The sequence below is a fragment of the Erithacus rubecula genome (genome assembly GCF_903797595.1).
Source record: "Erithacus rubecula genome assembly, chromosome: 11".
NCBI lineage: Eukaryota > Metazoa > Chordata > Aves > Passeriformes > Muscicapidae > Erithacus > Erithacus rubecula.
This window is the reverse complement of record NC_136663.1, coordinates 20548780-20660738: the sequence shown is the minus strand read 5'-3', so window position 1 is coordinate 20660738 and position 111959 is coordinate 20548780. Positions and strand designations below refer to the sequence as shown.

General features: G+C 51.2%; 4 protein-coding genes across 6 annotated transcripts; 2 read left to right on the top strand and 2 right to left on the bottom strand.

Annotated features, from left to right (window-relative positions):
* Positions 1-12419: 12419 nt before the first annotated feature.
* Positions 12420-33220, top strand: BOK (BCL2 family apoptosis regulator BOK). The gene is made up of 5 exons (XM_079315532.1): positions 12420-12707; positions 13570-13948; positions 17649-17777; positions 27197-27360; positions 32101-33220. The coding sequence occupies exons 2-5, from the start codon at positions 13726-13728 to the stop codon at positions 32224-32226; spliced, it is 642 nt and encodes a 213-aa protein (XP_079171658.1). The 5' UTR covers positions 12420-12707; positions 13570-13725; the 3' UTR covers positions 32227-33220.
* An 18024-nt stretch (positions 33221-51244) lies between these two features.
* ETV5 (ETS variant transcription factor 5) lies at positions 51245-64127 on the bottom strand. 2 transcript variants are annotated; one of them, XM_079315677.1, is made up of 13 exons: positions 63986-64127; positions 63371-63507; positions 63106-63193; positions 62910-62957; positions 62757-62807; positions 57605-57734; positions 57252-57509; positions 55539-55798; positions 54896-54955; positions 54462-54530; positions 53957-54126; positions 53175-53276; positions 51245-53027 (listed from the first exon to the last, which is right to left on the bottom strand). In XM_079315677.1, the coding sequence occupies exons 2-13, from the start codon at positions 63413-63415 to the stop codon at positions 52806-52808; spliced, it is 1503 nt and encodes a 500-aa protein (XP_079171803.1). In that variant the 5' UTR covers positions 63416-63507; positions 63986-64127; the 3' UTR covers positions 51245-52805. The 2 variants fall into 2 exon arrangements, with proteins under 2 accessions (XP_079171803.1, XP_079171802.1); XM_079315676.1 differs by lacking the exon at positions 63986-64127 and adding an exon at positions 63769-63839.
* A 4453-nt stretch (positions 64128-68580) lies between these two features.
* Positions 68581-89258, bottom strand: LOC306806555 (diacylglycerol kinase beta-like). 2 transcript variants are annotated; one of them, XM_079315400.1, is made up of 25 exons: positions 88993-89258; positions 84145-84379; positions 82054-82130; positions 81002-81167; positions 80147-80386; positions 79361-79531; positions 79039-79088; positions 78410-78484; positions 78214-78333; positions 77261-77378; positions 76948-77036; positions 76476-76592; positions 76268-76366; positions 76005-76118; positions 75854-75927; positions 75664-75738; positions 75493-75578; positions 75284-75373; positions 74830-74990; positions 73891-73955; positions 72964-73054; positions 70401-70602; positions 69236-69356; positions 69088-69148; positions 68581-68698 (listed from the first exon to the last, which is right to left on the bottom strand). In XM_079315400.1, the coding sequence occupies exons 2-25, from the start codon at positions 84209-84211 to the stop codon at positions 68600-68602; spliced, it is 2628 nt and encodes an 875-aa protein (XP_079171526.1). In that variant the 5' UTR covers positions 84212-84379; positions 88993-89258; the 3' UTR covers positions 68581-68599. The 2 variants fall into 2 exon arrangements, with proteins under 2 accessions (XP_079171526.1, XP_079171527.1); XM_079315401.1 differs by having other exon boundaries at positions 81071-81167; positions 88993-89189.
* Positions 89259-101422: 12164 nt separating this feature from the next.
* On the top strand, positions 101423-110512 carry PTTG1IP (PTTG1 interacting protein). The gene is made up of 7 exons (XM_079314812.1): positions 101423-101587; positions 103991-104043; positions 104967-105075; positions 107598-107703; positions 107810-107875; positions 108233-108279; positions 109737-110512. Exons 1-7 carry the CDS (start codon positions 101509-101511, stop codon positions 109778-109780), a joined length of 504 nt encoding a protein of 167 aa, XP_079170938.1. The 5' UTR covers positions 101423-101508; the 3' UTR covers positions 109781-110512.
* The last annotated feature ends 1447 nt before the right edge of the window (positions 110513-111959 follow it).

Sequence of the window (111959 nt, the reverse complement as noted above, 5' to 3'; positions counted from 1 at the left end):
GGAGCCAAAGTCTTGCTCCCTGGTTTTCAGTCAGTTCTAGTTCATAGCAGGCTAGTTCTCTCTCTCTCCCCCTTGTTGTTCTTCATTTATTTTAATATTAACAATTGTAATTACAGAACAATCATACTACAAGTTGTAGTGTGTATAGTTATAATTTGTACTTCAGTACTCAGAAGTTACCTGTGCATTGCACCATCTACCTCCACTGAAATAAACCCAGTCCCTGCCTCCAGGAGATCTCTGTTTGGAAAAAGTCAGCTAAACAAGTGCAAAAGAGAAAATATTTCAGCTAGAGGAAAGCACCTGAGAATTAATTACATGCTGGAGTGCCCAAGCCTGCAAGACTTCAGTTGCTGAGTGTTCAGAGTTACAGCTTTCACCTGGGAAACAGGGCTGTGGGAAAGGGAAGTTTGGGCATCTCTTGTATGGGGTTTCTTCTATTGTTAGAGTTTCTTACTGCTTTTTAAAAGTGATGTCTTCTCTATTGTATGATTTTCAAGAGGATAAGATAGTTAATTTTTCTTTTCTTCTTTCTATTTCTTTCTGTTAAAGCAAAGGGATAAACCTCCTGAAAAAATATATAACAAATGGTTAAAAGCTGATAACATAAAAATATAGTATTTAAAAAATTCTTCTACTCAACACTCAGCCTCTAAACCCCATGTCAATTATGGAAGCTACTAATAACTAAGCTGTGCTGTAGTCCTCATTCCCTTGGCAAGTTTTGTGTGCCCATGGACTCTGCTTTTTTCCTGTCCACAGAACTGTTGCCTTTGTCAAAGATGTACCAGTCAAAATTGGTAAATATTCTCTCTGTAAAAAGGCAATTATTTAAAAAAAAGAGATGTTTTCTGCTGACAGTGTGGAATAAACACTGCTTGTGATAACCCTTGTAATTCTCACATAAAAGAGGAATCTTGACCCAGGTATTTACAGTTTTGCTCAATGAGCTGACACACCTGGCTCTGTTTCTGTTAAGTCCAGAGTAGAGTGTGAATAGTTACAAGAAGCTTTGACTGATATGTTCTTAAATGTCCCATTAAGTAACTCAGCTTTTCCTTTTTGCTATGGAGTGTTAGTGAATCTCCAGAGAAACTCTAACCCTCTCTCCTGATGCTCCCTACCCTCTACCTATGCTTCTGAGAACAAGGAACTTTCCCTAAATATTCAATCTAAACCTCTCCTGGCACAACTTGTGGCTGTTTCCTCTTGTCCTGTCCCTTGTTCCTTGGGAACAGAGCTCCCACCTGGCTACACCCTCCTGCCAGGGAGCTGTACAGGGGGAAATCTCCCTTGAGCTCACTTGCAGGCTGAGCCCCCACCAGCTCCTTCAGCTGCTCCTCATCAGATTGTGCTCCAGAGCCTTCCCCAGCTCCACAGCTCCTCTCAGGGAAGGTTGGTCTGGAGCCCCATGTACTGCTGCTGGTCAGTAGACAGTGTCTAGTACCACTGCAGGTTCACTCTAGCTATTAATTGCCAAAGCAAACCGTGAGGAAAGGACCTCAGAGCCAGTGCTCTACATCCTGCCTGCTCCAGACTGTGACATATTCATGGTTGCTTCAAGCACTGATAGATTTTTCTGTATCAATTATTCAAAATACCTGGATTTACATTGTTCTGTTCCTCTTGAGAAGCTCATCATGACACTGCTGTCGGAGAGGCAGTGCAGGTATTCTTGGGAGAGCTGGGCAGAGCAGCGTGGTGTGAAATGTCCTTGGGGCATGGGGCAGCTGCTCTGTGTTTGAGATGAGGATACGACCCTTCCGTTCTGTTCCCCACTTCCCCACATTTGTGGCAGATCTGGAGAGCCCCTCTAGCACCCTCGCCGAGCACTGATGGCTCTGGGGCAGATAAGAGTTTTTGGAAGCCAACCTGGTTTGCTGTGTGTTGGTGCCAGCAGGTGGCAACAGCGCTTTGCAGCCCCGGCTCCTGGCAGCACCGGCAGCCCCACTGGGTCCCTTCAGCAAACGGCTGCACCGCTCCTGCCAAATCCCCGCTGCTCTGGTACTGCTCGTCCCTTTCCTCGGTCGTGCATCCTTTCGTGCCAGTGCATGAAGCGGTGCTCAAAGCCCGGAGCTCAAAGCTGTTCGCTCAGCCTCAGACATCTCTCTTCCAAATGAGGGAGCAGCAGGGTGGGTGGTGGGCTGTGCCTGGATCTCTGTCCTGGGAGAGACTCTGAGCTTTCCTGCTGTGTGAGTGGGGTCAAGTCTGGTTCCGTTTCTTCTGTCTGCCCTGGGTACCACATTAAAAATTCAGGCGCGGTGAGGGGAAACCAACAGAGAGTGAAGTGTATCATGCATGGAGAGTGACAATAACTGTGCAGGAAGATGGGTACAGCCAGCAGGTGACTGGGGAGCTTAGCTTTGGAGTCTGGTAGCTTAGCTTTGGAATCCCTAAGGGACATGGCAGAGGGGGTTGGAACGAGATGAATTTTAAGTCACCTTCCAACCCAACCCATTCTATGATTCTATGATTATTTGCAGCAGCAACTTAGGCATCTTGAGCCTGGAGAGCCCTGAGAAGAGGTAACACTTCCCTAGCATAAACAGAGCTGTGGAGCAGAGTGCTTAGCCTGAGAGCTGGGTGTTAAGAGCTCTCCCTAAAGGTAGAATTACTTAGCAGGATAGATGGGGGTCAAATTTTCCTGTAAAATGTGCTGCAAGAACAACTGTCTTGGTGCTTGTTTCGAGAGGAGCTATTTCTGGCTCCTTTTGAACACCGAGAGGCTGGAGTGGTTTGTGGCTGGTATTGTGGAGAGCAGGGATGTGGAAAAGCACTAGTCCTGCATTATGCAGTCAAGCAGTACCACTATAGGAACAGAAGGCAAGCTATCTTCTTGACAAGAGGATCCTTTTGAATCTGTCGTGTTCCCAGGGCATATGGCTTTGCCCAGTGCAAAGTGGAGCTTTCAAGCCCTAGGAAAGAAAGCACTTGTACAGAAAGAAGCAAGAGTTGGACTCATTGGCAGTTTTACTCTTTGCTGTGGATTATAGTTTTTGTCTGGACTTGGCCCCTGAGCTTCTGTATAACAGATGCTACTCAAGCTCATGCCAAAACATTCTCTGCCTGAGCTTGCAAGCTAACTTGAAAGATTTAAATGGGGATGTTCTCCATAGTCACCTTTCTTTTTTGGTGAAGATTTTGAAGAGCACCAGCACCTTACCTGAATTCAGCAAAGGAAACTAGGAGCAGAGAGCACTCTGAATCTAAATTGCTCCTTCCTTGTGTGTAAGGCATAGGACATTAGTTTATTTGGGTGCGTCACAGCTATTGATAAATATAAAGTGATTGTTTTGTTTTGGCAGTAATGTCCTGCTCCAGTCCTTAAATGGTGCTCATTGTAGAAAGGCAGGGAGAATTCAAAGAGAAATCCATACCTGTCTGAGCTGGTACTGTAGAAATCCACTGGCTCTGATGGTGGCTCTTCAGATCTGTGCTTGTATGGAGCAGACTGTTAAAGCTACATCAGTCTCCTTCCTGCTTTCAGACTGTATCATTACACAATATTGGCTGCACAGGGCTGATTTTCTGCTGATATTGTGGCTCTAAGGCTGTCTTGAGTGTTGAGCAAAGAAAGAGCCTTTATCTCTCAATCTTGCTGGCAGAGTGGAATAATCGAGAGTGATGCTTGCAGCTGTAAAGCTCAGAGTGCTGCTGATGCTCCTGTTGGCTCAGCAGCCCTTTGCTTCCCACAGTGACAAATCCCTAAATTAAATGAAAGTTCTTCTAAGCCAAAAGCGTGGAATTCTTGTTTTTCCAGTGTTTCTGGGTAGTGGTAGCACACAGTTCAAGAGGATTGAGCTGAATTCTGAGTTCTTGCAGGTCTATGTGCTGTGTAGAGGAGGGAATGGAGTGACTCATGTAATTCTGGAGAGACTTTTGCTTTCCTGCTAGTTTCTTCTGGCTGCACTGGAAGCTGAATGCAGATGAGTGGAGAGCCCCCTGTTTAATAGAGCTGTAAGGGATAGCTGCTGGCACATACTTTATCTGAGCAATGCACCTGGCATTCACTGAATACTTCAGGGGTGACTCCTGTCTGGTACAGACTCCTGTCTGATAATGACTATGAAAATTGTTGTAAAGACTCCTTGAAACAGAGGGGAAAATGTTCTGCTGGAACTGATAGCGTGGCATTGTGCTTCAGTGGGTCAGATTTGCTTTCAAACTGGAGCTGCTAAATGTGGTTGAATCCTCTCTGAGTTATGTACCCAGAAAAATAAGGAGAAGACACTAATGTCCAGAATGGCAGGAGAAAATAAGCTTGTTTTGATTGCATGCCTATTGCCTGTGCAGATTGGCCAAACACCTCCTTTTTCACTCTTGTCCCAGTTAGGAACAGGAACACGCAGCTGTAGTTCTGGTAAAACCACAGTGTGGTCACACGTGTGTTTACAAAGATGTCTGCAGATCAAAATGAGCACTTAACTCATTCTAAGGTGATTCTGACTCCTCTGTGTTCCAGCTTTCCCCTGTGAATATTTCATGGGGCTTTCTGTACTTCCACTGCTTTACTGCTGCTTTGTGAGGCCAGCACCAACATGTGTGAGCCATTTGGAGACTCCTGGAAAAGAAACTCAGGGTTTCTATTGTGTGTAGAGAACCATAGTGGAGAAAACCCAGTGTAGTGCTGATCCCTGGGTCTGAGTTCAGCATGCAAGGCTTCATGGACAAAAACCTAGAGAGGACTTAACAGCTGATGTTCCCCTTTCTGACAGCATTTTTTCGTACCAAAACATGTTTTTCAAGCAATTAAATTAAAATATAGCACTAAATAAAAACAACTATTCAGATTAATTTAAAATATAGCACTAAGTAAAACAAATTATTCAGATTCATGTGCTTTAGAGGAAAGAACTGAACTAAACTGAATTGAGTCCGTGCTCCCATTCACTCCCAACACACCTTATGAAAGGGAAAACTAGAAATTAATGAAAGACTCCTCTTTTATTTCATATTATAGTTTGAGTTGAGCATGACCTTTTAAAGGTCATCTAGTTGATCTCTCCTGCAAGTGCAGAGACATCTTCAAATAGATTTCTCCAGAAACATTTCAGACCAGGAAGATGCAGTTACCTGGCTAATACTTGTTTGAATTAGAATTCTGAAGAGTTTTCTTTCTGTCTTCTTGTAAAGCAAGGAGGAGCAAGGTTACCTGCTCTTTTAGGCCTCTTTGTGTTGAGGGACTTAACATCAAACTTCTGTTCATTATTGAACACTTCCTTGGCCTCTGCTGTCTGGGCCATTGGCAGCTCTATCCCCTGAGGTTCTTCAAGGTTCACTCATAAGTAAATTGCTCCAGGCCACTGCAGTGTGAGACTGATGAACTCATGGCTGCTTCTAGAACTGAAGTCACAAAGATTGTATTTCTCCTAACAAAATACTGTGTGTATGTTAGTGCCATCAAGAAATTGTATCCTGCATTAGCTTCTATCCAGAGAAACTGGTCTGTGATTTCCAGGATATGAGAAATGAGAGACCCTGTGCAGGTCTGCACGGAGCTGGTTTTGCTCTGATAACTCACAGTGACCCTCATCTACATCTTTGGTGTCAAAATTGTCTAATTAATTCCTCATGCTGTACATCTGCCCTGCTTTGAGGCTTCTATTAGGCACCAGTGTAGCTTAAACAACAAACATATGGCAGGAAGTGTACAGGACAGCTCAGTGGCTGCTTGTCTTCCTCACACAGAAGATATTTGGCTGCTTCTAGGTCTTGGTGGCAGTGAAAAGCTACCTGGGAGTGTTTTTCTCATTGCTTGCTCCTATCCAATGCAGCAGTTCTTAAATGTGGGATTTGTGTGTGTGTTATTTCTCACTGGTTTTGCCACATGTAATGATGCTGAACAGCATTGACTGCCCCTTAAACCACTAACATTTCATTTGGAAATACACAAAAAAGTAACTTCACTCTTAAGCTGAGGCTGGTCACTGGAATGTGATGCCTCTCTTCCCCAGAACTGTAGTCTTATGAGTTTCTTCTTCATTCTTTAAAAACACTTCCCCTAATTCTATTTTACTTATTAACTTCCTCCTTGCTACTGAGAGACTTCAGATTTAACCTGGCTGGAGTATTGCTGGTTTCTCCCCCAAATCACTTGTAGGACACTGCACTCATTGATAGTTCAGGCAATGAATTCATTGCTCAGGTGAAATTTGTGAAATACTAAAGAGATCTTTTAATGCAAATTTTCGCTTAGAGTTTATTCATGTAGGTAAGTCAATATTTCATAGAATCATTTAGGTTGGAAAAGACATTTAGGATCATCTAGTCCAATTTAAGCCCTTTTTTGCTGTAAAACAAATATATCAGAGCTGTGAGGATTTGTTGAAATTCTGAAGTGGTGGAAAGCATAGCATAAAATTTGAGTGACTTTCGAAATATAGGCAACCAGCAGTGCTTATGTTGAAGTGGTTTTTCAGACTTTTTGTGAAAAGTAATTAATCATGTCTAATATTTAGTAGGTTTTTTTTACCTCTACCTCTCTGGCTTCTCACAGTCAAAGGACAAACTGAATTAGCTCAGTAAGAAAGACTTCTGAGCTTGAAACATCTCAGAATTCTTGAATTTGTGTCCAGAGAAGGCTTTTGGTCTCCAGCTGCTTATTAATTTCAACAGTTGACTCAGTTCAGTACCTGTATAAGAACAGTTGGTTGTGTTATGGGTTTGATTTTTTTAATTGGTTTTTTTTTTTGGTTTTTTTTTTTTGTTTTGTTTTGAGTGCTGTTCCACATTCCCAACCCCTTTTCAACTTAATGTTTGATAGTTAGTTTGCCACTTGAAGAGATAATTTTGTTTCTGTTTTCCTTACATTTTAAATTGCATTTTTGTAATGTTCAAGGGTGCACAGCAACGGTAGCTAAAATAGCATAAGTAGAAAACTCCATGGACACATTCAGATTTCTGATTGGTATCAGCTGTAAAATTGCTTAAATACAATCAATTTTCTCCTTTTTTGCTGAGAGAGAAACCATAGCAATGACCTGTTGTCAGATACAAAAAACCAGGTGAGTTTGACTTGCCTTCTCTTAGAAACAGATAAAATTAGTGACTTCAAAACCAGATTTCCTGTTTGCTGATTCCTAAAGAAGATTAAGATTGATTTGAACCACTTTGACTAAAGTGGGTCCACCCTGAGCACCTTTGGCAGTATTTTTTTAACATCTGGCCAGATACTTGCTGTTGTCATGTCAGTTCAAAGTGACATACTGGAGGTGTGTCAGGTAACAGAATGTTGCCATCTCTTTTTTTTTTCTCCTTCCTTCAGGTTAAGGTCTCTTTCATCAGAAGCCACAAAAGTTCTAATCTTACAAATGCAGGAAAACCCAGACATGCTGAGCTCACAGGAGGTGAGATATTGAACAATCAAATCAGTTGGTTACCTTCCCTTAGCATTTCCCTGTCTTCTACAGTGGGCTAGGAAACTCCAGATCACCACAGCTGCATTTTTATGTGGACAATCAACACCAATGTGATTGCTTCCTGTGCATTTTTCTCGATGGGAAAGCTGAATTTGTTTCCTTTTACTTGTAACTACCTTGCTTGCACTAATGCATCTCTGCAGATGTGCTCTGAATGGATCACATCCAGATGAAAAATAACCAACCAGCTCCCTGAGCCAGTCCACAGTGCCAGCAACCCCTAAATTATCACAGTGCAATTTGGAAGGATGATTTAGGAATTGGTATGAGCAGCTGGATGTGAAGGTTACTGCAGTTGACCCTGCTGCTGAGGAAAACAGCCCTACACTGCTCCACAGAGTAAGAGGGGTCACTCTTGCTAACCAGGGCAGCCTTGAAGAAAACTTTTGCCAATGTAGAAGTCTAGAGGTGTGTCAAGTGTTTAAAAATGTTTTGCTGCACTCAGAGTGCAACTGCATCCTAATGGAGGTGCTGTAAGGTATAATACTGTGTGTGAAGCAACCATGCACTCTGAATTTGGTCTGTGCAGACTTGAGACATCAGCCTTACCTCCTTGTCTCAGACCTTGAAAAGACAGGTTTGTTAAGGCCATAGCTGCTGCCCTGCCCAGCAGAAGAGACAAAGACTGAAGAGCCTGAAGAGGCTTTCCAAAAGTCACCAAGGGTTTAATTACAAGTAGGGTCACATTCTGAATATGCAAAACATGAGTTTAAATCCCTTGGAGCGTGTTTAGGGCATGAAGATGTGCTCAGGGTAGAGTCCTGCCCAGTGTTATCAGATGCAGCAATCCCTTTGCCTATGTAGGACACGTCTGTGTGCCAGCACACGGCTTGCAGCTGCACAGAAATGCGTCAGAGCTCACAAATGTTGCTGAACCAGTGCAGAAGTGCCTGCACCCACTTCAGCCTCTCTGATTATGGGATCACTGCAGGCAGAGGCACCTGCCTGACTCTACCTGTCCACGTGCATTATCCCATCTGTGAGTGTGACCTGGTTCCCAAGCCTTGTTGGTGGTCAGTTGCTAGAATGAGACAAAGGTTTACCCTTTGCCTTTGTTGATTAGAGCTTGGAAGGAAAGACAACTCTGATCTCTTGGGGACAGTGACCTCATTAGGTGTTTTCTGCCTTTTTTTTTTGGTGGTAAATATTTGTGTTTCAAAACAAAGCTATAGTTGTTGAGCAACCTAAAACTTTTTATTGCTTTGTGTCTGCCACCTTCTTTGCTATGAGGTGATTGATCCATTCAGTAAAATGTGTCACTTTGAAGCAAATTAGGAGACAGGAGACAAATAAAACAGTTACATTTACTGAAGTAGGTTCTGAAGCAGATGATGCAGCCTCATCAAAGTCCTAGATGTGGCTAGAAGCTTCTGTCTTGCAGTGAGCAGTTGATTAACTGCTACCTAAGTAGCAACACTTGATTCAACTCTTCTCAGACAACATTACCAGATTAAGATTTAGGAATATAGGTAGAGATATTCTATGATTCAACTCAAACTGCTACAATTTCCCCTTTGCCCAGTTTGTACATCAGTTCTGGGGTACACCATATCTCTGTTTTGTCTTTGTCAAGACACATGGGTAACAGAGAAGTTGTGTCTACAGTGACAGTGGGCACGGCAGTGGGTTAAGAGATGAAAGCATTGGGTACATTAGAAACCAAAGCAGTGGATTGGTTGTTAAAGTTGATGCATTTAAGTCACTAGATCTGTATCCTCATGAAGGAGAATTCTCTAAAGGCTGTGGAAAATAAATTGACTGACACAGCTTCTTTGGTCTGGTATGTGACACTCCAAGGTGATTCCATAAAGAAGTGATTGAACTCACTGCATGGCTTTGAGAAGGCTTTGAATCAAGGCTTTCAGAAACAAGAAAAAGGTTCAAAAGCTCTGTGTTTAAGCTCTGTGTTTAAGTTCCCATTAAGCTGCTGCTTCCATGTATTGTTTTCCTATTGCAGCTGGCAAAATATTTCTATGTAAAAAGAAGTGTTTTGTCCAACCTTCCTTTCCTCCTGTACAGCTTTGCAGCACAAAGCCTGACATTGTGTTTGCAGAGTTGATAACTTCACAAACACAAACTCTAAGTATTGCTGCAAAAATCACCTAAGATTGTACATCAAAAGTGAATGAGACAGTAAGAGATGGTTCAGGTTTGGTTTGGTAGGAGTTGGTCTGGCTACAGGGCCAGAGTTTTGCTAGAGGATCTTGTCTCTGAAGGGACACTTAGAGCAGGGATAGGTGAGCAGGGTTGGTTCCCTGACTCCCTGAAGATTAGCTGGATGTCTTTGGCAGCCATCTGCTTCTCAAAGTCCTTCTTCTGCAGGTGTTTATAACATGGGATCTCTGTGTGTAGTTTCTTCTGGAATTGTAGGATGTGTGAAGTTGCTGGGATAGGCTCTGCAAGGTGAGGCACAACAACAGCTCCAGTCAGAGCCAGGCTGTGGGAACACAATGTTGAATGACCTCCTTGGCCTTTGGGGCTATTCTCATGCTCTTACAGCATCTATGTCATGCAGAGCCTCTGTAGTGTGCTCACAATTCACTGGCTATTTTGCTTCAACTACAACTGCTGAAAGGCCTTCCCAAGACTTCCTTCTCTAACAATTGAATAGTTTAATATTGAGCAAAGCTGTTCACAATTAAACTATCTCTGTGTTCTTGCTGATGTAGCTTCTCCAGGGTTTGTTCCCATTTGAGATGCATATTAAATATATCTTTGTGCTCTCCTGGTTTTACTAAAGGAGTGCTCTAAACTGTTTTGGTCACTCCACCTGAGACAGGAGCTGTGATGTGGAGCCTGTTCCAGAACACTGTCAGGAACAGCTACACTGGAAACTGTTTTGGGGTGATAAAAACTGCTTTTGCACTGTTTCCTGTCATTCCTTTGCCACAGAGGTTTTCCCATTATAGATCCAGTCCCCTGGCATGAACATTCTGTGGGAAAAAGGGCTCTGATTACACCAACACAACCTTGGATTGTAACACCACTTATTTTCTGGTCAGCTGAGCACTGTATGCTGTTATTTCCTCTGTTTTTACTTATAGAGACCATTCAGTGTGAAACTTTATGTTTAATACAAAGGTATAAATAATATAGGTAGAAAACCATGCTGTTGGGTGGGGATTTTGTAATACAAAATTTGATTTTTTTAATACACAACCCCCTCATGGTTCTTGTTTCTGTGTCTTTGCTGCAGGGTGGTAGTTGAGGGGGTGCTGCATGCTGTGACAGTTGGGCAGGGAACACATGTGGGATGAGATTGGCACTCACAGGGAGCTGGGAAGCACTGTGGCACTTGCATATTTGCCATATTTCTGGGAAAAATTATCATTAGTTAAGCAATGCTGATATTTAAGCATTCATTTTCATTTCATAGCCCTACTGAACAGGAACAGTTTAGATATGGCTCCTGTGTCAAGCTGTCATTGTCAGCTGCTACAGGAAGCTAAGACATAAGTTTTAATAATTTTTCAGCCCTCAAGGTGGTAAAGGCAAAAATACAATTTTCCAAGACACTATCAGGCCCACTCTGCAGGGAATAGGTGAGTTAAGGGTAGGCAGTAGCACAGAATCTCTGGAGTCTTGATTTCAGCTTCTGTGGACAGGCCTGTATATGAAATTCTGAGTAAGGCTATTGGATAAAAAGAAATTTCTGAGAGAATCTTGGAGCAAACACATCTGGTGCTGGAGATGCACAGTCACTATTGCCATCTTACCCTGATCACACTGAGCTCAGCATGCATGTTCCTCCCCTTAACCCTGCTCCTTTCCCTGAAAAAAGCCAGCTCAGCAGCTCAGAAAGGTCTGTTGCTGAAGGGTGTGAGGTACCTCAGCCCTTTCCCAAGACAGCAATGCAGTTAATGGCAGCCAACATGCTTTGTGTTAATCTGTGCTCGAGCTGTGTGTTGGATGCTGGCCAGAATGTTCAGTACGTCACATAAGAAGGTTTTTAAAATGTTCATTTGTTCCTTTTTATCCCTTGATTTAGAGATCAGCATTGGTGCACGTTGTACTGGAGGGATTTATGTGACCCATACCTTGGAGAGGTGGTGTTCTGTCTTTTCTTGAAGGCAACAAGATGACAGCAATTACCTCTCACTTCTGACCTCCTTTCAGAAAGATTGTGTTACAAACATGTGAGACACCCAATTGCTAATATACAAACTATTAGTGGGGAGAATTTGTGTTTGGTCTGGTAGAATTTCTTGGCTGCAGGAAACTTCTATTATTAAAGCTTCTTTTGTTTCAAATCATAACACAGCAAGCCAACATTTGTATGTGGTTTAATGAGATGAAATGGTGTAACGTGCACGTGGAAGAAAGCTGAACATTGTGACATTAATATGATAATGTTACAACAAGAAGTTGAAGTTGAAATTAATTTATAAATCTATTGGAATTCATTGATATGTTTTTCATAGCACATTGAGATAAAGTGGGCAAGTTCCTGCAATACACTTCATTCTGGATAAACTATTTCCTATCAACAAAGCCACTTGATTTTTTTTAACCAGACTACTCGTAGTTCAGGGGGAGTTGTAAGTTCTGCTTGCCTTAGTCCTGAGCTGTGTTAATCATAAAATCATAATAGGATTACAGAATGATTTGAGTTGGAAGGAATCTTAAAGATCATCTATTTCCAGCCCCCTTCATGGGCAGGGACATAGTCCAAAATGATGGAGGTGATTGAATTGGTAGGACTCACAAATGAATATGAATGTCTAATTCCCCCACTTGGCACTGGATGAAAATGAAAGACCAACATCAACTCTGTCAAAGCAGCTGTGGGAATCCAGCAGGAATTATTCCTGTTTCAGCAGTGCATTCACCATCTGTTACATGGGTTAACCTGGTCCAGAAATGATGCTCTCACCCTCACCCTGAAGCCGAATCCTTGAACGAAGCCCAGCGAAGAACAACAGAGAGCCTCCTTAAGAGAGAAGAAAGGGGAGGAGAAAGCGTCTCTCTCTGGGCATAGCAACCCCACCTCCCGGTTATTTCATCTTCCTTACAAGGCTTAAGCCAGAAGCTTTCCTCTGTGCCTGGTCCCTTAAAAGCAGGAGAGCAAAGCCCAAGGATCCCGGCGGAGCGCAGCCGGCATGTGCGGCTGATGGAGATGGGGAAGGAGGAGCTGGCATGAGCCCTGTGGGAAGCACGGAGAGGCTGATGCTCTCCAGAGAAGTGTGACAGTAACCTGTGAATCCTAAACCAGTGATGCAGATCTTCTAAAGAGACATGAAACCAAACCCAAAAAGAGATTACTGAGGGGGAAAAAGTGCAACATGAGAGGTAAATATATTTTTCCTTGGGCAAACTGAAATAACTGGCTGTGTTTTGTTTGAAAATCGTCGTTGTAAGCAGGTGGCTGAAACGGCAGACTGAAAAATGCATATATTAATATCTGAATAAAGACTGGTCTGACTCTGACTTCAAAAGCAGCACTGGGTGAAAAACCCAGAGCAGTAGATGAATCCAGGTACCTCTAAAGAAATTTTGATGTTTCCCTTAAGGCATTCACAGCTTAAACCTTTCCAAAAATCTACTTTTCTGTTTTGCTTTCTCTGCTGTTGCTAGATGTTTTCAAGTAGTAGTATGCATGTTTTTTTGGGGGAAAAGCGTGGCACAACCAAAACCTAAACTGAGAATGTATCTCAGAAAACTGTCTCCATCAAGACATTTCAAATGCTCCCATACCTTTGTTCTTGCAATAGTGCCATTTCTTCAGAAAGATCCATGACCTACTGAGCTGGAATGTCTGTTGACATCTGGTTGAGGTTACTGGAACTAGTATTTGGGGTTCTTTTTTTTTTTTTTTTCAGTTTAATTGAAACAAGCTGAGATTGTCTGCACATTCTGTGAAGTGTTTCCATGCTCTGTCTAGTCTCTGTGATGGGTAATTCTAGAACTGCTAAATCTGAACGGGAAAAGAGGAAACACCTCAAGAGTTTCAAAACTGCAGCCCTTCTGTGGACCATGCTGCCAGGGATACTCAGTGGCTCAAAAATGCAAGACTTTGACCCCCATCTGTAAGATGGACCAAGGCAAATGTTTTGCAAATGTGATACTACTGACTTCAGCATAACTGTGTTCTTGAACTTCTGATTTACATCTTTGCAATGCTAGAGGACTTACAGATGCTTTTATTTACCAGCTAAAATGAAAACCTGGGCTGTGGAGAAGAGCTGCTGGAAGCTCTGACAGACCTTGAGGACAGAGGATTACTAGACAACTCCTGCAGATTCTCATCAAAGGCTTTGGCTCAGCCTTCCAGTCAGTGCGTGCAGAGCTGTGGGTTCAGCACTCGAGGATGGAGGTGCTACGCCGTTCCTCAGTCTTTGCTGCAGAGGTGATGGAGGTTTTTGACAGGTCTCCCACTGACAAAGAGCTTGTGTCCCAAGCCAAGGCTCTCTGCAGAGACTACATAAACTCGAGGCTGATTCAGGCAGGTGTCAGCTGGAGCAAACCCGAGTACAATGCCCCAGTGCCTGGGGGCAAGCTGGCCGAGGTGTCCACCATCCTGCTGAGACTTGGTGAGTCCTGCTGGGATGGGGAGCTCAGATTGGATGGAGTGATCAGACTTCTGGAAGAGACTTTTCATGTGATGATATACAGAGGTTTTTCTTCTCTGCTTCTGGCATTGAGTTTTAGTTTTGGTGATCTTCCCTAAACAGCTCCTTTGCTTGAGTTTCCTCAGTCTCTTGGAGCACTGCTCAGCACAGGGTTTCTGCAAAATTGCCTTTTTCTGAGGACTTGCAGCAGCTCAAAATCACAAAGCAGTCTAGGAAAGCCCAGCAGCAAACTGATTCTGTGTGCACAGGTCTCCAGCTGTGTAACAGCTCTCACAGTACTTAGAGCAGTCTGTCTCAGCTGGGCATTTTAGCAGTGTTTTCTCCAGTGAGTGCCTTGATTACCACAATGCATCTGGCATCTTCTAGGGCACTGCTACTGCTGGACCTGGGCTTCACCCAGCTTTAATTTAGGGATAGTTGCTTAGAAAATGTGCTGTGGGAGATTTTATAAAAGCTGCTTTTAAAATTTCCTTTGCCTACCTTAGTTATTCAGCAAGACCTGAGTTTTCCTTTTTTTTGCTGAAGCAAGGAGTTGTTTAGTGTTGTCTGGCATACTCTGCCAATCAGTGCCACCTTCACAGTACAGTAACTATGGGGGCTTCAGGGAGACCCATTTGAAGGTCATGCCTGGAGGCTGTGACATGAAGATATGCTTTAGAGCTTCTACCAGGTGCACCCTCTAAATGTTGACAGTTGCCTGTGTTTTGGGTTGAGTAGCATCCTGTGTGCTCAAGTCTAGCTCTTTGTCATTACTCTTGGGAGTTGCTTCCAACATCCCTCTTTGCCTGCAGGCTGGTATATTAGTTCACATCTGTGGGAGCTACCACCAGCATTTGCATCTGATTTAATTACATCAGACAGGTCTGGTGAAGTAAGCATTAGCTGGGCATAAAAAAAGTCAAGATCAGGGCTGGTCTCCCCCCTTTCTCCCCTTTCTACCAGTTTGATACTATCCTAAGCTCCTTTTTAAGGCAAAGCTCTGTTTCTCACAACTGACTTTAAAAAAAAATTCATTATTTTTCTCTTCTATGCTGATTTTACCTCTGCTTTTGTTTCCAGTGGTTGTTTGGTCTTTGGGGGGAATTTTTCTGTTCTTCTGTCAATCTCACTGTGTATTTGTACTCACTTTCTTCTCTGCCTGCATTGGGGGTTGAGGTTTATATACTTTCAACCCAATTTTCTGTGGGTGGCCAGGAACATGTTAAAGGGCAAGCAGGTGGCTCACTGGATCTGAAGGCGTCTCCTGGATTGTCCAGATGGAAAGATTTGGCTGACAATCCCAGGAACTTGGTGCCTTCTCTGAGCAAATCTGTTTGGAGAGCACCATGTGGTACCCATGCAACCAGAAAGGTGAGCAGTCCTCCTCATTAAGATGAAGAATAGTTTTTGTCCTGTTTTTTTAGAAACTCCACTTGTCACATGGCCCATTCCTTTCTTTTCCCCTTTGCTGCTCTAACCAGCACAATGCCTGCTGGTATCCAGTCACCTGCCAGGAATGGTAATCCTTAGCCACTTCCTAAGCAGTGCAAACAAGCAAACAGTTTTTTCCTTCATGATAGTTCTGAGAAGCCTGTGGAGATGGGAAGTTGGAGTGTTTCCTAGCCACTTGCACACAGAGACTGATGAGGAGTCTGGTGGGTCAGCAGAATTCCTGGGCACAGACAATGCTGTTGGAGGTCATAGGGAGGGAGGCTCCATCAGCTCAGTGAGGCTTAGCAGCTAATTATGGCAATTAATGAGTCAGGCATGGTGAAACCTAATGGTATGGCCAAATGAGGCACCCCAGACCAACCTGCTGTGACTGTCATGGGCTTGGTTTACCTGAACTTTGACCTTTGACCACTGCAATGAGCTTCTGCACATGGGAACTGTCACTGCTACCCTGCTAATTCCTCCACAATCACTGGAGGAAGGAGGAGAAATCCCCAGATTTCTCTAAATGTTGCACAGCTGGGTATCAGAACAAGGACACTGGAGATCAGCACCAGGGTATCATGCCACAGAAGAGGTCCTGGGGCTGCTGGGGCAGGGAGGCTCTCTGAGCATGGGAATGCTTTCCTTCCCCAAATGCTCCTCCCTGCCGTGTGCCTTGCTGCAGAACAGGCCATATGTGCCTCCAACCAAACCCTGATCTCATCTGGGGCCTCCAGGCACTGCTTGTTAGAAGCTGTAGCAGTGGCAGACTACCAAGTGCTGATCCCAGCCTCCTGTGCCTCCCTCTCAGCTTACCAGGGCTATCCCCATTTCCTTGTATTTACCAGGAAGCCTGTGTGCTGCCTGTGAGGAGAAAAGGCTGCTCAGTAGTCTAAGTTAGGTTTCCTCTTATCAGGGCTGACCATGTGTTGGCAGGTTTCCTCTTGCTGTCAAACAGGGACAATCCCATGCTCAGAAAGGGCTGGGAGAGCTCAGCTGTGGAATTCTGTAGGGCTGGGTATTGCCTGTGCTGAGTGCCAGATAAATGAATTAAGGATCAGTAGCTAGTGGCTCCATAACAAGATCCTGATTGCAGTGACATGGTTTTTTTTACCTCTCGTATAAATGAAATTTTGAGGAAGATCAGTTGCCTTCTGGCTGGGCCAAGTCACCTGAGTTTTGCAGTGGGATATAAAGCTGTTGGGATAACTCTTCCTCTTCCCACAGCACCCTTGTGCAGGAAAAGAGCACAGTGTGTCCTAAATCTAAGCCAAAAAGGGCTTTCCATGCACAAAGGGCCTTGGTCCCATGTGGTGTTTGCATTCTGTCATGCTCCTACAGCAGCTGTGCTACTTTCATTAAATATCCATGAACCTCTATAGGGAGAGAAATCCCTTGGAGATTGGGATTTATTAATTCTACTACTCGAAAACTGTGGGTTTTTTCCTACAAAGGAAAACCTTTACTGTTGTTTCCCAAGCTCCATAGCTCAGTCCTTTTGGAGGAGATTCTCTGCTTGTCCTGGGTATTTTTGTCTTGATCTTTAAGCTGGCCTAACACCTTCTGCCATTTCCCAGCTGGGCAGAAAGACCTCTGGAGGTGAAAGCACATGTCTGTGTGTGTCAGGTATCTTGCTGCTGAGAAATCAGCCATGCAAATTAACATCTCTTTAATAATTTTTAACCCAGATTGGCTCTCTCTTTATGTGTGAGCATAAAATAGCTGAGAGCCTCTTTGTTTAATTAATGTTGTGCAGCTCTGGGTGGATCCTTGGTTTTCATCAGCCTTCAGCATTCTTGAGTTTCTCAAGATTCTCTCTCTTGCACTTCAGGCATTTTTGTACAAGCCTGATGGGTGCTGAGTTAGGGCGTATCTCACAAAAGCTTACATGGATGTACATGCCTCCTTCTCACTTCTGAAATAAAATGACATGGCTTTGCTTATCTGAGACCTGTCTCCTGTGCTGGAGGACAGGCAGGCAGCCAGCTTGGGAACAGCATTTATATCAGGGATTGCTGCAGCCACACCACTGCTGCAGGGCCACTGCTCCTTTTTAGGAATCCTAGGCTGCAGATGGTAGGGAATTGCATCTAAATCACCCTAAGCACTCTGCCTGCCTAAACCCAGGTGGAGCTGGGCTTCAGCCTCTTAGGCTGAGGGCATCCCTGGGGTGCTCCCAGCTGTAATTCCTCCATGGAGAGAGCAGGGCTTGGTGCTGTGTGTGCTGACTGTGGCTGTTTGTTTGCAGGGGATGAGCTGGAGTACATTCGCCCCAACGTCTACAGGAACATCGCCCGCCAGCTGAACATCTCTCTGCACTCTGAGACTGTGGTGTCTGATGCCTTCCTGGCAGTGGCTGCACAGATTTTCACTGCAGGTACAGTGCCCAGACAGACACACAGACAGGGCTGGGTGGGAAGGAACAGGATGGAGCCACCTCTCTCGGAGAAGCCTGCAAGGTGGGGCCTGCTTTCTGAAAGGGCTCTGGGCAGTTTGGCAGTGTGCCCTGCTTTAATGGTTTAATGAGAGCTCCTCTCTGCTGCCTTCTGGCAGGGAAATGTCCTGCATTGTAATATCCTCCCAGTAGGTTCTGTCTCATTCTAGAAGGCACCTTGTGCCCTTCCTCGTTAGGAGGTGGTTGTTACCTCACTGAATAGGGAGGTCACTCATTCCAAACTTCTTTGCTCACCATTGGCAGCTGCAGAAGATTCATTGCATGGGAGTCTCCCTTGTTCCAGCTCACTCTGCTCATGCTGGAAGCCAGAATCAACTCATCACAAGAGAGCTCCTCTCCTCCTGGCTTCCTTTCCCACAGCAACACCCAGAATTGCAATGGGAGCTGCTGCTTTGCCTTTCTCATGTTGGGGAAGTCTTGGTCCTTAAGGCTGTTCCAGATGAGGTGTTGCTTTCAGCTTTCTCCCTGCTTAGATGTGAGTGTTCTGATGCTGCTGTTAGACTGGCTCCAGAGATGATGGTCAGAAGCAAAAACGTGCCTTATGCTGTGTTCAGCTCTTCCTGGAAACAATCCCTGCTCACAACTGGAAAAGCAGCCTGTGGGAATTGAGGGAAGAGAAACCTTTTAGAGGGATTTATGTCAGGCAGGTTCTGACATGGTTATAGGTTTTTCTGCAATGTCTTGTTGTGTTGTCTGTGGAAGGGAAAGATTTGAAACAAAACAAAACAAACAAAAAAAAACCAACAAAGAAGGCAACAACTTGCTAGCAGCATAGCAGTATGAAGCCACTGGAACCAGTGACAATAGCATGGGAAGTGTCACAGGATGCAGGGACTCTTGTCACTTTGGCAATAGTTGCTACAGGATAGAACTCCAGCTGTCAGTTGTGCTTTCAAATAGGCTACCTCACTCAAAACCTTTTAATCCTCACAGTTGATTAACTGTGCTTCTTTATCTGGAACCACTGACACTCTGGAGAAGCCCTGACATGCAGAAGGTCTGAAGATCTGTGTTGGAGAGTACAGATCCTCCCCAGAATCATAACAGATGGTAAAATGGATCTCTGACAGGACTGCTGAAGCAGAGCTTCTGGCAGTTTGAGCAGGGCAGATTTTACTGCCTGGGTTAGGGAAATGGATGGAATTGGACTGTGTGGCTGGTACTGCAGTTTGCCTTTCCACTGGGCTGGCTTGGGAGGGTCTGTGAGCTCAGAAAAAAACAAGTATGGCAGGAATGTCTCAGTGTGGCTGTTTGGCAGGTGCCCTGTCTTGTCACTCAGTGCTGAGCTTTACTGGTGTCAAGGCTTACAGAAAAAAACATGGTCAGGTTGGCAGGCTTAGGTGCAATTTGAATTGAATTTTGAATTTGAATTTTAGATGAGTACAGCTGACTGCATTGGGGCTGGCCCACCTCCAGAACTGAAGTGACACACAGAGCTAAGCCAGGAATGCTGCAGGTGGAGCAGACTGTGATGCTGTGATGCTGCATAACCATGAAAGCTTGCTGCCTCCTGGGAATTCTGCTCTCACTGTGTATTGACAAATCCATGGAGAGATGCACTTTTTGGGTGTTCTTCAACTTCTCAGCTCCTGAGAATGTGTGGGTAGTTTAAAATTAAAGTAGAAATCATATCTCATAGTTCAAAACCTGGATTTTCAGGATATTAAGAATTGAATCTAGATTCAGCCCACTGAGGCTGACAGTGCTGGGGACTTTGGACTCAAGCTCTGTTGGCAGTGCTGCCCCTCCTCTGGAGCCACCCTGCTGCAGAAATAGTAGTGTGCTGGCTGCACAGGGGCTGATTCAAACCTTCTCAGAGCTCTCCATGCTCTGTTCTTAATTCTTTCTCATCTCTGCTGGGAGTTGTGTATTTAATTGCTTTTATCAACTTGTTATTGTAATTTCTCCTAGGTATAATGCTGCTGAGTGGCAATGGGGTAGGAGCTTGCTGATTTTTAACATTCCTGGATCCCACTGCAGTCTCAAAACTCAGTATTTAACAATAAATCCAGCAAACTGGAGTTGACTGTAGCAGTCAGACATTAATTCCTTTTTTTTTTTTTCATAGTTCAGAGGAAAGAGGCTCTTATTGAAAAAAGGAAACCAGACACTCAAGTTCAGTCTGAGTTTTCATGCCACTTACTAAGTTTATTAAGAAAACAGCTACAGTCTGACACTACAGTGCGTAGACAGCTTGGGGAGCCCCACTAGACACTTACAATGCCTTTCCAGCAAGGAAGCAGGGGATATTGAGCCTTTATTGCTGGAGAGGATTTCTCCTTAATCTTTTACATGTCTATTCTTTCACATTGTGGTCTGGTTTTGAGTCTTCACACTGTAGCTCTGTCTGTGCTCACTTCCTGTCCACACTGTCTACAACTTTTGACTAAGCCCAAAACTGCCCTGAGCAGGCCTGTTTCAATGCCTCCTCTTCCAGTGAAGAAATTTTTACTAATACCCAATCTAAACATCACCTGGAACAATTTGGGGCCATTTCCTCTTGCCCCATGGCTTGTCATCTGGGAGAAGACACTTTAGGCTCAAGCTGTATTTTGTTCCCCTGTTCCCAAACAACTCACTAGTTTTTCAGGGTGAGGAGAGCCCATCTGTGTGGAGACAAGTACTGCAGAGCCCTGATCTGCTTTTGATGGCAAAGGATCTGTAATAGCATCATCTCTGTGATGTTGCCATTGGTTTTCATTTGTGGTCCAAAGGTGCTCTGCAGGTAGCAGGAGACTTTCCCCTGACTTGAACAAGCTTTGGTTTGGGACCTGGCTGAGCTGACATTTACCTTAGATTTTAAAACAAATGCAAGAAGGAAGAGGTCACTTGGTGGAAAAACAGAAGTAGAAAAGGGAGAGGCATTTTCCTTTCCTAAAGGAAGCACTTCTGTCCTGTTGGTAAGAGCTGCTAGGCATGAGGGCTTTTTCAAAGCTTCCAGCCTGGTTTTTACTGGGTTTGGTTTTCAATCAAGAGTGCCTGAGCTGAAGTGAGCCCTGTGTAACAGGAATGTAGGGTTAATGCTTTCTGAGGAGAAAGCACTTTCCCTGCAGGAGCAAATGGATGTAGATGACACCAAGCTGACTGGTGCTGTTGACACACTTGAAGGATGGGATGACATCCAGAGGGACCTGGGCAAGCTTGAGAGTGACCCATGGGAATCTCATGAGGTTATACAAGGCCAAGTGCTGATGCTGCATCTATGTTAGGGCAACCACCAGGATCAATCCAGGCTGGGATGAACAGATCAAGAACAACCTTGGGAGAAGGGCTTGGGGGTACTGGTGAGTGAGGGCTGGACATGCCCTGGCCCTGTGTACTGAGACCCAGAAACCAGCCATGTGCTGGGCAGCAGGGGAGGGGGAGACTCTGCCCCTCTGCCCCACTCAGACCTGTCTCCAGCCCTGGGTCCTAGCACAGGAAGGACCTGGAGCTGCTGGAGAGATTCCAGAGGAGGCACCAGGATGATCAGAGGGATGGAGCAGCTTTGCTGAGAGGAAAGGCTGGGAGAGTTTGGGTTGTTCAGCCTGGAGAAGAGAAGCTCCCAGTGACCTAACTGTGACTTCAACTCTCTGAAGGAGCCAACAAGGAAGTTGGAGAGAGAATATTTACAAGGCTGTGGAGTGATAGGATGAAGGGGAATGGTTTCATACTAACAGGTTTTTATTAGTTGTTAAAAAGATATTTTTCCTAGAGAAGATGAGGCCCTGGCACAGGTTACCCATAGAAGCTGTGGCTGCCCCTTCTCTGAAAGTGTTCAAGGCCAAGTTGGATGGGGATTGGAGCAACCTGGGATACTGGAAGGTGTCCCTGACTGTCAGAGACTGGGAAAAGTAATCTGTTTTGAGGCATCTTAGGATGCTTGGAATGCATGGTGGGGAGAGGGTCAGACCTTGCTCGGGTGAGGTGGTGCCCTGGCCCCTGTACCCCCACCCCAGAGTGTCTGTCAGCCATGGCACACTGAAGGCAGCCCCCCAGAGTTACCTGCCCCAGTCCCTGAGTGTCTGAGAAACCACAGGTCCCACCTGGCAGGAAGGTCCAGGATGGGCCCAAGCTTTAACAAGCCTGACCACAAAGCAGCACATCATTGTCCTTTAACCCTACCTTCATTTTGGAGTGTTATATCACTGGAACCCAGGACTTGGTACCTATATGTCTGTTTTGCTGTATCTTTCCTTCTTTCTGTTTTTTTCCTTTCTTCTTCTCTCTTCTCATGTAATGTGACATTGAATGGGTTTAAAGATTCTTTATGTTCAGTAGGCTAAGTCTATGCAATGGTAAGTGATGTTATGTTGCATTTACTCGTTTACCAATGTTCCCTAATTTTCTGTTGTTTTCCAGCAAATTTTCATGTGTTTTTTTGCCTCTTGAGAATATCTGGTTGGGATTTTCTCCTGTGCATCTATCCAAAGCAAAACAACCTTGGTTTTAACCCTGGAATTGGCTGATGTGTAACACTGCCCATGACAGGGGACTGGAATGAGATGAGCTTTGAGTTTCCCTCCAACCCAGACCATTCAGGGTTTCTCTGAAATGCTGTTAGAAATGCATCCTGCTGCTCCCTCAGTGCTTAGGCTTTATGACTTGAGCTTCCTGCCTTGTGCACACCCCTTTCAGCTTTTCTCTCCACCAAAGCCTGTTGTGTCTGGCTGTATTCTCCCAGCTGTTGAAGTGTAGCTGTGGATCATGTTTCTTTAAGGTCTGATTTGTGAGCAGGACTTTGATGCTGAGTGGAGCAGAAGGAAGTTTATTTGAATAACCTCAGGTAGTGTGGTGCCCTGAGACTGCACAGTCATGTCTCATGGTTTCTTCATCTCTCCCCTGGGGCAGACAAGCTCATATGAGCAGGAACACTTTCAAGAGCATTCCTCTCCTGCTAATTCATTTTACCCTGGGCTCAGCAGTGTTTACATACCTTCACTCCATGGCTGGCCTAGAGAGTGCAACTTGTATTTATTTTTTATAGTGCCTTCTAAGCAGCCCTTCACTTTTTCCATATCCTTTTGTTCCATGTCTGTGAGCAGAGCTTTCTCTCTTTTGGCCGTTCCTTTTGGACCAGCTTTCCATTCCCTGTTGTTGTTAGCTCCTGTGCATGTTAATCCACACAGTGGGAAGCTGTGAATGGATTGTCTTGCTTGGTGATGAGTGCCTGTTTTACCCAGTGTGGATGACAGCCAGGCCCTTTGAGGAATTTAGAGCAAGCCAATGTAATTTTGCTTCTCATGTGCACTGGCCAGATGCAATTCCAGCTTGTGCTGAGATGCATCATTCTAGTGTCACTTTGAACCTGGCCTGGATGTCATGGGAGACAAAGGCACTGCCCTCTCAGTAATTGTGCTCCTCTGCCCCTGCCAAGAGAGTCTTTGAGAGAGAAATGGAGCTGGTGTCCTGGGAAAGTGCAGAGGATGGCTGCTGAGGCTTGTTCCCTCTCCTGCCTGGGGCTGGATGGTTGCTGGAGCTCTCCTGGGCAGGGGGCCTGGCCACAAGCATGGCCCAGGTGTTGGAGGTACCTGCTCTTCCCCTGCTTCCTACAATATTAGTGAGAAGAGGAGCATAAGCTGTGCTCTGCTGTTGAGAGTGAGAAGCCCAGCCTGCTGTCTCCATCTTCTGATTCCAGCAGTGGCAAGAGGACTCCAGAAAAATGGAAATCAGGAAGGGATTTCCTCCTCTCCTGCCCCCATGGACTGACTCTGCTAGTAACAGGAAAGGCAGACTGAAGGATTGGTTTGACCCTTAAGGGCATGCTCTGAAAAGAGGATGTGACCCCTGAGCCCTCCACATCCATCACCATTATAAGCATTACCCAAGAACTCGTTCCCCTTCTGTCAAAGAGAGAGGGGTTCTCTCCATGTGCCAGCACTCACCTCCTGCAAGTCCTGCAGCAGTACCACTATGGAACAATCCTGGCAGGGGAGCTGGAGCTGAAGGGCTTCCTCTCCATCCTCTCTGGACTGATGTGCCTTAGAGCAAACTGCTTTCCTGTCTGCTGGGGCAGTCATGGGTCCTCTATCCTTGAGCCCCTATGTTTCACAGGCTGTGGATACACTTTTCTGCAGCCCTGGAGACTGGAGCTCTCTTTCTGTACCAGAGTGACTTCAGTCCTGTCAGTCTGTGTTACTGCCATGTAAATATCTCAGAGCTAATGGACTTGCTTCAGATATTTAAAGAGTGCTGTCAGCAAAAGCTTGGGAATAAGCCAGTGAACTCTTCCCTGGAATTTTGGGTAACTTTTGTTATGTAACTCAAGATGCAAGGAACCATATTTCTGCAGGGATGGAGAACTGCAAAACTGACTTATACTGAAGCTGAATATAAGCCAGCTGAGGCTCTGGTCCTGAACATATCATCAGCAAGGAGTGTTATTACCCCTTAAGGCCTCTTTCATGAGGTAGAACTGTACTGACCTGCACTCAGACAGCCTCTTCCTTGCAGGGAGAACCCCTCTGTCTAGTCTTCTGTGGTTTCATAGCCTCTTCCTGGCTCATTCTGCTGGCTGTCATGGTGACACACAATGTGAGAAAGGCAGATAAATAGTGTGAATGCCAAACAGGCAGTGAACTTCCTGAGTGACAGTGCTGGTGTCAGGGACACAGCAGGGTCTCAGCAAATAAAACCAAAAGAAGAACACTCATTTTAGCTACATTAATAACTTCCTCTGATTTCTGGGATAGTTCTGGGGAAGGAGAGTATCACAGGGGATTTGAGCTAGTGCTGCTACTGTTGCTGCAGAGCCCCACAAAAAGTTCATCTGTAGATTTTTATCTTGCATTAGTCATGAAAAGTGTGGGGTTTTTTGTAACACTGAATGGATTTTCTTCAGTCTAACAAGGTATTACTGTGGCTGACATTTGAAGAGTTCCTCTAAAGTTTAGTTTGGTTTTTTTATTATTATTATTTAAGGAAAAGAAAAGCAAGCAATTCCTGAAAGTGTTAGTGTGAGTGCCCCTTTTGAAGCACCAACTGTAAGAATTGTGGAAATGTTCTGAAATCTGCATGTTTTCTAAAAAAATATAGGACATTCTGCTGCAATGAGAAGAGCTATGAGGAGGATGGAGCTCCATCTCAGGGGTGATTCAGGCTACCTGGGGGTCTGAGAGTGCAATGAAGGAAAGAGGGAGACCCTTCACCCTATTTAAATTGTATTTTTTTCTTGCTGAGCACATCCAATTTTCTAATGGTGTATTTAGCCCCTCCTGATCCATAGATCTGTTATCTGTGTGCATAGATTGCACACATCCTTCCATCCTCTCACCTCTTTTCTTTCTTGTTGCAGCTTTTCAAGAACACTTATGTGTGGTTTTTAAGTATTAGAACTTCACCAGGTTTCTGAATATATTTGGAGGAAACTCTGAACAGATTCAATAGAGACCCAATACTGTAAAACACTTCACAATATGCTTAATAAATATGGCTATTACAGTTAATAAAGTACAAGGGGGATATGCCAGCTGTAGTTCTGCATGGGAGTGAGAGGGTTGTGTTTCCAGGTCACTGATCCTGAGAAAAGCCTGATGAGGAGCAGCTGACTGCAATGTTTGAGCATGAAGGATTTATGACTGCAGTGTTTGAGCATGAAGGATTTATTCTCAGTGGTGCTGGTAAGGCTCAGGGGAGCCCCCGGGAGGCTGGCTGGCACCTAGAGCTGAGCTCCTGTGCTTATCACTAACACCAGCAGGAAGGTGACTGTGCTGGGACAACTTCCCTGTGGAGACAGTGCTGGCAGGAAGGCTGTCTGTGTTCTGGGAGATTAGATAACTGGCTGACTCTCCACCTCTGCACTGTCTTCAGTAGGGTAGCACAGACAATATTAAGTAGGCTGTGGCCAAATCCCTGAAGCTTTTCAGGTGGAGACTGAGCCCTAATCCTTATTGAAGAGGACAGCAGCCCTCATGAGTGCAGGTGGAGGGGTAGGCACTCTGGTGAGCAGCAGAAGGACACAAGGAAATGGCATGAAGCTGTGTCATGGGGGTTAGATTGGATATTAGGAAAGATTCTTCCCCAGAGGGTGGTCAGGCACTGAACAGGCACACCAGTGGATGTCATGGATCCAGGGCTGCCAGAGATCCAGAAGCTTTTGGACAATGCTGTCAGGCACAGGGTGGGATTGTTGGGATGTCCTGTGCAGGGCCAGGAGCTGCTCTCAGTGATCCTTGTTGGTCCATCCAGCTTAGGATTCTATTCCAACAATGATTCTGTGAACTGTCTTGGCCTTGTAACTTTGCCTCCCTTAGCTGCTTTTGTGCCACTGTAAAAGTGAAGATGCTTATCTTGTATGCTTTGAGTGTCACATTGGAACAGTGATTAGAAAAAAAAAGGAATGCTTTGTCTAAGGCTGTTTAAGCTTTATGTTGAAGACAAAAATCCCAGCTTGTTCAAACTATTTGAATTCTATCACCTCCTATGCATCACATGCATGGCTGAGAGCCAGTGGCAATACAGAACATATTTGGTAGTGCACACCTTAGTGCCTTTGGGCTGCTTTTTATCCAAAGCTCTGCAGGCAATGCTGAGAGGCAATCAAACTATACTAAGGTCAGATTATTTCATTCTTCTTCTCTGTGTGGAGGTTTTCCCTGATTCTGGTCTCCTGCTATTTCTTTACCCGCATGTGGAGAGCACACAGAGCCTGCACAGAGGCAACATGGTCACATATAATGAAGCAGAGGATTTCCTTTGATTATTCAAGACTTGTTGGATCCCAGAAACCTGGAATTTTTGAGCTTTCTATGTTTTCTGACACTGACCCCCTGGAGAACACTGCTTTTGACCTTGGAGAAGCCTTCCAAATTTGAGTGATGGAGTTAGAGTGATGGGTGTGCAGTTAAAATAGAGGTGTGTGATTTCATATGGTGAAGGGTTTTAAAATTGGAGTGTTCAGAATATAGTAATAGGTATGGGACAAGATGGAGGATTTTGGGTGCTGTCTCTTTCTGTGTTCTTCCTTCTTCATTATTTCAGACAGTAGTTTCTGGTTAGACAGTTGGTGCTGCACTGTGGGTCACAGGAGTTTGGTTATTGGGTCAAAAGTATAAATAATGTAGGTGTTAATTCTCTATTGGACTGTTTAGCTTTAAAACACCTTGTAACTAGCTGGATTCACCTCCATTTTGCTCACTTTTAGCTGGTAGCTAGAGGTGCTACAGAACTCTCTGTACTTCAGATAAGATTTAATAAACAACCAAGCCCAAACACGAGAATACTCATCTCCTTTGTGTTTTTAATCCTGACTCTGAGTGAAGACAGAAGAAAATGAAGACAAGCCACTAATTAAGTGGTGCAGACACCACCTTTACAAAGACTGAGCAGTGTGTAAATATGACTGGCCTTTTTCCTTTTGGCAGGCATAACGTGGGGCAAGGTGGTGTCTCTGTACGCCGTGGCAGCCGGGCTGGCCGTGGACTGCGTGCGGCACGCGCAGCCAGCCATGGTTCACACCATCGTCGACTGCCTGGGAGAGTTTGTGAGGAAGACCTTGGTGACATGGCTGAAAAGGAGAGGAGGCTGGGTAAGAAGTGCTGTCTCATTGAACTTGTTTCTGTGTGTCCAGACCAGGAAATATCCCAGTTAATGAAAGTGAGGGTGTGGTCTCTGCAGATTTATGCAAAAAAAGGCTTTTTCTTTATGTGAGATTCTCTTTCACAATGCTGTGGCCACCTCTGTCCTACTTACACTTATGCTAGACTTGTGTAACTGTTATCTTCAAAAACATCAGTTATTCTTATCCTCAGCTTGCTGCATAGCTGAGACATAATCATTCAATCCTGACCCACCAGCACCTGTTATCTTCCTGATCTTCTCTAGAGCTAACAGCCAGTCATAGTGGGACACTGTAAGGATCCTTCCTGTGAGGCACAGTCACAGGTTTCCTAGAGAAGCTGTGGTTGCCCCATCCCTGGAAGTGTCCAAGGCTTTGTTGGACGGGGCTTGGAGCAGGCTGATTTTAGAGGAAGGTGTCCCTGCCCATGGCAGGGGTGGGACTGGATGACCTTTAAGTCTCTTCCAACCCAAACCATTCTTTAATTCTGTAAAACTCTTGGCCAGCTGTTTTGGAAACTGGCAGAAAATGAGGCCTGCCAGCTTAATTCTCATTTCACCCCTAAGCACTGGATTTCTTTGGTCTCTCTATTCCCAATGAGACCATTGGTTCCTGTGGGGGATCATTCATAGTAAGAACTTTATTTTGATGCTGTGGCATAGCTGGATACCTTTCCAGTGACCCCCCTCAGCTGACTGGATTGACTGGCTGGCTGTGTTAGTGGCTGGCAGCTGGGTGATGTCTGTGTGTACCAGGTTCCATGTGCCTGTCTAGCAGGGACACAGACAGTCCTTGGATCCTCTAGTGTGCTGCTGGGCAGATGCTACTTGGGACAAAATATTGCCCTATGACACCACTCAGAACAAAAACATCTCAGAACTCATAGAACATCTTGTTCTCAAGGCATGCACTCTTTCCAGACTGAGCCACTGCAGCAAACTCCCTCTTTTCCAAGAGGTGAAATTTATTCCTAAGCTATCAGGAAATGATCAGGCTCCTCACCCATAAAGATCTGGAGAGAGGGGGCTGTCTTTTTCCAGACTGAGTATTGCTCCTTTGTGCTGAGACTCTCCAACTGTCAGTAGCTGGTTCAGTTACCTGATTTCTTCAGGAGTGTGAGGAAGAGCTGGAAAAGTATCATTGTTCTGATTTTGGATGTCTTGAATTTACTAAGTACCAATCCTACCTTAAATCATCCCTGCTCTCTCTAAATCTGTGTCACCTTGAGGCCAGCTGACTCAGAGAACTGTTTGCTTGGGCTGAAAGTAACCTTTGATTTGAATGCCCTGACCTGTTTCATTTTGCATTCCAAAAACTGATTGTGCCAGGCAGGTGAAGAGGATGTCCTGGGATTGAGTAACACTGTTCCTGCCTGTGAATGCCAGTCCCTACCTCAGTATCATTTGAGGCTTACTTTAACTGCACACATGCAGAACTGCTTGAAATGCATTCTCTGAAACATTTTTCCCTAAGATCTAGTTTCATTAAAACAGAAATGTTGCATAGGAACACATCTCTTTCTAGTTTCCAACTATTTTTTCTTTGCTTTGGTAGAACTTGCATGCTCTGCTAAGTTAGCATCTTGTTTTAATTTTTGTATTGCTTCATTAGAGTTCAAAACAGAGTGTTTGGGTAGGTCCAAAAGGATATTTTTGGAAAATTTCTTGCATAGCAAGCGTGCTGCAAAACCCATGTCCAGAGCAGCAGTGGTTCTGTGTGGCTGAGGAGATAAATCCACCACTGGCTCCTTCTGCCAGCCATCCCTCTTTAGCTGGGCAGCACATTCCTCTTGGAGCTGCTGAATCCATGCTGATTGCTCTTGGGATCTGGCCTTAAGGAAGGGAAGCCAACTTCACTGCCCCCACCAAACACAAGGCTGTGAAGGCTGCTGGGTTTTTCTGGTACAGCCCATTTCCAACACCCTTATCAGCAACTCTGGGCTGTGCAAAGGAAGCTCTTTTCCTCTAGAAATGAGGGGTCCTTTCAGTCTGGGGAAAGGCTGCTAATTCCATCTTGTGCTGAGCCTCCTTGAATATTCTTCCTCTTGATCTAGGCACTGCAGCAGGAATTTCCCAGCCTTGCTCACTCACAGACCAGACCAAACCAAGCAGCTCTTTGGTGGAACTTCTCCCCCACTCCCAGGCCTAGCTGGTGTTGGTTTGTCCTGGCATGCCATCCTTGTTCACATGGCCCACATCTCCTGCACATCAGCCTAGGATGAGGCTGCCAAGAGTAACCCCTATGGCCTGAGCTGGTCCAGGAAAGACACCATGGAGACTTTGGAAAGGCATGTGAAATTCTTTATTCAGCAGCAGGTTCCCATGCTGCTTCCATAGGGTGAGAAGACCACAGAACTCAATGCAAACCTCACAGGAAGAGCAAGAAAGAGCCTTTGAGACATCATTTCTTCCTGGGAAGAGTTTGCAGCCTCAGTGGCTTTACAGTAGAATGGAAAGATTTAAACTTTTTTTAGCAGCATTTGCTCTGAAGCAGTGTGTGTGACTTGAATTTGTTTGAATAATTAACACAGAACATCAAACTGACATTGTAACAGTTTATCAGTGCCTGACAAGGCAAAAAGCCTTAAGTAGCTTTGAAGTTTTCAATTCCACTGCCTTATCAGGTAGGCTTGATTTGGATAACAGCAGCTAAAGCAATTGTTAAACAGCTGAGTAATTTTGCTTATCTAAGCAAGCTCTGTACTAAGTGCTTCTGAGTGCAGCTCCTCTTGGTTAGAGCAGTGAGGTCATTGCCTTTGGGTGAACATAGCAGTTCACCTTTTCTCATCTGGCAGTTAACCCTCTACAGCTGTAACCAAGCTGTATGGGCCTTGCACTGGCTCACATGGGGCACTAAAGCCCATCAGAGCTGATGTTTCTCAAGGATCAGGTACCCTACCATGAGTGTTCAGACAGGTAACTGCATGTCATGACTTCTCTCAACTAAAAGGATAGCTTGACACAACTGTGTTTTAAACATGAACTCCATGCAGGTTTCTAGAATCTGAGAGGTTGAATCAGCTCAGACTATTTTCCAATTCAAATAGGGTGAGTGTGCTAAGCCATCTCTGGAAGTGTTCAGGGAGACTCACCTTACTTTCCTCCACAATACAAAGTACCTGTAACCACTGGTACCACATTGCAGCATCTCAGGTAACTGTCTTGGCTCTGCTTGCTGTGTTTGCTTGTGTTTTCTAGCTATAGGCAGCAGTATTTCCACAGCTTGGTGCTGACTCAGCTCTCTCCTCTCATCCTGCACCTTCCCATCATTTCATGCTCTGTATTCCTCCCCTCTGCAGTCTCTACTTGTTAGTTATTCACAGGCTCATCATCTCCTGATGCTCCCAGGTCAGCATTGTGGTGAGGTGCACCATGCCAGCCTTCCAGACATGGTGAACAAGGTGCTGCTGGGACATGTGGGAGCTGCTGGCTCCAGAGCTTTGGTCTGTAGGTGATGATGGGGTTGGGTAGTGTGGCTGTACTCACTAACCAGACTCTGGGATTTATCCCTTCAGCTCCCTTTCCCTTTCTTCTAATGATGACCAAGGTTGGTCAGCAAGGCTCATGCAAGTCTTGAGCCCAAGCAGAAGGAATAGAGGAGGTTATTGGAGCATTCATGGTCTCTCATGTCCTGTTTGGAGAGGAACACCTCAGAATTGAGAATCTCACTTGTCTGTGCTAATGTCAGAAAGTAAATTTGGAGGACTGCTGAGCTGAGCTTGTAAAGAAAAGCTTTTGGGGATATGAACATTTGCCAACCTTGTGATGTGATTATTGTTCCCATTTGCCACCCAAAATCTGTTACTGCAAACCACATGGGGTTGATGTGCTAACAGTGCACCCTCTGTCACACAAATACAGTCCACATCTTCTGCTAGGCTGGAGTTTAACCAGAACTCAGTTATATCATGGGCAAAGCTTTTAATTTTTATTTCTGCACCAGAAAATACGCTTTCCTCTCTACCTCTGTCCTGTTCACTTCACCTTCTCAATATTTGCCATTTTCTCCTTCCCATGCTAGCTGAGAGCCTGTTTCTACCAATTTGACTAGGTTTTTTAGGTTTGTTTTGTTTTGTTTTGTTTTTTGTTTTTTTTTCAATCATTGCAAGCCAGCTTCTTTTTAATACTTGAAACCAGCTGCCCAAGAGATCTTTTGAGACCCACACATCTGGGAGGCATCTCTGCTGGCATATATATTTCCACAAACAAAGCTCAAAGCTTGCATTGCTTTGGATTTAAATTGGGGGATGACTTGCTTGAATGTCTTCCAAAGAAAACATTAAATCAAGAGAAAATGTACAAGCAACTTGAGCTGATATTAAACAGGACAACCTCTGGGAAGCATCTGGCTTTACAGAAAAGGATGGGAATGCTGATACTGCTAAGGCTTCCTAGACCTTTTGAACAGAGAAAGAAAGTTGTATTTAGCTATCCAAAATGAGAAGTGCTGGATAATCTTCCTGTAGCATTTCTTTCCCTAGGGGTAACTGAAGAGGGGGACACTTTGCCTCTTTGGTGGGGAATTAGGAAAGTGTATTTTGCAGGGCTTTTGAGCCTGATTTAATGACTTTCAGTGTGTGGAATTGTCAGAGCCAACATCTGGTGCTGCAGCAGCTTTGGTGTGACACCATGGGTTGTGGGGCTGGGACAGCCTGCAGAAGTGGCTGATGTGGGCACCTCTCTCTGATGATCTCTCTTCCCTCCTCATTAGGCAGACATCACCAAATGTGTGGTGAACACTGACCCCAGCCTTCGCTCCCACTGGCTCGTGGCTGCTGTTTGCAGTTTTGGTCATTTCCTCAAGGCCATCTTCTTTGTCCTGCTGCCTGAGAGATGAGTCTGACTTGCCAAGCACAACCCCCTCGCCCCATCTTCTCTCCCACTCCAGAAGCAACAAGAAGTAACTGGAGAAGTAATTCCAGACTGGCAATGGCAATCTCTGAAGAGGAGGAAGAGAAGAACTGGGACACAAAAAAGGCTTGTTCTCTTCTCCCATCAAGCAGGAGCAGATGATCAACCATAGTCTCCTATTTGCAACCACATCACATTAATCCTTCTAAGAATTGTGTTTCCCTGGGTGACTTGCATGTGTGGCCTGGGTGTAGCTGGTCCCTGGGCATGCTGGTGGCAGCTGTGTGCAGCATGGGACTGTCAGATGGCTGCTCCTTACTGCTGTGTTGCATGTTTATGCTAGCACCAGGCAGAGGGGAGGAGGAAGGGTATATTATATGAAATGGGATAAAAAAATAGGAGAGGGGGAGAGTCCCTTCTTCAGTCCATGTGATTTCCCTTTCAGTCCTCAGACTTACCTTGTGTTGATTCTTATTGTTACATTTGTGCTTAAACTTCATCTCCTCCTTTATCCCTAACTCACTTGCTGGGCTCTGCCCCAGCACAGCATGGTGAGTTTTTAACAAGATAAAACCAAATAATCTGTCAACAGATGCTTCTCCCTGACAAATCCTGGAGATTGATCTGAGTAGCTGTGTGAGGGGCAGGATGAGAGGGCAATGTGTCTTTTGTTGACCCCTCTTGCTGCACTCATCTCAGTCAAACAGGAGAGCAAAGGGCAATGCCTTCAAGCAACAACCTGGGATGGAATTTCATCATGAAGAAAAATGTATTCTCCTCTGTGATTCTGTCAGAGCTAAGCATGTAAGTAGGAAAGGGTGGGGGGCATGGGCAGAAATAGGGAAGTTGCAAGTGGCATTATAAAAGCAGTGAGCTGTGCTGAAAGTGGCTGATGGGTGTTTCTCCTTTAATCTCTTTAAAGTACAACTCATAGTCTTCTTTGTGGCAAACAATAAAAGAAAATAAGTGGTATTTCACTACTGCATAGGCTATTGTATTTGTTTCCAGACCAGAGTTAGCAATTCCAAAAAAGGCCAGAACAGTGCAGAGACAAACACTCCAGGCATGCTAAAAATACTTCAGCTTTTCCCCTGGTAGAGCATGTTAACATGTTAAAACTCCCTTGCCTGGTTCATGCCTGGAATTTAACCCATGTTGTTGCCATGTCAGAAACATGCTGTTTCCACCAACAGATGCAGGGCCTCCCTGATATCAGCAGGGAAAAGCTGTGGGGCCTCTTCTCTGCCAAAGCTTTCTGGAGCCTCCCTGCTCAGTGCCCTGCTCCCAAAAGTGTGGCACTGGACACAGAAAAAAAAACCCCATGGATTAAGAACATCTGGTGCTATAGGAGGTTTTGCTTGTTTTTTTCCCCTGATTTCCCTCCCAAACATTTAGAGGGGCCCTGACCAGCACAAACCCTAGCAGAGGGTGTGTAGGAGTTAAATCCTTGCACATTCCTACTTTTTCTGCTCTTTGCACTTTGGCTGATGCCTTGGCATGAAGGTGCCAGGCCCAGCTGCATCCCTAGTGCTACACCCCCAGTGAAGAGTGTTTGCTCTACAAGTACATTTTCAAATTCCTGTGGATCAAAGCCCATCAAGGGTAAGGTTCCCCACTCCCAGTCTTTCAACAGAAACACTCACTGAGAAGGAGAGAGGCTCTCATTCCACATCAGAGCTGTGTGCTGCCTTGGGCAGTGGCTGTGGAGACTTTGGGCTGGGTTATACTGATGAAGTTGCCAGTGTAGCTGCTGATGGTGCCATGAAGTTGGGGCTGTAAAGCTTGCAGCAGTTGCCCAGATAAAACCAAATTGCCAGAGGAATATTTAATTCTTTTTTAAAATTTCCTGACATAATGGCATCAGGGTTTTTACTGGCATCACTTACAGTTAGGATTTCCTTCCTTAGATTCTTGGCAGATCTAGCTATGGAAATTTAGGGCAGGTACAGAACACATGGGGAATTACACTGATCACCTTTGGGCAGCAGAGTGAGGATCCCTTCCAGTCTGCAAACAGAGGCACTAAAAGCTTTATAGTCCATAGCAAGAGCAGATTTGTTGTCCTAAAGAAGCATGTGGAAAAGCAGACTTTGGATTTCTGGAAATACCCTGGCTGTGTGAAGACTTTGACTTGGACAGCTTCACAGCTCATCAAGTCCAGCTTGCCTTGTGTCTCATGGAGTGAATGGGAGTTCTGGAGCAGCACAGTTGGTCACTGGGACTGGCAAGACCTGTCTCAATTTAGATACTGTTTTGAAATGTAATCCTTAAGGCTATGGGGTTTTTTCACAGTAAACAAGCGATATCAGAGGATCTATTAAGGAACACAAAGAGTTAAATGCACCAATTAAGTGGATTTAACAAGAAGATAATGACAAGCCAAATAAAGCAGCATTGCTGGAAAGGAATGTGTGTGGGTGGGAAGGGGGTTACAAGTGTCAGACAAAGGCTCAGCCTGGAAACTGCTGATAACAAAGAGATGGTGGAGCTCTCTTCCAACAGGTCTCAGACTTCCCTGGCTTCTGTCTGTCTTCTTGCTTTTTCTGCTCCCTGCAAAATACATACCAGAGTTGATCAGTGTGCTGCTCACCTTGCACTTGCTGCTAAAGGGGGTTCCTTCAACCCTTCTCACTGCAGTAATCACATCACTACCAGCCTCATCACCAAAACAAACAACAAAGCAAAAAGGATTGCACACACCACTGTGCATTTAGGAATTAACAGAATTGAGCATGATACAGACAAGTGTTTATGTTGTGTTCAGTCCTATCTGTAATGTTTAGTCATTTTGGAGCACTTCCAGGGGTCCTTTACAATCTCAGCTCTCCTGGGGTTCTGTGATTTTTCTATTCCCTCCTCTCTTTTTGCCAGTCCTACCTGATGGGAGACATCAGGGTTGGTTGTTTATCATCCTAATAAACATTTTCCTTTTAAATGATTGGTGAAGGTCCTAGGAGTAGATCTAGTTCATTTAGTTGTTAAAGAAAACCAACCAAAAAAACAAGTACCAAGGTTAGTACTATTGTGCTCCTCCATACCAAAAATCTGTCTGTTGTTCCTCTTCCAGCATCAAAAACTGGAAATTCCCAAACTAACCACATCATTCTTTTCCCCCAATGTTCCCAACTATCTGCTTGAGAAATCTGGCTGTAGTAGAAGCTGCCTTTGGTTTTTTTAAAGCTGTTTTCCACTCATTGAATGTTCTAAGTGAGAATTACATACAAGCTGCCTTGGGGGGCTGTTCCCTGTCCACAATGACCTTCCAGTCCACTGCCCAGTCTCATCCCCTTTTGCTGAGGGGCAGCAGTCACAGTGGCCAAGGGACCAACCTCCTCTTAGCATGGGGAGACATGGTTACTGCTCACTTGCAGAATCCAGCCAAGCTTTGCTGTTTCCTGCCTTTCTGTCCCACCAGAAAAATTGGGGGCTCAGGGAAAAGATGAGCAAAGGTCAGGTGGCAGCATGGGAGGTGCTTAGGGAGAAGCAGAAGAAGGAAAAAAGGGTTGGATTGAGATGGGAAAATGGCATCTGAAGTATTTTTTGCAGCTGTGGAATGATTTACAGAGGAGAGTTTTGTCTGTGTTTCACAGCAGAGTAGAGCCTAGAGGAGCCTGAGCCTCATCTTGTCTCTGTTCACAGAATTTGATCCATTAAGGATTATCCCATCATCCTCCAACACCAACCTCACTCTCTGTTTCTTTGTAGTGAACCTACAGTACATTCAGTCAACAGAAATATCTTTATCACAAAGGAGGAAAGCAGAAAAGCCCTCTTGGATCGGGAGTTTCAGTGATAAGCATTTGAGAAGTGCTTATCATGTCCTAGACATGGCCTTGCCCCAAACACAGCCTGATTTGTACCTCTCCCATATCAAACACCTACAGCAGGTTCACCTCCTTCAAAGCAACTAGAGAAAGTGATGTCAGTCTCACAGCAGATGTCACCTTTGTTCCTGCACTGCTTTTCCTCCTGGAAATGGAAAGAAAACAGTCTGTGAAGCCTTCAATTTATCAGACTTGCATCTGTATTATAATAAAGTACAGAACAATAGTGACAAGGAGTGAGATTGAGGTCTCCCAGGAAATTGCAACAACAAACTTCCTCATTTTTAGACTCATTTTGTAGACCCAGAGAGAAAACTCTGTTTTTAAAAAAATCTTTTAATGTGCAAAGTCTGCAAGTGGGTTTTATTATGAACAATTGTGAATTGAATATGAAGCAGATTGCAAGTCCCTTAGATGAGTTTCTAAAAAGATCAGACCCTGAAGGCATTCCAAAGGCTTTGCCAAGAGCCTTCATCAATATGTGTGTCCCCTTGAATTTCTTCACTCTTTTTTTTTTTTTAGGCCCACTATTTATAATTTTATAGGCATAAAATTGCCACAGATTAATTATTCTCTTATGGCAATGGGAAAACAATGCATGCTACTAGATTAATGACAAGAAAACAGCAATTTAATGTACTGCTGGCTGAGTCTACAAATTTCTTCTATGCAAATGGTTTGACAGCTGGAGTTTAAATACTCTCTCAGAAAAGCCTGTAACCTCTTTAAACATTTTGGCCCTCTGGGATTATGAGCCCTGAGCACAGCTAAACAGAGCAATCCTCAAGTGAACTTTACATTGTCACCAGGACCTGGAAATGGATTGCATGCTCAAGCAGAGTCTGTGGGAAATGGAGTGCCCCTGGGTCCTTCACATGACATGCAGACCATGTCCAGGCAAGGTCAGATGGAAAAAAAAAGCTTCCCCTCTCACAGAAGGAAAAAACCAAGGAGATGGGAAGGGAATTTCCAGCTTCCTTGCAAGCATGTTTATTTCAGAGCTTTAACTGAGAAGAAATGTCCTCTCAGACAGCATTGGAGTCTTCTCCATCCCTGCAGGAAGACTTGCTTGTACTTCTCTACTGGTGTCAAATACAATCCCCCATTGTTTCAAATTTCCACTTCTGTCCCTATCTCATGACCTTCTCTCTTGCTTTTGTTGAGCTCTGTGTTTAAGCAAGATAAACTTTTATTCCCCATTCCCTGCTGGAGGAAGCACTGGGCTTGCTTTTGAGTCCCTTTCAGCCACCTCAAGGGCAACTGGTTTGGACTTTGGGGGACTCTGGGCAGCACCAAGGACTTTCAGCATCACCACTCTGATGGGAGCTGAGAGCATGAGTTACTTTGTAGGACAGAGACTGGAGACCCTGCACTGGCCCTTGCTATGCAGATCCATTCTCCCAATGCTCTGTGACCCTGTCCAAGGAACATAAAACCACCTGAAAGTTGACCTTGAAGCCCTTTCAACATTGTGGTGTTGCCATTTTCCTCCTGTTGTGGAGGTGTGAGTTGGGGGCTGTGCTGTGGGGACTGGGTACAGTTTGTACCTATTTCCCACCAGAGCTGTGCCAGGATTTTCTGGTGATCTAAGAAGGGGATTTAAAAACCCCCCAAAATAGCCTTTTATTTTGATCTCCTTGTCACTTCAAAAGAACAATTCAGCCACTGCTAAGCTGCTAGAACATACTTTGCTCTCAGCTCCTCAGCCAGAAGTGGCCAGACTGCCCTTTTTAAGCCTGGCAAGCTTCTGCCAGCTAACTCTTGCCTTATGCTGTCAGCTTTCCCTCTCATCTGGCTGGCATTGGTCCTGGGTAAAGCTGTCTGATCCCCATGGGCACCTGGCCCAGCAGGTTGTTTTCTCCAAACAACAACAAATGTTGTTTTCTCCTGTCCAAACCATCTGGGGCTGTGGCAGAGCTGGGTGCTCCCTTGAATGGCATTGTGCCCCATTGCCTGGTGTGTTTTCCCTTTTGTTAGGGCTGGCACAGGGTGTTTCTACAGAGTGAAAAAGGAGAGAGCACAACTGGATTTTGAAAGGGAGCAAACTCCCAGGATTGTGTTCAAAGCCTCTCCTGCTGCCTTCAAGGTTTGGGTACATGCTGCTGGCACCCAGTGAGTGCCTTGAGCTGTAATCTGTGGCTAATGGTAGATTACTTGAAGCTGGGAAAAGGTGCTTGGAATATCTGTGCCCTTGGGTTTTATGGCTTAAGTGGAGGAGGAGAACAGCACTACTAAAAATACCTACGTGTTCAAGCTAGCATTTTGTCTCTGAGGGGGAGTGATGAATTCACAGAGTCAAGCCCAGGCTGTGTATTATTACAAGCAATAAACCTACTGGAGGTTGGAACTAGCTTGAGCTAAATGATGAGGCACCCTTCCCAAACCCTGCAGCACATCAGGGGGAAGACTGGAAAAATTGCACACTGGCTTTGCTTAAATTTAAGCAGTTTAATAAAAATAAAAAAACTGGTAGAATGGCTTGTGTTGGCATTGGATTCAAACTTGAGAGGGTTTCTGTAGGGAGGAAGACTGGATATGTAGGGCAGCTGAGTGGGATGTTCTGCCATCAGATCTGACAGAAAGGTTTTCCTCTCAGTTTCAGGCTTCAGCTCTGGTTTCAGGACTGGAGCTGGAGGAGAAGGAGCACACACATCCAGGGATGGGTGAGGGGACAGCAGCTGGGGGAAGGCAGCCTGGCCCCCACAGCAGGGCTCTGGCCCTTTGGATCACTGCTGCTTCTCATGACAAAAGGTTGTTTCTATTTGCTGTCTCCCACAGCAAGCACAGCTCCAGGGCTGAGCAGAAACAAAGTCCTGAGGACACCAGGAGCCTGAACTGTCTACATGCCCAGGATTAATGTGCAGTGGCTTAAATCAGTTCACTTAGGAGTTCATATAAAGAAAAGCACTTAAGGAAAGGAGAAAGGAAAGCTGTAAGGACAGCAGTGTGGTCCAGGAGTATCCCATGGATTCTCAGTGTACTTTCCAAAACCCAGTTATCTTGTGGAGACAGCTTCCTAGCTAGAAGCATTTGTTGACTGCACATATTTCTGTCTGCAGACATAAAAATTTCACTCAGCCCTGTGTTCAAGGGAAGAAGAGCAGCTGAGAAAACATTTGCCCTTTTTCAAAGAGCTTTATTTACTTTGGGATCAGAGTGATTCAGCATGGAGGCACCAGCCAGGGCTGGAGGCAAAGCTGCACTTCCCTTGAAGAGAGAGTTAAGGATTATATCAAAAGTGGAATTTAATCCTGCTATCTTTCACTTGAAAGATTTAGCAAAGTGCCTCCAATTTACTCCAGAAACTTCTCAAAGTCATGTCCTCAGGATGTGAGGGAGTGAAATACTGCTTGACTTGTCTGAAGGAATTGAAGGAAGCAAGACATGTGCATGGCTCTCCCTGCCCTGTTGTGTAGAGCTGAACATTCCCATGACCAGAAACCAAGGGAAGAAGGAAGAGTGGAGCAACCAAGGGACTGAGCAGGGTGATTTAACACCCTAGACCCATCCCTCAGTTGGCTCCAGCATTTGCAGGGTGTCACTCTCAGGCTGATCCTGTAGAGGGAGGGTCTCCCTTCCCCAGGGGCTTGGTGCTCGTGGTGGTGGCTTTGGGACAGGCTGGCTTTGGGACAGGGGCTCCTGGCAGTGCCAGCTCCACAGGAAGGCAGGCAGGATCCTGAGCTGCTGCAGTGCCACTGCCAGTGCCAAAGTGGGACAACACTGTAAGCACAAGCCATCTACTTTCTGTCTCCCCCAGCCTCAGCAGACTTACAATTTAACTTATGGAACACAATTCTGGTTTTCAATGCTTGGGAAAAAATAGTGAATATCCAGCCCAAGCTCTCAGTGCCAGACTGCACGGGTCCATCTGAGTTTGTATGTCTCTTGGGATGCTGAGATATTGAGATATTGAGATGTTGGGATGCTGGGATGTTGGGATGCTGGAATAGTGGGATATTGGGATGCTGGGATATTGAGATGTTGGGATGCTGGGATGCTGGAGTGGTGTTACAATGGTAGTGGCCACTATCCCAGACTGAAGGGTTGGACCAGGCCTGTGTTGAAGCTGCTCAGAGGAGAATGAGAAGCTGCTGGAGATAGCAAAAGACAGCTCAGTCAGAGCCAGACTAAAACCCCATGGTTGTGCTGTGTGGTGAAAATGAGATGGAGCTGGGGCTGTAGTGAGTCAGTGGCAGGCACAGAGCTGAGCAGGGGAGTCAAGCACACGAGTCTTAAAGTGCATCATTGCTTGTGGTTACAGCAATTCTGTACAAAAACATTAGCACCAAACAGCCTCTCTGATTAATCCCGGGTATGGAGGCCAGGCTGGATGTGGTTTGGAGCAACCTGGTCCAGTGGAAGGTGACCCTGCTCATGGCAGGGGATGTGGAGTGAAGTGTGATTTAAGGTCCATTCTAACCAATCCATGATTCTGTGATTCTGTAAATTGGTGTCAATGTGTGCTGGTTCTTCCATGCTGATTTATCATCCCTGCCCTCTGCAGAAGACAAATCTCCCCTGAGTCCTTTGAGGGAGCTGCTTTCTCCACCACCTATTGCTGTGCAGGGGTGGTGTGGGCTCATGGGAGGGTGGGACATGCTGCAGGGATGTGGCTGTGTTAAACCTCTAGGTGATGCTGAAATCAGAAATTTCAGCAAATCAGTTCTTCTGTCTCACTGCTGTCCAGTGCCCAACACAGGGACTGGGCTTGCCTTGGCTCTCTGAGGTTGGATGGACACTTTGGGAATAGTCACCTATGCAGGTGAACCAACCAAACTCATGTTGGGTGGGGTGAGACCAAACAGCCTCTTCCTCAATGGGAGGGAAATGTTTAGGTTGGATATTAGGAAAAATTTCTTCAGTGGTGTTCAAGCATTGAAACAGGCTGCCCAGGGCAGTGGTGGAGTCACCATTCCTGGAGGGATCTGAGAGGGGAGCAGATACAGCCCTGGGAGACATGGGTTAGTGGTGGCCTTGGCAGTGCTGGGCTATCAGTTGGACTCAATGATCTCAGAGGGCTTTTCCAACCTTAATCATTCCATGATTCTGTGATTAATCCTGTTTTGCATGGCTGATAACTCCTGGAAATGGCCATTGCCAGATCATGAGAGGCAGAGAGAGTAGAGGAGGGTTAACCTGGCCCCTGATGATGTGCAGGTTAAGGGGGCAGGCCTTGGGCTGCTGTAAGAGCCTGGTGTGATAGAGAGCAACAGCCTCTCCTGGGAAGGCTGTGGGCACCCTCCAGTGCTGATTCCCACAGTGTGGAGCTCAGGAAAATCCCAGGGTCATGTCCCTGCAGACCTGTCATGCACATTGTCATCTCAAGGGGCCCCTGGCTTCCAGACAGAGGTGTGTAAATACAGCACAGACAAATGGGATTTACAGGCACCAGCTTCCTGGCCTCACTTTCCAGGAGCAGGAGTGCCAAGAGTGCACAGAAGATTGAGAAAAAACAGCTCTAAAAAGGGAAAAAGCATTTGCAAATGTGCCTGCTCTCCAGGCACTCCTGGGAGAACATAAGGTTTGGAAAAAAGCCTGCCACCTTCATCTCCTCCTTTAGTAACAGTTCAACCTGCTGAAAAGACATTAACTGACTCAAAAACAGTCTGGGAACTTAAACATTACCCTTATCCCTGTAGCTCCAGCCTCTCCCAGCCAGCTCCAATGGCCACAGGCAGGAAAGCCTCCAAGGCAGCAGCGTGATGCTGAGGAGACCCACCACACAGAGAGATGGTCCATTTTCTGCTGAAATGTTTGTAATTAAGAGCTCTGGCTCCCTGGTGATGTGTGTCCTATAAAGTACTAAAAATAAAGCCATTAAATAAAGGGGGCACTGTTGCAACTCTTGAAAAACTAAACAAACTAGGAAAAAAAGGCACTTTAGAAGGAAGCAGAGTTTTGACAGCATTTCCTGGCCTGGGATGATGCTAATGCAGGTACAAACATGGGTTTGTGAATGCAGCTGAAGCCATGGAGTGGAGTTATCCACACAAACCCAAACTCTAAATGAGATCTGGTGTTTGTGCCCTTTGGATGGCAGCCACACTGCTTTCCCAGCCAGCACCATGCTCCAGAAAGCAAAGTGGATGCAAGAACATGTGTCTGTGTTTGATAATTCCCTCTTCAGCTTTTCTTCCTGCTTTTCTCCCTCCACTCAGCCAGCACAGCCTCAAAAGCAGCTGCTGTCCTCCAGCTATGTGCTCCACCTCTGCCCTCTTCCCACCCTGCTGGGGCGCTGGGATATTGAGGTGTTGGGATGCTGGGATGTTGAGATTTGGGGATATTGGGATATTGAGATGCTGGCAGTGGTGTTGCAATGGTAAAAGCCACTGTCCCAGGTAGCTCCAAGCCCTGTCCAACCTGACCTTGGACATTTCCAGGGATGGGGCAGCCACAGTTTCTCTGGACAGCCTGTGTCAGGGCCTCACCACCCTCCTAGTATCAAATCTAAACCCACCCTCTAAATGATCCATTCCCATGCTGTAATCCATGAAATATCTTCTGAAGACTGGTACAGAGAAGGTAAACAAGGATGCTGTGCAATATTTCCTCATGAAGGCAACATAATTAGACCCAAACCTTGGTGTCTGCTGGATCTTAAAGTTCTTTCACTTGCAGTAATATTAAATCCTTACCCTAATTAAAGGTACTACTCCCAGACAGAGGGAGATCCTCCTAGTTTAGAAGACAAAAACCATTCCAGCCTATATTTAATTTTAATTCTTGCTGCACACTAAGTAATTTTTTGGTTTCCAAATTACTTCTGGAAATACTAACCTGTCATTTCAAGAGAGCAGACTCTCCTTGTTTCTCTCACAGGTGGAATTCTGATTTATTGTGGCCAGAGAGCTTCAGAGCCAAATGCTCTGAGCAAAGGTGTACTGCCAGTCCTGGAAAAGTGGGGCTTTGAGTCCACACTTCAGGTGCATTGCTTTACTGGAATCTGGCTGAATGCACAGAATCAGGTTACCAAAAACCACTGTAGTGCTGCAAAAATCCCACAATTCTTGGCCTGGTCTTGTCTCAGGGGAAATGTTCTTTTATTCAAACACATGATCATCCACAGTGCTCAGATAAAGAATGTAAGCTTAAAATAACTGTCTTCATGTCTGGATACTTCAGTGCTTTGACAGCAGGAGAATAATATTTCAAGGCATAAAATGCATAGAAAAAAGGACCCTTTTGGGCACAGCTGGTTCTTGTAGCCAGGTGTGGTTATTGATGTCCATGCTTCAAATACTCCACAGCATCAAGGCTGGCCTTCTTCTTCTGTTGCTTGCTGGAGGCAATAGATTTCTTCCTATCCTCTCAAAACTAAAGGCTTTTGGGTCAAATACACCACTCCCTACCCACCAAGCCCTTACAGCTGTGTGTGTTACCCAGATCATGGTTGGAAAATGTTGCATGTATGTAAAATTGGCATTATAGTGCTACAGTACTGCTGAATCTGCACTGGTCTTCAGTAAAGAGTGAGGGGGCTGGAGACACTTGAATACCTCCATATCCTCCTGGCCTGGGCTTACCCATTACTGCATCCTTATAATTGTTAGGTAATTCAAGAATATTTTTGCTTTTTACCTCATTCCTCTTAATGTTTTCCTCACACCCCAATGGGATAAAAGTGCAACAGACCCCAGAGCTAGACCAAGGGTCTTGTCCAGGTGCTGCCAGCATGGCAAACCAGGAGAAATTATCCATCACTGAAATATTCTGAGCTGAAAAGTGGAAGGAATGGGGTATAATAATCTGTAAAACCAGTGTCTCCCAAAGGCTGAGAGCTCAGGTCTGGCACAGAATGCCTCAGCAAGCAGCTTGTGGGACAAGGTGGGTGAGAGTACAGCACAGAGTCTTGTAAGAAGGAAGTCAGTTGCCTGAAGCTGCTGCCTGGGGGACAAATACCCACATTCCTCCTTCTGTTTGTGTTTGCCTGAACACAGAGGAGGTCTCCTAACCATGGGCTCACAGTTGTACCAGGAGAGGGAAGGAGATGTGCCAGAAGTGTAGGATCCCTGTGCTGGGCAGCACACCCCCCACCAGCTCTGATGCCCAGCATGGGGTTAACATCCATGGGGACTTTTCAACATGTGGTAGTGCCAGGTGTCTGATGGCAGCAGCTCCATGGCTTTGGGAGGAGATGGATTTCCACCTCTACCTGCTTCCCTGATGCTTTTAAGTGTTTCTATTTTGGAGCTGTATCTCCCCCACAAAAGAAAAGGTCTTTCAAAAGAGCCACTGCTCAAAAGCTGGGGGGTGGGGTTTGACACACCAAGAAAGGCTGGGGGAGTTTTGTTTCCTGTGGAAAGCAGGCTGAAGATAAACCCTCTCCAGACTGACACCTCTGTCACCAGGTGGGAATACTGGACATCTCCATGGCCTGATCCATGCAGCAGTCCCATGGGATTCCAGGTCAGTGACCTTCTGAAGGTTGGGTTGGATGATGTTTGCTGCAGCAAGAGCCAAGGCCAACACTGGTTTTGGCACTGAGAAGGTCCAGGTGATGCCTTCAGTGGTGACAATGCATTCCTGGTGATGATGCCCCTGTTGGTGGTGATGCCATTCTGGCAGCTTTGGACCTATAAAATTCCTGTGGTGCCCACAGAGCTCTTCCTTTCCACACCTCTGCTGCTTTTCCCAGACTATTTTCACCTGCAATATTTTTCACCATACCATGCCCCAGGCTTCAAATCGTGATCACTGTGCTGATCCTGCCCACTGATGTCTCTGCCATGGCAAAGCTATGAGTTCATCTTGACAAGCTCAGCTCTGTGGGCATTGCTTTCAGGCTGCCTGCAGGTGTGCTGCCTTGGGCATGTCTCAACAGTGCTGCAAACCAGCAGCAATTTTAAAGGAAAATTAAATAATCAGGCCAGATCTTGTCAAATCATCTCACCTGATGGATGGAATCTGTTTACTTTATTGCTTAAAAAAAAAAAAAAAAAGAGAAGCCAACAAATCTCACTGGAGGCACACCTGCTTCATCCAACAGCTGCTGCCAGCACATCTCTGGACTTGGAAGAAGTTTAGCATGTGCTGCCCCACGTCAGAGATGTTCACTTCTTGCAGGCTTCACTGCAGGGAAAGTTGAAATCCAGGTGCACAGAATCCAGGCTGCATCCCAGGGTTTGTCTGGGGAGTCTTTGCAGAGGTGAGACAAGAATGAAGAAAGAAAATTCAGGGGTCTGTGCTCTGCATCTTTCTCTGAGCTGCCTACAACAGGCTGGAGGTGAACAAGAGGCACCTTAGCAATTTTTGGGGGGGCTATGTCAGCTGTAGACCACAGAATGAGCATGGAAAGGAGCCCTGGCTTAAAATGTACTCTTAGTCCCTCACTAAAACACCAGGGACACTTCCAGTAGACTCATGTCTGCCTCCTTTCTCTGGTAGTGATTTCAGAAGAATATTACCCTTCATACTGGGGAGGAGAAGTCCAAAACCTCAAGGGAAGGGACTAAATTCCAAATTGCATTAAGATAACTGATATTGCAGGCTGGCTTTTCTCAGGCACCAAGAATGCACAATTCTATTTGGCTGAAACATCATCTGAGGGGCGGGGGAAAGGAAGCTGGGCTCTGTGTAGTATAAATCTGGTGGCCCTTGTAAGCTCAAATCTTGGCTTTGAATTTTTTTATGTCTCTCAGCTGGTATGGACACAGCAGTGGATATGGAGATGGTGATGCTGCTCCTTCCTTCCACAGCCTCTGGCCTGGTGCCACCAGGGATGGATGGATGGATGGATGGATGGATGGATGGATGGATGGATGGATGGATGGATGGATGGATGGATGGATGGATGGATGGATGGATGGAAAAGGCTACACTGACTGGCTGAACAGTTTTCTGAATATTTTGAGGAGTTGTGCACACAGCTCCCCAAACAAAGCATGGTCCAAAGCATGGCATCACCAAAATGTTAGCACACCATGCAGAGCTTCACCCAGCAATGGGGTACAAAGGGCTGATGGTCTGAAGAGGTGGGAATAATGCAGGACAATAACGCAGGTGGGAATAATTCTCCAGGCTCTAAATGGAGGCTGGTATACAGGGTGCAGGTGGGTTCAAGCCCAAAGGGAGGAGCAAGCTGTTCTCTGGTGCCATTCAATTTAGAGAAGCAGCCAGGCTGTGTCTGACAGAGTGACAAAGCTCCTTGTTTCATGACTCATTTCAGGAGAACAGCTTTGGTAAGCAACAATTTTTCACTTCTTTGATTTCAGAGGGTGTGAACTTAAAAAAAATCAAAAAGAAAAACGAAAAAATAAAACCCCAAACCCATGAGTTGAGAACAGAGGCCACATGGCTGAGAGCTGAGCTGTGTGCCCTGAGCCAGGACTGGGGCATGCAGCCACCCATGTGCCTCAGGGCAGGCTAACCCAGGCAGAAATGGAGCTGCCTCAGCACAACCCAGCTGGCTCCACAACAGGCAGGCTGCTGGCAAAGCAGGTGGCTGGGAATGCAGGGCAGGAATTCGGTGTAAGGATGTCCTCCTCCCACTCACCTGCTCTGTGACTCATCCCGGTGAGCTCATGCAGGAAAGGGAGGAGGGTGCTGCCAGCCTGCCGGGGTGGGAGTGCCACAGCTGCCCCAGGAGATGCTGAGCTGCCCCTGTGGTGCTGCCAGTGGGGATGGGGAGCCTGAGCTTCACACACTGAGCTGGGGGGGAGCCCTTGTATGGGATGGAAAGCCCTGGCACTCCAATATGTTTTCAAAGAAATTTATTTTCTTTCCACTTCCATCTTGAAAGCAATTTTGAAGCCCAGGAGAGTAGCACTAGCTCACCCCCTGGGTTTTTGCTCTTCACTGCTCCCTCCATACACTGCTTTTCTTTCTCAGCTGTCTCTGAGCAGCCTAGGAGATGAAGAGCTTTGGGAAGGGTAGCTGAGGCTGCAGCCTGGGCTGCTGCTGCCCTCTCCTGGGTCCAAGGTGGCCAAGAAAGCAAGAGATGATTTTTTAAAAGAGATGCCTGTGTTCATGTCACCCTTGGCAGATCCTCTTTCATCCTTGCAGGAAACAGCACTCAGAGGGTGCCAGGCCCAGGGATGCTGCCCAGGCTGGTACAGGACTGGCCTGACTTTGCCATTTGAAGGGCTGTTATCAAATCCTTTCAGGAATCCCAGCAAATTTTATGGCAGGACAATGGATGATCATCTTGGAGTGCAGGGAGCAGCTGTGCTGACCCACTGCTGTGGGAGCTCTGGGTTTCTCACCTCATTTGCTGCCTCTTCTGTCCAGGACTGTTTTATTTCTATTAAACTAAAAAGCCCTCTGAATAAGACTGTGGCTCATTCCTTGTGCTGCAGACAAGTTCCCAGCTCTGCCCCTCACCTTGGCTCCATTGTCAGCTGAAACAAAACCTCACATTGCACATTTTGCCCTGTCTTGCCCATGCATTGGTCCTGTCCAGGACCCTCTTCTGGCTGGAGGGATGTGCACCCAGCCAGATGAGCACCCAGCTCTTTGCAGGAGGGACAACAAAGTGGAGGCACCCTCCTCCCAAACTCTGAGCCTCTGGGGTGCTATTGCTTGTCTCTCTAAAAATCACAGAATGATAGAATGATTTGGGCTGGAAGAGACCTTAAAGATCATGGAGTTCCACCCTCCTGCTGTGGGCAGGGGGTGGGAGAACCTGGTGCCTCAGGTTCTCCAACCAGAAGAACCTATGCAGGAGAGAATTTTTGGGAATAGTTCCATGGTTGGGAATAGTCCATGGACACCTCCAGAACACAGGAGTAACACAGAGCAGTTAGTGCCACAGCTAATAAGAGGATGATGGAGTCTCCCCTGTAGCTCTGAGCCTTTAATTCAGCAATTGGCTCATGGTTTCAGAAGCTACTTAGAGGCTTATTCCAGTGTTAGTGCCTTGTGAGAGGTTGGGAGCTCAGTGCTGGAGGGCTCTGAGGCTCTGGGGTGTTAGTGGAGCCCCAGCTCTGCTCTCAGTGGAGCACAGGAGAAGGTGGGGTCAGTGGTGTCCCTTTTCCTGCAGCCTGCCCAGGAGTGGGAAGCTTGGAGTCAGTAACACAGACCCACATCTCCCAGGAATGGCAGCACAAAGCACAGAGAAGCCCTGGGAAACAAGCTGTGGCTGAACCCTCCCTGCCACAGAGTGTGCATGAACCACATTTGGGCATCAGAGACCTCTGCAGATGTGCTGCCACAAACCCCATGGTGGCCAGCAGCAGCAGATGGACAGATGGACATCCATGAGGTGGTGCCAGACCACCAGTGTGAACAGAGCTGGGTGTCCTGCACACCCCCGGGCTGGAAGTTCCTCACTTTTGCTAACTCACCAGCCCAGATCTTTGCTTGCTTGATTTTTTTTTTTGGTTGTTGTTTTGGTGTGGTTGTTTTTGTTTGTTTTTTTTTTTCCTGGAGTTAACTCATATTGAAGTTGGCTCCACACATGGAGCCACTCCAGGTGTTTAAGAGCCAAATCAACCCAGTTATTGAAAACATGGAGAGTTTGAAGAGCTGCTGTGATGTGACCTCCCTGGTGGAACCAGCTGCCAAGCACAGGCACGAGGCCACCACCATGGGCAGTGGGACATGGGCCAGCTGGGAGCTGTGTCCCACTGCCCAGGGTGGGCCATAAAGCACCTCTGGTCCCAAGTGCTGGGCTTGCCAGTCCTGCCAGTAGAACAAGCTGTGTGGGCAGTAATTCTTCCCCAAAATTCTCTTCCAGGCAGCAATGGAAAACTCTGTCATGGGCTATTAAATATGAAGCCCCTGAGCCACAAATCCTGCCCCAGTCGGAAGTGCCAGACTATTTATACACTCCCATGGAAGAGCCAGAGCAGACCCTTGGCTGTCTCTGCTGCTTTTTGAACATTTTCCAGTCCTGCTATATGCTTCTGAGGCAGGGAGAGAAGAAATGTGCTCCATGAATTATGGATGTGTAAAGGGTTGTAATGATGCTCTCCCTTTTACAGGCTCCTCTTTTCCAAATGGTTTTTAACCTGTGCCTCTCAGACCATCTGGTAACTCCAAACTCTCATTCCAGGGAGGGGGTGACTTGGGACACATAAACACTGTGAAAAGAAGAAAACAGGAAAAACCCCATTTGTCCCCATTCAATACCAGCTGCCATTTTATTGTGCCACAGGTTGTTGTTCACCCTGAGCTGCTGATGGGCTCTTTATCACAATGACCACACAGAGCTGGAATCTGTGAGCTGGAGGGTTGGGCACCAGCACCAAGGTTTTTCCCAGTCTGGACAGCTGAATCCTCCCCAAAGTGGTGCTTCATCATTCACCATCCTCTCTGCTCACTCCTCTTCATCCTCCCCAGTGGCTGGGAGAAAGGCAGGAGGCAAATGGTGCAGGAATCTGGGAGGAGGGACCAAGGCAGTCAGTCCTGGGGATGGGCAGTGGTGGCCTGAGCCATTCCTGGTCCTGGGGCAGGGGTGGCAGTGGCAGCAGTGCTCCCAGCCATGCTCCCTGTGCCACGTCCTAAGAGGGCACATCCCCATTCCTGGAAGCATTTGGTGGGGCAGGAGGTGAGAAGGGAGCACCCATGCTTCCCCACCTGCCTCCCCTCCATCTCCCCAGCTCCTGGCAAATGCCATCCAGCCCCTGCTCTGCCTGGGAGCTCTTGGCCCCATCCCTGGGAGGCTGCAGGCAGGACACTGAACAGCTGTGGCTTGTCCCTTACCCTTGGGCTGGGGACAAGTGGGACCAGGCACCCGAGGCAGCTCCATCCCCTCCGTATGGAGCATGAGGAGAGGGATGGGTGATGCACAGCAGGATCAAATAAGGAGCAAATTCTTGGTGTTCTAAGTGATAAAAGCCAGTGAGGTGTCGAGCCCTTTGGGGCCTGAACCCTTTTGTCCCACACTGACAAGCTGGGATAGAAAAACCTCTTCCTAACCTCTCCCTGCAGTAAGAGCAGATTCCCCAGCCCTGCCCACAGTAAGATTTGCAGGGCCAGGGCTGTGGTGTGACAAGATGCTGGATGAAGGCTTGGAAAGGCTTTGCCTTATCTGCTCACCCTCATCCTCAGCATCCATAACTGGTCCCAAATCTCTGCAGGGGCTGAGCCCCCTCCCCTCGGCCATCTGCCCGCCGGCCCCGCTGCCGGTGGCCCTGGTTTCCCCTTGCTCCATCCTGAGCACCAGGACTCAGCCTCTGAAATCCCCAGGAGGTGGGATTACCAGGCCCTGTGTCTGGGAGATCACCTGGCTTTTGCAGTCTTGGGCAGAGCTTTGTGGAAAACAAAAATGGGATAGGGTTGGGAGTGCATGATGTCTCCTGAGGAGAAACAGCTGATTTACCTCTTTGAAGGCTTCATGGCAGATCAATTGGTTTTGCTGGATGTTTTAGATCCTGCTTTGCCCTGCCTGGGAGACAGCCACACTTCTCCATGCAGCTGAATACTCCAGGCATGATGGAAGAGCAGCTTAAGGACCCATTAGCAATGTGGCTGGCAGCCAGCAGTGGATCCAGGAGAGATGGGGTGTGTGTAAAAAGTGTCGTGGCACACAGGGACCTTTCATCTCTCCACTGCCACATCTAGGGATGGGGTTTGGCTGGGCACTGAAAATAAACTGGAAAAGAACAACTCCAGCATCACACCAAGCCCAGGATGGGCTGGGAGCCTGTGGAGACCATGGCTCAGCCCAGATAAAATTGAGGCCAGTGGGAAGGGGCAGTTCTGGGGTGTTTGAGTTTTTCTCCAGCCTGGCAGGAGAACACAGACCCTTCAGCTGAATCAAGTCCTCACAGAACCACCCTTGCCCTCTACCCTTTTCCTTCATCTTTTTGCAAACTCTGAATTTTTCCCAGCCTAGAAATGAAGACAATGTGGGGACCACTGCCAGTAGCTTGTGGAGGAGCTTGGAGCTTTCCTGAGCTTCAGCCCCTACTTGATGGCAGGTGCTCATGTTTTCTGGGGAGTGGAGGACTCACTGAGAAACCCTGGGAAGGAGCAATATTAAACTGCACCCACGGGGCAGAAGCCACCCCCATTCCAAATGGATCCTCTCATGGGATGTGGCTTTGTGAAAGCCATGGCAGGATCCACACCCAGGAACAACAAAATCCAGAACTGGGGAGAAAGCAGCCCTGGTGACTTGGGCCCAGCTCCAGACAGACCCTCCTGCAGGTCCCAAATATGGGCTGTAGCCTGGAGCACTCCAGCCCCCACAAGCCCAGGCAGCATCCCAAGGCACAGGGAAAGCAGGAGCCCAGGCAGTCAGGGAGGAACAGGAAGCAAGATCCTTTATTGTACACAGTACAGAATGTAATGCAGCTTTGCAGGAGATACATAGCCCTGCTTGAATAAAGATATTTCAAATCAGTCCTCAGATTAACTCCTTCTGCACTGCAGACCTGCCACACAGAGCAGATGGTTAAAAACCTGTCCCCAAGGTGGGGTTCCCAAAAGCAAATGCTCCCCATGGGTACAGGCCACTGCAGCCACCATGGGGAGAGCAACCAAGTCATTGCAGAGTTAATCTTCATACTTCCCAAAAAAAAAAAAAAAAAAAAAAAAAAAAAAAAAAAAAAAAAAAAAAAGAATCAGACCAAAAAAAAAAACCAACAAAAAAAACCCAAACAAAAATTCCAACTGAAGCTAATTAAGGAAGAGAAAAAAATTCCTATACAGCATTTACAACAAAACATGTAGCTGGTGCAGGGGAGGCAGGTATGGATATATGAGTGGTGGAGAAGTTTTAGGAGGTGCAGCAAGGGGTGGGGGGTGGGGGGAGCTGGAGGGAAGCGGGATGTTGAGGAAGGGGGGTGGGGGACCCCCTATCCCTACCCACCTCAGCCTTACAGCCCAGCTCCGAGGCCATGCCGAGCAGGGGGAGCACAACTGAGCCAGTACTGGGATTCAGCCCTGGCTCCCCTGGGAAAGAGGACTGGAGCAGTGAAATGGAGTGGACCAGATCCTTCAGCAGCCATCCCAGGAAGCCATGGGCATGGAGGGCTGCCCCTGCCACTAGGAAATGTCCCCAGGGGCTCCAGGGACAGCAGCCGAGCTGCAAAAAATAGCTTTGCCTTACAATACAAAAAATCTACAAAAATCAGTTTAGAAACCTTTAGTATTTTCCTAAAACATCCCAAAAAAAAAAAAAATAAAAATAAACAAACCAAAGAGGGAGTTAGTGTCAGGGTCTCCTCCTCCCCAAAATGCAACCCCTGGCCTGTAGCCAGAGCTGGGGAGGATTGGGGGCACGGAGAGGATGCAGGAGGTTCTATGGGAACAAGAGGATAATATGGGGAGGGGCGTCAGGAAGAAGGCAGAAGGCTCCTCGGAGTTGGGGTAGGATGCTGTGCACATCAGCCCCGGGGTGCTGGCCCCACATCCCTCCTCTCTCTCTGTGCAAATCAAAGCCCTTTCCACCACACAAGGCAGCTACGCAGGGATTGTGCTCGATGCAAAGCAGATTGTCGTGACAATTGGCTCGGTAGCCACGCAGCCCAGACTTGGGGCACTGCCAGAGCCAGGGCCTGGGGAAGAGGCTGCAACTTTAGGCTCCTGGTGCCCCAAGACATCACACTGATGCACGGCAGGAGGTGCCAGCCACGGGCAGTCCTGTGCACTAGCCCTTGGAAAGGAAGGGTGGGAATTCGGCAGCGACACACGCGGGGCGTTTGAAATTCCTCAAATCTGTGTGTGCACCCATGCTGTTTGTCATTGGGTTTGTTTTGTTTTTTTGTCTCCTTACAGACAGCCAAAAATACTCTTAGAAAACCGTGTCAGCCCCAGGTGGACGCGCTGGTGGCAGTGGCTCTGCCGGCCGGCCGAGTCAGTAGGCGAAGCCCTCCGCGTAGGGAAGGCTGCTGCAGGGATCCATCTCCAGGAGGAAGGCTGGGCTGTCCTCAAAGTGTGTCAGGGGCACCGTCTCCTCCTCTGGCACCGGGCAGTCGGGCTCTGTCTTCAGGAAAGGGCGCTGGTTGTCAGGATAGGCCATGGAGAACAGGGCGTCGGGGTCACAGACGAATTTATAGACGTACCGCTCGCCGGCGACCTGCGGGAGGAGGGAGGGTGTGAGGGGGGACTGAACACCAGCCCTGCCCTGGGGGAGCACCATACACCTCACACGGGATCTAACCCCCCTCCTGCCACACCCTGGGACAGCAGGGGATGGTCACAGCCCGCTCTGGGGGTCACTCACCTTCTGCATGATGCCCTTCTCGTAGTAGTAGCGCAGGGAGCGGCTGAGCTTGTCATAGTTCATGGCTGGTCGGTTCTTCTGGATGCCCCAGCGCCGTGCCACCTGTGGGGACAGAGAGGGGGCAGTCATCAGGGATCCTCAAAGGAAATCACAGCTGAAATGCAGACCAGAGGCTGGTCTGAGAGGGCTAGCTGCAGCCAAGGTGTCACCGTGGTGTGGGAGTGGCTCCCTGCCACCACACAGCCACCGCCGAACCAGGGCCCAAATCAACAGTCATTTCATTAAGGAGAGCCTGCCAAAAAAGCTGCTTCAAAATACCACAATTTCCATGCGTGGTGCAAGAGATATTATGGGTAATTACCCACAATGCGCAGCTCGGTGCTGGCCACAGCTGCTCTCAATTACTCCCCAAACAGCTTCTCCCTCTGTGTCACCCTCCTGTGGAGCAGAGTGGCTCTGGAATCACAGTGTGCCAGCACGGAGCTGCTGCTGCTGCTGGAAACTCAGGGCAGAGGATGGGAGCAGCTTGGGAAGGAGGGAGCAGTGGCAGAGCAGCAGAACTCAGCACAGAGGCAACACCAGCATGGCTGGTGACCAGTGCCACTTGAGGAGCAGCACACGCCACGCTGAGAGGCAGTGGAAGGTACTAAAGGCAAATTTCTCCAGCTGGCTGGAGAGCAGAGAAAGGTGCCTCGCCTCAAGTCAGAAGGTTCTGCTGCATGGGAAGGATCCAGCCCTACACCCCACAGGCACCCCCAGCTCCAGGGCAGGAGCTCTCCTACCTCCTCAGGCTCGATCAGCTTGAACTCCATGCCCCGGCCGGTCCAGGCGATGAAGTGGGCGTTGGCAGGGTCATCCAGGAGGGTGACCAGGAACTGCCACAGCTGCAGGGACCCACGCCGCTGGTAGGGAGGGCCCTCACGGTACAGGGTGGGCTCCTGCTTCACTTTACCTGCTTGCACAAAGACACCTGGGTAAACAGCCTGGCTCTGCCCCTCTCCCAGCTGGAGATACCTACAACAACATGGGCCATCCTGTGCCAAGACACCTGAGCAGGATCACGGGGTGGGAGGGGGAGAGGTGCTGGGGATGGTGCTGCAGGCAGGTAGGTGTCAGGGACAGAGATGGAGCACGGCACTGATGCCAAGCTGCCACGTGGGATGATGCTCAGCAGCTCTAAGGAGCACTGTGCCAGCACTGCTTCGCTTTATAAGGCAGGCACATCAGATCCCAGCATCCCCACACCTTCCTCCACGAGCCTCAGTTCCTCTGGGGTCAGATTCTTACCCTCCAGCCTCTCGGGTACCACGCACGTGTCATCAAAATACAATCGTGTGTCCTTTTCATATGAAAATCCTGTGGGGAAAACACCCTTTGTGAGCACAGGGCCCCTCCACTGCCCTGGCTGGACCCCAAAAAACCCTGCCTTGGCTGAACCCAGAACAGGAGCCCATCCCCAGCTCTGGGAGCAGACCTGTTGCCAGTGATTTCAGTGGCTGAGCTCTGTGCAGCTCTGCCCCCGTCACTGCTCCAAACCCTATTAGCAGCCCTGTCAGATTATCCCCGATTACACGGCGCTGCCGTGCCCTCCCAGCACGCTCACAAGGGCTGCTGCCAGCACATGTGGCTCTCCTGGGGCTTTTCTGGGTGCCCAGGGAGTGCTGCCCACAAGTGAGGGGTGGGATGGGGCCAGGACAGGGGACAGAGGGGGAGTCACTCACCGTCATGGCTGTTGGGGAAGACATTCCCCCGTAGGTACGAGGACTGGCAGTTAGGCACTTCTGAGGGGGAAATAAATGGCATTAAGGTTGCAAACCCCACAGATTTGGGGGTTTGGCAGCATATTCATTATCCCGAGCATGGACTGCAGTGAATCCTCCCTCCCCACACTCCCTGGTCCACTACATCCACCCTCAGCATTGGGGAAAAAATAGCTAGTATGATTTGGGGTGGCACTGGAGTTTAGACTGGAGCTTGAGTTTTCACAGGCCTCACATGAAGAGAGGCACTGCTGCACCTCCCCTACCATCTGCTGGGCTGTGCCACCCTCCATCCCGAGGTTGGGGTATTTTTAGGTCCTAAGGCGATTAGAGGATTTTTCCGTGATGCTGGTAGGGTCCAGCAGCCAGCAATCACAGCTGGCCCCAGGCCAGAGCCAAGGGGGGACCCACCAGGCACTGTGGGGCACCCCAGCCTGTGGCTACAGCACTGACCACACCGCTGGAATGGGGAGAACGCCTCGGAAAAAGAGGAAAGAGGGGAAATAAAAAGGCAAAGTGGCAACCCAGCACCCTGCCCCTGCCGTGCTGATGCTCCCTGGAGTGTCACTGGTGTCACCACACCCAGCCCCTGGCCCACACCCACCTGAGTCAATGCAGTAGTCCCGGGGCTCCTGCTTGATGCCCAAGGGGGGCTGGAAGCTGTGGCCAGGGGGGCCGGGCAGGCCAGGGCCGCCGTGCTCGTAGAGAGGGTCGTGGTACTCCTGCTTGAATCCCTGAGGGGGGCGGGGGGCAGTGGGGCCCAGGGGCTCCGACAGCTGCCGGTGGTAGAGGGGGCGGCCGTCCCCCGGCACCCCGGGCTGCGGCGGGAACGGGGGGCACGGCTCCGACAGCTGCCGCTGGAACCTGCGGGACAAGGGCCTGGTGTCACCACAAACTGCGTGTCCTCGGCCTGGGGCGCACCCACAGCAGGCTGGAACGGCTCCTCAGAACCACAGGGGACCCAGAGGCCCCTCTAAGCGCTGAGGATCCCCAGATGGAACAGCAGGATTACACACGGGCCACCACAGTACAGCACTCTGCCTTCAGGTATCTGTAAAGGAACAGGAAAAGACAAAAAAACCACCCCCCGGCACTCCTCTCTCTGCAGACCACTAAAATGTGTCCCCAGCTGGGGGCAGGGGCCAGGGATGCTGTGCATGGGTGGGCGCTTACGCAAAGCCAAATCCACCCCGCAGCCCCAGCCGGCTGCTAATCCGCCTGCGCAGCTGGGATTAAACCTTGAACCCGACAGCAGGGAGCACTATTTTGGGCTCTGCTGCTGCCACCGCTGCTCTGAGAGCAGGTCTCTGCTGCTGGCCATGGCTGAGGCACCATCTCGAGGGGGTGCTGCCACATCCCCCCGTCCTCCGGCACCTTGAAAGGTGATCTGGGATGTCCGTGCGGGCTCCTCTCAGCCGGCCTTGCACCATTTGCCTTTGTAACCCGAGCCCTCCCAGCTGCCGGGCTGGGATTACTCCATTTCCGAGCCATGTCCCTCTGCCCTTCCTGAACGAAACCCAAGCCCCGTGCTGGCACAGAGATTCCCGAGGGGTCGCAGCCAGCCCCCTGCACAGCCTGAAGGTCACACAGAGCCTGCTTTGCTGGGCAGGGATGCTCGCCTGCTGTGGGAACATTCCAAGGAAACCCTTGGCCCCACTTCGCCAGGCTGCCACATCTTGTCCCATGCTCACAGGGGTGACACCGTGGCTGCCACAGCAAAGGAAATCCAGAAACCACGAGCAGAGCACCCAAAGGAGCAAACCCAGGGTGAGGGAAGGGACTGGTAGAGTCTCCAGGCACATGGGAGTGATGGGGAATGAAGCCACAGCTCGGAGAGGAAGGAGGAAACAGGGGTCTCCCACCACAGCCCACAAAACCATGGTGATGCCATGCAGTGCAAGGGGGAGCTCTGGACCACTCCCAGCCCGGGGTCCCAGCCCCACAACCCAGCATGGCTTGGCTTGGGAGGCAGAGCTACAGCAGATGGGAATGAGGAGAGCAGAGCCCTGACTAGGGACCATCACTGTTGGAACAGGGGTGGATGCAGGAGTCAGCCTCTGCCTCCCTTGCCTGTCCCAAGAGGGAGGTAAAGGCTCTTGCCCAATGTTCAGGGACTGGAAGGAGCTGGAGAAAGAGCCACAAGATCCCAGTAAGAAGAAACAAGTTTTGCCACGTGGGACCACAGGCAACATTTGCCCACGGACTGCACCCACAGCATGGGGACAAAGACACGAGCATTCCTCTTTCTCCCCCACACTTTGAGACCACCAAGCCACCCCCAGCGGCTCCCGTGGTGACTGGGGTGGGGCTGCCTCACCTGTGCTCTGCGGGGTATTGGTTCTCAGACATCATCTTTGGCATGTGCATGGGCGGGCGCGGCACGGCGAAGGGCGGCTGCTGGCGCTGCTCCTGCAGGGCGTGGGGGGCCGGGGCAGCGCCGTGAGCAGCCCCATGGGCAGCCCCTGGCACGGGCGGGCCCGGCGGGGGCAGCGCCGGCCCGGGCTGCGCGGGGGACACGGGCGTGGCGGGCGGCGTTAATGGCTTGAACCCGGCGGGGGGTTTCCTGTCGTAGGCACTGCCAAGGGAGAAGGGCCGGGGGCTGACGGTGACACTGCGGCGTGGCACAGTCCCCCAGGGCTCTGCACACGGCGGTGTCCCCGTGCTACCTACCAGCAGTTGTAGAGGCACTTGTCCCCATAGCCGGCACACAGAGCCTGCTCGTGGCTGCAGGATGACAGCTCCGAGGATGGGCTGGGCAGCTCCCGTTTGATCTTGGCCGGAGGTGGGGCGTGCAGGACCACTGCAAGGACAGCGAGGGGACACAGGCTCACCCACAGGGCAGGGGGCGCTGGGAGCCTCACTCCTGCTTGGCAATAAGGTGCTGGATGATGCCCTGGGAGCACTCAGCAACTAAACCAGGCTGACAGACCCCAACGCTGGTGGGGAAGTGAGTCAGGGTGGCAGGGGAGGGCAGAGCTGGGACAGTCACAGCAGCCCAGGACATTGTTCTCAGCCAGGATCCTGCTCTCCTTTGTTTAAACAACTCTTCCTCACAAAAAAACCTCCCTCTTTCACTTTGGTGTGTAAGAAACTCTGTGTCCTGCCCGTAGCTATTGCAATGTGCTGCCTGCACAGGGAGGCCACAAGTACCCTGGGGGAAAAAAAAAAAAAAATCACTTCTTATGCTGCTTGATCTCCTCAGCATGATCCCATCACTTTCCAGGCCTTAAACAATCAGTGGAGACATAACACTGTATTTACACCCTTGGCCACAGGACCATTGCTGGTGAACTCACCCCCATGCCCAGCCAGGGTGCAGTGTGAGAGCCAGAGGGGCACAGGCAGCTCAACAACAGCCTTAGATGGGACACGTGCTGTCCACCAGCCTCACAGCGAGTGGAGCAAAGCCCAGGCACCACAGGCAGTGGTTGCCTCCCTGAGTTTGACAGACTGGAGCTCCAAGACCTGATAAACAACTACCCCCTGCCCTCCCAGGGCCGTACCCACTTGCAGAGTTTTTAAGTGGGATCCACCTTCCCGCAGCCGAGGTGCTCCAAAGGGATCCAGCCCTAGGGTCCCACTATGAGCTCAAGTGACAAACATCCCATTAAACCCAAATCCTCTCCGCCCACTCCCAAGCTCACTTGCTATATATAATTATAAACTGAGTAATATACGCTTAAGCTAATTAATTTCTAAAAGCAGGCGCCCTAAGAAAGGGAAAGCGCCTCAGAGATCTGTACCTAAATAGCGCCTCAGAGCAGAGCCAAGACTAATCGGAAGTGGAGTATTAGCTTCGTGCGAAGCCTAAACACAGCCCAGCTACACTGGAGAGGACAAATAGCTCCAGGACAACTGTTCACAGCTTGCCAGGTAATTAGCTGCTCCCCTAATTTGTCAAAACCTTTAAAGAGCTGCTGACTCCCCTCTCTGCCCATCCCCCCCTGGAAGGGCCTCAGTACAGCTGGTACCAAGGGCATAAACCCCCCCTCCCCGAGAAGGATTTGAAACACAAAGCCCAGCGCTGAGCCAGCACAGCCCCCCACACGCCTTCCACCCGCTCCCAAGCCGGATTTATCCCACTCCTCCTTCCCCCCCTTCCCCAGCCAGGTTTTGCCACTCTCAGCATTTCCAGCCTTAAAAGGGGGCCAGCGTGGCGGTGGCAAAGCACAGGCACCCCACGAGCCATGGGAAAGCAAAGGGGAACTGGTTTTGGAAAGGCTCCAGCTCCCTATCGTGGGCATGGTTCTCCCGAACAGGCTCCGTGTTGTTGGAGCGAGTTGTTTTTCCGCCAGTCGTACAATGGGGTCTGGTTATTCATTGAAAAAAAAGAAAAAAAAAAAAAAGCCTCCAGTCCCTGAGCAGGCACCACCCTCCATTCACAAACACTTCGTAGTGCTCCATTCATGTGGCTGAGGGAGGGAAAAAAAAAAAAAAAAAAAAAAAAAAAAGAAAGGAAAAATTTCCCCAGAGCTTAGCACTGCCATTCAAAAAAAAAGGGAAATGAGTCTTAAGATCCTAACAGAGACCAGCTGTCCAAGCCCGGGCTCTGTGCAACGTTTGGATTCCTTACACAAACACTGCGGGGCCGGCCGGCGCTGCTCAGCACGACGTGCTCCAGTGCCAAGCTCACGGCCAGCGAGGCTGCAGGAGCACAGGGTGCAGCTTTTGGGGGAAAGCTCTGGCTTTGGGTCCCAGCAGCGAGCTGGGAGGAGCTGCCCTGCCCCAGCACCTCAAAGGAACACTGGGTGCACAAGCACTTTTACACTTTCCGGTCCTGCCCTCGGCACTGTAATTAAAAGCTAAAAAAATATATAAAAATACTCAGAGGGAGCAGCTCAACTACAGATGGGGCTGGAGAGGATGTGTTGGCAGATCCATGCCAAGGCTGAGCCACAGCAGCAGCGAGGACACCCGTGGGTGCCTGACAGCCCTCAGGGCTGCTTTAGCCTCTGCTGATGGAAGGACAGACCCTGGGGAGAGCAGCAAGGGACCAGCCACACTGCTGTGCCCAGCCAGGAGGGGAGGTTCAGGCAAACCCTCCCAGTGCCACACAACAGCACCAACTGGAAATGCCTCTAATGCCAGCCCTAAGACATGCCCCATGGAAAAGGCCTGGAATTCCCAGTGAATCCCTTGGTGGAAAACAGGGCAGGTTATTCCCATCCTCCTGCACCTCCATGAGACTAAGTTTGGAGAGCACTGGCTTCCATTGAATGAGCCAAGGGAAAGGCAACCAAAACACCACTTCCAGCCCAGGGACACTGGCACCAACTCAAGCCATCACCTGGGACCGAGCTCCACTCCTGCCCCTCCATCCCCCGGCACTACAGGACGCACCCAAGGTCACATAAGGAGAGGAGTCAGAAATAGAAGCCAGGATCCTGCTCTCCTTTGTTTAAACAACTCTTCCTCACAAACAAACCTCCCTCTTTCATTTTGGTGTGGAAGAAACTCTTTGCCGTGCCCGTGGCTGTTGCAATGTGCTGCCTGCACAGGGAGGCAAGTACCCTGGGAAAAAAATCACTTCTTGTGCTGCTTGATCTCCTCAGCATGATCCCATCACTTTCCAGGTCTTAAACAATCAGTGGAGACATAACACTGCATTTACAGCCTTGGCCACAGGACCACAGCTGGTGAACTCACCCCCATGCCCAGCCAGGGTGCAGTGTGAGAGCCAGCACGAGCTCTGTGGAGTCACCACAGCCTCCTTGCTCTCCTGGAAGGATCCACCACTTCCCTGAACAACTTATAAGCACTAAATCTGGCCTCTTGCCACTCAGAACAATGCATCCTTCATGTGGAGTAGCCTTGCTTTCCTTACAGTGGGATTTCCTCCTCAGCACAGCAACCCACTGCCCTCCGGATTATTTTGCCCCAACTTTAAGACCCTGTCTGCCAGGGATCTTGGCTATGGAATTGGGAACAGAGAGTGGGCAGTAGCAGAGTTGCAGGCAGCTTTGAGGGAGTTTTAGCAAGGTAAGAAGAATGCAGTTCTGAGCATATCCAAGACTCCATGTGGCACAGGCAGCAATGCTCCCCGTTGCAGTGGGGTCCAAACTGAGCCTGGTTCGCCCCTTTTTGCTGCTGTGCAAGGAAAATTGGCCATGGGAAGGCAAGATGGGGCACAAGACTGAGATTTGCTCAGGGTAAGAGAACAGCAGTTTCCTCATGGAAAAGGCGTGGAGTCACACAACTGCAGAAACAGAGTCCAACACAGGGACAAACATCCACAGGGACTAAGAAGGGATTTACCTTTCCCCAAGAGCCAACGGATGCTGAACTCCAATGTGACTGCCAGCCCAGGAAGGCAGCATGTCCCTGCTAGTGAAAGCTGGGTGCAGACTGCAGCTGCACCAGAGCCAGCCTTCTCTCCCTTTCTACACAGCACACAGCTCTAAACTGGTGTTTCTCTCCTCTGTAAACTCTCTCTAGCACAGGGATGCAGAGCTGGGCTTCCCATTCCTCTCTGCCTCAGTCTGGGTCCCCCCACAGCCAGCACTGCAGAAGCAAAATAAACCTTTGCTTTCTCTCCCCAGGAATGTTAAGGAAGGTTATTGCTGCAGGCAGATCTTTCAAGTGACAAAGTCCTTTCAACACCAGGTCGGCAGGCCGAGCAGATCAGAACATTTTAAGGGTCCTGACCAAATAAACGCCTTTTTCTTCTTCTCCTCTTTTTCCTGCATCACCCAGAAAAGTTTCTCTCTCCTCTCTGAGCTCTTCAGGTTACAAGGAAAAAGAGACTGCCAAAAGGCACTGGAAACAGCTTCAGCTTCAAGAGCCACCCTCCCACGCACACTGCAGTTTCTACTGCTCCGAGCAAGAGCTGCTGGGCTGTGCTGGGGATGTCAACAGACCGTTGTGTTTCTGACTCCAGGCTCGCCTTTTATCTCAGGGGAGACAGGGGGAAAAAAACACATCTGAAACTTGGGCTGTCTGGACCAGCTCAATGGCAAGTTTCCCACTCCGAAGTAACCAAAGAGCAATAATTAACATGCGCTTGCTGTCGGAGGAGATACCCCGCTGCATGCTGTGACAAAGCTGGAATGAAAAATCTGTTCGACTGCAGGCTAAATTTGATTTCCTCCGAGTTCCGTAGCTGTCTGGCTCGGCAGCAAAGCCCAGCCACCGACACCAAGCCACTACTTGTGTTTGCCAGGTAACAACTCAAAACATCCTGATTCCGCCCCCGTCCTCCCCCGGCCGACCCTTGGAGCCCCACACGCCGTTCCCCAGCCCCTGCCCTCGCCACCAGCTCGCTCTGGCAGCGCAGCACGGCTCAGAACCAACTCTCTGCTCTTATGCAATTCACCAGGGACTGCATTTTCACTGGCCTCCTTTTAAAGAGGCTTGCTTGCCAGTGATTAATGCTGCTTAAAGCGGCTCAAGTTTCACCGCTCAGGCTCGCTCTTGCCAACAGCGCTGGGCAAGGGCTCTACAAAGCTCTAGAAGCTGCAGAGATTGTGGCTAACCAAGCAGCCCAACCAGGGTTATCTCTCCCACTTGAAAAGGAAAAGGAGGATTTAGAAGCGAATCCACCTCACTACGAACAAGCATCGTGTCTCAGAGGAACCCAGAGAGCAGTTTAGATATTTCCATGCGCTTGGCCATAATTTCCACCATTAACAAAAGACAGGACGTTGCACGTTTCATCTCGATGAACCCAAACCACACGTGCTTTCTCCCAAAATCCCGTGATTTCACGTTTCAGCCCCAGGAACAACTGCTTTCCCAAGGAAGCAACTCCAAATCCAGTGCAAATGTTTGCACAGGCACCCAAACATCTAACCCCAGAGAACAAAAACCCGGAACAATCACTTACAGTTGTCAGACTGGAAATCTGGGACAAATTGTTCGTCGTCGGGGACCTGAGCTAAAAAAAACAAACAAAAAAGTGGGTTTATGGCATTTTCAGTTCTGAAAGAGATGCTCTCAGAGAGATTTGACATGGCAAAAGGCAGAGGTGAAGACTTGCCTTCAGCTAGCCAGGCCTCTTGGAGCTGGCTGAGATCCTGGAAGAGCTCTGGAACAGAGTGAAAGACTTATGTGCTCCACAGAAGAATACATAAAACTGCATTATTTGCAGGATTATTTGCAAAACAACGAATGCGAGGCAAGTGGTCTCACGGGGCCACAGAGAGGCCACGGCTGCCCGGGCCAGCCCTGCCTACCTTCCGAGTCATGGGCCAGGTCGGTCTCCAAAAATTTCCTTTTCCTATCGGACCCCGGCCGGCCTCGGCCCTCCTCTGTGCAGGATTTCTGCAAGGAACAGGGACACAGCTGCCCATGAGGGTGGCAGCCCCCAAAGCTGGGGGTGCCCTCAAGGGCAAGGGGGGCACTCCCAAGGATGAGGAGTGGGTGCCCCAAGGATGGGGGAGGGCTGCCCCCAAGGTCAGGGAGGCAGGTGTCCACAGGGATGAGGGTGGCCAAACTTACCCCGGGGCCCATGAAGGGAACCTGCTGGTCGTAGAAGCCGTCCATGGTGCGGGCGAAGCGGGCAGTGCCCCCGGCCCGCTCAGCATCGACGCCGGCCCGGGAAGGGGGGTCCGGCCCGGGCTCCGGCAGGTGCGCGCCTGGGGGGTGGAGGGGACGGGGAGGGGTCAGCCCCTGGCCCCCGCCACCCCCGGGGCTGGCTCGGTGCGGCTGCGGGGCCGCCACGCCTCCCCGGGGAGCCGGCCCGCTCCTGCGGCCGTGGCGGGTCGCAGCCCCCCGGCTCGTGATGTCACCTAATTTCTATAGAAACGGCCGTGACATCACGCGCCGTGGGAGCGGGAGGAGGCAGCGGGGCGGGCGGGCCCCTTCCTTTCCCTTCCCTTCCCTCCCCCGCCCCTCACCGCGCTGCGGGGCCGCGCCGCAGCCGCGCTCGTTCCCACGCCGCCCCGCGCGCCCCATTCATAAACTCCGCCCCCCCCGCGCGCTTCTCCCCCGAGCGCGCGCTCGAGCGCCCCCCGCCATTCACACCGCGCGGCCCGCGCCATTCATAAACACCGCCCCCGCCCCAGGCCCGCGCCCCGGCCTCGCCGCTCCCCGCCGCCAGGCCCCCCCACGTACCCGGCCGGGGCGCTGCAGCCTCAGCGGCAGCGGGGCGAAGCGGGAGCGGGGCCGGGGATGGCGCGGCGCCTCTGCGAGCCCGGGCACCGCGCTGCCACTGCGCGCCGGCCCGCAGCCCCCGAGCCAGCGGCCTCCGCCGGCCCCGCCCCGCGCCGCTTGTTTACCCTCCGCGCTGGCCAATGGCGAGCCGCCGCTCCGCCGCCCGCGCCCTCTGATTGGCTGTCGGGCCGCCCCGCGCCCGCCCGCGCGCCGCTCCGCCCAGCACCATTGAGACCGGCTGAGTGGGCGGGGGCGGAGGCGACCAATGGGAGCGCGGCGATTGGCCTGGCTCCGCCCGGAACGTTTTTCATTCATAAAAAAATAGAAGGGGGAAAAGACTGACGGGTGGGGCCGCGGCAGCGCAGGATTTAAAGGGGCCGCGGCGCTCTGCGAGAGCGCGGGTGGGGGTTTAACGGGCGGCCTTGGGGGTGGCAGAGTTGTGGGGGGGGCCAACCCTCGGGTCCGGGTCCAAGTCCAGGGTGGCGAGAAAAGTCCGAGTCCGTGCACAACGTGCCCAAGAACCTGCCACACAGTAAGCCATGCACATGGTATGGACTTGGGGCCTCACAGGCCTTGGGGTCCCCTCTGCTTTCTTGGTTTCACACAAGCATGGCAGCATCACACGGGACCCCCTGCGAGCCCAGGGCTAACTCATCCCTGAGTACTAGTTTTGGCACCCTGCAGGCACCCTGGAGGCAGAGTTGCCTTTTAAGAGGGGCATGGGAAAAGTAGTTCCTACCAGCAAGGGCTTTGGGGCCACGAGTCCCTCCAAGCAGATTCATGGACACACACCCTTGAAAGACACCAAACGTCCTAGAGGTTTGGGAATGAATTTAGGACAGAACGGTGCTGCTGGATGCCTGCCAGGCCCCCCACTGCAGCATTTCCCTGCTAAGTGCCTCAGTTTCCCTACATGTAACAAGGTGAGACCTGCCATGGGGACCTGACTCTGCTCAGGGAGGACATAGTTTGCACAAAACAAATGGGCTGCGTGGTGGCCTCACACTGCTGTGGAGGAAGTTATTGCTGGAGAAGGCAAAAACAAGGTGTTTGGTTACATACTGCACATCTCATCTTAGGAAGGAGAGGAACCTTCTGCTTGGATCCTGGGAAGCTGTCCAGGAATTAGGAAGTCTGTCGGTACAGAGATGTTCTGGCCAGCTTGAAATGCTCAGGTCATGGGCTTGTCAATGTCCTGGGCGAGCTGCCCAGCCTGTCTGTGAGCTGCTGGTAGGAACTCCTCTGTCCATGTTGGGTTACTAATGAGCTCCCAAGTCCTGCAGGGCCACCTCCACCCCCCAGGGATGACAGTGGTCAAGGCAGGTAGCTCCTGTGCCACGGTGTCCCAGGAATGATGGGGGGCAGCTGGGACACACCACGTGCTGGGGGCAGGAAGCACAGAGGGCACGGGGTGTCCTTGCTGCCGGGGGGCTCTGCAGGCACTCGTGCTCTCACTTCCCCTCTGCACAAAGGCAACCAGGATTAAATCACTGCAGGTAAAATTAGCAGATGACACATGGGCGGGCAGGTGGCAAAACCTGGGCCGGGGAGCAGAGCAGGCAGTGGGGATCAGCAGGGTCACTGCAGAGCTGGGGGGCACCATGGGCACCCCAGGGCAGTGAAATCTGCACGGTTTGGGGGTGCTCAGCACCCCTGGGACACAGAGAGGTGCTGAGGCAGCCATGGGGCAGGCAGGTGGGAGGTCACAGGAAGAGCTGAAACCCCTGGAGAACCAGGGCTGAGGGGAGGTGGTGGGGGGGATGGTGACCGGTGCCTGCTAAATTTAGACCCCAGTGTTGAAAAAAAAAATTTTTTTTGCAGGCTCCAAATTTAGCCGGATGCAGCTCGCAGTGAGCACTGCTCCATCACGCTGCTGCCAGCACCCCTTCAGCCCCGGCATCCTGGAGTGGGCACCATCCCCAGGGGTGGGGAGGCCACAGCTGGCCAGGAATGACCCCCCTGCAGCCCAGGAGCAGCTGAGGAGGAGATCATCACCATCTTTATTGGAGGCAAGCCCACAGCAGTCCGGGTGTACACGGCAACACGCGCTACGCTACGGACACCGTTCCATGCAGGCAACCACGGCTACACAGCACAGGGAGCAGGGGGATGGGGCTCCTGGGGCAGTGGGGCACCCCAGCTCTCTCTCAGGGGTCCCCCAGTGCAGCACTAAGTGCCCAAGGGCTTGTTTGGGGATTTGGTACTGGTACTCAAGGCGTCAGCTCCATCCCATGCACTTGGGAACTGGGCTGAACTGGGAGACACTGGGGAATGGGGGCTGAGCAGAGCCTTGAGTGCCCCACAGCTGCATGGCTTATTCCTCCCTGGAGCCAGGGACAGCTGGGATGAAGTCCCAGCCTCTGTGGGTCCCTCCTGGGCTAGGGACCTTTGCACCATCAGACTAAGGAGGTCAGGAGCTGGCAGGCCCATTGAACCATGCCTTTGGCAGTGTGGGAGCAGAGTGGAGCTGGGTGTCCTGGTGCAGGTGGCAGGGATCATGTGCCTGGCCATCAGAAGGGATGACTGGGTTGGATCCTGGCAGAGTGGTGCTGGTGTATCACATCCCACCACCCAGAGTGTGGCCCAGGGCTCCCTGTGCCCTGCAGGACCAGGCTGAGTGCTCACCCCTGGCACTGGGTGCATTTCTGCTGCTCACCCCTGGCGCTGGGTGCAGGCACAGGCACCATGCCCCTCTGCTCCCCCAGCTCTGCCACCACCAGCAAACCACAGCAGAGACCCAGTGCTGCTCTTGGAGCCCAGCAAACTGTGACAGGAGGCAAGGAGCAGGAAAACCACTGCTGAATCCATGCAGGCTCTGGATAAAACCCTGGGCTGAGGCTGAGTGGGCAGGGAAATGGAACCAAACCTGCTGACCTTGTGTGCTGCCATCCCACAGAACAAACCTGTCACCCTCCTGCTGGCAAAGCTCTGGAGATGACAGAGGTGGTTTTTTTTTCACGAGTGTGGGGCTGTGAGGCACTGCTGCCCTTGGCAATGGGCTGGGGAAATGGAGGCAGCTGGTTCATGGGACCTGGGGTTTGTTTGGCCTTGCTCCATCTGCTACTCTGAACAGCTGCCTTGGGGGACAAGGAGGAGGAGGAGGAGGAGGAGGAGGGTGGATTTCTGCACTGTGGGTGATGCATGCCTGTGCACACAGGTCACAAACAGCTCCCTTCCAGCTCACTGTTCACTCTGGAATGGTGATGGCAGCACCTTCTTCCACGGGAATGATATTGAATGGGAGCTGCCTGGGAGCAGGGGTCACTCAGGATGTGGTTGTATCCTGCATGCAGGCCCACTGCTGGAGGCACTGGGTGACTGCAGAAGCAACCAGCAACCTTTCCCATGGGCCACTCTTGCCAGTTCCTGGCTCCTGGGAGTACATCCAGACCACCACAGCTCCATGCATTCATCTGTTTTCTGGTCCCTGTGCATCTTGGAGACAAGCTGCATCCCCTGATCTGTCCACCCATGGGTGATGCCACCAAACCTGCCTGTGCATCCCAGTGGGCCCCAGCAGTCATGCAGGCAGCATCTGTGAGGCTCCTGGAGTCTGGAGTGGCTTGTGGGGAGAGCTGGCCATACAGAAACCAAAGTGCAACCCCTCTGCCCCACTCCCTGCAGCCCAGGAGCATCAGGGGCAGCACCTGTCACACAGGGAGAGCACCAGCCTGGCAGAGCACACTGGGAGATGTGTAAAAGGTGCTGGGGACACTTTCAAGTGAAAAGAGTTTCTGGATGTCTGTCCCCAGGGTCTCCAGCCCCCAGGCTTTAGGAGAGAGGAAAGTCCATGTGGAAGGAGGTGCCATGGAGGACAGCCAGCAGAGAAGGGAGGTGGTGTCTGTGTCCAATCTGGGCTCCCAAGAAGGTGACCCCCCCAGAGTCCCTTTTTTGTCCAATGTTCACTGAATAAATACATAAATATGAACAGAAAGCCCAGACGTGGGCTACTCCCCCCCAAATCCCTTTTTGTTGCCATTTCCCTGTAAAAACACAGTCTCCTCCCATCCCACCCCAAGCTTGGCCCTGTGCACTGTCTGTCCCCAGCCTGTATCATGGCTCACTGGGCTGGCAGCAATGGTTCTTTGTATCTCTCTTAAACCCCACAGCACAGAGGTGAGTGGCTGAGATGGCTCCTCTAGGCCAAGGAAATAAATAATTCCTCCCATTGCAAGGACAGGGGGACACAAAGCCAGTGCAGAGAGACATCAAGTGGTCTTCAGGAGGATGATAAATAAAGAAGTGGAGCTTAGTGCTGCTTCAGGAGCACATTCACTGGCAGCTTGGCTGGAGGGTACTTAAATAAAGGGGGAAAAAAATCCCAGTCCTAGTGCTGCTCCAGCAAATGTGCTCTCTGCATGGCAGCCTGCCTTCTCCCCCTTCTTCCATCCCAGCTCGAGAGGATGCTTCTGCTGATCAGGAAGAGCCTGCAAGACCTTCCCAGGATAAATAATCCCCACTGGGCTTGGAGGGGGAGTTTCAGTCCCCTCCACAGGATGGCATTTGGGGACCCCTGCATCAGGCAGGTGCCTGGGATGCTGAGTGCCTCCAGGCTGTGCATCCTTGGATGATGCTTTAATCCCGAGTTCGGTTTCTCCTCTTCAGGAAAAAGAAGCTGCTCTTCTGGGGGGGCCCCAGCAGCATGGGCACCTGGCTTTTGTGTGTAATTTTGACCTAGAAAGAAATAGAAAAACTCAGCTCAGTAAGAGGGTCTTCCAGCCCAAGGACCCTCAGGAGTGACCCTGTGAAATTGGGAGCAGCTCAGCACCAGGGTGAAGAGCTCTGGAATCATGTCCATGCAGTGCTGAGATGGGAAGAGGAGAAATGGTAGGGAAGCCTCCTGCAGCTCCCCCAGGAAGGAATGGGCATGTCTAGGACCATCCTGGGCACAGAATCACAGCTGCTCTGGCTCTGCAGCCACCCCTCAGCAAGGGCAACAGCCTCCCTCCAAATCCATCAGCTTTGCCACCAGGAGCCAAGGCTGTCCCACCCTGCTGTGCCCTGTGCCCCTCCTGCCCCATCCCAATTCCCTGCCAGCCCCTGTCCCCTCCCTGGGCACTCACAGTGCAGGATGGCTGCATCCAGGGCTCCCCATCCACCTGCATGGGCAGCAGCTTGGATGTCCTGCAAGGCACAAAGAAAAGGAGGTGACACAGGTGTCAGGTTTCCCTGTGGGTTGAGCACTCAGCTGTGAAGGAGGTAAATAAATACCTGATGATGACAGAGGAACACTGGGCCAGTCTCTTGCCTGCACTCTTCAGCCCCGTGTAGATCTGCCCCATTTCCATGGCTCCTTCCAGCCCCACCACCTCCAGGAGATGGTCGCTGAGGTCTGCAGGAGACAGGGATCTGAGCAGGTGCCCATCCCCAGGTATCCCTGTCTCCTGCCCTCCTTCTGCCCTCAGGGCCACTAACCAGGGCTGCTGGCTGTCCTGAAGCACAGCAGGGCTGGTGGCACTGAGATTTATCCTGATGTCCTCTGTGTCCCAAGACCACCAAACTGGGTGTTTCCAGCACTATCCAAAATTTTTGGAGCAAAAGTGCTGGTCTGAAACAGCACCTGGGCCTGCATGGCTGCATGCTGCCAGCCCAGATGCCCACCAGCCCTTAGGCTGTTTGTTTGCAGTGTGTCAAATGATGACACCCCTTGCCTGGGTGCCCCGGGGTGCTGCAGCTCCCCAGAAACCAGCACACATGGCAGAATATCAAATCCCAGGGTATCACCTCTTTTCACAGCTCATCCTGCTCTTCTGGGCCACCAGCAAGGACACCTGGCAGTGCCACAGCTTCAGGATCCTCTTTCACATACATTCCCTGAGGAATCCTCTGAGCCTGCCACACCTTCTTACCCACCCACGAGTGGGGATGTCCCCAGGGCACCAACCTGCTGTCCCCTGCAGTCCCTTTGGGACTGGCTCGTGCTCTATCCTGCTCCCTGCTGCCACTGGCTCAAAGGACAGCCAGTGACAGTCTGGGATGTGACACTGCTGTCCTGGCAGCCACATCACAGGGGGGCAGATTCCCACCCCAGCCCCAGCCTGTGGGAGCTGGTGGGTGCAAAACCCAGGCACCTTGTGTATTTTGCTGGCTGCTTTCTCCCCCCTGGGGAATGCTGCCAGCAGGGACTTTGGGCTGTCCCTGCCCATAGGTACAAGGTGCCAACTGGGCTCAGCATGTGTCCTGCTGCTCCCAAATCCACATCCAGGCTGGCAAGGTGCTTACAAAAAACCCTTGGTGCCAGCTCTACAGTTGGCTTTGCCATATTGTGGGGTCACCGCGGCACCCCAAAAGGCACATATCTGCTAACAGCTCCAGAGATGGTGGGCACCCAGTGCCCCTGTGCTGACCCCACACTCCCCTGCTGCCCAGCACTCACCCTGCACACAGAACTTGAGCTCCTTGGCATCAGTGACCACGGTGCCAGGCAGTTTCTCAGGTGCCTTCTTGCCCAGGCGGTTGTAGCCACGCTGTTTCTTGGTCTCACCCCACAGGTTGGAGCCCCCGTACATGCTGGGGATGTTGAGGACAGCAATGCCCTCCAGGGATGTGTTGCTCAGGTCCAGCAGGGTCCCATCACACTGCAGGGTACAGGGGTGGGGTCAGAGGAGCTCCTGTCCCACCACAGCAGAGAGAGTCCCTGAGCACAGTGACACAGAGTGCCTGGAGATGCAAATACCCTCCCACTTTGCCTTCCTCGAGTGATTAGCAGCTCCTTGTGCTCACACTCCTGGTGCTGCTCTCCCCTCTATTTCCATAGGAGTTTTACTTTGAAAAACCAAATTCCTGGGGGACCACATAAAACCTTGGCTAGACTCAGTGACCCAAAACGGGAGGCAACACCACCTTGACCCCAAAGCAGCTTCCACCCAAGGAGCTCCAGCACCTGCTTTCCCCCCCTCTCCTTATCCAAACTGACTTCAAAGGACTGTAAAGTTTGGCTGCCCAAAAAAGTAGCTCAAACCAGTTTGTTTTCAAGTGCCATTTGGAAACTAGCAATAAGGCTGGGAGGAAATTAGGGGAAGGTGTCGGAGGGAAAAATGTCAGGTTTTGGAGAGCAAAGCACAGCACAGCACACAGAGCTGGCATCCCAGGCTTTGCTGTCATGCCTCAGCTGAAAATTCCCTGCAAAAGTTAAAATATCCATTGCCTGCAGCTTTCCCACAGGACTGAAAGCAACAGCCATGGAAATGCATTTCTTAACTTCAGATCTTCTCATGCTACCCAGACATGGATCCCCTTCCTAAATACCTGTGGTGAAAGCAGCCACTTTTCCATCCAGCTTGAATTCCTATAAAGCATTCCTATTTTCCTTGAGGCATCTGCTCTTTACCTGCCACTCTGTGCTTCAGCAAATCCCAGCACAGCTTTTTCCTTGAATTTTGGTGGTGAAAAGGCATCTCTGCTCTCACTTACTGTGCTGAGAGGAATGAAATGGGCTAATAAACCCCTTCTGCTGCTCCAATTCTGGTTGTTTTCCTTCAGCAAAGGTCTAGAGGTAATTTTTATCAGCCCTTTGGCCTGTGCTGAGGACACCAGAGCTGGGCACTCACAAGAGTGAGCAGATCCTTTATGCCTCCCCTGGTGCTGGGGGATCTTATTTTTAGCCTCACATTGAAAGCAAAAAAGCAGGAATCTTCTGGTTTGGGAGGAAAGAGCTCTCCCTCCAAAGCTTGGAAAGGATGTTAATCCTTCCATTCTCAATACATCCTAATGATGTTGTGATTTGTGGGAAGAGAAAACACCTCAGTGCTCTGAGCAGCAGCTCCCAAGCAAGAGAGGGATGGACAGCACACCTCCAGCATCATCCCCAAGCACAGGCAGCATTCCCACCTGCCAGGGAGGCTGGGATGGGAGTGAGCTGGCTGCCAGCAGTGCAGGATGCTGGGATGCTGCAGGAGCTGCTCCTGCCCACGCCTGCCCAGCAGCCATTCTCCCTGCTCAGCCTCCCCAGCTCGTGCCAGCCAGGCACAATGGGCCCTTTGAGCAGGGGCAGCTGACTGGCAGCGAGGCTGCAAGGAGAAATTTGCAGCTGGGGGAAAAAGCAAATTCATTTCCAGGAGTTGTAAGGGGGAATGAGTGCCAATTTCCAAAACAAAACTGCTATTTCACTGCAAGGCTGACAGTTGCCTGGGAGCTGGAGGGAGGACAGGCGGCTGCTTTCAACTTCCAACTGTGGGATTAACACTTTCCTGGCAGTGGGCTCAGCTGGAGGGGAGCACCCCCAGAAGGAGAGGGGGGCACCTCATGCCCATCTCCTGCAGCATTCAGCTACACAAACACAGATTTTATCCACCCTGGGACACTGCTGCATGGATGGGGAAGGGGGTGAGATGGTTGTGATGCTGGTCCTGCCCCTTCCCACAAGTCTACCCACCCCAGGCTTTGGGAAGGGAAGAAACTCAAAATCCCTCTGCCCGTGGCCACACATCTCTGCTCTCTCCCCACCAGCAGCACCCTGCACCCACCACCTGCTCTGACTCCCACCACCTCTTGCAGCAAGTGCTGTTTTCTCCCCTCACCCTCCAGCCTAAGTTATAAAAGGGTGGATTGCCCAGAGATAGGGAGAGAGGAAGTTTACAGCCCAGATCCCAGCACAGAGAAGTGACAGTGCTCTTAGCAACCACGGGCCCTCCTCCCAGCTCTAATTAAAGGCTGTTTCCATGTCAGCCAATGAGGGCTGGGAATTCACAGGGAGAATGTTCCAGGCATGCTCTCAAGTACAGCTGGAAGTGGGGAATACAGGGTTATTCTTCTGGCTTTGTAGAGAGTGCTGTGGGGTGGAATAAGGGGGTCCTGCTTGCCATCATCTCCTTCTGCCACAGCAAGGGGCCAAAGCCATGATGCCTCCCTCTCCCCAAACAGCTGAGGGATCCATGGGCAATGCCTCCAAAAAGCCTTCACGCCATGGCTAGAGCCAGGGACCACACCAGGAAACCCACCTCAACCTCCACATAGTCATGGAGCTTCTTGCAGGTGGCTGCAAAGGTCTCTGATGTCCCAAATTCGAAGTACCACAGCTTGTTCTTCATCCTGGGGCACAGAGACTTGTCAGTATCCCACCTGGAAGCAGTGTCCTGCCCCAGTCAGGAGCAGGATGGGCTGCCAGAGACTGTCTGGAGCTGCTGTGATGGGGACATGAGCCATGGATGAGGACACATTGTGGAGAGGGACCAGGGGCATCCTGGCCCTAGGGAGTTGTGTGGTGGGATGGGGGCTGTCAGAGGGTGGCTCTGACACCCAAGAGAGGGGCAGGATGGGGATGCTGAGTGCTCCCAAGGCATGGATGTGCTGTCAAGAGACAGGGCACCCTATGGAGGGGATGTCTCACTCAGCAGCCTCCCAGCACCCCCTGACTGGCTCATTCCCTGCATCAGCTGCTGAGCCTGGCTTTGAGGAGCTGGGAGAGGCTGTAAGCCCAGAGAGGCTGAATTTGAGGGCAAAGCCAGACACTTTGGCCCACTCAGAGATTTTTCAGGCAGGTATTTCTAAACCCAGGGATGGGGATCACAAGCCACAGCTCCTCCTGCCATCCTCCATTTCCATGCACCCTTAGCACAGCAGGAACGAGCTGTGACCTGCTGCCTGCCCTGCCCTCCCTGCCTGGCCTGCTCCTGCCTGTCCTGGAATTCCATACTAATTATAAAGCATGAATGAACGTAACTGGGTGTGTGGCCAAGTTTCAGCAGCTTGCCACAACACACAGGACTTGGAGCAGCATCCCAAATCCCATGCCTGGCCCTGGACCCCCACCACATCTGCTACATGCCCTGCCTGTCCCCTGAGGTTGGTCAAACACAAAATCCTTCCTGGTGCATGGCAGGGCACCAGTCCCCCCACACCCAGCTCTCAGGGGTGTTGAATTTTACCTGCTGTTGAATTTCTCAGGGTGTTTTTCTCTCATGATGTGGAAGCGGTGGGCGATGGAGGCATCCTGTGGAGAGCACAGGCACATCAGTGACAGCAGAGAAAGGGACAGGGTGCTCAGCTCCTCATGCTTGCTACTGGTCCCTGTGGCACAATGACAGTGTCATTGATGGCCCAAGGTGATGGGGGGACCCTCAGCCAGGCTCTTCCCAAAGCTTGTTTGGTGGGACACAATTACTGCACTCCTTCCCCATGACAGGGGCTGTGCATGGAGGGGATGATGAGAGGGGAGGGAAGGCACCCAAAGGAGCAGTGGGGCTCCCCAGGACCCTGCACCCTGACAGCTGCCCTGGCTCTCCTGAAAATCACCACAACCTCTCCTTCTGCAGAGGGCAGTCCAACTCAGAAGCTGTCACCAAATGCCACCTGCATTAGCAAGAGCTGATGTGAACCCAGAAGCATCCTGCAGGTGAGTGACTCGTGCCATGGTGGCACCTCTAGCACAGGACAAAAATGCTGCAAGCTCCCAGGAAAAGAAGAGGGGCTTGCAGCCCAAAACACTCCTGCTCTCAGGACTGAGCCCTAGCACTGGGGTAACCCCCATGGCACAGGGCTGTCATCCCCCAAAAGCTCCCTAGCCTTTCTAGGTCAGGAAAACATGGGGGAACATGAGTCCAAACACCAAAGTTGGGCTTTGCTGATGTCTTGGCAGGTTTGGAACCACAAACTTCCCTGAACCCTATTTAAGCTCCTTTCACACTCACTCTTGCAACATTCCTGCTGGGAAGATAGAGATCCCATGTCTGCTTATGTATCTTGGTGCTGCCTTTACAAATGACACCACCACCATTAAAAAAAGGGCCAGGAGATAGAGGGAGGTTGGCAGAGTGAGCAAGGAGGAACAGGAAGGGAGAAACCAACTCCTGCCCCATGGAACTCACCACCCCAATGGAGAAGTAGTTGTTGATGATGGTGGATGGGACAGGGTCTCCATTGGCCTCCCTGTCAGTAGGAATGATGTCAATGTGCCAGCGGTCCAGCATCACCTCCGTGCTGTGCTCTATGTCCTTCAGCACCTTCATCAGGTTGCCTCCTTCATAGCCTGGAAGGGAAAGAGGATGAAGGAGGATGAAAGGGAGCATAGCCAGGTGCCAAATACTTGGGGCTTGCTGCTATGGCACGTTCTGGCAGCAGTGAGAGAGCTAAAGGCAGGGCTCTCCAAATGGCAAAGTTTGGGCAGGACCTGGCTGCAGAGGGTTCAGAAAGCAGCAGCTGCTCTTTTTGGAAGGAGCTGGAAGCACCAGGCTTAGATGCAGCTCTGAAGTGCTTCCCAGGATGCCAGGAGTCCTCCCTCCCCAAGGGCTGGCCACCCCCTGGACAATGCCCTGTGCTCACCTCCTCCCCAGCGCAGGCACCGCGCCAGGTCATTGCCCGTCCCCAGGGGCAGGACGGCCACCGGCGGGTGCTTCACCAGGTTTGCCTTATCTGCAAGGGAGAACAGAAGTTTGGAATGATGCTGCTGGCAGGAGCACCACCCCAGTGTGGCAGATCACCAGGATGCAGGTGGGTGATGCCCTGCAGGAGCACAGCTGTCCCTTGCTCACCTATGCAGTCCAGGATCCAGCCCACCGTGCCGTCCCCTCCGCAGGCCAGCACGCGGAAATCTGGAGTGTCCCGAAAGAAGTTCAGCCTGGAGAAAGCCAGGAGAGACAAGGGGTGATGTGGGAGAGCAGGGGCTGGTGGAGGGGGGCAGAGGTTCTGCAGCAGCCCCATACCCTGGCGTGGGGCCGCCCCGGTCCAGGTTGTACACCTGGCGTGGGTTCAGCAGGTAGTGAAACTTCCTGAGGACCCTGGGAACAGAGAGACAAGAGGAATTCTGTCACTTTGTCACACAGGTGATTCCCACACCAGAAGTGATGCCCCTAACCCCAGGGGGAAGCTGTTCCCAGGCAGGACCCCACCTACCGCTCCCCTTGCCTTCCTCCACTCTTGGGGTTGACAAACACGAGCAGTGGGTGAGTCCCGGGCTGAGGGCTGATCTGCAGGGCAGAAAACACAGCTGGGAATTCCTGCCTGCTGCTGGCCTCAGTGGCAGAGCCCACCTGCAGGAACCTACCTGCAGCCCTTGCCCATCCACTGTGGTGGAGTTGAACTTGAAGCCCTGGCTGTCCTCGGGGCTGGTGCTGGCAGGGGAGTCACTCTCTGAGCGCCGGCAGTGGGACTGCCTGTCCTTTGGGGAACCAAGGCATGGATGCCCACACTGCCCAAGGGGCAGTGCCAGCAGCCAGGGGAGGCACGTCAGCCTCAGCATGGCCCTGCTGGGCCCCTACCACTGGCAGCGAGGAGGGGGACACTTACCAGGACAAGGGGGACACTTACCAGCACAACTGGGCAGATACAGGATGGGAGCAGGATGTGGTCCCGCAGAGGGCCCCCGTCACACTCTGGTTTCACATGGGAGGCACACTTGTTGTGGAGCTGGAGGGGCAGGAGGAAGGGATGTGGAACTGGGCAGCTGCCCCTCAGAACAGGAGCCCAGAGCTGGCCATGCAGGCACTGTGGATGAGCCCCAGCCCTGTGCACTCACCGTGACTTGGCACCAGACACAGTGCAGACCAGTGATGCCCTGGTAGCACTTGATGCTCTTGTGACATCTGTCACACTTGGCAGGTGAGTTGCCCTCGATCCAGGTGTGCTGCATCACCTGCAAGGCACGAGGACACCGTGGCACAGCACCCACTGACCCACAGGCATCTCCCTCCTGCTAAGGGTGTCCATTAGGATTTTGGAAGTTTGTCCTGCAGGGATGTTGCTGATCCAATCCAGCCCCTTGCACAGCCCTTATGCAGAGCCATGGTAAATCTGGGAGCTGGGGGTCATGTAGGTGCCTGGGGACTGGGATGGGGTGCATACTGCAAGGTTTTGGATGCTGGGAATGCCCATGAGCTGCTGCCCAGGATGTGAGGGGCAAAACCCAGGGGAAGAAGCTATGAGGAAGCAGAGCAGGAGACCAAGGGGCCAGGACACACCACTCAGAAATGCACCAGCTGCCTACTCACACTTGTGATCCTCTTGGATTTAACATAGGTGCTGATGCAGGCAGCAATGTCTTTGGACACACACCTTTCATGGACCGTGTACTTGCAGACTGGTGAGAGAGAAAAATCACAGAGCCACAGAATCACTGAGGTTTGAAAAGCCCTGTAACACCAGCTGTTACCCCACCACGAACCCAAGTGCCACCAAGAAGGTGCCAGCATGGGGGCTGCCCCCTCCCCACCCAGCCTGCAGCACCTCAGCACTAACAGGAGCAGTCCTCCCTCCCAGGCACACAGGGTGTGGCAGGAGCCCCCCGTGGGCTGCAGCACTCACAGGAGCAGCAGAGGCCCTGCTTGCGGACCCCCAGCAGCATGGTGCGGCAGAAGTTGCAGTAGGCAGGTTTCTTGAAGTGCTTCAGCCTCCAGGCATGCTGCCCATCATCTTTCACGTTCTGCAGCAGAGTGGAGGGTGAGGGGGTCACTCCCCTGCTGCCAGGAGCCCCAGCACCCTCAGCCCATCATTTTTATCAACTTTTCATCCCCTAGAAACCCCATGGGTGTTTCTGGGAGTTTGTTCCCAGCAGGATCATGGGCTCCCCCTATTCCCCTTCTCTCTTGGTGCTCCCCTGAGCATCCCTGCCACTGCATTCCCCTGGACACATCCAGTTCCAGCTCCCACGGAGCCTTAGCACAGCTCAGTCACAGAGAGGATCCTGGCAGCTGACAGGAAGGTGACTTCACATTTGGGGCCAAGCTGCCACTGCCACCATGGGGTGACAAAAGCACAAATCTCTTCATCTGGGGCCAGGCATGAGTGCTTTGCAGGAGCCAGTTAAAATTCCCTGCTTTCTTGGGGTTTTTTCTGCCAGAAATCCTGTCCCCCACCCCACCTCTCCAGGGGAATCATGGACACCATGAGCAAAACTATCTTTCCCTGGAAATTATTGCCTGATGGCCAGGGATGCACTTGAAAGAAATGAAGGCCAAAAGGATGAAAAAAACAAGACAGAAAAATAAAAGGCATCCCAACAACCCCACCTTTGCTCTTTAAACCTCACTCTACAAGAGGAGATGCCATTTTAGGTACTCAGGTTTTGATTAAATATTCATCCAAGGAGCAAGCCCAGCCTGCTCAGGCTCAAAAAACAAGCTTAGAAAGACTTGGGGGTGAAGGGAGCAGGGTAGGGGTGTCAGCAGGGCCAGTGTGGGGCTGTGTGGTATGAGTTTGTGGTCTGTTGCTGGGGCTGTGCTGGACCTGCTGAAGCAGCTGTCCAGGGGGACACTCACTGTCTCCATCCCCAGCAGCACCAGTAAGGGGATGGTGGTCATGCCCCCCCGGATCCACTCCTCCAGCGTCACAGTCCCATCGTGGTTGTAATCGATCTCTTCCATCATATCCTTCAAGATCTGGAGGAGGGACAGAACGTGGTGATGTGGTGATGCCACCCAGGGCTCAGACTCTGCCTCCAGCCCCAGCACTCACAGGCTTCAGCTCAGTGGAGTCCCACTCCAGGTACTCAGCCACGTGCACCATCTGGTTGATGATACGATCCAGCTCCTAAGCACACAGACAAGGGACAGTGTTAGGGACAGCTCCAGGCATGAGCAGAGTCCAGCCTCAAGCCCCCAAATGCCCAAGGATACCCCAGTCCTAAAATCCTCAACAGTAACACCCCAGTCCTCAATGGGTGCTCCTTCTTTTTTCAGAAAAAGACTGCAAGAAAATCTGTAATGGGTTTTCCTTGGGAAAAACTATTCTGATAAACCAGATTTTATTTGCAGCAGGTTTCAAGTGCAATACCCAAAGAACAAAGAGAAAACATCATGGGAGAAGTAGCTGTGCACGATTTTTTTCTTCCCTGAAATACCATGACCTGATGTAGAGCTACAATTCTTGGTGGGTGGATTTTTCTCCTGCTGGATGCAGCAGAGCTGGCATGTGATCCCCAGCTCTGCAGTCCAGCTGCTGCTTTCCTCTTACCATTCCCTTCCAAAAAGAGATCCCTGCCCCTTTTTGGAGGACCTCACCAGGGCAGTGGGCACCCCAACAGTGTCCTGCATGTCTCCAGCCCTCTGATTAGCCCCTGATTTCTGTCCCAAGGGAAGGCTCACCGAGCTGTCCAGGACACCATTCCCATCGGTATCGTAGAGGCGAAACATAACTGGGGAGAAGAGAGAAGCTGCTGATGACTGGGGCACCTTGGGGTGCCCCTAGCACCCTGTTCCAGGCTGCTGGAGCTGCAGGGTGGGAGCAGCACAGTGCTGGGTGAGCTGTGAGCCCAGGGCTGTGCAGTATCAAGGCCCCTTGGCCAGACAGGAGGAGCAGAAGGGAATGCTGAGTGTTTTTCCCAATGGAGCGTCCAGCCCTGCACTCGTCCTCAGGTCACCCCTGCAGGTGACACCCCACAGAGCAGGACCCCAGGGTCACACTTACACTCCAGCTTGTCCTCTGCTCGTCCCCTCTCCAGCAGGGACAGGTAGCAGACAATGTCCTTCAGGTGGACCACCTGGGCCACGGGGGTGGGAGGAGGAGGAGGGGTGGCTTTCAGGGAGCTGGGGCCTTTCCTCAGGCTGAAGGGCAACCTCTTCTCCGTGCTCCTCGTGCCTGGGGACATGGGACCAGGAATTGTCACAACTCTGGGGCAGGGAACCATTTGGGACTGAGTGACAGGGCCAGGGCTGGGGCACAGAGGGGACACAGGAATGGGCATCCAAAGGGCACTTGGGGCTGGGTGCCCTTGCAGGTGCAGGGCTGGGCAGTGCCTCTCAGTGCTTGGAGTGCAGACTCCCACACTTGCATCCCAGCAGCTATGGGCAGGATGAGCAGGAAAAGTGCCCTACTGGGAACAAGCACCCAGCCAGGAGGAGGGAGAAGCTCAGTGGGCAGCAGGGCAGCTTGCCAGGGTGCCAGGACAGCCCACACTCACTGATGCCTGTGCCAACAGCAGCAGGGATGCTCCTGGCAGAGGGGCCCTTCCTCAGGGGCTAGCAGGGCATGGGGCCCCACTTCCCCTCCCTACAAGATGCTGCCAGGTAATTAAGACATTGACTGATGGGGACTCTGTGGGATGGGATTGTTAAGTTTGCCAGGCAAAGGTGTCAGGATGCCAGGAACCCAGTGAGTTTGGGAGGGCACTGCCACCACGCTGGGGACTTGGCCAGACTCTGGGGAGGGTTTGTCACTGCCCTTGTTCCCCTGCAGAGCCCCAGCCAAGCTCACCTGGTGACTGAGGGCTGAGCACAGACACAGAGGAGATCTTGGAAGAGCCTGAGGAGTTGTGAGCAGAAGTGGTGCCGGTGGTGGATTTCTGGGAGGATGATCTGGACCAGCTGGGGGAGGCATTGGGGATGGATGCCAGGGTGAGGGATGCTGGCTGGGGCTCAGCTGTGCTGCTCTGGCAGCTCTTGGGCTCAGGAGTGTGTCTTCCCAGAGCCCCTCGAAGGGTTTTCCCATTGATCCCTGCAAAGCAGACATGCCCAAGGGCAGTGTGACATCAGGGTGTCTATGCTCTTCCTCCAGGAACTGGCTCTGGGTGTTTGCCTCTCTGCTAGCCCCAGGGCTGCTAGCCCCCAGGTGGCCCCTCACCCTCCTGCCTGGCCCAGCAGCTCCCAGCAGTGCTCACATCCCCCAGTGATGGACAGCACAGTGCTCAGGACCAGGCAGGGAGCATGTGGAGGATGCGCTCCTCCATCACCAGACTGGAGACGTTCTCCCTTTCCCTTTGCAATTTATAGTCCTTTCAGCAGATGTCTCCACAAGCCATGAATCCACCCGGGAAGGGTGGGGGAGGCAGAAATGGGTGCCTGGTGCACAGGCTACCCTGGGTGCAGCTGAGTGCAGGGGGGTGCTGGCACCAGCCCCCCTGAGAGAGGCACAGGTCAATCAGTCTGCATGGAGATGCTGACACTGAGTGATTTGAGCTCTGAATCAAAATCCCTCCCTGGAGCAGCACAGGGAGCCCATGGGACAGGATGGGGCTGTGATGCCACCCCCTTCATGTGCCACCCCCACCCTCCATTCCCATGGGAGATCAAGCCCAGGGTGCCAGGCTCCCCCAGAGTGCCAGTGGCTCACCAAGGCTGCTGTGCTGAGACACACCAGGGCTCTGCTGCTGGCTCTCGGGGGAGGCTTGGCAGATCTTACGCTTGAAGGAAGTGAAGAGGTGCTGGCAAAGCTCCTCGGGCACATCTGCCTCCAGGTAGGTCTTCATGAAGAGGCAAAACCCCTCGTAGTCGATGGGCTGGGGAGTGGAACAGAGGAGGAGGAGGATGATGGAGGTGCCCCAGTTCACCATGAGCTGCAGTGAGGGTGGGGCTGTATGTCCTGGGCACATCAGCTGCAGAGCCCTCCCCAAAAGTGCCTGGAGGTGACCTGAAGGGACCCAGAGGCAGCAGAAATGGCCAGTGCCAGTGTGGCTGAGCCAGGGAGCAGGGCAGCAGCCAGGGCAGGAATGGGACTGGCAGGAAAGGGCAGAGCAGTGGCACCTTCCAGCCCAGCCCCAGCCCCAGCCCCATGGGGGCTCCTCCTCCCGAGGACTCTGTGCCTCCTCCTCCCCCACTGGGCACTGCCATTGTGTGAGGAATGTCTTCTTTTGTGAGACATTTTGTGAGACATTGTGGAGTGAGGCTCTGCTGGTACCACGGAATAGCAGGGTACCTTTGTGCCCCTCCTTGCCATGTTCAGCCCACTGATTTTTCTCATTTTGCCTTGATTCTAGTGATTACAGCCCCCATGGAAGGCTCTGTCCTGCTGGCTCACTAATAGATCCCTCTGAAAGCACTGCTTGGAAAAAATAATCCCAGCCTTCTTTGGAGGAGAGTGAGAGGGCACAGAGCTGCCTCATCCCCATGCTGGCCAAGTCATTTGCTTTGAGGGGGAGAATAAATCCCTCCTGGATTCAGCCTGGCAAGGCAGTGCCCCAAAAAGCTCTCATTGGGGTGGGGTGGGATGGCCATGCAGTGAGAATGGTCTGGGGATGGCTAGGGAGCAAAAGCATGAGGAGAGATGGGGGCCAGGCAGCCCTGCCTCCTCCTGGCTGCTTCCTGCTGTGGGACTGGGCTGGGGGAGCCTGCAGGGGCTGGGAGCTGCCAGCAGCACGGGGGACACTGCTGGGGACAGGGCCATACCTGTTCAGGGTTGTACCTCGAGAGGACACCGTCCCCGTGGAACTCCTCCAGAACATCCTTGAGCTTCTTGGTGGAGTCTGGGGAGACAAAGGCACCGTGCTGAGCATGGTCCCCCTGGGCTGCCTGACAGGGCAGAGGGCTTCATCTGCTGGATATACAATTTCTGGATCTTTCTGTGCCTGGAAGAGGCACCCATGCTCTGCTTCCCCTTCCACTTTCAGAGGGCAGGGCAGATATGGAAAACTGGCCTGGGAGATTTACATATAGAGAGAACTTCCTCCTAGCAGTATGAAAATAAACACCAGACCCAGAGCAAAGCCAGGAAGGTGTGGAGCACACTCCAGTCCCAGCTGCTCTGGTGTGCTAAGCACATCCCTGGGTGTCCCTGCCCCAGGCATCCCAAAAGCTGCCTTGGGCTGCTCTTTGGTATCTCCAAGAGGTGCCAGGAGAGAGAAATAGATCTGTATTCACAGAATCATGGAATCATTTAGGTTGGAAAAGCCCTCTAAGAACATCAAGTCCAACCATTAACCAGCACAATTGTTTTCACCACTAAGATAGAAATGTTCCACATCTCCAAGGCTTTTAAATAAATGGTGACTTCACCACTGCCCTGGACAGCCTGATCTTGACTACCCTTCTGGGGAAGAAATTTTCCTGAATATCCAATCTGAACCTCCCCATGTGTAGCTTGTCTGTCCTATCACTGGATTAGTCCTTTCACAAAAGTAGTAAAGACTTTCCCTGGCTGAGTGTCCTTAGGGCTGGAGTGTCTGGAGGGACATTCATCCTTCCAAAGGGGAAAAGCAGAAAAAAAGATGAAAGTGAGTGACTATTCAGCCCTTCACACACACCTCCGGGGATGTGCATTTAAAAGGTTCTCAGACACACCAGCCTTGGTAATTACTGTGAAATCCTCTCTCCATGTGGGGGCTGTGCTGGGTCTGATCCCCCAGCCCTCTGCTGGGGACAGCACTTGGCACTGGACCACAACAGTCTGGGATGTCTGGGGCACTCAAGGAGAGGGATCCATCTCATGGGATCCCCAAATCCTGTTCCCAGCTCAGTGCTGAGCCATCCTACAGGGGAGGAGGCAGCTCTAGTGTGCTGGCCACACTTTGATTAACAAAACAAAGATGCCATCAGTGTTCTGAGTCCAGCGTTACAGATGGTGCTTTATGGGCTGGAAAGCAAAGCCCATCATCCTGCAGAGAGGCAGAACGAGATGCAGAGAGGGATACTGCACACACAGCTCTGCCTGCAGCCCTGCCTGAGGTCTCTGGCTGTTGGGCAGGAGCATGGGGAACACAGGAACTTGTCCCCAGCCTCACCCTTGTGATGTGTCCCCAGGGACAGCCTCAGAGAGCTCACAGTGTGCCCTTTGCCTCTCAGTCATCTCCCATCCACCCCGTCCAGCCCAGGGTCATGCCAGCTCTGCAAAGCAACACCCTTGTGATTTTACACCCCTTCTCCCTTCATCCTGTGGCTTTCCTGCCCCACCCTGCCCTGCTCCACTGCTGCACCACTTCTCCATCAACTGCTGCAAAAAGCACGCCCACGCTCCAGCTCCCTGCCAGGCAGGACCTCAAGGACCTGCTTTGGGACCTCTGAGCTTAGCCCAGGCTCTCTCTCCAGCTTCTCCCAGCTCCAGGACCCCTTTTGGTGCTGCTGCAAATCTCCTTTTCTCGGCAGGAGCTGCAGCAGAGCAGCTCTGCACAAGCACTGAGGAAAATTACCGCAGAGGGCTGGCAGCCCAAAGCGTGCTGTGGAGCAGCTCCTGTGTTTGGGAAGATCCAGTCTGCTCTCCTGGTTGGCATTTCACTCTGCTGAGGAACGTGGGAGCCAGCCGCCTTCAGAGGGACTGAGCTGAGCTCACGTGTCCAGCCCCAAAGCTCAGCTTAAATCCTCCTGGGCAGGCAGGCATGGGGACCCCAGCTTTGGGGGTATTTTAGATTTTCCAGCCAAAATCTAAGGAATCACCTGGTTTTCCAGGAGGACACTAAGGAGAGGGAGCTGGCCAGCCCAGCCCAGCCCAGACCAGGAGAATGGTTGAAGCAGCTCTGCTCATCACACAGGGCACAGGGTACTCACAGTCTGTGTACTGCTGCAGCTGGGCAAACTCAGCAGGGCTGAGCGAGATCCACATGCCATCACTCATCTTTGGGCAGCAGGGATGTGCTGGGGGCCACCAGGCTCAGTGCCACACAGCAGGCTCAGGGCCACAGGTCACACTGGCACAGCCAGGGGCACGGGGGGCTCTCGGAGTGCTGGCATCGTTCTGGGAGAAGCCAGAACTTCAGAGCACCTTCAGTCAGCACCTTTCTCCCTGCAGGGGACAGAAACAGAGGAGGGGGTCAGGGGTAGGCACAGATTGGGTCCTGCTGCCACAGTTCCCAGGGATAGTCATCTTCACTAGTGGGTCTGTGGGTGTGTGAGTTTGGAATTGGGGTGCCAGGGTGTTTTCCCACTGCAGTGAAACAGGGGTGAGCACAAAGAGGAGCACAGGGCACCTGGCTGAGCATCCTCAGGGTCTGGTGTCCTCCTGTGCCATGAAACCAGCCTGGAGCCACCCACCCACAACAGCCACAACTCCCACTGGCCACGGGGTGTGGCTCACAGAGGTCAAGCAAATGCCTTGGGCAGGAAAGGAACTTGTCACCCCCAGCATTTCCTCTGGGGCACCCAGCATGGAGAGAAGGAAGGGCACGATTATTTAAAGAAGATGCAAAAACTGGAGGCAGGGAATACAAGAGAGTATTAATATGCAGCTTACTCCTGCACCTTTGAAGCTGGTGTTTACTTCCAGAGAATCATTGTAAGTGAAAATCGACAGTTTTTCTCTTTTCTACAGGTGTAAAACCACAGAAAATCCCTGACCAAAGGGCCCTCTCCAGCCCTCCCATTTATAGGCTTCAAAATGTATTAGTTTTGGGTTTTTTCATTTAACTGAATGGGTCATCAGGCAAGGGATTTTGGAGGAGGTGGTTGTTCTCCAAGGAGTTTGATCTCCATTTCAGGGCTGTTTCCCTGCTAAATGTTGGCTCCCAGTTTCCACCAGCCTGAGCTGGACTGGATTGGAGAAAGCAGAGCAAAGATGAGCTTGGGATGATGTTTGGGGAGCACCCACGTCCCCCAGTTGGCTGCACCTTTCCAGTCACAGAAAAACCTCTTTGATTAAGATGATGAACAAGTAATTTAGGGGAGCTGTCAGGTCCCACATGCCACACCAGCCACACACAGAGTCCCTAGGGACATTCACATACAGGGGTGCACCAGGAGCATCACTTCACCCCTCATCCTCAGGACTTTTCACATTTCTCTACTAATACTTTTTTAGCTTTATATTCAGCTGCTGAAAATGCTCCAGACCAAGATACGGCCCCAGGGGCAAAGCCTGGTGTTGGCAGAGGAAGGAGCAAACCCTCTTTGGGGCTTTGGGGAGGATGGTGACCCCTGAGGAAAACAGCCCAGGGCTGAGCATCTGTCTGGATGGCTGCCAAGGAGTTTTCCAGCTGCACACCAAGAGAGGAGCCCAACACACCCTGGCCATGCATTTGCTGGAGTTAAATGTCACTGTTCAGTCCTTTCCTCCCAGCAGCACAAAGTCACTGGGGTCCTGTTCCATGGTCTGGGGCTTGAGCAATGGCTGTGCCAGGGCAGGGAGCAGTGCCCTGGGGCACTCATGGTGGGATAACACACAATCCTGGGGAAAATCTCACCATTCCACCCTCACTGGGGCCCTGCAGCCCCCTGGCAACTCGCCTGCAGCCTGTGACTGTCCTGGCAGCCCTTTGTCCCCATGCCACCAACCAGGAACAGGCTGGATGCAACAGTGGCATGGCTGGGGAAAAACTGCCCACACTGGCATTGGTTTTGTGGGGATCTTCATCCTGATGAAAGCACAAGCAAGAACATGGTGTTTGCTCCTCTCCTGGATGATGGGATTGTCCCAAAGAAGAGCTCAGTAAGAAAAGCCCAGGAACACACACAAACCCTGTTTGATTTGATCACAACCTCTTTTTTTATCCTCAACTTACCCACAGAGAGGCTGAGAGTGCAGAATTAGTTAGAAGAAAAGGCAAAGGGGGGGGGACCTGGCTGGCTCCAGCTCCCAGGAGGAGTTTGGGGGCACTGAGCCCTCCCATAACCCAGGGCAGCAAAAATATCCCTGGGGCCAGGTGGCAGGGCAGCACAAAGCACCAGAAGGAAAGCAAAGCAGAGCTAATTGGGCCATCCCAAGGGGCTTTCCCCCAGCAATTGCTGGAATAACAAATGCCACTCCTGGCACGTCAGCCTTGGATTTCAGGAAGGGCAGGAAAAAAGCCTCCTCAGGAATCCAGCTGCTCCTCGTTGGGCCGCCCTCTGAATTGTCAGCGGCAAATTATGTTCTATTAAATCAAATTTGCCTCTCGCTAAAAATAGCTCCCTACTAGTGTTACAAATAACACCGGATTACCCTGCCTGGAGGCTCTCACCGGGACACAGCCCCTGTCCCCCTCCTTGCTGTGTCCCTGCCAGCCCTGAGCTGAACCAGCTCAGGAAAGGGGCACCTTGGAGCCTCCCAAAGCTTCCCGGGGGAATCAGCAGTGCTGGAGCTCTTGGGAAGCTGCATGGAACATGCTGGCAGCTCCAGTGATGGAAGAGGTGCTGCCAGAGCATCGGTGGGTGCAGCTCCACGGAGCCAGGGCCCAGCCATGTAGGGCCTGAAATACATCAACAAGGGAAATGCCAGGCAGGAGTTAGCCATGGGCCAGCTCCCGGGGTAAGCAGAGCCTGGACATGGGGCAGGACCGAGCCACGGGCAGTGGAACACGTCAGTACCCCTGAGAAAGGGCTGTCTGTGGAGTATTCAGGGATGGGGGACTCCCAGAAGCAGCAGTGGGGTGGCATAGGAGCTGTTTTCCAGGACCCAGCTGCTCATCCCATGGCACAGTGCTCTGGGAGGTCACTTTGGGATGGGGAGGACTCATTCCACTGCCACCCAGCTGGTCCCCCAGGACCACAGCTACTGATGGGCACCTAACCCTGCCCATGCTGAGGCAATGGGTTGATGGGCTGGCAGCTTCCAGGTGCTGGCAGAGCCTCCAGCCCCCAGTCAGCACCACAGGAGTGTGATGGGGCTGCAGCACATGCCCCACAGATGGCTTCAGGTGCCCTTTGGGGAGGAAAAGCATCAGCTCCTTGAGGTGCAGGAGGTGGCACGAGGAGGCATCACTCCTGCTGAGCACACACACACACGGGCAGAGCTGTGGCTCCCTGGCAGCAGAGGGATACAGCACAGCAGGATGCTGGGCTCTTCCCTGCATCCCTGCCCGGGCCTGCAGAAGCCACAGTCACGTGCCACATCTCCTGGGGCAGGAGCATGGCAGGTCCCTGCAGGAATGGCATTTTCCAGGCCTCCCCCACCATCTTTTGGAAAGATCAGCCTATTTTTGTGTTGGATGGGGAGAGGCCCCTGAGGCGGTGGGTGGAGTATAAATCCCTCCTGTCCCACTGCAGCAAACAAACCCCAACCAAGTCACGCTCAAACTATTTTCTGCAGCGACAGGAGAAGACGCTTTCCTGCATGTTGCCAGCCCAAGAGGACACTCAGGAAAGGCTTTTTCCATTCTCCAAACCTGTTGCTGTCCACACATTGTCCTCACCTTCTGACCACCCACCACACAGAGCAAGGCACGCTGCCCAGGTACCTCACACCAACTTTGCTTTGGATGCTGAGCACCCTCGTGGCACCAGGGTGATAAAAGGTGCTGGCAGGGGTGTCCAGAGCATCTGTGCTCTTCCCCACAGTGACACAGGCAGAGGGGGGTGCCTATAGACAGCCCTGCAGCCCCAGGGTTGGGCTGTGGCTGTACCCAGCTGGGTGCTGGGAGAGCTCAGCTCAGCCTTGTGACAGCAGGGACCCAGCAGAGCCTCCCCTGGAACTCACCCACCCGCCAGGGCCACAGCTCAGCTCACACCCCAGAGACACCAACAACTTCCTGACTTAGTGCTGATGGATTTTTAGAGAACAATTTTGCTGGCTGAGCTTGGAGCAGGCTGGATCTGAGCTAGGATATCTTCAGAGCAAGAGCCATGGTCCTTGCAGGTCCCAGTCAGACAAGACCTTGTCCCACAGAAAAGCCCCTTCCCACACCAGACAGGGAAGCAAATGCTGTCCCTGCAGCCCAAGGACTGGGATCCTCCCCAGAATCCCACCTCCATCTCCTTCCACCTATAAGCCAGGACTTCAGGACACCTACAAACCTGTCAGACAGAAGCCCTGGCTCTCCCTCCCTGCAGGAATCCTTGGCCGTGAGTTCCATGGGTTACAACCACACCTTGTGTGGGATAACACTGCTTCCCGATAGCTTTGGAATACATTCCTCCCTTTCATCCCCAACACAACCTGCAGAACAAGTCACATCAGCCCCTTCCCCAGGCCAGCCACACGAGCACCACCTCACTCCTGCTGCCTTCCAAAAACCAACGGCCCCGGCAATTTTTACTTAACAAGAAAAGACACTGACGAGCTTTTCCGGCCTGGCAACACACGGGAACAGCTGGATTGGGCTGTTCTTCTGCCCAGCCAAAGGTCGGGTGCTTTTACAGCCAGGCTGAGAACCAACACACTCTGTGACACCGAGGGTGCTGTAGCCTCCTGGTGCTGGCTGCCATCCTCCTCACCCTGGGGACAAGGATCGCTGCCCTTTCCTTTCTCCACCCTTCGGGAAGCTTTTCCCACGCCTGGGAACCCCAATACCCCAAGCCCAGCGCTGCCCCATTCCCTCGGCGCCTGCACCGCTCCCTGCACCGCTCGGGAAGGGGTCAGGGAGACCCGGGAGAGGGTCACGGACTCCGAGCGGGTCCCGCGTGGGGGATTTGCCCACGACGGAAAGGGGTGATGAGCCCAGCGGGGTCCCCGCCCAGCCCCGCGTCCCCCCAGCGCTGTCCCCTTACTTGGCGGCGGCAGCGCGGTGCCATCGGCGGGACCGGCCGGCGGCTGCGGGGCTGGCGGTGCCGGGAGCGCCGCACCGAGCCCGGGAGCGCTGCACAGATCCTGGGAGCGATGCACAGTCCTGGGCTGGCGATGCCGGGAGAGCTGCACAGACCGCGGGAGCGCTGCCCAGCCCGGGATCGGCGGTGCCGGCGGCTCCCGGCGGGGCGGGGATGGAGGATGCGAACCGGCCCGCCCCGCCGCTCCGATCCGCTCCGCCTCCGCCGGCACCGGGCGGCCGGGCCGGGAGGAGGAGGAGGATGAGGAGGAGGAGGAGGGGTTGGAGGGAAGAGCCCGGCGGCCCCGACCGCGCCCCCGCCCGGAGCAGCAGCCGGCTGCGGGGGCGGCGGGAGACGTGTTTCCACGACGAAACTCATTTGTGATGAATTCCCACTTCCCCACAGCCGCAGGGTTTCCCCCGCTTCCCCGCCGCACTGCCCTGCAGCCCCGATGCTCTCTTGTCCCTGTGCCTGTCTCCATCCCCAGCCCTAACCCCATCCTTGTCTTCATCCCCTCCTTCATCCTCATCCCCATCCATATCTTCATCCCACCCTTGTCCCCATTTCACTCTTCCCTCCCCCCTACACCTCGGTCTTTCAAGCAGTTTCACCCATGGCAAAGGTTGCTCTTTCCTCAGGAGCAGAACAAACCGCTGAAAACAAACAAACAAAAAAAATGCCAAAACAGATAAAAAGCATTTTTATTTTCTTTCCATGACGCGTCTGCCTGCCTGCTTGGGAGTGACACTATTTCAGGCATGTCTATTATTTATGTTTCGCTATATTTATATTAATTAGAGACGTGATCCATGCACGTAGTTCTCTGACTTCAAAAAAAGCAGGAGAAGGGGAATGACAGCTGGGGCTGAACTTTCTTGAGAGAAACAGGAGCAGGTTCCACAGCCATGGCTGAACATTGCACACCAATCCTAGATGAGGTTTGATCTCTACATGGGGCATCTCTGCAGTCCCAGCCCCACTTTCCCCTCCCTCTCTTCTGGCTGGGATCCCAGAGAGATGGGTTGGGGCTCTTGGCTGGGATGCTGAGAATGATGGAGTCATTGCACAGCCACACCACTTTTAGGGGAGACAGAATCATTGAATCATTTAGGTGGGAAAAGACCACTAAGACTGAGTCCAACCATTAACTTTTGCTTAGTCTGTGCCTGGGAAAGAGGAGCACTCCTTCAAAGAACTGGCTGGTCTCTGATGCTGGCCTGTGCTGAAGCACAGAGAAATCTCACACCCCAGAGCAGTGAGAAGGGACCTGCTCCCATCCCTGCCAACCACCCCCCTCAGAAGCTGTGATCTGTGTCAGCCCTGAGCCAAAACAGGTGACATCTCTTCTCCCCTGAGTGTCCCAGCCCTGTCCTCATCCTGTCTGTGTTACTTCCCCATCCCAAGGATGAGGATTGGGTTGGGGATCAGGATGAGGATGGAGAAGTGGGGCCTCAAGGCACAGTGAAGGGAAAGCAGGGTAGAAATTAATAATAAATGAATTTTATCATTATCAACTAAAGCATGGAGGCAAGAGTTTGTCAAACACATGGGTGAGAGGAGGATAAGGATGAAGAAGTCTCCTGGCCAGATACTGTTGCTGCAGTTGTTGTCTGCATCCAGGGTGTCAGGGCACATGGTCTCTGGGCTGGTGAAATTCCTCCTGCAAGGGCTCAGCTGGTAGGCAGAGAGCCCTTTTCCCAAAAGAAATCTCACATCACCAGGTGGCACCTTTCCCAGCTCAGGGCTGATCCCAGCCCTCCCAGGAGCAACACACTCAGGATGCATTATTACCTCCTGCCATAATTTCCAGCAGTCTCCCAGAGTTTTCTAAATGGCCAGGAGTTCTCACAGGTTTTCCAGGATTCTCACAGGTTTGGAATGGCCCCACAGGAGTGGTACATGAATATTTTTTCCAGGCAGAGTGGCCAGCTCAGTCATGAGGAGCTGCTGGCCCAATGAGATGCTGCACTCCTCCACTCTGCCTTGGCTTTGCTAATGCTCTGCCAGGGCTATTGCATCTGAGTATCCCTTCCAGGGATTAATTAGTAAATTAAAAGGGTAGAAAGACCAAATGATTATGGTTAAGTACAAGCCTAATGGTGATGATGTCTCTCTCTTGCAGATGTGTGTGCTGTGTCCTGACACACTCCCAGTCCCTAAAAGGGCTGAAGCAGCAGATTCACCCCCCAGATTGATTCCCTTAGTGGGACACTGGGGTCAGCTTGGGAGGAGGAGGCGTAATCATCACTGATACCCGAGTCTGAAAGCCCTGACCGTGCAACCACGGTGCTCCACACCTGAGGGAGGAGCAGGACCCCTGTGCTGGGGTGGCAGTGACCGTGGGCCAGGGGTGCTGCAGGAGCTGTGGAGCCCCTGAGCACTGCCTGTGCTCATGCAGGAGGAACAGCCCAGCTTGGAGAAGCAGGAGGGACAAGGTGCCAGCATGGGGATGCCAGTTTCCCAATATTCTCCCTGCTGTGCTCCCTGGGATGACTCACCACCCACCAAACTCCCCACAGGTGTGTCTGCAGCTGACCCTTGGCACAACACCTCTGCCAAGCCCTGTGCCTCAAGGCCAGGTCTGTCCAAACCTCGCTCTCCAGATTAAGGCAAGTGATGGGTTAATGAGAGCTGCAGCCCCATTTTCCATCCCTGTCCAAAAAACCCATTACATTTTGCCTGGCAAAAATTGCTCTTTTTAAATCTGAGTCACTTATAATTCCTTGTTCTGATGCTCAGTGGTTTCTTCTTTTTTCACTGGTTGCCCCTGGCAGAGCTCAAACCCAGCAGGGATCAGCAGAGGAGGGGATAAACCTTCCCTGACCACCCTGGACACACAGATCCCACAGAGGTGATTGCTCCGCAAAGCATGGGCACTGATCCAGCCTTATTTTGGGGGCATTCAAAAGGAAGAAGGTGCTTTTGAAAAGGAGAGGTTTCAAATGGGTTTTTTTTTCATCACTTGGGCAGATTTGGGAGATTTTTATCAGCTCTCATCTTGGTTTAAGTCTGGTTAATTTTCTCTTGAAATGTTGGCCCAAGGCAACGCCAAGGCTGGCTGCTGACTCAGTTGTAGCACTGCTTCCCCTCCTGGGCTCGTGACGTAGGAGAGAAGGAATCCCAAGCAATTACGACTTGATTATTTTACTGAACGTGTGATTACAAATGGGAACTGCAGAGCAACGAGCACTGCAGTCAAGATAAAATTAAAATGAGCCCAGGCTCCCCTAGTCCCAGCTCTTGCTCCAAAGACAAACAGCTGCCTGGGAAGCCCTTCACAGCCCAGTTGTTTCTCAGTGACCACAGGAAAAGTGATAAAAATGCCATAAAACCAGAAGAAATTTCCAGGATGATTTTTTTTGTACAGTTCTGCTCCTTGGGAGATGGGTGGTTGCCAGTATTATATTAAGTCTCAGTGAGCCTGGAGAGAGGTAGATGAGGTTGGAAATTAGAAAACACTGCAGGGATGGGGTGTCCCCTGAGAGACACCTGGCTGAAGAGCCAGGAGATGCCAATGTGGTTAAACTGGTCCCTTCCCAGCTGCCAGTCATGGAGATTTGGGTGTCCCTGGGCACTGTGCTGGGGCTCCTGCATGCAATGAGATGAGCCAGTGGCAGGGTGGGGCTCTCACTCGCTCTTTCACTATTGTGGATTTTCCCTAAGAACTCGGTGTCACTCCAGCAGGCTTTTCCTAATCCTTGGGGTGCTGAGCATCACAGAGGAAACCACAGCTTGGCTGCTCTGCCAGCTGACCCCATCCCTGCTTCTGCACTGGGGGAACAGCCTGCACAGCTCTCCTGCAGAGCATGACTTCTAGGCAGGATGGCACTCTGGAGGGTGAAATAATTCTGATTTGGGAAGGCACGGGGCTGACAGGAAGAGAGAGAGAGTAGCAGCAGCACAGTCAGTGCAGCACACATCCACAGCAGTGCCAGCAGCAGCTCTCCAGGGCTGGGTGGCTCTTGCCCAAGCTCACAGAGCCAGCCTGCTGTCAGGGAAAGATGGGGTGAGTCAGGGATTCCGGAGAAGTGGCGTCTTCCCGAGGCTGGAGGAGTACTCCATGCTCTCAGCATGGTGATCCATGGCTGCCTCTGAGCCCAGGAGCACAGAAGAAGCTGGGAAAACCCAGGGGAGGGAGCTGGGAAATGAGAGTGATGTTATGGGGTGAGTCAGAGCATCCTTGGGTACTCCTAATTTCACCCCTGCACTATTTCTCCTGGAGTGACCCTGAGCTGTCAGGTGATCATAGAATTACAGAAATATTGAATTATTTGGATTTTAAGAGATTTTAAAAGTCATCCAAAGATGTTACATCTCATCCCCACTGATGAAGGAGACACCTTCCACTATCCCAGGTTGCTCCAAGCCTCATCTAAACTGGCCTGAAACACTTCCAGGGAGGGGACATCCATATCTTCTCTTGGCAACCTGTGCCAGGGCCTCACCATCCTAATGATTTCCCCAAATGCAGTCTAACCCTGCCTCTGGCAGTGTAAAACCATCCTGCCTTGTCCTATCACCTAGCCCTGTCCTTGTCCAAAGTCCTTTTCCAGCTGACTTGGAAACCCTTTAGGTATTGAAAAGCCACAATAAAATCTCCCTGGAGCCTTCTCTTCCTCCTGAACAATCCCCATAATTTCCTCATAGGAGAGGGATAGAATCCTAATCAACTTTGTGGCCTCTTCTAGACTTGTGATAGCCACAGTGACAACATGACAGCTCATGATACTGTCACAGCATTCTGCCATCAGAACCCATGGGCAGAGAGCACCAGGTTCCTTTAGCCTAGGGAAAAAAAAATCCCAAATGTAACAAAATACGTGGAAAACCCCCTCTTGTACAGGGATACTGATGTGTCATCTGCATCCAGTGCTGGGGGTGACACTTCACTGCACATCCATGGGTGCCTCCATCATGAAGAAGGGAGGAGGAGGGCAAGGGAAGAGCAGGGAGCAGATTTGGGGTGCAGGGATCCATGCAAAAGAGCCCCAGCTCTGTGCCCTTGGGGCAGGTGTGGGAACAGAGGGATCCTGTATCTCTGGCTGCTGCCTTGCTCACAGAGTGAGACCAGAAGAGCAGGGAAGGGAGCACAGGAGCTGTCAGATGCTGTTAGTGGTGTGACACTTCTTAATAAGGCCCATCTGCCTGCAGACCTGGTTGGGAATGCTACTGCCAAGGTTTTACAATCAGCACTAATAAACACGCTGGGGCAGCATTTGGCACCATGAGCTCCAACACCCCAGCAGGAGAGTGAGAAAATCAGGACTGCAACAAAAATCCTGCAGCACAGAGCTCCTGGGAAACTCTTTTCATCTTTTGGGATGTGTTGATGCAGCTGTGGGTCACTTCTGGTGGTGTATCTGGTTCCCAGAGACACCCATCTTACCTGGGAATGTGCACATGGATTCTGCATCCTCAATCAAAAGACTGAACAGGTTTTCCACCAGCATTTCAACCATGAAGAGGTTTATCTGAATCTCCACCTTCTTGTCCTGCTTTGCTGCACCCCAAGGGACACAGGCAGCTGCTCGGTGAGGCAAGAACTGTGAGAAGGAAATCCCTGCCTGTGGGAAGAAGGATTGTGAGGGGACTGGGGATAAAATGTGCTGTGGCAAACCCCTGTGTCATCCCAGGGCAGCACGTGCAGGAGGGCACCGCACACAGCGTGTCTGGGAGGGAGCAGCTGGGCCTGTAGGTGTGGAACAGCAGCAGAGAAAAAGCCCATGTGATTTGGGAAATGCCACATTTGGGGATGATGAAAGGGTAGGGCTGAGTCAAGTGGCTATTGATGAATCACAGGGCTGTAGGGAACACGCTGGTGGGTGTTGAAAACACTCTGCAAAGCTTGGCTCAGCTGCGGCAGACATTTGGGCGTGCAGGAACGTGCTCAGCTGCCTCTTCTGAGGATTTTCCCACCAGAGCTGGGGATACCTGGTGGGATCAAGGGGAACCAAACCCCACAGTGTCCATGGGGGTCTCCTGCACACTGGCACTCCCAGAGCAGGGGAAGGGATCAGTGAATGGATCAGCCTTGGCATGGAGCATGTGGTGCCAGCACGGCGTGCTGGTGTGAGCTGAGCTTTGCATCACAGCCCTGCCCAGGGGATGCTTGGTGCCACCCCCAGCTCCTGGGCCCTGCAGAGCTTGCCCACATGCTCACCTTGCCCACCTTGCTCCCTCAGATGATTTGGCCTCCCTTGAGTGAGCAAAATTAAACCAAATTCATTAGAAACCTTCTTATGTTGAGCAGTCTGGAGCACCAGGCTGCTGGGGACAGTGAGTCTCTGCTGGGGAGAGGGGGGTCCCCAAATCAAAGGTGCTGATTCTCTGATCCTGTGCATCCCCACAGACCTTGGACAACAAGTGGCCCAGCCTGAGGACAACAACAGTTGTCCCCCCTGAGGCTCCTCTTCCCCAGAGTCACCGTGTTGGGTTGCAGGTCTGTCCCCAGCGAGGGCTGGCTGAAGATCTCCTCACTGCCAGCGATAAGAATCACTGTAAGTACACACTTCCTTAAATCCCTTGAACTCCTGAATTAAAATACGGATGTGGGATTTAACTTGGAAGGTTTTTGAAGGAGATATTTTTGTTATATATCATCATGCGTGTCACGAGCCCCAAATATTTGGAAGGGCTGTATAAATAACTGTGTGATCACCTTTTTTCTCATCTGGCTTCTGCCTCTCCCTATCCCACAGCTGCCACGGAGCAGGGAAATGTGCGTGGCACTCGGGAACCTGCAACTTTACACTCTGTTACTTTCATGAGAGGCTTCTTGAGCTTTCATGAGAGGGGCTGTCACAAGGCTTGCTTCATCTGAAAGAGAGGAGAGGAGAGGACAGGAGAGGACAGGACAGGACAGGACAGGAGCAGGGTTCATGAGCATGCTGCTTCCCTGAACATCCATCAGAAACCTGCAAAATGTCAGGACAAAATTGTTGGTGCTGAAACACCATTTGGGACAAAATACATACTGGGAGCTACACCATGCACTGTAGTCATGTCAATCCCAGAACTCCTGGCATAGGAAATCATAGAATAATTTTTATACAGAGGCAAAATAAGCCAGAAGCTGTTTCCCACCTTGAAGCTGAACCATCCATGGTCACGGCTGGCATGTCCCACATGTCCCACATCCTCATCCCCATCACTCCAGAGCAGCAGGCAGTAGAAATGCCCCAAGACCTGCACCCCAAAACTGCCCTCCTGGCCCTGGGGTGGGGGGCACCCTGAGTGATTTTTTTTTTTCCAAAGCTACACCAAGAAAGTGTTGCTATTAAAGACTTTCTGGGTCTATGATGTGAATCCGCAGGCAGACAGCTTATCTTGGGTTCAGTTTAAACCCCTCCATGCCAGGCTGCCGCAGCCACCAGGAGAAGAGAAACATTTGCCATATGCTGAGGGATTACTGTATAAAATTGAGATGCTTGGCTGCATGCCAAAGCACAGGGTTTCCAAATAGAGTCTGAATCCTGGACAGAAAAGTTCCAACTAAATATAGACATGACAGCCTCGGAGTTGACTTTTTTTTTTTTTTTTTTTTTTTTTTTTTTTTTTTTTTTTTTTTTTTCTTGGTTTGAGTTCACTTAAAATAGCGTGTTGAGGGTTTTTTGTGCCCTGCTGAGGGGGCAGGTAGAGGCATGTTTACAAACACAGTTGCAAACCCAAGGACATGGTGGGATGGGAACCTTGGATGGTCCTGAGGCTGGGGTGGATGCTGGTGCAGAGCACTCAGGAAGTCTCCAGCCCTTGGGGAGGAATCAGGAGAGGTGTCCTCTTTCTCACACCCTGCCCAGAAAGGTCTATCAGCCAAAAAAACATTGCAGGGAGCCAAAAGATTTGGGGCCCACGATGACACGGGACAAGTGGGTGGCACTTGTGAAGTTTTGCTGACACACAGCTCAGCAAAGAGCAGCTTTGCTGGGTGGTTTCAGAAGAGCCAGTCCTGCTGCTGGGAGTCAGCAGTGGTGGAAAGCTGAGAAGAATTCAGCAAGGAGATGGTGCTTTCACTTGGAAAAGGCAGTGTGGATTTTCTGAGCTGTCAGCCTTGCTCACACCTTTTGAAGATGTGGGCTGGATTACTCAGCCATAGAACTACTGCAGAAAAAAAAAAAAAATTGAAGCCCAGCACCAGGATGGAACAAGGGATCTCAGTGGCTTTGGGATGCAGCTGCTCTGGATGCAGTAAGTGAAAAACTTTTGCAAAAGCCCATAGAAAAAGCAATAAAACCTAAATATCTGGGATGGGAAAGCAGGTGCTGGATGTGCTCTTCACACCCAGCATGGAGTGCTGGGAAAAAGAATTGGAGATTGGAGAGAACATATCCACATGTGCTTGAGGCAGTGGGATGCTGGAAGCTCTTTAAATGTTTGGAGGAGAAAACTCCCAGAAAGCTGTAAGTCATTGGCTGTCTAACATCATATATATATAAAACATAATATGAGAAAATATTGTTAATAGGCTTGATGACAAAAAGGAGGTGAGACAAGCCCCTACATGCATGTTGGCTTGCACAGTATCCACAAAGGGCTGCCCAATACCTTTGCATTCCAAGCAGGAATTTATTTAAGGGTCCACAGCTCCCAGGACAGCTGATAGGGATAAAAATTAAGCATTTGTCTGAGACAGGCCTTAAATGAGGGTGGCCCTATAAAACATAGGATGTAAAACATAGGATGTCTTAGTGTCAAATAATCAGTTGCCCAAAAGGGAAAAAAAAGGGTTTAAACTAATATAAAAAGGCAGGAAAGTGGCTGAAGTGGGATCCCACTCCAGCAGAGCTGCCAGGAGGAAGAAGCCCGGCTCTGTAAAATTCCTGTTCCTAAACAATAGTGCTGGGAAAGTCGGTGACACAGGGGAGGTAGGGCTAATAATAACAAATACTGTTAGAGTTATACCTTACATAGAGAAAACTGCACGGGAACTGGCTTTCCAAGAGCCCAGCAAAAAGCTTTTGTTTAATTTATGGGGCTCAAGCTATTTTTAGCTGGCAGATCCTTGGGGTTTTATCTGGGATCACTGCTCTGAGCCAGCAGCTGGAACATTTTAATTGTTTGCTCTGGATTTAGGGTGGATTTTTTTTTTTCTACAGGAGAAAGAGGAAAGCAGGTGCTGGGGTCTGACCTTGCTGCACTCCAGATTTCTTTGGCAGCACCTTCCGGAGTGGGGGGAGCAAGTGGGTGTCAAAGCAGCTCTCTGCATCCTGGAAGGTTTTTTGGGGTGGTGCTGGGGGGGTTATCAGATGGAACCCCTGTCCTCCAGTCCGGGCAGGACCCCTCATTCACCCCCAGCCCCTGCCAAAGGCCAGCAGCCAGCAGGTGAGACAGTGGCTGGGGGACACCGTGTCTCCCCATCCTCCGGTTGCTATGGATGTCTAAAAATAGCCCGGGCAGTCCAAGCAGGAGGGAGCATCCCCTTCTTCCAGGAAAGCCAGCGGCGCTGCAGGCGCTGGGGCGGTGCTTTGCTAGTCAGGAAAGCCCTTTGGTATCTGCCTGGAGCTGGATGTGAGAGCAGCCATCTGCTCGGGGCAGGAGGTGTTTACGGCAGCCCGGGCAGGGACAGCCTCTGCGGAGCCTCATCGCCGCTCGGCCCTGCTGGCAGCCCTGCCCTGCTCCGAGCGAGCCAGACGGCTCTGTTTATGCAAACCGGAGCTCCCAGCGCGGCTCAGCAATCCCTGCTGGCTGGTGAGGGCTGGCACGGCGGGGTGACAGCGGGATGCCACGTGCTGGGGTGGTGGCACTGCCATGCAGAGCGCTGGGAATGCTGGCAGCATCTCCAGAGCTGTGCCCTGTCCCCCTGGGGGCAGAACCGCTGTCCCCATAGGGAGTCCTGGTGTGGGGACACCACTGCACCAGAGGGTATTTTGGGGTTTCCTGTTCCACTATGCTCAGGGCTGCGGGCAGACACCTCTCCCTGTGCTCATGTGTGTTGAAGAGACAGAAAGGAGGCAATTGAAAGCAAAGCAAAATACCTGGGCCTTGAATATGCTCCCAGTACTCCAAGACCCCCATCTGCCTGCACTGACCCAAGAGAATATTGGATTGGGATTAAAGAGAAAACTTTAAGAAGTTTTTTTTTAAGAATGGCAAGAAAACACAAGTTTTCAACCTTACTTCTCCCCTGCCCCCTTTTTTATTTTTTTCTTTTTTTGTTTTTGTCTCCCTACTGAGAAAGTCCTTTTCATTTGGATCCCGCTGACACAAATAACTCCAGGTCTTGGGCTGAAACATCAGCAATCACCTCTTTCCATTGCCAGCTGGCATGGTGAGCTAATTTTAACCTCCCAAGCTCCCTCCCATCTCCTGGAGGTTGTCCTGTTGCAGCCAGGGAGTGCTAGAAAATAGTGCATCGCCCACTCATCCAGCCTCCTTCAAGGGAAATATTTATATGATGCCAAAGAGAGGGTTTCCATGGCAGTGATGACTCTAGCACTGTCGCCTTGGAAACCACTTGAGGCCATCTTGAAGGGTTTGAAAATCCCCTTCAGAGACAAATAAGGAGAGGGAGAGGAAAGGCCACTGGGATCAGAGTATCAAAGTGGTGACTTTCCTGTCAGCTTGGTGCCTGCTCCCGCTGCCTGGGTCCCTGCCCACGCCACTGGGATGATTTGTAGTCCAGGTGTGGCTTCATGGATAGACTCAGCACAAAGGAATGAAGTGCTTTGCAAACAGAAATGGTTGGGTCATGATTCCCAAACCATCCAGCAGTGACTCTGGTGCTCCAGAGGGGCTTCAGGGAGATTCCGGGGTGATTATCAGTGCCTGCCCACCTTCAAGCACCAACTGCTTTTGGAGCAGCACATACACAAGTTCCACGTCTTTGACAGCCCGAGTCATCACACATGAAGAGCCTCGTGCTTCTCCTGAGGAGCTGCCAAAATCTGAGCGCAGGCGAGAGGCGGCAGAGCGCTCGCCTGCGGCGGTGGAAGGAGCGCACCTGCGCCAGCCCCCGCACCGCGCTCCAGCTCCCGCGCTCCAGCCGACCCCACGCCTTTGGCCATTTATGTCCCAGCCTGCAGGAGCTCTGTCGCCGGCAGCCAGCCCATCTGGCTCTCAAGGACACCAAGAACGCGGCAGGGAGAGCAAAGCTTTCCGAGCAGATGGGTGATGAGCTCCACAACGCAGCCAGTGGTGGCCAGTGCTGCTGCTTGTTCAAGCTCTGGGAATGCTTTCTTTGGGGTTTTGCTGGGAAATATTAGTTGTCTTCTTATTTTGTTTAGGGCAATCTAAAATATTTTCTTATTTTTTGCCTGCTCCTGCTTGCACCTCGAGGGGGCATTTGGGGGTGCCAGGGCAGCACCCAGTTTCACTCTTGACCCGCAGCATGTGAAAATCCTCAATTATACTAAGGCAGCTTCTCCTGTCTCAAATGCTGAAACACACGGGTGTGAGGCCAGGGGTGTTTGGCTTTGTCCAGGAGAGAACTCGTAGCACACTGTGTGTCACAAAATTCATGCCTGGCCCATGCCAACCAAGGTGCCAGGTTGGGATGCAAAGCTTGGAATTACAAGTGTAAATATTTATTCATGACTGTGAGATATCCCAGACAAATCAGGGCACCTAGATGTCAGGTAAAACAGAGCTTGACTGAGCACTGATACCCACACTAACAGATCTCCAATCACAGGGAAACTTGGCAAAGCTGCTGTTTCTGCCTGTCTATAGATCCAGGTGTCCTTGGGCCCCTCTGGCTGCAGGGACTGACCTGGGACACCAGACAAGGCTGGGAGGGTCTCAGAGCCTGGGATGCTGTGGTACCTTGGTCACCCCAGGGATAAAGCTGCTCTTTATCCCTCAGAAGCTGCTCTAAGCCTCCCAAAAGCAAAGTCCTTCTCTCCAGGGCCAGGCTATTTGTTTTACTCCAGCATGAACAATACCGAAGTCTTCAATAAAACTCCACTCCCTCATCACATCGTGGCGTGTCACGAGAACTAATTCTTATTTTACCACTAACGTGCTTCCGTGCTATAAACGATGCGGGAAGGGATGTGGGACCTTTTGGGGTGGGTTTGCAGGGACAAGCAGGGATTCTCCCGGGGGGATGAACCCGGGGAGGTTGTGGAAAGGCCGGTTCTCCATCCTCCTCCTCCCGCGGGGGTCTGGCCCCCTCCTGCGGGCGGCCGCGGTCCCGCTGGGCTCGGGAAGCCTCGGGAATCTCTCGGGCAGACCCGGGGGTCCCTTCGGTAGACCCGAGGGTCTCTGGGGCAGCCCCGAGGGGATCTCCGCCAACCCCGGCGGTCTCGGGCAGCCCCGGCCACCTCTCCGCCAGCCCCGGGGATCTCTCCGCCCGCACCAGCTCCTCCCCCCGCCGCCCCAAACCCTTCCCCGGCCGCCTGCTCAGCCCAGCAGCCCCGCTGTCCCTCCGAGGGGCCGCCCCCGGCCCGCCCCCGGCCGGCGCTGCCGCAGCGGCGGTGCCGCCCCCGCCGCGTCCCGTGTCCCGTGTCCCGTGTCCCGGCCCGGCCCGGCCCCGCTCCGCTCGCCATGGCCCCGGCGCTGCCGCTCTGCGCGCTCGCCCTGGCGCTGCTGGCCGCCGCTGTCACCGCGCAGGACGTGGCCGCAGGTAAGCGGTGACCGTGGGCACCTCGCACTGCACCCCGAAGTAGCGGCCGCGCTCGATTTGGGTCTCGTGTGTGTGGGATGTCCGTGGGTGCGTGCTGGCATGCACGGGGGTGGGAGCTGAGGGAGGCCGTGTCCCTCGCTGGGGGTTCCGCAGGGGGGATCTGCTGCAGCCCGGTGTGTTCCTCGAGTTCGGGAAAGTTGAGGGGATGATAGAAGTGGAGCTTTGCTCGCTGCTTTTCCAGTTTCCAATTGAACTTCCATGCCCAGAGAAGCTGTGGCTGCCCCGTCCCTGGGAGTGTCCAAGGCCAGGCTGGACAGGGTTTGGAGCAACCTGGGATAGTGAAAGGTGTTCCTGCCCAAGGGACAATCTGGGCTTAAAGCCCTTCCTGCCCAAACCATTCAATGATCCCATGATTTAGTGATTGTAACAGCTCAGGTGAGAGAGCTGCTTACCTTCTCTGAGCTCTGGGCAGCCAGGCTCCTGCCGATGGCCTTTGGAGGGTGGGGGAGACTGCCTGGGGCAGCCTCAGAGCAGGAAGAAGACCAGGATTGTTGGATATGGATGGGTGGGGAGCAGTGGGTGTCTGGCTGCCCCTCCTTGGTGGGTGGGGGATGGAGAATAACTCCCAGAGGTGCTGCACCAGGTGGAGAAGAAGCTGTAGCAAAAGGTGGGATGTCTGCCTTCAGAGTGTCCTGAGGAGTCTGCACCCTCTTCCAAGCCAGGAACTGTTCTCCTTGCCCTGCTTGGTGGCTCTGGCATGGAGGAAGCCGAAGACCAGCAAGTTTTGTTTTCTTCCACCCCAAGCCATTCACTTCACCCCTATTGTAGCCAGCTGTCAAAAGCATTTCCCAGGTGGCTTCTAGCACAGCAAGAGCTGTTGTCCTGTCTCTGTCCCTGTCCCTGGGGAGTGCAGTGCTTCCTGTGCCATCCCATGTGAGCTGTCTGGTCACCTGAGATGGGGCATTTGGACAAACTCAGTCCTGAAGGGCTGTGATGTCCTAGAAGCAGCCCATTCCCAAACAGCTGTAAGTGGGTGGCTTTGACTTGTTGACTTGCAGGATGATCCCCAGCTAGGGATGCCAGGAGAGGGGGAAATCAAAGCCCAGTTAAAACCACAGGTTCTACTTTTGCCCACCACTGGCCTTTTGTGGTGTGGGAAGGTGTTTTGTGACTCCTTGTGCTTTTCCAGCCTCAGCTGAAGAAGTGGGGATGCAGCTTCAGAGTGTTTAAAATCTGCAATCTCAGCCTCTCTGAGTGTGTAAACACCCTTATCTGAGCTATGTTAATCAATTGCCCAGTTGTTTGGAGGGCTGCACAGAGCATGTGACTGCTGACAGTGGGTCATAGCTGAGGGTTCCTGCCAGCTGGAGGGAGAAAATGCTGCTTTGCTGATTGTGAGAGTGGAAAACAAGCACCTCTGGGACTGATTTTTTCCTGATTACGACACTGCAAAGCAGTGATCCTTCATCCAGCAGTGAGTGGTCAGGCAAATTGATTTGAGTTTTTCCTTTTAAACCACTGTCAAGCAGGCTGCTGCTTAGACTCTTAAGCAGGAGTCAGTTTAAATGGCTCATTCTCGAGGGCTTCCTGAAGATCTGGGGAAGCACAGCAGTGAGTTGCAGGTGAATATCCTGTAGGAGGACATTTTCCAAGAGCACTGCTGGGAGCTGTAGCTAAGCTCAGAATGGGGGCTGGATGGGCCCAGCTTGTCCTGTCTTCAGGTTCAGACCTTATCCATTTCCCTGCCCAGCTGGATGTATCCCGTGGGGATGCCATCATCCATGGTGGAACTGGTCCTGAGAACTACTTGTGTCTGTAGAACTGAGGCCTTCCTCTGCCAAATGAGGATGGAAAGAGGTTCTGAGCATGAGCACAGATTTTGGCTGCTCCCATTGCCTGGACTGTGTCCTGCTGAAGGAAGATTTGGATGAGCTGGCTATGGCCCTCACATGCAGCAGGGGCCTCCTGCAGGATCTGGAGCTCTGTGTGCTCCTCTGCTTCTCCTGGTAGCAACTGGGAGTTGTTTGCTCAAGCTGTTCCATCATGTGCTACACAACTGTACCACCTACCCAGTGCTTGTCCTCACAGGGTCCCTCAGACCAGCTCTAGCTGTGTCCCCTGGCTGCCCTACTGCCATAGCAGATGCTCAGGCTTTTAGGGAAGTAAAACCCAGGAGAGGAACTCACAGCTTAGGGCTTTGTCAGCAGGGCAAGGCAGATGAACTTCCATTTGCATTTGTGCCTCCCACTGTGACACACACTGCATGCTGGAGCTGGTGGCTCTTGCAGCAGCAGCATGCATTGCTGCTGGTCCAGTGGTGGGTAGGAACAGGCTTGGAGGAGCCCAGAGTTTTAAACCACTGAAGCTCTTCAAGTTCTGAAGTGTCCTTTTTCCTTCCTGCAGATTGTCACCAGTATACGAACAGGAGCTGTGAGGAGTGCCTGAAAAATGTCACTGTGAGTAGCAGCAGTGAGACTCCAACCTCTCACCATGCCTGAAAACATTTCCTTCCTGGAAGAGGGGCTGGTTCCCTGTCTTTGTCCCAGACTTGCTGCAAATTCCACCCACCTATGAGGGTGAGAGGGCAATTCTTCTCTGGTGTGAAAGGAGGCTGCTAGAAACTGGGTGGGTTTTGTTGTGTGCTTTTTGATTAGAGTAATGGAATTGCTGAGCTGCTTCCTCATGGATGGGTGACGTGCTTGGAGAAGGGACTGAGTGGGCTGGACTGGCTGATCAAGTTCCCCTCCACCAGACTGTGCCATGGCACTGGGTAGATGCAGGATATGTGCTGGTGTCCTGCCAGTCTCCACTGCTTTATCACAGATATCAGCAAACTTGATCTTGAGTCAGATCTTGCAGCTGATGTAGCCAGAACCAGTTTGACCAAACCCTACTGAGTGCTGGGGTTGGAGCCACCAGGAGAGGAGTGTGCAAAGCTCTGGTAGTCTGGTAGTGGCTGGGCACACTCACACCTCTCCTGCTCGTCAGCTTTGTGTGAGTAGAGTGCTTTGTCTCCAAGGTTTTCTTCTTATCCCAAAAAGAAACATAAAGGATTTGTGTTATTAATAGTGCAAGCCATGGTGCCATTCTTAAGGCTGTCCTTGCTCAATGATCCTTGTGAGTCCCATCCAGCTCAGGATAATGAATGATTTTAAACCAGAAGAAGGATTCTCAGCATCTCTACTTGCTCTAGAACCCTGCACTCCCCTCGCCTGCCTCTCCTGGTGTGATCTGTGCTGACACAGCCCTTACCCCCGAGCACCCTGCTGCTGCTGGGTGGTGTCTGGTTCTCAGTGGCCCTGTGCTGTGGCTGCCAGACGAAGCCTGGCTCAGTGGCAGTGCAGCAGTAACACTGTGCTGCCTGGTTGCTGTGTCCTAGTGCCTGTGGTGTGCCAGCAGCAGGAGGTGCATGGAATACCCCGTCCGGAGGATCCTTCCCCCGGCCGAGCTGTGCGAGCTGCGCTCTGCGCGCTGGGGCGTCTGCTGGGGTAAGTGCCAGCCTGCAGTCATGGCTGTGGGAGAGCTTGCTGCTGCTGGGAGCTTCCCCTGCCTCCCCTTCCCTCTGCCAGTGTAGCAATGACAGGCTGAAGTCAGGCAAGGTTCTGCAAACTTCCTGAAGCGTGGGCGGGGAAGCGGAGTATGAGCAGTTCTCTGCCTTCTGGCAAGTAGGACCTGTGAGGATTTAGCTGCTCCAAAATACATCCCTTATGGTTTGGTGTGATGGAGGCTCCAGACATGGCTGGCGCCTGGGAACAGGAGTGGAAGGCTGGCTGTGGGCCCTCCTGGTGTCTGAATCCCAGAAGATCTCTCCTCTGCAGCTGGCATGTCACTCCGTGCACTGCTTATGGCTCTTCACGTGACTGCTGTCCCAGGTGGGCTCCTGGAGCCAGAGGTGTGGTGTGTGCATCTAGTGCTGAGTGTACTGGAGTCCTGCTCAGCTCTTACCCACCTCTTCTGAAACCACCCCTGCACAGGCAGGTCTCCTCTGGGAGCTTTGTCTGGTGCACAGCTGGCTCTTGGCTGCCTCCCCTCCCTGCTGCACTGTTTTCTGGAGAGATTTGTGCCTTGTTTAGACCAGGCTTAGTGCATGTTCATGCTCAGACAGGAGCCAGCTTTTGGGGACTGGAGCAGGAAGGAAGCAAGCTGGGGCTTGGTTGCTCTCACCCACCCCCTTGATGAGGAGCCTGGAGCTGAATTGTCCTTGCCTGTCATCTGTTGTGCTCGAGGCTGGGCTCTCTAGTCTGCCCACAAGAGTTCAAACTGCTCTTATGTTTGTGGAGGAAGAATTTCCTCTTTGTGAGCCCTGTGGTATGCTTTTCTGAAACTTCTGTAAGACCTTGAAATACTAGTTTTAATGTGAGCAGCTTCACAAAAGGTTTCATTATAAAAGAGCACATTCCTTAGCTTGCAGAACTTGCTATAGAGGAGATTAGTCCTGTGGGGGATTAGCTCTTACGTGAGTCTGCATTTTTGGTGTGTGTGACTTAGCCTCTGTCATCAGCTGAAGGAGTGCCTGCTGCTCTGCCACACATTTCTCTGTATGGGAAGGGGGGAGCTGAACCCCAGGCTTATTCTGGAACCCCAAAAGGGTTTCAGAAACACTGATGCTGCTGCAGGCTTGGAAAACAATTTCAGTGGTGGAGTACCTGAAAGAGGATCTATGTAGAACAGATGAAAGGAAGAAGTTTCTTACAATGAGGGTGATGAGGCACTGGCACAGGTTGCAGAGAGATGGTGAATGCCCCATCCCTGGAAATATTCAAGGTCAGGTTGGATAGGACTGTAAACAGCCTGGTCTAGTAAGAGATGTCCCTGCCCATGGCAGGGAGTTGAACTAAATGACCTTCAAAAGTGCTCTGAGCAGGTGCACTGAGATTCCTGTAACCTGGCTGTTGTGTGCAAAGGAGCTCTTAAACAAATATTTCCACAGGCTCAAGCCTCTGAGCAGCCTGAATCATACTTGGAAGAAACTCCTCTCTGTTGTTGCCTGAAATCCTTGGCATCTAGATGTGTCAGTTTTGGCTGGTGTCTCCACTGCCATTACTGCAGGGGCTGAGTGGGATGAGCAGGGACCAGGGCTCAGGGCTGCTGCTTCACCGTGTTCCAGCAGGTTTTGTTCTGTGTGTGGGCAAGCAGATCCCCCCCAGGCCTGGGGAGACATGGCAATCAGGTGCAGGGAGCAGGACTTGGCCTTCAGCTGCCTGAGCAGCACTGCTGGCCCCAGGTACATAAATCCTAGCAGATCTTGTTTCGGTTTTTCTCTTGCCCAAGGACTTCAGACACCTACAAGTGCTCATCTCTAATGACATCAGATCTGAGGTTGGCTCCCATGGACAGCAATTCCCCTCTTTCAGAGGTCATTCCTCAGCTCTGAAGCCCTCAGTTGTTGATTTTTTTTCCTCTTGATGGTTACATTTTACCTGGGTTAGTGATTAAGATAGCTTTGTTCCCATTTCTGCCAGAGGAGTTTGACCTAAGTGTTTTTCCTTGCCTTTCTTCATGGTCAGTAACTGAGCACTCCTCTTAGCAGGTACATGTACTCAGCTGCTGTTTATTTACAGGTACCAACACTTGGTGTATCTACAGCTAACAATGTCCATTTGCTTTCCCAGGTGGTTACACATCTCCAGCCCAGTGACTGAAGCTGCTGGTGACAGTAGTTGTGTATTCATAAACAGGATAAGAGAAAATGGCTGTAGGATAAGAGGAAATGGCTTCAAGTTGCACCAGGGGAGGTTTAGGTTGAATATTAGGAAAAAAAAAATTCTTCACTCCGAGGGTGGTCAGACAGTGGAACAGGCTGCCCAGGGCAGTGGTAGAATCACTGGAAGCACTCAGAAACCATGGAGCTGTTGCACTTGGGGACATGGTTTACCTGGCAGTGCTGGGGGAACAGTTGAACTTGATGATCTTAGAGTGCTTTCCCAGCATTCATGATTCTGTGATCCTGTATTGTAACTCCAGGCAGCTGTGTCTGTGTGTGCTAAACACCTTTTGTCAAATCCTTCAGTGAACTTTGAAGCCCTGATCATTGCAATGTCCGTGGTGGGAGGATCAATTCTGATCATGCTGGGGGTCTGCTGCTGCTGCTGCTGTTGTAAGAAAAAGAGCAAAAAGTAAGTATTGGGGGGTGTCCCCTGATTGTGTGGAGTGCTCAGATGCAGCCATGTGCTGCTGCAGAACTGAGTGCTGAGTGCACTAAGGGGCTTTTCTGTCTACCAGGCCAGACAAGGATGATGAGAGAGCAGCCAGGGAGCGGGAGAAGAGGCGGGTGCGGCAGGAGGAGAGGTGAGCTTTGTATACCACAGGCCCTGAGGCTGCAGACTGATTTGGCTCCTTTCTGTGCTGTCAAAAGGCACGTGGGGCTCAGCACATGCAGACAGTAGCTGCTTCAGCCCTAGCTCACACACAAGCCTCATGAGGAGTGTCATGCTGGGGTGACTCGTGGACTTGTGTATGCAAATCCCCGAGGGCTGCTGGTGTGTGGGAGTTCTGGTGGTCCCAGAGCCTCCAGGTGATGGGAGGCTGAGCAAACCTGCCAGCCTGGAGCTCCCCTGGTTGGGAATAAGCAGGGGGCTCTGCTCTTCTCGTTCTGTTTTGTATCACCAGTTGCTGATTCATGGCTTTTCTGCTTGCTTCTCGCAGGAGAGCAGAGATGAAGTCACGGCATGATGAAATCCGAAGAAAATACGGTACAGTGCTGACATGAGTGATTCAAACTAAGCTTTTAGATGAAGCAGCCTCAGTAACTGTGCTCCTTGCCATGGTTACAGCTGGCTACCAGGGAAAACATGGTCCCTGCTTCTCTTGGCTCAGAGCAAGTGTAGGGATGCTGGGGTCATGGTGTGTGAGCCCACACAAGGGCTAACTTTCCTGGGCAGGGAAGAGGAGGTGTATAATGTTCCCCAGAATGTGTCCTCCAAGCTTACCATGGAGGAGAAGCAGAAGCTGTCAGACACAGCACCATCCTAATGCTGTTACCCTTCAGGCACAGCCCTCCAGTAGCCCTGGGGTGAGCAAAAGGCTGGGGAGCCAGCAGCCTGGGGTGTGCATCCAGGTGGGAATCAGAATGCCCACAGCTGCAGGAGCGCAGAGCAGGCACCAATCCCACCCCAATCCCACTGGTCCTCTGTGCCAGCAGTGCTTCCCCAGGATGTGTCAGTCCCCTGGGGATGGGATGGGAATGCACAGCCTCCTTCCTGGGGCTGGACTGTCCCTCAGGTGAGTCCCTGGGCCAGGTCTGGACCTACCTGAGGGGGAACATCAGCTTGGAAGGAAGTAGGGAGCAGCCAGTTGCTCTGTGTAGGGGAGGGTCCCTCCAGTCTGCCTCCTGGGGGCTCTGCCAGTGTCTGGCTGTGGAGCAGTTGTGCTCATGCATGCTGCACTTGGTGGTCTCTGGCTTTGGTGGGGGCTGTAGGGAAAGCTAGAGACCTTTCCTCTGCCTGCAGCTGCTGCCTGCTGCAGGTCCAGGTTAGGCAGGAGACCCCAAGGCCTCTGGATGGGCTGGCTCCTTTGGGGAAGAAGGAGCAGGCAAAGCTGTGCCTGAAGGGGAGAAGCACCTGCCTGTGGAAGAGCTGTGCTTCTAGGACTGTCTTGCCATGTCAGGGCTGTCTTGCTGCAACCTGACCCCAGAGTTTGCAATCTTGTCCTTTGTAGCTGTTCTTTTTCAGAAGTGTTGAGCTGAGAAAGCAGCAAAGAGCATGGCATGTGGCTCATTGGTAGCCCAAAAGTCAGCCCCATACCCTGCCTTGCTGTTTCCTGGTCTTGATGCAGGAGCAGGGAAGCAAGTCTAAGAACAGTTGTAGTTTAATTTGGGTCTGGGTTCTCTGCTTGTAACAGTCTGACAGAAGGGGTGTGCAGAGGGAGCACTCTGGAAGATTAGCCAGGCTGCTTGTATATGGACTACATGGGAGAGGAGTTTGCCATCATGTCAAGCTTCTCAGTGGATGTGTCTTCTTGTGCAGAAGGGGAGAGTGAAACAGTGCTGACTATGGGCACTGCTTAAATAAGAGCAGGTGTTTTGGGAGAGCTGCAGCCAGGAGGCTTAAGGATGCTCCAGTGACAAAGAGTTGTTTCCCAGGACTGGTTTTCTTGCTGGCTGTGACCAGTGTGTGAGCTGCTGTCTGAACAAATCTCTCCTCTCTTCTAGGCCTGTTCAAGGAAGAGAATCCTTATGCAAAATTTGAGAATTAGCATCTCCAGACCCACCCACCCTGGTGAACAGTGCCTTCTGCAGAGCCAAAAGTCTCCAGGCTTCCCCCCACCACCATGGTGCCACTTCAGCTGCCACAGAGGATGGCCCAGATGCTTGGTGACACCATTGTCCCCCACTCCAGGTGCTTGGTTTGGCCAGAGCTTTGCTCTTGCCCTGCTGGTGCAAGAAACTGTGGTGGCAATACTGAAGGATGGTGCATTTCTTCTCACTCACCCCTGGAGTGGTTGTGGTGTCCAGAGCAATGCACGTAACAGTCCTTGTCCCAGCCAAGGGCAAAAGCAACATCACACATTTCCCTCACTCCTGCCTCACCAAGAACACTTCATGCACACAGAGCTCAGCTCTTCTGCTCTGCCCCCCCCCACCCCCTTCATTTTTTCTTTTAGTATATGCAAAAGCCAGCAAGAGTTTCCTGACATATGGGTCAGCAGGAAGCTTTGGCTGTCACTTCAGGTGCCTGCACTTATCCCAGCACATTAGCAGTCCTCTCAAAGAGCACAAGTTTCTGGTGATCTGGTGCTTCCAGGAGGAAGGTCTTATGTGCACCTTCTCACTTGCAACTAATCTGGGGAAATGCCCCAACTCTCCTACCTCTCTGTGCCTTTCTAGAAAGGTGGTCTTGGGCTCAATCGCCACATCTGTTAGCAATACTGTAAGTTTCAAGTGCATTTACAATATGCTGACTGTTTATTAAACTGATTCAATTACCATTCTGGTCTGAAAGTTTAATTCTGCTTCTGCAGGTACAGGTTGGCAGTAGTGGCTGATGGAGCTGTCACTGTTACATGGCTCTGACTCATTGGGGGTCACTGGGGGAGGCAGAAGCCTTGGGCTCTTGCTGGGCTTGAAAGGAACAGTCTGTTCCCAGAGATGTTCAGGTGTTAGGAAGAGCTTGGGATGGAAGTAAGGCTGCTCTCTAAGGACGGAGTTGGGTGTTGTGGCCAGACTTTGGCCTTTTGTCCCCTGGCATTTCTCGGAGAGAGCCCTTGTGTTTGTGGGGTGGCCTGGGGGCTGACTGCAGCCCAAGTTGTGTAAGGGACTGGGGTGGGGAGGAGTATGGAGCTGACTGCTGGAAAGGGTTGCCCAGGTTGTGCCCTGGGCTTTCCTTTGTGTGCTGGCCTGAAGGGGGCCAACCAAAGGTACAGGGAAAGCTGTGAGGCATTGTCTGAGAGCCAGCAACGTCCAGGGACAGCTGGTGTTCAAGCCTTTTGAGCTGCCTTGCCTCTACTGGGCTGCACCAGGCTCCAGTCCCCCTCCTGCCCTGGGACTGGGACCAGTAAATTCATTTTGGGTTTCCTGAGCACTCCCACTGGCCCCACTCCCAGCACAAAGGGGTGGTGCCTCCAAACCCCTCAGCAATAGGGGAACCCTGGAAGCAACTTCCCCTTCCTGAGGCCTGACTTGTGATGGGCTTTGTCCTCTGCTGAGCCTGGCAGCAGAGAGACCTGCTGGGAGCCAGGCCCTGCCTGGGTGGAATGTGGCTGTGCCCTGGAGACAGGCAGAGGCCATGCCATGCTGCCAGGGCAGCACCCAGTGTCCCTGGACAGAGGCAATGTTTCCTCTGCTCTCATCCTGAGGCTGCCTCCTATAGCCAGGGATGGAGCTACTCCTGATGTTTCTAATTCCTGCTGTGAAGGGTGCTGTGTTAGGGGATCAGTGGCTGGTGCACTGAAAAGCTGGTGAATGATGGAAAGGTGTCCTGACTGGGCTGGGGAAGCAGATAGTGATGGGGACACCAAAGCTGAGGAGTGGAACAATGCCCTACCACCTGCAGTAGGTACTAGTTGGATGCACAAGGGAACTTAGAAAGAAAGGGGTTAACAAGATATAACATGAAGCTTGGCTGTGAGCTGCAGGAGAGTTCAACAGCCCTGCACATAAAGGCCACCAAAAGCTGGCACTGGGCCAATTCCAACCATGTGATAGGAAAGGCAGGACAAGCAGGTGAGATTTCACTCTGAGAAGTGAAATCTTGAGGGCAGACTGTTCTGTGACCACAGGACTCCCAGCTGCAGCTGGATAACTGTGCTGGGGTGGCCTGCTGTCATCACAGCATGGCCTTGGAGGTGCCTGGTGCTGGAGAGTCTCTGCCAAACTCCCTCAGTTTCTTTGCAGAGGGCGCAAAATGATTCCAAGAGGTGGCTTTGGTGTGTAGTG

Coding starts and splice junctions, on each gene's coding strand:
- PTTG1IP (XM_079314812.1), top strand. CDS start 101,509: ATGGCCCCGGCGCTGCCGCTCTGCGCGCTCGCCCTGGCGCTGCTGGCC. Junction 105,076..107,597: donor GCGCTGGGGCGTCTGCTGGG/GTAAGTGCCAGC, acceptor CAAATCCTTCAG/TGAACTTTGAAGCCCTGATC. Junction 107,704..107,809: donor TGTAAGAAAAAGAGCAAAAA/GTAAGTATTGGG, acceptor TCTGTCTACCAG/GCCAGACAAGGATGATGAGA.
- LOC306806555 (XM_079315400.1), bottom strand. CDS start 84,211: ATGAGTGATGGCATGTGGATCTCGCTCAGCCCTGCTGAGTTTGCCCAG. Junction 76,119..76,267: donor GTATCTGCCCAGTTGTGCTG/GTAAGTGTCCCC, acceptor GGTTCCCCAAAG/GACAGGCAGTCCCACTGCCG. Junction 75,579..75,663: donor CGGGGCGGCCCCACGCCAGG/GTATGGGGCTGC, acceptor GGCTTTCTCCAG/GCTGAACTTCTTTCGGGACA.
- BOK (XM_079315532.1), top strand. CDS start 13,726: ATGGAGGTGCTACGCCGTTCCTCAGTCTTTGCTGCAGAGGTGATGGAG. Junction 13,949..17,648: donor CACCATCCTGCTGAGACTTG/GTGAGTCCTGCT, acceptor GTTTGTTTGCAG/GGGATGAGCTGGAGTACATT. Junction 27,361..32,100: donor TGAAAAGGAGAGGAGGCTGG/GTAAGAAGTGCT, acceptor CCTCCTCATTAG/GCAGACATCACCAAATGTGT.
- ETV5 (XM_079315676.1), bottom strand. CDS start 63,826: ATGGGGCGCGCGGGGCGGCGTGGGAACGAGCGCGGCTGCGGCGCGGCC. Junction 63,508..63,768: donor CGGCGCGGCCCCGCAGCGCG/GTGAGGGGCGGG, acceptor TCCACCCCCCAG/GCGCGCACCTGCCGGAGCCC. Junction 63,194..63,370: donor TTCCCTTCATGGGCCCCGGG/GTAAGTTTGGCC, acceptor TGTTCCTTGCAG/AAATCCTGCACAGAGGAGGG.